Source organism: Chiloscyllium plagiosum, unplaced genomic scaffold (assembly GCF_037043375.1).
Source record: "Chiloscyllium plagiosum isolate Xiang-an unplaced genomic scaffold, Cpla_swu_hap1 HiC_scaffold_26, whole genome shotgun sequence".
NCBI classification, from domain to species: Eukaryota; Metazoa; Chordata; class Chondrichthyes; order Orectolobiformes; family Hemiscylliidae; genus Chiloscyllium; species Chiloscyllium plagiosum.
In genome coordinates this window covers 15,302,698-15,419,179 of record NW_028270164.1, presented here as the reverse complement: position 1 = coordinate 15,419,179, position 116,482 = coordinate 15,302,698, and the positions used below count along the sequence as shown (strand labels likewise).

The 116,482-nt window shown below is 39.9% G+C and overlaps 3 protein-coding genes and 1 long non-coding RNA gene across 7 annotated transcripts in view; all 4 read left to right on the top strand.

Annotated features, from left to right (window-relative positions):
* Positions 1-19,843, top strand: part of LOC122563094 (solute carrier family 41 member 1-like) — a 59,842-nt gene extending 39,999 nt beyond the window's left edge. For all 3 annotated transcript variants that reach the window (XM_043716518.2, XM_043716517.2, XM_043716522.2), the window contains exons 5-11: positions 1,052-1,196; positions 3,019-3,165; positions 5,637-5,784; positions 6,390-6,469; positions 8,776-8,910; positions 14,559-14,707; positions 15,977-19,843. In XM_043716518.2, coding sequence (XP_043572453.1) covers positions 1,052-1,196; positions 3,019-3,165; positions 5,637-5,784; positions 6,390-6,469; positions 8,776-8,910; positions 14,559-14,707; positions 15,977-16,162 — 990 coding nt within the window. In that variant the 3' untranslated portion in view covers positions 16,163-19,843. The remainder of the gene's footprint in view (positions 1-1,051; positions 1,197-3,018; positions 3,166-5,636; positions 5,785-6,389; positions 6,470-8,775; positions 8,911-14,558; positions 14,708-15,976) is intronic.
* Positions 19,844-27,991: 8,148 nt separating this feature from the next.
* LOC122563095 (ras-related protein Rab-29-like) lies at positions 27,992-40,749 on the top strand. The gene is made up of 5 exons (XM_043716523.2): positions 27,992-28,401; positions 33,520-33,591; positions 35,888-36,069; positions 37,930-38,051; positions 38,442-40,749. Exons 1-5 carry the CDS (start codon positions 28,281-28,283, stop codon positions 38,563-38,565), a joined length of 621 nt encoding a protein of 206 aa, XP_043572458.1. The 5' UTR covers positions 27,992-28,280; the 3' UTR covers positions 38,566-40,749.
* A 532-nt stretch (positions 40,750-41,281) lies between these two features.
* Positions 41,282-48,494, top strand: LOC122563097 (uncharacterized). 2 transcript variants are annotated; one of them, XR_015750892.1, is made up of 4 exons: positions 41,282-41,590; positions 42,980-43,047; positions 44,786-44,930; positions 45,975-48,494. It is a non-coding gene; the product is annotated as an uncharacterized LOC122563097 (long non-coding RNA). The 2 variants fall into 2 exon arrangements; XR_006315481.2 differs by lacking the exon at positions 45,975-48,494 and having other exon boundaries at positions 44,786-45,942.
* Positions 48,495-57,086: 8,592 nt separating this feature from the next.
* nucks1a (nuclear casein kinase and cyclin-dependent kinase substrate 1a) lies at positions 57,087-101,100 on the top strand. The gene is made up of 8 exons (XM_043716515.2): positions 57,087-57,507; positions 59,870-59,913; positions 68,274-68,379; positions 68,873-68,955; positions 70,486-70,629; positions 83,986-84,141; positions 93,992-94,147; positions 99,198-101,100. Exons 1-8 carry the CDS (start codon positions 57,491-57,493, stop codon positions 99,428-99,430), a joined length of 939 nt encoding a protein of 312 aa, XP_043572450.2. The 5' UTR covers positions 57,087-57,490; the 3' UTR covers positions 99,431-101,100.
* The last annotated feature ends 15,382 nt before the right edge of the window (positions 101,101-116,482 follow it).

Genomic DNA, 116,482 nt, shown 5'->3' with positions numbered 1-116,482 from the left:
ACTCTCTCTCATGAGAGAGGAGCCAGTCCTATGGTCTTCTGGGACTGTGGTGACTTTGGTCATTTACAATAAAGTAAAAGGAATCTAGATGGCCTGCAGGCTGTTAAAGTGTCGAGGACAAAATAGCAGTGCTCTTACTTGGAAATGTACTCATTCCAATAAAGCTTCCTTAATTTCATTCTGTAGTGGGAGCAGTACCTACTTTTCGTTTCTCCTTCTACCTCCTGCGCCTACCCCATTCTCTCCCCCTCTCAGCCCGTCACTATTCCAGTCAGGGTTTGCTTGTTGTGTTACAACTGGAGGTGCATTTACCCACTAATTCAAAAATCATTACCTGGATTCCAGAGCATTTTACTTCGTAACAATGACCATTGCTGCCACATTGGAACACAGTCATTACTTGGAATTTAGTGCAGAATGGTTTGCAGTTGATGCATTGGGAATTCACATTAATGGACTATTGTATTTAAAAGTTTGAATAGATTTTAGCATTACTAAATAATGTCAGAAATGAAGATTAATTTTTTCAGATGTAGATATTGGTGTTGTGTAAAAGAATGGTGTTCTGAGGATGCTTATGTTGTGCAGATGGGGACGGGTTAAGTTTATGTGAGGAGAAACCATCTATAGCTGCATACAGTGCAATGAATTAAGGTAGTTTGGAGCTCAAGAATAATTTCAAAGGCAGTTGATTCATATAGACACTTTGATTTTAGGCGACTTGAAGCCCACAATTGTCCTGTCCAAAGAAAAACACAGAAGAATGCTGGTTTTTGTAACATGCAATTTTGAAATGTGCAGTTTCTGAGAGGAATGTTTTGTTGGTTGGTTAATTACAGAGCTTCAACAATCCTGTTTGAAACGGATCAATAGCATTTCACTCTAAAAGCCTTTTGTCAAGAACAAATGAAGCGCTCAAATAGTCCTGCCTGGGCTAGGTCAGAGGTCTGGAAAATTGGTGTATATTTGTACAGCTGGTCCCAGCCAAAAAAAAATTGTGAAAATGATTCCTCAGTGTTAAATCAGGTCTTTGTTTTTTTTCCCCTCTTAGGTCCAGGCCACTGTGGTTGGTTTTCTGGCATCTGTGGCTGCGGTGGTATTTGGTTGGATCCCTGAGGGTCACTTCCGACTTGATCATGCTGTCCTCCTGTGTGCCAGCAGCATGGCAACAGCTTTTATAGCTTCCCTCATATTGGGTAAGACAGACACTAGCCTGAAATCAGAAGTGTCTTTTGTTTGGATGTTGTTTCAATTGACTGCTGGGCAGTTAATCTTTTACCTCTGGCCAGCAAAAAACAGGGGGTTCTGCCAAAATGCTACCAAACACAAAAGGATCTATTTTAGCTTTTAAGCTTTTGGTGGAGCTAACCTGTGTTTATTTGAATATTCCTGAACTGAACACATTGAATTGATTAAAATGGTTAATGTTGCCCAACTCAAGGGGCCATAATTATAAGGTAGTCGCTAACATTTGGATAAATTCATGAATAAAAAAACGGTTTGGAGGGATATGGGCAAAGTGCAGGCAAGTGGGACTGGTTTAGTTTGGGAACATGGTCAGCGTAGACTAATTGGATAGAAGGGTGTGTTTCTGTGCTGTGTGACTCTGACTATAAATCCAATAAATAACTCAGGAGCAATGTTCTTATTGAGCAATGGGAAATTACGATGGAGCTTACTACACAATGCAGGAGTTAAGGGGACAGCATTAATGCTGTTGAAGGAAAACTAGATGAAAATGTATGAGACAAAGTAGTAAATTGTTATAATTTTAGGAAGAGATTAAATAAATACAGTGAGAGAAGCCTGTGTGGAGTGTAATTATACAGCAGTGGACCAAATGGCCTGTTCCCGCTGCAAATTTCATGTAATGCAATACAAATTATGAACCTCGTGAACAATTTTGGATAACTGGTTTGGATGGCAATGGTAAAGTTGCTGGACTATTAATCCAGCACCCCAGGTTAATATCTTAGGGTCATGGATTTAATTCCCACCATGGCAGATGGTGAAATGTGAATTCAATAAAAGTCTATAACAGCTAACCTGTTGGTGAGTACATAACAACTGCCAATTGTTGTTAAAAACCCGTCAGGTTCATTAATTGAGGGAAAGAAATCTTTGACTCCAGATCCATGGCAATGTCATTGACTCTTAAATGTGTCTTTTCGGCACTTATGATTGGGCAATAAATGCTGGCACTTTTAGCAATGTACACATCCCATAAATATTTTTCTTAAATTAGAATAGTGCAGAAGAGTGGGTATTGTACAAATTACTGACCAATAAGTATTAATTTGGTTCATTTCACTGCAATCCTTTAGCTTCTATTTACTAACGTATCTTTTGGACCAAGTGTGAAAAGCAGATACCATATACAATCTTCTGAATAAGACATGTATCAGACCCGAAATCCTATCTTTGTTTATGTCTCTCCACGGATGCTGCCAGACACTGCTGAGTTTCTCCAGCACTTTCCATTTTTAAACAACATTTTACACCATTCACAATGTCAAAGGCAGCTGTCTATTTTGGGCATGTAGAGGTAACCATTTGCCATCATCATAGGAGTCACTTACACAGATAAAACTTGAACTTGTGACCGGTTATATGAGCCATCTATTTCAGTCAAAAAATACTTCATACCTCATTATTGTGTTGATGTTTTATTACCTCCATGAATCATTCTATATCTGTTCTGAGCCCATAATCTGTCTGTCTGTTTGAGAAAGGCAGAAGTAATGGACTGTAATTCTCAGTAACGAGTAGCTGGTGCTGAAGTTTGAGAAATAGCACTGCAGTATAATCACTTCAACACCAAACCATAGGAACTACATTTCGAATGTGTCTAGTGACTGTGCACCTGAACAAGAGGCTTTACTAAATTGAAGTGCAGCTGGAGAGAGGGAAGTTCATGAATGTTTAGCAAAATACTTTCAATTCCAGACTTTTGCAGTGAAGTGTTGTTAAGTGCTTTTGCAGGAATATCGCACTTTTAATTTGTGATTTCTCATCCAGGGGTAATCATGGTCGGTGTAATTATTGGCTCAAGGAAGATTGGTATAAACCCTGATAATGTGGCCACTCCAATTGCTGCTAGTCTTGGGGACCTCATCACCTTGGCACTGCTCTCTGGAATCAGCTGGGGTCTCTACATACAGCTACGTAAGTAATAGTAATAAAATGCAAGTGATTGCTATTGCTTTGTTGTTTGTCCCCCATCTACCACAGTGGTAACTTTGCTCAATGCATCCCAATTGAGAAACAGATGCAGATTTGGAAATCATCTGTAAGAAATAATTATGGACAGAATTGATTGGACGAGCTATATGATATACAAACTAGTGGGATTGGCTGGCCATTGAAGGCTTTTATTCCCCCTTTCCCTTTTCCGTTGGATTTACTTTGGATATCAGTAACCCAAGCCAGTTTCAACAATGAAATATACTCAATGCTCTTTATTAAAATAAATTACAAGACAGAAAATACTTCAGAAATCTTATGCATCCAGTGCTCATGATCATAAGTGGACCTGTTTAGTGGATTTGTCCAAGGATCAGACCAGAACAGGTGATCAGCCTGTTCTATCCTAAGCTCCAACTGCTGATCAGGTGACCCCTTCCTGAAGTAACTAAAAATGCTATGGGCAAGCTTTCTTTAAACACTTTTTTTTACCATGCAGACAAGCTGTGCATTAAACCTCTATACTGTCCAGTCTCCAGCAAACAATCAATTAGACCACTGGCAAACATCTCAAGCATGTTTACACAGCATGATTCTGTAACAATCTCAAATTTAGCTGATAAATTGTCCATATTATATTGATACACTGTGTCTGTTTTGAAACAAAACTTGAACTTTTCAAAAGCTACTGTGACAGTTAGCTCATTCAGAGTTAGAACTCTCAACATAAATACATACATACAAACACGCACGTGCACACACACACACACACACCTTCAGCAAAACGCAAGCACTTTACAACCACTGACTTATCCAGTCGTTAGATCATCACCAGACTCTATATGGTTTTCCTTCTCACTTTGTTTAATTTCATTCAACTTCATTGCAGCTAACCAAACAAATTTTAGCTTAACATCTACACTGTCAAGGAGTGGCTGGTTTACTTGCTCTCCCCAGATAAAAGAAGCAGAAGTTATACATAAGCATAAATGACCTCAACAGTATGTGCTGTACCACTCCAGAACCAGTGTCTTAAAACGCTTCCTCCAAAAACATTGGGAGTCAAAGCTTATTGTTCTTTTAGCATTTTATTTAATAGTTTGACCATTTGAAAGTACAGTCTGTTCTGCTATAACGTGTGTTTCTTTAACGAGAATTGGCTTTAACGTGATTGAAGAATTTAGCCATTATTTGTAGAATGAGATTTCCTTACCTATATTAATTATTATGCAATTTTGGCTCCATTAGTTTAAATGGTGCAGTTATTGCATGATTTTCTTATGACGTGAAATCGCACGAGAACAAATCAGTCTCGTTATATGAGAACTGACTGTACTTGTAAAGCTAAACAAATTATACATCATTGCCATACTTTGTAGAAAATTTTAAATCTTATGGGCGCCGTTCCAATTAACATCCCTTTGAGTCATAGAGATGTACAGCACGGAAACAGACCCTTCGGTCCACCTTCCATGCTGACCAGATATCCCAACCCAATGTAGTCCCACCTGCCAGCACCCGACCCACATCCCTCAAACCCTTCCTATTCATCTAGATGCCTTTTAAATGTTGCAATTGTACCAGCCTCCTCCACTTGCTCTGGAAGCTCATTCCATACACCATACCACCCTCTGATGTTAGATTCTCCCTATGTCATTCAGTACTAGCTGTTTTTCCTCTCCACCTTCCTTGAAGGTGCTGGCTCATTTTTGAGACTGATTTTATCAGAGCCAGAATATTGCTACTACCTTTCCGGTTCCAAAATGGGCAGGCTTGTTCAGTGAAAGGAAATTGGGCAGACTGTTTAACTGCAGGGCTATCATAACTGCCCTATGACAATACAGGCTCGATGGACGAAAGGGCCTTTTCTGTAGTGTACGATTAGTGAGCAATAAAAGCAATTCATCTATCAACATGATGATGGATCAGGCACTCAAAATTTTCTTGAACAAAAGCTTTTTAAAGTTCATTGATAGGATGTAGGCATCACTGGTAAGGCCAACATTTGTAGACCATTCCTAATTGCCTTTAGCAGCAGTTCAGAGTCAACCATGTTGCTGTAACTCTGAAATCGCTTGTAGGTCAGACCAGGTAAGGATGGCAGATTCTGTTCCTGAAGGATATTGGTGAGCCAGATGGATTTTTATCATGATTGTTGATGGGTCCATGGTTACTATCACACAGAAGTACAGTCAATTCCAGATTTTTAACAGATTTCTATCTGTTACAATTAAATTTAACTTCCACCATCTGCCATAGTTGGATTTTGACCCATGTGTTCAGACCATTAGTCTGGGCCTCTGGTATTAATTATGCATCAATATTATCACTGGACCATCATCTTTTGTCTAGCTTTTGTTTGAACTCAGATTGAAAGGTTATGAGACAATAGTGTATGTTGTTGAAAATGTTTGCTTCCATTGAAATGCTATAACCGTTTTTAATAATTACAGAAGAACATCCTTACATCAACCCACTAGTGTGTGCTTTCTTTGTGGCTTTGACACCTCTGTGGATCATCATATCAAAGAAGAACCCAGCCACACGAGAGGTCTTATACTCTGGTTGGGAGCCTGTTATTATCGCCATGACAATTAGCAGGTATAGACTAATAAAGTTCTGTTATGAAACCTTTGGGGGAACCATAAACCAAAGCTACCAAATCACTCCCAAGTGAAAAAATTACAAACAAGATTTCACTTTTTGTAATTTTTACTCCCACGCAAAGCAGAACCAATGCAAATTGCCAAGTGAATTAACAGGCAAATGATACTGCAAATAAAATGGTCAATTTCACATTAAATAGTCAATGGGCTTTACAGAACCACAAGGATGAAGACAATTCCTCGCAGTTCTGTATTCACAGTGAATCAGGACCCCTATCTGACAGAAATATCACTTCTTGGTTTCTTGGGTATAATCATTATCGTCATCAAGGCACACTTTAAACACTCTCCCCTGTAATGTTGATGTAATTTCCTGCACTCTTATTATGTTCTTACCAAACCAATTTACTACTTAGTTCAAAGTAAAGTCTAAAGGTTGCAATTGCAGAATTCTTGTTTGCCTGTTTTCTTACACTGGGTTCTGAACTGGAATTGCTCTTATTGTCTTTGCATTTTTCTGATGAGAAAATAACAGTTAACTTTACAAAGTTAAACTTTTATTGTGCTGTGTTGTAACCATCTGATATGATTGTATTTCAGTGTTGGTGGACTGATTTTGGATAAAACAGTATCTGATCCAAATTTTGCAGGGATCGCTGTTTTCACTCCAGTTATCAACGGTAAGTACATTTATTCATGTGCTGTGAATTTTTGTAATTACAATGTTTGAAAAAAAATTGCGTGGATGTCAGTTTTAAGATTTGGTGGAAAAAGAATGATTGCTATAAAAACATTCAGTTACGGAATGTTGTTGACTGAGGAATGTACAGCAAGTGGTGCCATAATCCTATTTATATGGACCATGGGGGAAAAAGGAAAAACAAGGTATTTTGGTTGTTATGTTGGAAACAACTTAATATTATGGATTGGACAGGCTGGACTTACACAGCATCAATAAACAGACGGTGGTGATGATTCGGAAATGAGTGGGCAGTACCAGATGGTGAAAATCCCAAGTTTCTTCCACTGTGTACTCTGGCATTAGAATGTGTTGTCAACATTGTGGTCCCTCGATTATCTGTTTCTACACATTCCCAATTATCCACGGATATTTTCTTTGCAAGAGTTGAAGAAACTGCAGGAGAAAGCATTTCAAATTTTTAAACATTGGCAAGCTATCCCCTATTTGTCCTGTTGAGGATTGAGGCAAATGGACATTGAATTGTTTAGCTGATCAAGTTGGGGGGAGGAGGGGGGAATATGGGTTGCAAAATATGGTGTTTAGCGAAAGTTGCAATCTTGCTGAACACACTTCAAGCTGGGACAGACGGGCTTTCAGTGCCTCAGGAAATTGGGGGGGATTCGGGGAATGGGCAAGAAAGTGGAGTTGAAGCCCAAGATCAGCCATGATGGTATTAAATAACACACCAAGCTCGATGGTCTAGTCCTGCTCCTATTTCTTGTGTTGTTCTTCTCCCAATCGTATGACGTCCTTAAGCACCATCCATCCTCTATAAACTGGTAAGCTGTAATTTCACACTCCCTGTTGTTTCATATCAAATTTAAATTTATTCATGCCATGTGGGCGTCGCTGGCTAGGCCAGCATTTGTTGCCCATGCCAGAGGGCAGTTAAGAGTCACCCACATTGTTGTGGGTCTGGTGTCGCATGTGAACCACACCTAAAGGATGTTAGTGAACTGGCTGGGCTTTTCCTTGGCAATGGATTCATGGTCATCATTAGACTCTTAATCCCAGATTTTTACAGAATTCAGATTACACCATGGAGGGATTCGGGTTCAGGTCTCAAGACCATTATCTATGTCTCTGGTATAACAGGCTAGTGATAAAACCATTTGGCCATCACCTCCCCCCTCAGCTTCTTAGCTGCATTGGGCTGCAATACAACAACCAAGCTCTAAAGAACACTACTTCTATACTTCTCAGATTGCCGTAGACATTACTATTAATCAATACACTCAAAGCATTCAATAATAACAATTTTGAAATGGGCACTGAATTACACCTGCGCAAGTGGCCCAATTAATCTCGCTACTGCTCCTCACTGGAAACCTACACTTGGATCCTTGTTAACAAAGGTTTTGAAGGTTAGCTGGTCATATTGTAATTCTTCATGCACTTCCTAGAAGTTTGTTTCTTCACAATAGTTTGAATTTATTAACGAAATAAAATGTAGAAGAATACTTTGCAAGAGTGACTGTTAAACAAGGTATCACAGCAACAGCTTAAGGGGGCATTTGAACAGATGGTCGAAAGCTCGGTTAAAGTGAAAGGTTTTAAGGGGCTGAGAGGGCTGCTGCCCGCAAAATGTGACTGGTCGTGTTTTATTCAGCATATTTTGTTGTTACTTCTACTGTGAAAACTCATGGTCTCCTGACACCCCTCCAAGAGTTCTCATTGTATATGCCTACGGTTCTAAATATATGCACCCTTTGTGAAACACCCTGCCCATTTACAAAAAAGAAATGGCAGCAACCAATTCAATACAATAGATATCAGTGAAGAGGATAGAATGACCTAATTGCGCTGCTGTGTCAGCAGATACTATTAGAAGAGTGTAAACCCTCCAACTCCCTGTGAGTGGTGCTGTTGATCAATATGCCCGTGGAATTCACTATCATACAAAGCCGGCAAGGCCAAAACGTTTCTACGATTTCAAGATGGCGTTGGATATAACTCTTGGAGTTAGAGATCAAAGGATGGGGAAGGGAGAAGGGGGGCTGTGGGGGTAGGATGGAAGGTGGGATCAGGGTATTGAATGGTGGAGCAGACTCAAAGGGCTGAATGGCCTACTTGTCCTGTTTTCTATAGGGATGGTAATTCGACCGTTCAGTTGCTTGGAAATATGATAAAGGACTAATTTTATTTTGGATATGATTTTTCCAACCAGAATAAGATTTATCTGAAAATATCGATGCCATATAGGCCTTTGTTTGACCTATTTGTTCTTGTTCCTCCTTCCTTCAGGTGTTGGTGGCAACTTGGTGGCAGTGCAAGCCAGCAGAATTTCTACCTTCCTCCACCTCTCCAGTCTGCCTGGCGTGGCACCAGAAAACATGCACAAAACCTGCCCAAGTCCTTGTCGCACTTTCTGTAGTTCAGGTGAGAGCCCTTAGTCAGCGGCCAGTGAGCAACTTTACATCTCTAATGCTCCAATTGAATAAGACATGAGATACTGCAGGTTGACTAGATGATGTTAGGCTTGACTCTGTTAGACCGTTGATGAAGCAGAGAGGGTAAATTGCCATAGTTTTGAGGAGGAATGTAAAAAGCAGGATTGCAGCACAATGATGATGAAAACAAATCCCTTCACCAATAAGCAGGTGGACATTAAAATGTAAAGATGCTCATTATGTTTCTACTAAGCAACAATACCATAAGCCTAAGTAAATTGCTCAAATAATTTCTTAGAGTTTTTTTTAAGCTGAGTATAGGATATCCTTTTACTCATCTCTCCTTATCTATACAGTCAGCAAACCAGCATATGGTGAACTAAGAGTATAAATCAAACATCCTGTCAATCAAAGGAGCATAATTTCTATAGTATGCAATCTCAGTTCTGGTCAGAAACAAAAATATAAAATGTGCTTTACCAATAAAGTATTAAATGTTTAAGGAGTGACTAATTTGAGAGCTTGATTGTTTTTTGGAAAGTGGTATCCTCTGGTAGCTGGTGCCCTCATAGCTAACCTGTCTATTTTAAACATGTTTTAAACAGCTGGTTCCTGAATTGTGGGGATAACCTGATACTGTGTCATACATTATTTAATTTATGCCAGTAGGGGGCACCAGTCCATTCCCCACATCGCAGTACAGAACAACCTCGGTTATCCGAACAAGATCTTACGGTCCCATAAAAACTCTATCCATTATCTGAACAAAATACTCGCCGCCTGTCTCATTCGGATAATTGAGGTTGTTCTGGACACAAAAAAATTTGCGGATGCTGGAAATCAGAAACGAAAACCGAAATTGCTGGATAAACTCAGCAGTTCTGACGGCATCTGTGGAGAGAAAGCAGAGTTAAAGTTCCAGGTCCAGTGACCCCTCATCAGCACTTAAATATCACTAAACCTGGAACATTAACTCTGCTTTCGCTCCACAGATTTGCCAGACCTGGTGAGTTTCTCCAGCATTTCTGCTTTTGTTCCGTCATCTTATTGATTTCTGGACAACGTCAGACTAAAGTCTTTCTTTGAAGTTCTGCTGGGCATCTTTGTGTAGAATTTTGTCAACAAAGTGAAACAGGCTATATTTTGATGAATGATAGTATCAAAACAATCTTCTATCGGTCTGAGTTTTATGTAACAAGTAGATTATGAATAATCTGACTGCTTGTGGCATTAGATAGAAACGCAAGATTAAATGATGACACGATTGTAGAAGAACTAATTCAGGGCAGTCACTCCAGCCATAACTTGTATTCACCCTAATAGAGGTCAGATTTGATTTGCTACTATTATAATTCCATGAAAATCAATAAACCAGAACTGAATTTACTGACTAACCAGCTCCAACAAGAAAACCAATTGACAAGATTTCATTTTTCCTAACAAACTCAGAAATTGCAGGAAAATCTCAGCAAGTCTGGCAGCATCTGTGAAGAGTTAGCATTTTGGGTCCAGTGAGCCTTATCTTGAGTTCTGAAGAAGGGTCATTGGATGTGAAATGTTAACTCTGCTTTCTCTCCACAGATGCTGCCAGGCCTGCTGAGTATTTCCAGCAGTTTCTGATTTTTATGTCGGATTTCCAGCATATGCAGTTCTTTGGATTTTCTTTTCACTCTTCATCATGTTTACTTTAAAAATCAAAACAAAAGTCAACATAAACTAAATGAGGAATTAATGACAAAACATGGGCATTATAAGCTGTGAGCATATAAATCAATAACGGGTCTGGAAGCTTTATTAGGTACTGGAAAAGCACAGCAGGTCAGGCAGCATCTGAGGAGCAGGAGAGTTGATGTTTCAGGCATAAGCCTCTTCTGATGAAGGGGTTATGCCTAAAACGTTGACTCTCCTGCTCCTCGGTTGCTGCCTGATTTGCTGTACTTTTCCAGCACCACACTTTTTGACTCTGACTCTCCAGCATCTACAGTCTTCACTTTCTCCTAACTTTATCAGGTAGTTTATTCAGTATATAAGAAGAAACTCGATTATCCGAAGGACACAGGCGGGCAATATTTTGTTTGGTTAATCGAATGCCAGATAACATAGTTTATCCGAGCATCGGGACTTTGCAATCTTGCCAGATAACCCGATGTTCAGATAATCGATTGCTGGATGATCAAGGTTTCTCCGTATAGCACCGGTCATAGCATCCTTCAAAACCTGTTTGCCTCAGCTAGAGTTTTCAGTTTCCTCTCTTACGCACCGGATTAAGCCATGGATCCTCCTTCAGTATGACCTCCTGACCAACCTGAGTGAGCAGGAAGGGTTGTCATCAAAACGATGCACTTGTGTGAAGTTCCCTCAGTTCTGCTCTCTGTGATTATGATGGTGTGATATCACAGTCATGTAGGCATACACAGTGTGGCCAGCTCTCGTTGAACAGTCCCTTTAAAATAATAACAACAATTTTACTTTTCTTGTTCCTGTTTTTGGATCCAGCCTTCAGGATTTCTTCTTCAAACTACTTCGTCCACATCTCACCATAGCTTGTCTCCACTGAACTGTATTTTGTGACGTTTTATTTTGTTTGGTTTGAACTTGTTCTCTAGTTGGAATGATTATTTATAATGCCAAAGTGGACCCAAACACAGACAGGGCCAGTTCTGTCATTTGACTGTGACCTGGTGTCTGTGTTCATGCGTGAACATTGCTCCACTTGGTGGTATTCACAATAAACTCTATCCTCCCTAGCAAGCTGAGATGGCAGCCACTTCCCTTGAAATCATAGCCCCTCTCTTAGTTAAGGCTTTTTTAAAAAAAAAAATAAAAAAACAAGTTATAAGCTCCTCAAGCCACCAGCCTGGAACTTTAAAATGTATATCTCACTTAAGGTGGACAGATAAGAAGTTCAATTCAGTCCATGACCCTGAAGGGAAATGAGCAAATGGCAGAAAATTGAATAAACTGGTCAGGTGCTTTCTCTACAAAGCCCCTTTACACTTAGCAGTAATGTCCAGGAAGCCAACTAAGTAGTGCAAATAATTTCCTCAGAGCTTTTGTCTGCCAATTTTAATTTTCTGATGTGAATATGTACCATTGGAAACATCATTAACCACATAGAAAAGTTACTCAATGTTTAAAAAAAATTGCCCATAAAATTGTTAATTATATAAAACATTTCCTTCTGAAAGCACTGCTTTTCTGTTTCGAACTTGATTTGGAAATTGCCCTTTTATTTTTGCTGTTGGAAGCTCCCAATGTATTTGTAGAATGCAATGTGTGTGCGCTTCTCTATTTGTACCTATCTGTGAATCACAGAATTTATATTCACCCATTATGCAGCGTGTTCTGCATTAAGCAGACATGATTAAATTTAGCAGATTTTAAATCTGTCGAAATTAAAATTGGACACATTCTGAATGGGTGGCTGGTTGATTGAGTCAGGTTTTATACCCAGGTTGAACATCACAATCAAATGTTTTGTACCTGTATGAATAATTTAGTGGGGTAGGGAATATTTTGAATGGAGAAGAATGAACAAATCAATTGAAGTACTATTTAAAAATTACTAATTGTCTGCTTGGTGGGCCTGTATGTATATATTATGTAAATGTATTTAGGTGAGGGAAGAACATAATTACCTGCATCGTGAGCAACTTTTAAATTGTGATAGGTGTTTTGTGTTATGGATATATCTAAATCTTCTATGTTCCAAAATCAGCACAATATGTATGCTTGTACTTTACACTTGGATTGTAGTAGACCTATGGTAAAATTCAGTCTTGCATGGAAATGTAATAGCTGTCATGAACAGTGACATAAGAGATGCACTAAACCTCTCTAAAAGTAACCAACGCTCTAACTTCCAAAGAGTGCAATCTCACTTTGTGATTTAAATCATGTGAAATATATTTTTCTTCCAGTTTATGTGTAGACAAGTTATTCTTTCATTCCCCATTATTTTGTATACTAGCATAAGAACTCAAATGCAAATAATATTGAAACACCAAGTTCTCTGAATATTACCGTATTCACAGGTTCCTGGCTGACCATATAAATGGATAGGAAAAAAATCATATTTCATCACAATCTTCTAATGTGAAAGTTATGTTTTACTCCAATACAAAATAATCCAGGAACAAATGAAGAATTTAGTACTGTATATAAAAATGATGTTTTTGGAAATAATTTTCAAAAGAACAAAATTGGAATCTTGCAGATTTAATCTCTTAAGTACCTAGAATCACATACTTTGTTTTCTTTTTTAAATAAAAGTTACTGGTCCCTAGCCAGGTCATGACATGAAGTTGGCAGTCTGGTGCAGCATTGCAAAAAATATTTTGTAACCCATTTAAGCCTATTTTAAATCAAGAATTCCCAAAATGAAAATAATACTGATCAGAGGAAACCTCTCTCTGAACCGTGTTTCCTGCTGCGTCAGTGACCTTTCTCATCGGCCATCCCTGAGTATTAGGCTAGCAATTGGGACTGAACAGCGGCCACTCTGTGCTGAGGACACAAGCTTAATTATTCAAGCTTCTTACACACCTCCGGTCACAAGAAGCTTATCACTCAATTTCATTGAAGATCTCAAACTTAAAGATAACATTCTTTCTGTGTCACATAGTCCTTTTGAAATTCAATTAGCATCCAATTTAGTTCAATAGGGCTTTGGTGGGTTCCTTTTCAACTTTATGTGCGTTGTATAAATTTTGTTGAAAAGGCTTAAAGCATTTTAAATGCTTTTGTCCATTTGGGGCAGAGTCAAATTGATCTATTAAGATGGACAGCCCATGTTACTCCAGTTCAGTGGGAAGTATTTCTCTCCAGCCTCTTCAGGCAACCTTAATTAGTATTTCATATCCAGGTTATCAAGTTGTTATATACCACATTGTTGCTACTTCAGTGGACTTAAGATTTGATGTGTCTATAGGAATGAGTGAGGGCCCTTTTCACATATTACATGAACTACCACCTGCAAAGCAAGCTGACCATAACTTGTATTTTTCAACGTTTAGATGAACAGCATTTCTTAGGATGGATAGCATTCTAATTAAAATAAGAAGAGCTTATTTTCAAGCACAGTTTCAAGTGAAAAGTTCAGAACTTGGTGTACCAAGGAACTTGTATGCTTACAAGTTAGGATTGATGCCGTGTAGCATTCCTTAAGTGATAATGGCTAATAATGGGAAAAATTGTTCCTTAAAACCTCTAGAAAGTGAATAAAATTCTGAGTTATTTAAGAGACTGTATGTGATGTGGAGGTGGGCTTTTTGACACGATTGTGTTCTCCTGCTTCAAATAATGTGAATATTTTGGTCTTTGTAGTTTACGCCTGGTCAAATAACACTGTATGCTGAAATTTTCCCTTTACTCTAAGACAAGAATATCCAAGAATTAATGATAGCTGTTAATGATAGAATGTTTGTATAAGACCAAATTAAATCAAGGGCTCCCTAACTGGAAATGAGAAAGAGTGAAGCTCCCTATATACTACAAATCCTGCTGTATGGCCAGCCTTATCTCTGTGCATTTATTTGTGATATTTATGATTTGTTTTGAGTCCAGAATTAAAACTGTAGTGTTTAATCATTTCTGATGGCTGTAAAAACAACTTTCTATTTGTTTATTCTTTTACAGATTTGAATTCAAGATCCGCTCGGGTCTTGTTCCTTCTAGTTGTCCCCGGACACCTTGTCTTTCTATACACTATTAACTCAATGCAGGGGGGGCACACAACACTAACGCCAGTATTTATAGCGTTCTACATGATGGCTGCTTTATTGCAAGTATGTATCTCATTTCAATGTTTCAAACTATGCTATAGAGTTTTAGTGATTACAGACTTTTGAAAAATACTGCTTAATTATTCTGATCAGCACCAGAAACTATTAAAAACTGAACCCAATCATGATCCAGCTGAGACTTAACAAATATCAGAATGTGATTTCTTGCATTTGATAGATTTGAGTTCTCAGTTTTACAGGTGCATATACAGGTTGCAAGTAAAGATAAAGGTCATTGTCCAGGGGAGAAGTTCACTTGAGGCAATTTTTTAGCCTCCAATTCTACTAGTTTATTTTTAGAGCATGGTATTCCAAATGCTTAAGGAAAGGAGACAACTCAGACTGCACATCACACGTGACTGGTTAGGGGGGGAAAAACAAAATCAAGGATGTTACTAGACTTCAGTAAGAAAATTCAGTACTTGAAGAGAATATTAGACGTTACGATAAAATGTTTATCAAAGTAGATGAGCTCAGAGTGTTCTGCAATTTAGTGTTTTGATCATTATCTAATTTGTGTAGACAGTCCTCAGCAGAGTCCTCAGCTATCATTGTTTATGGGAACACTGAAGAAAATTCTTGCTGATGAGTTATCCTATACACTCCAGGAAAATTGACTAAATATTTGTCCCTCCCTCCAACATGCTTGATATGTAGCTCAGGTAAATATTAATCCAAAGGTTCAACCTCCCCTCAAAAATGAAACAATCACTACCTTTTTTGACTGGCTTCTATAAATATATATCATTTGTTGTCAAATGTTGTGTAAACAAAATGCATCTGGAATAAGGATATGGTAGTATACTCATTCTGTTCCAAGAATAGTAATCCAGAGACCTGGATAAATGATCTGGGGATGAGTTCAAACCCAACTGTAGTACCCTGGAAGTTTAAACTAAATTAGCTAATTAAAATCTGGAATAAAAAGCTAACATCAGTAATAATATTAAAAACCCATCTTGTTCATTGATGCCCTTAAAAGAAATCTTCCCTCTATGTCCAGTCTGGTGAACATGTGACAGCATAATTAAAGACATTTGACTGACTCTTCATTGCCCTCTGGCTTAGCAAGCCACCCAAATTATACTCAAGGAGGCAGTTCAACACAACCATTTTTGAGGGCATCTAGGAACAGGTGATGAATACTGGCCTTTCCAGCGATGGCTCCTTCCAATAAATGAATAAAATTGAGATGTTTAAGTGTTTTTTGAAGGAATTCTGAGCAATAATGGTCTGATGGTACAGGATTTGTGATTTTGTACTGTATTACAGGTGCTAATTCTGCTCTATGTTGCTGATTGGATGATTCATTGGATGTGGGGACGAGGAATGGATCCAGACAACTTCTCAATTCCTTACTTGACGGCTTTGGGTGACCTGTTGGGAACAGGGTTCCTGGCACTCAGCTTCCACATTCTCTGGCTGATCGGTGATCGAGATGCAGATGTCGGTGACTAGAATGAAGGTTCCTTATAAGACTGGGAGTAAAATCATCAAGTGCAATTCAATGAAGGAGACTTTAATGAGATTTTATGCAATGGAGACTGTATCATGTGCAGCCCATGTGCAGCAACCAATGGAGATACCTGTATACACTATAAATACTACTTAATTAGGAGATATCAAGTTGGAATCCCACCTGTGTGTTAACTGGATTCTGCAGCAGAGCAACATATGGTAAACTGGATACTAACTTCAGAACTGAAAGCTGCTAATTCGAAATGAAGGTGGTTAATTTGTTTCTGTACTCTGAGATGCAAACTGTTAATTAGACACTGAGAAGTATATCCTTAAATGCAAAGAACAATCTGCCTGAGACATCCTGTTTTCTCAGTTGGTCATCCATGAAGGGGTTTTCTGGAATAACAGGGTGGGATGTATATTTTACACTTTTTTAGAAAGGAATAATTATGAATTCATTGAGCATGATCAATGTCGCGGGTGCATTGTGCAACTGTACTTCATCTACATTGCTGGATGTGGAAGAAGTCTATAATGTATCTAGCTTATTTATTTATATATAATATATATAATATAATATAAAATATATAACATGTGTTATATACAATATAGTATATTATATATAAGCTATATATAATGTTATGTATATATAATGTGCATGTATATATACATTTTCATTGTCTGTTTGTTCGAAGCTGCCAGATCTGAAGCAGGCAACACTTCGAATCAATTTGATGCTCCTGATAAATTATTTCCCTCAAATCCACATCTGACCAGTTGCCCAGCGTGGACCTAGTGTTAGGGTGGATGGGGAACTCCCCAAATGATTATAATCACTTTTGTTCTGGCTTTACGTGGGTCAGCATAAAGTTTGTGTCTTTTTAAAGGCACCCAACTCATTGATGCAATAGCAGAAAATAACCAGCTGCAGCTGGCTGGTTAATCCAGGCCCAGGATTTTGGGGAGAGAAAACATAGCTGACTGAAATGGGTTAAGCTGTATTGTACAGTTGCAAAATGGTTTGACTTCCTTTGTAATCAAGATAACTTAATACACACCCCATCACCCAATGTGTTGAATTGTAGGTTCTGATATAAAACATTGAATTTTAGGATATTACATTTTTTATTGTAAAATTATTTTGACGATTGATAAATTAAACCAATAAGTGCCAGCATAATGTTAACATGCCTACTTCTCCGACTCTGAAGCCAGACTTTTCACTGGTAATTCTGAAGAGAATTGTGCTGTTATCACAGTAGCTGCTTTTAATGACAGTCATGTCATACAGCATTTCTATTGATTGAATTATTTAATTTCTATTGTGCTCATGAGTTCACAATTGATCTCAGAGGCCTTTTGTTTTAAATAAAATGATAGGCCACTTTACTGACTCAATAATTAATCTTACCTGCCTTGGGCCGAACCAAGGACACATTGTCACACATTTTTTCTGTAACATTTTTGAAAAAAGAAAACACAAAGCAGTCATTCAGTGGATCAGGACCGAGTTTGTTGCAATTAGGGAGGTCCTCAACTTACGAACACTTATACTTGTGAAGGAAATCCCATACAGGGGTGTAATTTTAAAGATCTGATACACACATGTTTCTCCATGCTTACAGATGGCTATTTTATATTGGCCTGTATTCTGTTCTGACTTGAGTACAAATCAACTTGCAAACAGCCTCAAAAATGGAACAGTTCACAACCCAAAGACTGTTTGTAGGTATGTTGGTCACAAGGCCAAAATGCGCATGCCCCACCCAATTCCCACAATGTTGCTTTCAATAGTTCAAAATCTCAGCTATATCAGTCTTAAATCCATGTCCGTAGTTGTCCATTGATAACTCAGCTGGTAGTCCAGCTGAGCCAAAAAATAATGTTTTGATAAAGACATATAAAAGTCTGAAAAGCTTATGCATCTCAGTGTCTGCTATACCATTGTTGCTTAAAGGAACTGTCAGAGAGGATCTCGGATGCATCCCTTTCTTTTTAAACATCGCACTTTTTCCTTCCACATCATTAGGTTTTTATAAAGGATATTAATAATTTTGTGGACTAGCCCATGGAGTTTGAAATATAGTCTTAAGTTCCATAACTTTTCTCCCCTCTTCCTTGTCCTTGCTTATTGACAGTGCTGTTTATAGATCTTTTGTTTGATTATTTTGATCAAGATAGTAGAATGGTACTGATCTCATCAGTGACCCCAGCAATTTTTTTTGTCCTCTGTTAATGTGCACTTGAATGCGCAGAGTGTGATTTCCCCCACCCCCACCCCCATGCCCGCTATCTCCTTTAGCCACTTGCACCCCTCTTCCTGGTGGGTCTGAAACCAAAACCTAGACTGCTTCCAAGATATTGTGCTTAAGCTTTTAAAATGTTTAAAGATTTGTAAATCTTTACCCAAAATCACACCACAGTTTCCATGTAATTACATTAAAGTCACCCCTAATTAAAATTGATCCAAGTTAATCCAATTTAATGTTAAAATACTTTATGTAATGTCATTAAAATCCTTACTGTGAATAGCCCTTATTGATGTGTGAATGTTGAATGTTGAATGTTGGTGTAAATTGGCTCGTGGAGCTGTGTGTGCCTCAGATCCAGTTGACTGAGAATTATTCCAACCTACCTGAAAACCACAATGCATTAATTGTTTGGACATCAATCTCGTTGCAGTCCATCTTTTTGAGGAAAATATCAGATGACTCTTAATTATTGCTACACACAAAGTCATGGAACTTAGAATCTAGAATATCCATTCGATTAAGTTGTTTTATATTATCCACAGTCCCTGAGTAACCTGGACCCTTTTGCTTTTTAGAAAGAATACATTAAATCATGATGGTTATCTTCCCATTTTCTCAAAGAAATTACGTGTTTTCTGGTAAACTCAAATGCTTTTCTTTGGTACAAAAAGTCTCAAGAAGTATGTCCCTGGGCTTCAGTTTTCCCAATAAGCAATTATACTGAGGAATGCTAACAGTATATAAGTATATTAACAATTCTTAAATCTTTTTGAAAGAATTGCATCTATACAATGAATGATTGTGCATGCTGTATAAAATGAACAAATGGAGGTTTTAGTTGTATTTTTGCAAGACCAGGATACATTTGAAAATGTTTAGGCTTTCCTTTTTTTTAAACGGCTGTGTTTAAACAAGAGAAAATTGCCAACTTAATTCTGTGATTCTTATGTTCGATGGTGACAGCTGATTAATCCAGGATGAAGAAAATCAGGACAATTGCGCTGAATCTGCTGGTTTGCCACTGCTGTTCCGGTCAATTAGACCGACAAAAAAAGTGTATTCAGTGCAATCATTGAGTCAGTCTTAAAACTAACACCCCACAGGGAAACAAGTTACGTTTGTTATGTGTTCTGTTTTTTTGTCTGTCCTCTTGTCACTTTTCTTCTGTGGGATGTAATCTGTAAAAGTGTGACCGAATCAGAATATTTGTACTAAGAGCAAACTACATTTGTTTTGTCCTAATTTTATTCTTGTACTGTGAATGGAATTTCTTCCAGATCCAGCCCTGTTGTGCTCAGTGTTCTGAGACATGTTTCCTGCACAGTATATCCAAAATTAATATTTATATTCTAAATTGCCAAGATGTTGTGAACGTTTTGGGAGTCTGTATTTGATAAAATAAAATGTCATACAATGATGAACTGCTTTTATTTTAATCTTTGCCTTTTATTTTCCTCTGCTACTTTTGAGTGTGCTACCTAGACACTTAACAATTATTACAATAACTTCTGGAGTGTCTGGCATCAGAAATCATAATGTGTAAATCACTCCAGTGTATTTTGTGTCATCACTAGGCAGTCCAAGCGTAACTTGTTTTAGGTTTCCAAGGTTTTTGTGGAGATATATGTTGGAATTCATGACGTTTCTTTTACCTTGCAATTTCCTGCATCTCGTTTTAAAATGATGTATATTAGAAAGTATTCTATTGCTGTCCAACAATATGCATCTTCCAGCAAGACTCAATGAAGGGTAATCATGTACCGAAACCTGGCTGAAATTTTTTTTGCAGCATCCTTCTTGCTAGCAGGATTGAGTTAGCATAGATCGGATACTGAATATAGGCATTCTGGTTTTTAAAGGTTAATGCTACACTAGGCAACAAGTATCCAACTTATGCCAGTGGGGAAATTGCTTATGTTGTTTTGGAAAACTCATCAATATTGCTGGTGGGGTGGGGTGGGGCGGGACGGAAACACAAAACAAAAAGCAGACACTGGTTGTGACATTGGTAGGAATATGATTTCAACAGTGGGAGAAAGCCGCTAGGTTTGCTAATCATACACTACAATTTCAAGGAGGTTGAAGTACAACGTGAATAAAACTGGTTGCACAGATTTGTTTTGGAGATCAGCTCTACATATCGGAGTTGCTCTTTTCAGTCTGTCTCACTAAACAGATGGGCATGGTAAATAATTTACAAAAAGCACAAATTCATTATTGAGTCCTGATTGCTATGTAGCAATAAGAACTATTCCAATCAGAAGATCTTCATAGTAGTTTTGAGGAGTCCCAATGTGCTGTGGAACAATGCATCATAATGTCTAATTTTGTCCAGATGATCTTTGTTGGTTTTCTAATGTAAATATCACATCCTGGAATTCCCTCCCTAATAGCATTGTGGGTCTACCTACAGCACATGGACTGCAGTGATTCAAGAAGGAAGCTTGTCACCATCTTCTCAAGGCAATAAATACTGGATCAGCAAGATGCTCAGATCCTGTGGGAGCAAAAATAATGTCTTGAAAATAAATGACATCTGAAATCTAAAGTTAACACTTTTGGTTCAGCTTTTTTTTTAAAATCTGAAATGGGACAGGAGGATACAGAATTTCTAAATGTTAACATCTTCCTATTTAAAACTGCCAGTATACATTTACAGTGGGTCCTCACCGTTCAAGGATGCAAGTTTCAGAAAAGTCTGGTAAATAGCAAAAGAATTAAAAAACAGGGATTTGTTTCCTAATGAATGGATCTTTGGCAACATGCAAAATACTGTCAGAATAATTAAGCTGAACGAATGGTGAAAATTGTTCCCTCGTAAAGTAGGGGAATATGCAAAATAAAGAATTTTGGGCCAACGAATAGAGCTAACCCCCAGCGAACCCTTTAACATTACATGGTGTATGATAGGGGCATTACACGTTCGACACTGAGCTACATCAGGTTGGATGATCAAACTTTTGGTCAGAAGTACACTTGAGTTTCATAAAGCTAGAGAAATGGAGAGTTGAGTGTTCAAGAGGTGAGAATGAAAGAGCTTTATACGTCATAGAATTGTAGGCCAGGAAATTACAGGAGAAGAGAAAGGATGAGGCCATTGGCTGATTTCAAGAGAAGGTTGAAAAACGTAGAGGTTAACAATCACACAACACCAGGTTATAGTCCAACAGGTTTATTTGGAAGCACTAGCTTTTTGAGCGCTGCTCTTTCATCAGGTGGTTGTGGAGAATAAAATTGTAAGACACAGAATTTATAGCAAAAGTTTACTGATGTAACTGAAATTATATGTTAAAAAAGACGGATCGTTTGTTAAGTCTCTCATCTTTTAGAATGACCATGTTTCATTCAGTTCTTTCATATGCAAATTCCAGAGCTTTTTATAAAGTTATATTTTTAAGTGAACTTTAACAATGTCAGCTCAGATAATGCATTGAAGGTGTGAGGTGCTCTGTGTGAGGCTGTCTGCCCCAACATTTGGACTGATTCTATTTCTAAAAAAGGGATTTTACAGAATCTTAAATGAATTCATGCAGTTTTTGAGCAAAATAAAATGTAATTCTGCAAGTACAAGTTCACCCCACAAACTTATATGTGTGTGTGTCGGGTGGAGGTGTGTGAGTGTAAAGGGGTATAGATTTGTGAGAGGTTGCATGTGTGTGGAAGTCTGGGAGCATTTTGAGAGAGGGTCTGTAGGAGTTTGTGTATGTGTGTCAGAGAGAGAGTGTGTAATGCAATGGAGTCACCTGTAGTGTGACATGAACCCAAGGTACCAGTTGAGGACATCCCCATGGGTACCAAACTTCACTATCAGCCTCTGACCCTCCAACTCAGCACCATCCTATTGAACAATTCCACCTGTCCATCTTCCTTCCCACCCATCCACTCCACTCTCTGCTCTGAGATGTCACCATCATAGAGTCATAGAGATGTACAGCATGGAAACAGACCCTTCGGTCCAACCCGTCCACGCTGACCACATATCCCAACCCAATCTAGTCCCACCTGCCAGCATCCAGCCTATATACCTCCAAACCCTTCCTATTCATATACCCATCCAAATGCATCTTAAATGTTGCAATTATACTAGCCTCCACCATGTCCTCTGGCAGCTCATTCCATACACGTACCACCCTCTGCATGAAAATGTTGCCCCTTAGGTCTCTTTTATATCTTTCCCCTCTCACCCTAAACCTATGCCCTCCAGTTCAGGACTCCCCGACCCCAGGGAAAAGACTTTGTCTATTTATCCTATCCATGCCCCTCATAATTTTGTAAACCTCTAAGGTCACCCCTCCGCCTCTGACGCTCCAGGGAAAACAGCCCCAGCCTGTTCAGCTTCTCCTTATAGCTCAAATCCTCCAACCCTAGCAACATCCTTGTAAATCTTTTCTGAACCCTTTCAAGTTTTACATCTTTCCAATAGGTAGGAGACCAGAATTGCACGCAATATTCCAACAGTGGTCTAACCAATGTCCTGTACAGCTGCAACATGACCTCCCAACTCCTGTCCATAATACTCTGACCAATAAAAGAAAGCATACCAAACACCACCTTCACTATCCTATCTACCTGCGACTCCACTTTCAAGGAGCTATGAACCTGCACTCCAAGGTCTCTTTGTTCAGCAACACTTCTTAGGACCTTACCATTAAGTGTAAAAGTCTTGCTAAGATTTGCTTTCCCAAAATGCAGCACCTCGCATTTATCTGAATTAAACGCCATCTGTCACTTCTCAGCCCATTGGCCCATCTGGTCAAGATCCTGTTGTAATCTGAGGTAACCCTCTTCGCTGTCCACTACACCTCCAATTTTGGTGTCACCTGCAAACTTACTAACCATATCTCTTATGCTCGCAATCAAATCATTTATATAAATGTCAAAAAGTCGAGGACACAGCACATATCCTTGTGGCACTCCACTGGTCACAGGTCCCCAGTCTGAAAAACAACCCTCCACCACCACCCTCTGTCTTCTACCTTTGAGCCCGTTCTATATCCACATGGCTAGTTCTTCCTGTATTCCGTGAGATCGAACCTTGCTAACCAGTCTACCATGGGGAACCTTGTCGAACGCCTTTCTGAAGTCCATATAGATCACATCTGCCACTCTGCCCTCATCAATCTGCTTTGTTACTTCTTCAAAAAACTCAATCAAGTTTGTGAGACATGATTTCCCACACACAAAGCCATGTTGGCTATCTCTAATCAGTCCTTGCCTTTCCAAATACACATACATCCTGTCCTTCAGGATTCCCTCCAACAACTTGCCCACCACCGATCTCAGGCTCACTGGTCTATAGTTCCTTGGCATATCCTTACTACCCTTCTTAAACAGTGGCACCACGTTAGCCAACCTCCAGTCTTCTGGCACCTCACCTGTGACTATCGATGTTATAAATATCTCAGCAAGAGGCTCAGCAATCACTTCTCCAGCTTCCCACAGAGTTCTAGGGTACACCTGATCAGGTCCTGACTATTTATCCACTTTTATGCGTTTCAAGACATCCAGCACTTCCTCCTCTGTAATATAGACATTTGCAAAATGTCACCATCTATTTCCCTACAGTTTATATCTTCCATACCCTTTTCCACAGTAAATACTGATGCAAAATACTCATGTCGTATCTTCCCCCATTTTTCTGCGGCTCCACACAAAGGCCACCTTGCTGATCTTTGAGGGGCCCTATTCTCTCCCTAGTTATCCTTTTGTCCTTAATGTATTTGTAAAAACCCTTTGGATTCTCCTTAATTGTATTTGCCAAAGCTATCTCATGTCCCCATCTTGCCCTCCTGATTTCCCTCTTAAGTATACTCCTACTGCCTTTATACTCTTCTCAGGATTCACTCGATCTATCTTGTCTATACCTGATGTATGCTTCCTTCTTTTTCTTAACCAAACCCTCAATTTCTTTAGTCATCCAGCATTCCCTATACCGACCAGCCTTTCCTTTCACCCTGACAGGAATATACTTCTCTGGATTCTCGTTATCTAATTTCTGAAGGCTTCCCATTTTCCAGCCATCCCTTTACCTGCGATCATCTGCCCCCAATCAGCTTTTGAAAGTTCTTGCCTAATACCATCAAAATTAGCCTTTCTCCAATTTAGAACTTCAACTTTTAGTTCTGGTCTATCTTTTCCATCACTATTTTAAATCTAATGGAATTATGGTCGCTGGCCCCAAAGTGCTGCCCCACTGACTCCTCAGTCACCTGCCCTGCCTTATTTCCCAAGAGTAGGTCAAGTTTTGCACCTTCTCTAGTACGTACATCCACATACTGAATCAGAAAATTTTCTTGTACACACTTAACAAATTCCTCTCCATCTAAACCCTTAACACTTTGGCAGTCCCAGTCTATTTTTGGAAAGTTAGAATCCCCTACCATAACCACCATATTATTCTTACAGATAGCTGAGATCTCCTTACAAGTTTATTTCTCAATTTCCCTCTGACTATTAGGGGGTCTATAATTCAATCCCAATAAGGTGATCATCCCTTTCTTATTTCTCAGTTCCACCCAAATAACTTCCCTGGATCTATTTCTGGGAATATCCTCCCTCAGCACAGCTGTAATGCTATCCCTTATCAAAAACACCACTCCCTCTCCTCTCTTGCCTCCCTTTCTATCCTTCCTGTAGCATTTGTATCCTGGAACATTAAGCTGCCAGTCCTGCCCATCCCTGAGCCATATTTCTGTAATTGCTAGGATATCCCAGTCCCATGTTCCTAACCATGCCCTGAGTTCATCTGCCTTCCCTGTTAGGCCCCTTGCATTGAAATAAATGCAGTTTAATTTATTAGTCCTACCTTGTCCCTGCCTGCCCTGACTGTTTAACTCGCTTCTGTTCTCTACTGTACCAGTCTCAGATTGATCTCTTTCCTCATCATCTCCCTGGGACCCCCCACCTTACTGGTTAAAATCCTCCCGAGCAGCTCTGTTCCTGCCAGTATATTTGTCCAATTTAGATGCAATCCGTCCTTCTTTTACAGGTCACTCACTTCTACCCAAAAGAGATTCCAATGATCCAAAAATGTGAATCCTTCCCCCGTACATCAGCTCCTCAGCCATGCATTCATCTGCTCTATCCCCCTATTCCTGCCCTCACTAGCTCGTAACACCAGGAGTAATCCAGGTATTACTACTCTCGAGGACCTCCTTTTTAAATTCCGATCCAACTCTCTGTAATCTCCCTTCAGAATCTCAACCTTTTCCTTTCCTATATCGTTGGTTCCAATGTGGACAATGACCTCTTTCTGGCCCCTCTCCCCCTTGAGAACATTCTGCACTCTCTTGGAGACATCCTTGATCCTGGCACCAGGAAAGCAACACATCATTCTGATTTTTCGTGGCTGGCCACTTCGGACTAGAGAGTCCCCTAACATAATTGATCTCTTGGAACTTGACGAATCCATCGTTGCATTAGAGCCAGTCTCAATACCAGAAACTCTTTCATAAGGTCAGAAGTGGGGATGTACACTGATGATTGCTCAAAATTCCGCACTATTCATGAGACCTCAGATACTGAAGCAGTCTATGTTCATATGCAATACAGACAATCTCCCGACTTGAGCTGAAAAGTGGTAAATAACATTCTTGCCTCACAAATACCAGACAATGACCATCTCCAATAAGAGACCATCTAAACAGTACCCCTTAACATTCAATGACATTACCATCACTGAATTTCCACTAACAACAGTCTGGGTTGCGATATATGGACTAGCCATATAAGAGTCGCAGAGTTGTACAGCACGATAACAGACCCTTCAGTCCAACCCATCCATGCCAACCAGATATCCTAAATTAATCTAGTCCCACTTTCCAGCATTTGGCCCATATCCATCTAAACACTTCCTTTTCACGTACCCATACAAATGCTTTTTAAATTGTTGTAATTGTATAAATTAAATGACAATAAGATCAAGTCAGAGGCAAGGAATACTGCAGCAAGTAACTCACCTCCTGACTCCCCAAAGACTCTGCACCATCTACTAGTCAAGAGTGTGATGAAATACTCCCCATTTGCCTGGATGGGTGCAGCTCCAACAATACTCAAGAAGCTTGACACCATCCAGGACAAAGCCAACTGCTTGATTGGCATCATATCTACAAACATCTGCCACTGATGTTCAGCAACATAGTGTACACTATCTACAAGTTACACTGCAGAAGTTCACCAAGAATCCTTGGACAGCATTTTCCAAATCTATGCCCACTTTCATCTAGCAGGACAGGGGCAGGAGATACATCGGAAGACCACCAGTTGCAAGTGCCCCTCCAAGCCACTCACAATCCTGAATTGAAAACATATCATCCTTCCTTCATTGTTGCTGGGTCAAACCCTGGAATTCCTTCCCAAATAACATTGTGGCTCTATCTACAGCACGTGGACTATAGTGATTCAAGATGACAGCTTACCACCACCTTTTTAAAGGTAATCAGGGATGGGCAATAAATACTGGCCAGCTAGTGGTAGCCATGATCCACAAGAGAATGAATCGTAAAAAAATAACAAAGACGTTTTTATAAAGCAGAATAGTGAGGTGGGGAGGTTAAGGAAGATAATGCCAGAACATGAGGCTTCATAAATAAAGGCACCGTGCCAACGGTAAAGTGTTTAAATTCAGGGATGCCAGGCTTAAGAAGGTTGTGGAGGTAATGAGGAGTTAAACCGCATGGAGGGATTTGAAAACACGTTTGGAAACTAGATGCATGAAGCAAATTCGGAAAGGATAAAAGGAAACAAAATTATTGCCACAAGTTCACTGACGCATAAGGATTGCATGCTGACATTCCTTTGGCTTAATGAATCGAGGTAACAAGGATGTACTTTCCTGACTCAATTGCGAAGACAGGAAACACAGCTATTATGTGTTCCTCTGATCATATTCACTGAAATCATATGGTTATGCACAGACAAATATATTTAAATAGAAAGCAACTTAACGCTTCATGGATGTACCTGTAGGAGGCTGGAAGAACACAGCATCAGCGGGTGGAGAAGTCGATGTTACGGATGTAACACTTCTTGATTGCTGTCTTCTTCCTGCCTCCTGCCTTTCTACTTTGGAATCCAGCATCTGCAGGTTTTTTTTGTCTCATAGGTGCACCTGATTTTTGCAGGATGAGATTACATGGGAATTTCTATTCTTCCCACTACTGATTAGGAATTTGACTTTTGATTAGCTCATGTGCCTGATGTAACTTTTCCCCCCAATGGCATTCAGTCACAATATGTTTATGCAATCACTTCAAACAGGGGATAACAAAGAGAAGCTGGTGCAAAAAAAAAACCTGGAACTAACAAATGCAACCAACAACTCGCTTTGCACGATCTGATCTGCAACATCTGCACGCCTGACTTTCTCCTACGCCATTCATTCAGGCAGAGTGCAATACCCGCGACAGCCAGCGGCGGGGCTCATTCCCCACCGCTCCCTCCTTCCAACCCAGCCGGCGCGGTGACTGTTGGGAGCTGTAGTTCCCCCGGTCAGTGGGTGTGGCAGCTCTACGTCTCGCCTGTCGGGTGGCGGACTACGATTCCCAGGGAGCACCGGCAACACGTGACCGCCCTCCAAGGTGCGAGCGGAAAATTTACAACGCGTCCCGTCAAAAACAGAAAAAAAAAGGGCAAACGTACCGAGGGAGTCGCGACATCGTTTGTTTTGAGTTATTATTTCTCCCCTCCCCCCCCCCCGGGTGTAGGGATGTGAAGTTGAGTGGTGGACGTGGTTCCAGTCGCTGGTGTAAAAAGGCGGGGGCAGGGAGGAGCGGGAGGCGATGTTGTCTCCAGGGCCTCAAGGAGGATGTTCATGACGAGCTTCTGTTGCTACATCTTCCTTTAGTCAGTGTCCCCTCTGCACCATGGCGAATGATTACCTGTTCAAGGTGCTGGTTATTGGGGACTGCACGGTGGGCAAAACCTCCCTGGTGCAGCGATACGCCAACGACAGCTTCAGTAAGAACTACAAATCCACGGTGGGAGGTAAGTGTGTGAGTTTTATTTTTGTTGCTGCAGTGAGGTGGACGGATGAGTTCTTAATTTCCAAACAATGTCTGTCTCTGTGTGTGTCTGAAGGTTTTTATTGTAAATCTCTCTCTCTGTCACACAACTTGGTCTTTTCTCCAATTACACTCGAGTACTGCGGTTGCTTCAAGTCTGAAAATAAAAACACTTTATTATCTGGGAGAAACTCATCGGGTCTTGGCATCTGTTGACTGACTGAGCAATGCTTAACGTTTCGAGTCCCTACACTTTTTTTTTTATTTTACAGATCTCGCCAGGCCTGCTGAGTTTCTCCCAGTAGGTTCTGGTCTTTGTTTCATGACAATAGCTTACTTAATTATCTTTTTGTAAATTGGTAACGTGTAAAGCTCTTCGGTCCTGGGTTTTCTTTTGATTTGTCTCTGTCTCTGGGCACCGTCCCTCTCTTACGAGGTCCACTCTTTCCACTACCTACCAACTACCACACCTCTACCAAAAGAAAAGGCAGAATAAATTCCGTTTCCCAGCTGCTTTTAGTTGTGACAAAGGGTCACTGGATTCGAAACATTAACCTGAGTACACGTGACAATAAATCTCTATTGTATTCTCAAGTACTTTCAGTTTTTTTGTTTCTTTCCTGGCTTAATGTCTTTTTGTAACTGTCTTAGTTTTTTTTTTAACACTTTGAAGGAGGGTAACACTTTATTTCTGAAGCTTAGTAACTTTCCGTACCAGTCTGATTATATTATGTAATACAGAACAAAACCACTATTCCTAATGTGTGAGCTTATTGGGCTGTCAAATTAGACAGCACTGTTCTTCCTCTTTTTTGGCATATTTTCAATTCCCATTTTAAATGTTACTGTTAAATCTAGTCCCACTATCCATTTTAAGCAGTTATTCCAGATATTATAACAAAATAAACAACTTCTAAATCTTTTCAAGTTGTTGGCCTTTCTGCTAGTGGGAATAATTTTAATTATGCTAAAAAATTCTCATGATGTTTTGAACCTTGAGTTAATAATATGATTAATTAAAAATGTAAAACTTACTGTCACTTTTGTAAACTTGCATTGTCTTTAAATTAGGTGTATAGAAGCTTAAAGTGCAGATGGAACCATATCATCTTCAAAGATTCACTTTAATGCCTACATTAGCAAAAAAAAAACAATTTTCACCTGTATCAATGAAACTAAGTTTTAAACAATTTCCTGCTAATTGTCTTCTCTCATGACTTGGGATTTAATAATTTTATTCCCTTTCTGCCCAGACCTGTCTCTTACTCCTGTCCTCAATTGAGTTAAGGTATTTGGAACAAAATCATTATCTTGCAAATCTTGTACTTTTATCATTTGTCATTTCATAAGATTGATTAAACAACTTGAGTTGCATTCTGGAAGTGAAAGTCTGCAAATATAATAAAAGAACAGGTGAGATAGTTGCTTCTAAATAAGTTGGGGTTGAGTGTGTGGTGCTGGAAAAGCAGAGCAGGTCAGGCAGGATCCGAGGAGCAGGAGAATCTATGTTTCAGGCATAAGCCCTTCATCGGACTTCTGAAAAGTTGCATGCTAATCTCTGCTTTGAAAACGGAGCTATTTTTCTTGGGCTTTGTTTTTCCTTGTAGGAAAAAAAAGTTAAAATGCCAAGTTTGTTCTTGTTAACCTGCACTTTTTTTGTCAAAAATAAAATGGAGCATGGCTTTGTGATTAGTATACTGATTGCTGTAGTGTATTTAATGACTTATGAATTCTGTACTAATTAACTCCTACTCAACTATTGAAGAATTTTAACCATAAGCATTCCAGATTGATAACCAATGAGTAAGCAGTTACTGGTAGTTTCCTTGGTAGACTACTATATTGTGCACTGTACCAAGTATGGAACTGATGGAAATTACTTGTCTGTCATGATTAACTGTAGGTTTTTAAGAATGTGAGCTATGTTTCAGCTGAATTAAGTTGCTAATGACTAGAATTATGCTTTTACACAATATGTGGGCAGAGCTACATTTGAGGAAATGGTTTTGAAGATTCAGTTAGGTTTTGACACTTTATTTATTTTTGAGTAGGGAGAAATGGGTGAAAGAGAAGCTTAATTGAACACAGTTGAGCAAAATAAGAACCTTAAGTTTTTTTTTTTATTCAGTTCATAAGGGCCATAATTCTGCAACAGGTATCTCTTTAAAATCTACTTAAAGCAGTTGGGGATGGGGAGTGAAGTTAGGCTAAATTGTTAACTTGCATTTGAGGATGTGGTTGACAGTTTCACAAAATATCACGTCTGATAACTAAAATTATGAGATTTGCAGTTTGGAGAAGCAGTTGAACTGATTGGAAAAATGTGGGTTAATTTGAAAGCATGTGTACTGCACTACCAAATCTAAGCTGACAATTTCATAACGGAGTCACCCTATTTTGTAAGAAGCTCTAGATTTTGTCTTAACAAACACACTGTTTTGTAATTTGTTTATGGTTGACATGTTTTTCTGTTGCCTGTAGTTCTCACTTTATCCTCCAAGAAGTGGAGGTGCCAGTGTTGGACTGGGGTGGACAAAGTTTTTAAAAATCATTACACCAGTTATAGTCCAAGTTTATTTGAAGTACAAGCTTTGAGTGCTGCTCCTTCATCAGCTGGTGTGGTGATTTTTAACTTTTTTTATTTTCAAGGAATTCCACTTGTCTTGGCATCTTTGTAATTAAGTTCCTTTTACATCCCCAGAAATAGAAGTAGTTCTGATTGTATCAAAGCACGGTAGTTCTCCAAGTCATTTTAACAAGAGAATTTAAAACTGAATAAACAGCTACTCTAACCTCAATGTGTTGTAGCTTAATGATCTTTGATCTTTTTGTACTTTTTTGTGAGCGCTGCAACAACTGCTACTGCTGGTTTTGTTTCAGAAAAACCTACTTCACATGGGCTGTATTTTAAAATCTACCTGCCTCTCTCTCAACAGTTTTGCAGCCAATAAGGCACTTAAGGTCACATGGATACTTCTGCCAATTTTTTCATGTCCATCAAAGATGGGCATTCTTCAGTTCTCAAGTAAGGCATAGGGTTTGAACTGAATGAAATTTAGATGGAATTTCCTTTAATGGAAAGAAGGAAAAAAAGCAAACTGCAAACAAATGCATAATCTGCCTTTGTCCTGTTTATTTCTGTGCTCAAAGCTTTAACTTTCCTCTGTCCAGGTGCTGAATATTAAAGTTGAGTCTCAAATATTATTTCTCTCATGGAAATGTACTTGACTTTTTTAATCAAGTGCAACTGATGTCAGAAGTACAATAGGATGTTCAGTTATCAGTATTTAAACAATTACCTTGGTTAACTCCCTCCCTGGACTTAGCCAGATTTTGAGGGTCCAAGTGCTACTCTAAATTGAGCAAATCGAGAATGATACTTCAAACCAGCATGGAAGAAAATTTTCTGCAGGAACTGCAGTTTTTACACGTTAGGCCGGCCTTTGGTTTAAGCAATCTTCTTGGATAAAACTCTTCTTACAGCAGAAAATGTTTTTTGTCACAGTTTATGGGTCTTTGCTTATGCAAATGTAATTCATTAATTATAAACTACTTTGAACTATGGTTAGAAAACAGTTGTGGAAGCATTCATTCTTTCTTCTTTATATTCAATGCTGTACAATTTAAATATACTGGGGTTATAAAATCATGAGGGACACGGATAGGGTGAATGGCAAAGGTCTCTTTTTCCCTAGGGTGGGGTATTTATTTCTCTCTCTCTTTCACAATATTTAATCAATTTTGCACCATACATTAGAGCAATAAACTAAGGCTTTGTGAAAAATACTGCTTGGGATTTGCTTAGACTATGCTACTAAGGCTCAGTCATTATTTGGCTAAAAGGTAAGCTTGATATGTCTTTTTTCTAATAACTGATCAAAATCAAAGATGAGCAGGACTCTTCCCAAATTTTATTCAGACATGATCATGAATGAGATTTTTAATAGGAAAATAGAGACAGCTAGTGGTGCAATAAATGAATCATAGTACACTGACTTTTGTCAGACCTGTTCATTTTATGTACCACAATTCACCTTTTTAATGTTTTCTATACACAATACTTTTAGTATTAGATGCCTATCAATTTATGGACATTAGAATTAAAAAGCTTTTGGAGTGTTTAATCCATTCTACATTGGCTGTTTCACATTAGGTGCTATCTCTGTGGGGAAAGGAAAAACTGAAGTGGCCTATTTTACTTCTGTGGAATCAGAAACAAAATTCCCCTCCCCTCCCCAGACTAAGAACATGTAAAGGCCTTCATTGCCTGGTATTAGTTTTTATCTATTGATAGACCTGAAACAGTTCTTTTGCTTGGGCCATTAATTTTTAGGGAATGCTGCTGTCTTCAGTCTAACCATAGTAATGGCACACCTCTTTAGAGATTAGTAACCTACAATGAACTTGCATTGTTTTTTTGATGTGAGTTTGCACTTTTCCTGATTAGAATTTAATCTGCTGTCATGTCAAGGGAATTATCAGGCATCGTGCAACAAAATTAGCAAGCAGGTAAGTCATAAATTTCACTAAAGGATTCTAACCAGCAGCCACTCGAGAAACCATTGTATTGCATTACTTTTTTTAATTTTTAAACTTTTTTTTCCACTTGGTGAAATAGATCTTGGTGTGTACACAAGGGTTCATGTCTAAGATGAGGGGATCTTGAACCCAGAGCCTCTAGATCAGAGGGAGGTACGTTACCCACCATGCTCTGTCAACTTTAGTGCAGCATTTCTAAAAAGTCAGTGGCACAACATTTAACAAGTTAAACTTTTTCTTCCCTTCGAGGGTATCTTTATTTCCATCAAGAATACCAGGATCAGAGTGGAAGTTTTTCATCAATTCCCTAATGAAATGTTCTGCTCAGGGATTTAAACAGTGTATTCAAACATAGAATCTCTAACAGTAAAACCTGGATTTCTGCACCACTCTGCATGTGTTCAAGTTGCTGTCAGTTTTAAAGTAGTTATGGAAAATGCAGACTGTGTATTTTTGCCATAACAATCAACATCCATGATGTATCTTTGACAGTAATTAGATTTTTGCTAAATTGTTAAATATTTTACAATTGTTTTAGCTATCTTTATTTCATTACTTTCAGTGGACTTTGCTTTGAAGATTATACAGTGGTCTGACTCGGAGACTGTTCGACTCCAGCTTTGGGATATTGCTGGTAAAAGCTTATTTTTTTTTTGCATTCAACCAGAAACTGTTGAAACTTACAGCAGAGACTGGTTTTAAAGAATACATATCTATATTTGTCTTGGTTGAAATATTTGTACAAGTAAACATAATGAGTTGATTTGGAAAAATAGTACAACACTTGTTCAAAATAGTTCACTTTATATATTAATGATCTGGACATAGGGACTGGGGGCATTTTGGCAAAGTTAGATATAGTACTGACGAGGTTGGAAGGCTACAGAAAGACTTCCACATTTTAGGAGAGTGGTCTAAGCAATGGCTGAAATTGAATGTGAGCAAATGTGAGGCCTTGCACTTTGGCAGGGGGAAAGAACACAGGAATGGACTATTTCTAAACAGTAGGAAAACTCATAAAGCCAAAGTACAAAGGGATCTGGGAGTATTAGTCCAGGATTTTCTAAAGTGACTTGCAGGTTGAGTCCATGGTTAAGAAAGCAAATATAATGTTGTCATTTATCTAGAGGGCAGGAATATAAAAGCAGTGACATGCTTCTGAGACTTTATAAAAAAAAGCTCTGGTTAGGCCCCATTTAGAATACTGTCCAGTTTTGGGCCCAACACCTCCAGGAAGGACATACTGGCACTGGAGTGTGTCCAGCAGAGATTCACATGGATGATCCCTAGAATGGTAGGCCCAACATATGAACAGCTGAGGATCCTGGGATTATATTCATTAGAGTTTAGAAGATTTGAGAGGAGATCTAAAAGAAACTTACAAGAGAATTCATGGCTTAGAAAGGGTGGACTCTGGGAAACTGTTTCAGGCAGGGATACTAGGACCCATGGGCACAGCCTTAGAATTAGAGGGGGTCAATTTAGAATGGAAATGAGGAGATCTTTCTTCTACCAGAGTGGGCCTGTGGAATTCATTGCCATGCAGTGCATTGAAGGCTGGGATGTTAAATGTCTTTAAGGCAGAGATTGATAAATTATTGATCTCGCAAGGAATTAAGATATATGGGAAGGTTGTGGGTAAGTGGCATTGAAATGCTCATCAGCCATGATTGGTGGAGTGGACTCGATGGGCCGAAAGGCCTTACTTCCATTCCTATTTCTTATGGTCTTATAACACCAAGCATTGTCGACTACTACCTGGACTGTTAAGTACAGACTTGTAGTACTGCTTTAAATCATGGTAATAGTTCCCCAAGTGAACTGCTTGAGTTTTTCAGTTGGGAAAGAAACATTGGCTACGATTAAAGGACAAATGGTTCTTGTGGAACCCCACGTCATAAAAAGATCTTGCTTTAGAAATAGTGTTAAGTTTTTTGGTGATGTAATCTTATTACTATCAACATATCTTTTAAAAGTTCACACTTTAGAGACTGTGTCCCCAATTCATCAATCACATTACAACAGATTTGCATTAACAAAACATGCATTATAGCAGATAGACCAGTGATCTTGAAAACAAGATTTGTGTTGACAGAAGTAATCGTCTGACAACTATGTAAAGCTTTTTGTCTTGGAAATTGTTAGGGCAATGTGTTTTAACAAAGAAAATGTACATCAGTTGCGCTCATGATATTATTCTCTAGAATTTCTTAAAACTATTCTGGGAACAGGATTACTTCTTTACTTGCACTGATTCTATTCTCAGCACGAAACTGACATGGTAAGACAAAATCAAATAGAAAACAATTACCCCTCTTCAGTTATTTGATTTCTCACCAAATAGAATGAGGCTAAGTATACTAACTTTTTCTATTCTTAACTCCAGGAAAAAAATAGGCCATCAAGCCCGCTGTGCCTTCAATATGATTATAGTTGATTAGAAAATATCATTGCCTTTTTTCCACACAAGCCCTATAACCTTTGACACCATTGATAATCAAAATTTATCAACCTGTACTTAAACTATATATTGTCAGAGCTTCCATAGACTTATGGAGTAGAGACTTTTGCCAAATATGGAAGTGATAAATTTTATATTTTGACCTAGTCAAAAATAACACTTTTCCTGAATGAAAAGACTTGAGTGAGTGATGCAGTAGCTTTTGACAGCAGAACGTTCCACATATCCTTGGACATGCAGCATGTGTTCCCAGTAGCATGTTCAAAGTGAGTTTACTTATTGGTGTCTTTTTAAATAAGAGTTACATACTCCTCTGAACAAATCTATTTGTAGCTTTTTAGGTCGGCAGGTTTTACTGCTTTTATTTTTTTCAAAAGAACAAGATTGCCAAAATACCACAGGAGGTGTAAGGACTATAATTCAGCACCCTCCTTTGTGAATAGTTTATTAATTTTCCTTTTATTTGAAGGCCAAGAACGCTTCACCTCCATGACCAGACTATATTACAGAGATGCAGGAGCATGCATTGTTATGTTTGATGTGACAAATACAGCAACCTTCCGGAATTGCCTCAAATGGAAGCATGATTTGGATAGCAAAGTTGCTTTGGTGGATGGAAGCCCTGTGCCGTGTATTCTTTTGGCAAACAAGGTGAGTTGAAAAAGATTTTATGTAGTAATTGTGCTACAAGAATTTTTTCTTTTTGAAAGAGACATCTAAACTCTTTGGATTGTGATTTGTCTTGAAGCAAACAGATATTGTTCGAAGTTGTATAATGCCTGGATACTAGAAGTATGGCCAGAAACTCTGATTTGAGCATCATTTTCTCCTTAATATCTCCCCAATTCACTTTTTACTATTAAAATGAATGAGCAAGAGCAGAAGATTCAAAGAAGTAGAAGATTCTGAAACTTTTCTCCACGTAATTTTCTCTCAACTCCTTTGCAGAATTCAACCATGATAGTCATAATCTGTAAAGTGAATCTGTTTGCCATAGTTTTTTTTTGACATTACTATTTTTTAATCCTGTTTGAAGCTTTATTCTACACTAAGGTTTAATATTAGCATTTTTAAACAGTGGAAAGAACCTTGGGTACTTAACAACTGAAACTTGTTGGTTTATCAACTTATTTGCATTTAATATTATGGAGAACAACATTGGGAGCACAATCTCATAATTTCAGTTGCATGATCTTTTGAACTTTGAAGAAAACTGTCTTCAATTATATATTTTTTTAAACCAATGTTTTGAGTATTTTAATTTTTTTGGAATAGAAAAAGTTCTGACTATTCAGTTCTCCAGTATTTAAGATTTGTTTGGATCCCTTTAGATCTTTTGTAGCTTTCATTGGCAAGTCCCAAAAGTGTTCAAATCTTTTCTTCAATCTCTGCCAAACAGTTGTCTTATTTCTGATGTGCCTTACAAGGCACCACGTTAAATTACATCTCCCATTCCTGAACCCAGCAGTTTAATTTATTCATAAGCATTTTGTGGTCAATCTGCTTATACAGTTGCTTGCAGCACTTTTTTCTGTGTGGGCTGCTTCCAGGTAGAGTTAAGTAATGTGAATAGAGAGCAGGAACTGCTACCAATCTCCACTAATGTGTAAACATGACTTGCTGCTATTATCTTTTGAAGTAAACATTATCAAAACTAAACAGTTGGACAACATTTTTGCCTGTTTTTTAGTTCAAAATTCAGCTTCAGGTTTTTACATGAATGGATGGTTTTATTCAGTCAGGTTTTTTATTTTTGTCTTGCTGTGTTTTGTATACACACTTGGTTTCTTTTGGCTTTGAGTACATTCATTTGCTGTATAATAACAGCCCAACATGTTGGAGCTCCCCTGGACTGAAAGTTCAGGGTTTATTGTATTGCCCAAAGATGGGCATATGGGAACTTGATGCCATTCTCAACAAATCAGAAAAGGGAACTGCTCTTCCTTTGCACTGTGATTTGAGCAATGTGGTGGTAGATCTTCGTCCCCTTTGCCGAGCAGGTACGTGATCCAAGGAGGCTTGAATTTCAGGAAGACTGTTGGTATTGAATTGAGAAGTGAACTTCATACTAATAAGGAACCACCAGGTGGTGCTACCCTTTTGTGAAACTCTCATCATGAGACAGTACTTTAAACACCATGAACTACAAGAAAAGTTAGCAGCATGATTTAAATGATCTTTGCATTAATTAACATTTTCCAACACCATTTGGGAGGGAAGGGATGAATTAATCTTAATGACCTGGTTCTGAGAACTTTATTTTTAAACTCCATTTTTCCTCCCCCAGCAAAGAAGAAATATTTTCTGCCACTAATAGAAATTCAAGCTTTCATATTTCACCTTCCAATCTAAGTTTTATTTAAATCCTAGTGTTCTAGAAAATGGTACTACTTGCTTTGCTAACATCTATAAAATGAAGCTTCATTTGGATAATGCTTTGTACTTTGAAAGTGGATTTTGTTTTCATGCAGCAATTTTTTTTCTTCCTTTAACCCCCCCCCCCCCCAATAGTGTGACCTATCAGACTGGGCAATCAGCAGAAGTGAGATTGATCTGTTCAGTAAAGAAAACCATTTTGTTGGTTGGATTGAAACGTCAGTGAAAGAAAACAAGAATGTTGCTCAAGCCATGAGGTATGTTGTGGAATAATTCCATTTAAGTTTTTTAAATTTAATAAACTTGCAGGAAATAGCAAATGTTACATTTTGCTGCTTTGAACATCTACAAGGACCGAAGTAGGCAATTCAGTACAACAAACCTGCCCTACTATACACTATTTTTGGTTTATCAAACCCTTCAATACAAACTATGCCAACCTCCTAACCCTGTATGCCATTGGCAATCAAATTCCATCAATCTCTACCTTCAAACATACTCAAATTGAGCTTCCACAGCCCTGTGGGGGATTTCCAAAAGTTCACCTCCCTCTGAGGGAAACAAGTTATGTAATTTATTTAAAATTCATTTTTTAGAATTCTGGACAATTTTTAAAAATTAATGCAAAATTTCACTTTGTTTTTCAGAGTATTAGTGGAGCATTTGATGTCAAAGCCTAATTTGGGACCTCCCAATCAAAACCAAGGGGATTACATTCAATTAAAAGATATGCCAAAAAGTGAACGTCATTGGAATTCAGCATGCTGTTGAAAAATCATAATGCACTACTGTGGACTTTGTATGATCTGTCTTCTAATGCATTTAAGTTAACTAGTTTTTACCAGACAAATTCTGGAGGAGTCATTGCACTATTGTGGTTCTCATTCATGTAAGTTTAATACCTACATTTTTTTGAATATTAAATGAACAGATTTTTTTATCAGAAGCTTTTAAATTGGTTAGTGCCCTAATTCTACACTAAACGAGTTCTTCCTTTATGTAGGAATAAAAATACAACTGGTTAGTTCACTTCCAATAGAAATTGTTAAAGGTATGGACTATTGCAAACTTGGCTTAAATAGTGTACGGTTGACATTTGATATTAATGTGCAAACTCGTCTTTATGATCAAAGGTCTCTAAGAGGGAAAAGTATGAACTGTGCAAGATTTGTGTTTTGGTGATGAACTGTTCGTGTCACAAATGTTTACTTGTGCCAATGCTTCTGTTCCCTATTTTTTGATTTGTTCAGTATTACAATCTGCATAATTCCTTTGCTGTTGTATGGGGTATCCTGTAATGACACGCTTTGCATTAAAAGTAATATATCAGAATTGTATTGCAAACATTTCTCAACAGAAATTTGGCAAATCCTAGGGAATCTATAAACCATTCGATTTGTGTTCTTAATGGTTTTATTAATGTAATATGGCAATATATAATTTCTATTCACTTCTGGAAAGCATCAAATTAGTAATTGTCTAGGCAACAATGATGACATAAGGCTTACAGGAGTTTTCACTTTCTATGACTAAATATTTGTTTGCAGACTTCCTGAAATTCACTTTTGTGAACATAAATATTCAATCCAGAAATACTCCTTTTTAGACCAATAGTGTATTCAAAATTTTTTTGGCCTTTATCACCTAAAATGCAACTCTTGAGAATGAATTACTAATCACATGCTGACATTTGTCATCTCTTTTTGTACCACTGTATAAACCAGTTATTTTGCATGCTGTAGTTCCTAGGCTTGATACCAGTTTAGGAATTTGGCAAACCCTGAATTGGGTTTTTGATTATTGAAAAGAGAAATCTGAATTCTCAGGTAAATAAAGAAGGAATTTTTTTTTAATTGCCTTTTATTTTGTAACTTTTGAGCAATGTCTATTTTTTTGAAATCCTGTCATTTTCTGTATTGTAATTACAATCTTAGTGAATTGTTTCCAATGTTCAAATTTCCTCCATCCTTACACTGTCACAGTGAGCATAGGATTGCCTTTCAGGTCTTTTACCATATGACAATCTGTAATTTTGAGGCTAGTTGCAAGCAAATTCTCAGTAACAATATTTATGCTTTGTGTCCAGCAATCTCCAAACTATAATTTGTGTAGAAAGTCACATTGGGGAAATCTTGCATAATAACATGCACAGTTTGATCAGCTGTAAAACTTTCTGCAATTTGCTAGTTAATAACTGTAAAAGTGTTCTGAATAATTAAACATTTTTATGGTAGCTTTAAAGTTGATTTTTGGGAAATGGAAATTCATATTTCAAATTATAAATCCAACTGGCTTTGAATGCACGTTTGAAATGACGAATACCTGTTTTTGGATGAGACTATGTACCAAATGTTAATCGACAAACTGGAATACCAGGAAGAAGTGATCATATCACTATTTTTATTTTATAAACTCACTTACAATGGTACTTATGCATGGGTTACACAATACTTGTACTTCCCTCACAGCATGCAATTTTAATAGTTGGCACACTAAAAGGAAACATCATGCACGTAATGATTGCAAAGCTCCTTTTTTGAATAGTAAGTTCCCAATATTGCTTATGTCACCTGAGTGTATTGACCATAAATAGAAAGCCCCTTTCTCTGGTTCTGGCAAACTGGATACAATTTAAATTGAGCTGCTTGCTCTCTCTCAACTCTATGCTATACCTAATGTATGTATTGTGAAAGAATGATGTGACCTGTGATTCTAATATAGGACTATAACTCTGACTTTAGTGAAGTGTTTCAACCTTGCAATGTGTGCTGTCATCTTTAACCTCAAACTGCATGCTTGTATTGGTGACTAAGAATGCAATCCTATGACTACCTCATTCTGGTGCCATAAAAAAATTTATAATCAAGTGAATTTCAGGCAGTCATGCACTTGTGGTTTTTGAATTTTTTTATGTGAAATGTAATATATGCAATAAAAACAATTTTATTAAGTGTTCTGACTTTGTGGGATAAAGGTTGAATGCTTTAGACTTTGCTGTGGTTCAAAATCTAATATAATTCAAAAGCCCCTCATGATTTGAGAGGAAATCAAAAACAACAAACTGGGACAATGCAAGATGTTTCTATGCTGTAGTGCCCCAAGGATGGTGGGGAAATGAGAATTCAGCTGTTTTGTATACCACCCTTTATCTGAGTATTTGTTGGGAAAATGAGCTATTTTACTAACTCCTGGGTGTTGCTGAATCTAGAAATGAAGCTTGGTTGTGAAATTTTTTTAGGATGCCTTCAAGATGATAAATTCATTTCCTGATTCCATGGCAATTGAGGGGGAATTTCAAACTTGTTTTTCGGCTTCGAAATGGATAAACAAAAATGAAATTCCATATTTAAGTCACTTTTTTTAAGGTTACACACTGCTAGCTGAAATGCATGGGAATGGTGGCAGCTAATGCATGGAGAATTTTGGTTGTTACTTGTTTTGATTTATTGTCATGTTTACCAAAGTATGGTGAAAAGGCTTTGTTTACAAGCAGTACAGGAAGATTATAGTCAGTAAGAACATGCAGATCACAGGTTGAAAAAGAACCTGTATAGAGTGACAAGCAGAAGGCTGGAAGGACATAACAAGTTAGGCAACATCAGGAGTGGAAAGTCAACATTTTGGGTGTAACCCTTCTCTGGGATTTAACACAAGATGTGCACAAAGCAAGATCAACATTTTGTTTGAGGCTGGCGAGTCCATTCATCAGTCCAACGGCAGGGAAGAAGCTACTCTTGAACTGCTGGTGTTCAAGCTTCTGTATCTCCTGCCTGTAGAAGAACACTTCAGGGGTGGGGTGAGTCTTTGATTTGGCAGCCTTGCTGCAGCAATAATGGACAAATGAGGCCCATGGCTGGAAGGTTGGCTACTGTGATATTCTGGGCTGTGCACTCTATCTTCTGTAGTTTCTTACAGTCCTGGGCAGAGCAGTGGGCAGAGCAGTTCCAAACCAGGCTGTTAAGCACCTGGCTAGTATGTTTCGTGGTGCATCTTTCTTTCAAAATTTGAGGGGTTTTTTTGTGTAGTTGAATTTCCTAAGCTGTCTGAGGAAGAGGAGGCATTATTGTGCCCTCTTGACTGTCACATTGGAATTCCAGAACAGCTTATTGCCATTCCTCGGAACTTGGTACTACCAACCCCCACAACCTTCGTTCTGCTGATTTTGTAGATGCATTCTCACTTCTTCCTGAAGTCCAATATCAGTTTGTTTTGATGACATTGAGACAGGTTGTTAACATTGCACCACACCACCAAGCACACTTTCTCCTTTCGACTGCTCATTGCTGATGATACTTAGGACTGATAAACTCAAACTCGTAGATAGTTTGGTTGGAATTTTGCTACTTAGTTACGGGTATTCAGGAAGGACAGTAATTGGCTGAGAATGCAAGGGGGGCCTTCAGTGTTGAGGGTTACTGTGGAGGAGGTACAGTTGTCAATCTTCACTGCTGTCTCAGCATCAGGAAGCCGAGGATACAGTTGTGCAGGGCAGAGCCAAGACCTAAATCTCAGTTTTGAGATCAGTCTGGACAGGACAGTGAAGAAGTTGTAAATTTTAGTGGTGCTGGAAAAGCAGCAATGGAAGAGCAGGAAAATTGACGTTTCGGGCAAAAGTCCTTCATCAGGAATGAAGGCTGGGAGTATCTGGAGTGGAGAGATTTGGGGGGGGTGGGGCTGGGGAGAAGGTAACTCCAGACCACAATAGGTGGGGATGAAGGTGATAGGACAGCAAGTCTGTTTCAGGACATAGTTGAAGAGCTTCAGGGCTGAGATGAAGACCTGTGGGTTGCAGTGAGAGACTCAGATTCTTGTAGAGAGAGGAGTACTTCAAGGTAGGCATCCTTGCAAGAGGATTCACAGTAAGGTTAAAATCAACTGGGGGGGGGAAAAAGTGAGGACTGCAGATGCTGGAAATCAGAGTCTAGATTAGTGGTGCTGGAAAAGCACAGCAGGTCAAGCTGTAGTCGATGTCAGACTCCTGCTCATAGGTATCCTTGCCCTGATGTTCCAGGGATGAGTGGAGGGTTGGGGAAATGGCATCTGCTATAGATCTGTTTTACATTGGTAGTCAAATTGTAGGGATTGAGTTAATACACATTTTTACAGTACTTAACATTACAAGTTAGTTTGCAGAATTAAGGTCTTGTTATATTCACAAGAACGTTAACTATTTTTCTTTCACCAGGTGAAGGCAGTGCTGGTAATTGTCAAACATTTCAGCTGTGGGTCTGGAGTATCTCATAGGCCAGTCAGGTAAGGACAGCAATTTCCTTCCCTGATAGACATCGATCTGGTTCTCGAATGTCTCCAACAATCAACAATAGATTCATCTTTAGACTCTTAATTCCAGGTGTTTTTATTGAATCCAAGTTCTACCATCTGCAGTTCTTCAAAACATTGTCTGGGTCTCTGCATTAACAGTCCAGCGATTGATACCGCTAAGCTTTTGCCTTCCCCCTTTTGCTTTTACTTTTTCTGCCATTTAATGGAAACTTCTGAAGTTTGTGGATCATTGAATATAGCCTGGAAACTGAAGGTAGATGTGCCACTTGCAAGCCCAATAAATACTTTCAAACCTTGTGTATCCCTCTACTAGTAGTAGTTGCATTATGAATTTAAAACAACATTGACTTTGCTTTGTTGATTCAACTAAAACTTAGATCTGAGAACAACAGATGTTTGGATGAGAAAGCCCAATACAGCAATGAGTCTCTTGTGCCAACTGCGTTCATGTACTTTGGAATTTGGTTAGGTGTCATTCTTGTAATTTGAAGAGTTTTGGGCTTGGAGCAATTAATTTTAAAAAGCATCCCAACTTATTGATAAAGTTTTATATTAAGTCTGACATGGTATCATACAGGCAAAAGTGAGGACTGCAGATGCTGGAAACCACAGTTTAGATCAGAGTGGTGCTGGAAAAGCACAGCAGGTGAGGCAGCATCCTGTTCCTATGGTATCGTACAGCACTTTGTATGTAAATGGGGATTGCAATGTGAAGCATCAGAGCTTGTTAATGTTCTAACTAATTGGTTTGGATACTGGGAGCCAACTAATTTATTGACAGGCTGATTATTAGGCATAAAATGTCAACTTTTTTTGGGGGTGGGGAAAAGACCCTAAGGTACAAATTAACACCTTTATATACAAATAATATATATATATCACTAAGTGGGATATGAATATTGATTCTTGTATAAGCATTAGTAACATGGAAAAATAAATTTCTCTTTATTCCTGGTTTGGTTTCTAGTGGTTTTGCAGCAGTAGGGTTTCACTTAATTGAAAATGTAAATTTTGTTCCTGTACCCTTTTTTCAGTATGAATTTGAATGCCTGAGTTGATGCTTTTGAGTTTGTAGCCCTGTATCCTGCACTGGGGGTTTCTAATTCAGTCATAGAACACTGCAATGTGGAAGCAGGCCATTCAGCCCCATGGAGTCCATACTCGGCATCCCACCCCCTCCGTATCCACTCTATCCCTGAAACCCTACATTTCGGATGGCTAATCCACATCCTTTGGATTGAGAGGAAACTGGAGCATCCTGAGACAACTCCAGCAGATGCTGGGAGAATGTGTGTGTGTGTGGAGTTTGCATAGTCACCCAAGGATGCATGGAATCAAACGTGGAGCTGAGAGGTGGCAGTGCTAACCACTGTGCCTCCCCATTTGTTCAATTATTTCCATTCTTAATTAGTTGCAATATAAATGCGCTGGGTGGAAATGCTTTATGTGCAGGCTTTTGGCTTCCATGCTTTCTGGATGGCTATTAATTGTTCAGGTTTCAAATGGAATATGGGAAGAAATTGAAGAAGTTTTCATGTATTTTCAATCCATGTACATTATGTTTTAAGTGGGATTTAAAAAAAAAACCTGGCTTAATAAATCGGTTTTTAAAATCTAGTGTAAAATCTGTAATACATTTTGAATAGATATCATGAAATATCATTTAAATATAACTGCTCTTCTATTTTTATTCCTCTTTATGCTGCAGAGCCTCTATCTCCTATTCAGATATGTGGTTGCACACGCAACAAGAAATAAAGGGGTATGAAGTGTAGTACCCCCCAAGATCAACAATGATCATACTAAACAGTGGAGCAAGCTCAACAGGCCATATGATCTACTTGAATTATTCTGTGAGCTGCTTTTTTTTTAAAAAAAAAGACAAATCATGCTTGCAGATATGTGGAAGATTTCAGTAACTGATTCTTGTCCTATGCTGAGACTTTGCACTATACATGCGTCTGTCTAAAACTGCTGAATGAGGAGGTTTGCTATATCTTTGTATGCCATATTAGATGCATTTGGTTTAAACATCTGTCATGGAAAAGTGAACTTATTATGGACTTCATTTAGTATCAGTGTCAAGTAATCCTAAAATGGAGAATGTGATTATAGAAAGCACTTATCGTGAATTTGCTGTTCAGTTTGTGATTTAAGTCCAGTTACACAGCATTTTTTTTTTCAACTTTTGGTTTGGAAATGATGCCTTTCAATATTAACTTTCGCAGTTTGTGCCAAATACGAGATGTATGTTGGAAGGACATAAATTGAGTTTGTGATCAGTTTGTAAAGTTTCATAGGAAACGATTCATTATAAATTCTTTACCAATCTTAAAGGGATAATTAAGTTCTCTTGATATTTCACTTGGGCCAAAACTCTACCAAAAACTTACTTGCACTACAAGTCCCAGACTTTGACATATACATTTTACTTGTCCCTTCAGTTTAAGACCATCTCAATCTTGCAACACCATTTCTAGCATGCAACTATACTAACCCTTAGTGTTTATTAAATACTACACCTCTGATAACCAAGATGTGGTGATGCTTCTAGCAACAAGAACAGATTTGAGCTGCTGAAATCCAAATTGTGTAATGTCCTTGAAGCTTTGTTTTGAAGCACAAAATGGGACAAGTATAATATGGTTGGTTGTCTTCAGTAGAAGGGTGGTAATATATATTTAAAGCAGATTTGCTACCATCTTAAATTAATTTAACATTCAAATTTTTCTTGACAATGAATTGAGTGACTTGTAAGTTTAGAATTACTTTGAAAGGTTGATGTTTCTAAACTACTCAGAGTTCCATAGTGCACTCTAGGTGCAAAGGATTTATATCAATAACAATGGCATGTGTACTCTGTAATTTTCAACTTTTTTTTGTCATTCCTTTTACAGGTGAAGGTTTCAACAGCCTTTTTTGTGATCTCAAATGTTGCAATACTGCCTTGGCACCCTTCATGAACTTAAGTTCATCAGGAACTCACTGTCTAACTCTGAATTTGCACCATCTCATTTGTGTATAATATTGTACTCTGACTTTGAATTTCCAATTTCTGAATGCTTCTATTTTAATGTTATCCTCACATGCAGTTCCCCTAAGTGGCCTTACTCTTTGCCATCTATGTAACTTTCCCAATCTTAGAACTCTCCATGCCTTTTGGTCCTACTTTGACTCTGACTCTGATTACAATCCAATGAAGCAGCAGTGTTGGATGATTACAAGGAGATCTTTTGAATAGAGTTTCACAGCATGAAATCAGGGACGCTTTGGTACAAATGGTCCACGCTGACCATATTCCTAAACTGAACTAGTCCCACCTGCCTGCGCTTGGACCATAACCCTCAACTTTTTCCTACTAGTGAACCTATCTAAATGTCTCAACATTGTAACTCTACCTATATCCATCATTTTCTCTGGCATCTACTCCACACCATTTGTTTTTAAAATAAAAACAAAGTCCCTCCTGTAGTTAAATTTTTCTCTCCCCTTAATATAACCCTAATTTTGAACAACTCCACCCTAGGAAAAGACACTTGTTGTTCATCTTATTGATGCCTCTCATAATTTTTGAAACTTGTTTCCTCCAGTCAAAAGTCCCAGCCTTTCTAGTGTTTTTTTTTTCCTTTTGGTTGTTGAAACTCAAACCCTCCATTCCTGGCAACATCTTGGTAAACTTTTCTGAATCCTCTCCAGTTTAATAATATCCTTTCCTATAACGGGGCAACCAGAACTGCACACAGAACTTCAAAGTTCCAGACAACATGATGTTCAAACTCCTAAATCGAAGGTCTGTGTAAAGAGGGCAAGTGTGCTAAATAGTCTTATGCACCACAAGTAGATGGGGTGGTTATTTCAAAGAATTAGGTACCTGAACCCCTAGATGTGTTCTACAACCCTACCCAGGGCCCTACATTAACTGTACAAACCCTGAACTTGTTTGTATTACCAAATTGAATACCCTTTATTCATCCAAATTGAATTTCATCTGCCAGTCAGCCTATAGACCCAATTGATCAAGATCTCCTTGTAATCATAGCCATCACTGTTCACTATACCACCAATTTTGGTGTCATATGCAAACTTATTGACCATGCATTGTAAGTTATTTGGATGAGAATATACATAAATGACAAGTCAACCCAGTACCAATCCCTATGGAACACCACTAGTCACCAGCCTCCAGTATGAAAAACAACCCTCCACAGTTACCCTCTGTCTCCTACTGTAAAGCCAATTTTGGATCCAATTGGCAAGATGCATCTGAATCCCATGTGACATACTTTATTAGTCTAACATGCAGAACTGGTCAAAGGCTTTACTAAAGTCCAAGTAAACAATGTCCACTGCTCTGCCCTCCATTATTTTTGGTACTTCCTGGAAAAAAAACTCCAGGTTAGTAAGGCACGATTTCCCCCTCACATAACCATGCTGACTATTCTTAATCAATCTTTGCCTCTCCGAATGCATTTAAATCCCATTTTTTGAGAATCTCTTCCAACAACTGATCTACCATCAATGTCAGACTCCCAGGTCTATCATTTTTAGGTTTCTCCTTACAGCCTTTCTTAAACAATGGCACAATGTTACCTACCCACCAGTACTTCCCTCGTATAAGACAATACAGATATTTTTGTGGGCTCGGCAAGTTCCCCTCTCGCTTTCCACAATGTCCTGTGATTCACTGGATTAGGTCCTGGGGAGTTATCAACCTTCATATTTTCAAAGACCTCCTGCACTTCCTCTTCTGTAATGTGAACTATTTTCAAAACTTCAATATTTAGTTCCCTGAGTTTTGGAGCCTCCATTTGTCTCAAATTTGCAAAATGTTCATTTTCCAATTTCCTGAGGTTCAATACAGAAACCCCATTGATCTTTGAAGGGTTCTAATCTCTCCAGTTGATCTCTAGCTCTCAGGGGAATCCAAAAAGATTCTATATCTGCCAAGGCTATCTCTCATCCAGTCTTTGCCTTCCTGATTTCCTTCTTAAGAATGCCCCTACATCCTTCATACTCTCCGACAGATTCAGTTGATCCCAGTTGTCAATATCTAATAAAAGATTATTTTCTTTAAACTTCTTGACTACAACCTCAACATCTCCATTCATCCACTGTTCCCTAATCTTACTAGCCTTGCCTTTCACTCGAACATAACATTGATTGTGAACTCTCATTATCACACTTTTTTGAAGGCTTACCACTTGTCAGTCATCTCTTTATCTGCAAACGGTCTACTCCAAACAACTTTTGAAAGTTCTTGTTTCATACCCTTAAGACTTCCATAATAGGTACATTTTATCCTTCTTTTCATAACTTTTAAAACTAACAGTACGATGTTTGATTTATGTAGAGTCTTTAAAGTGGTAGCAAAGTAATTAACAAATTGTCAGTACATTAGAAATAAAAATACAATGCTAGGAAAATCCAAGGTTGGGAAGCATCTGTGGAGGAAACAAAGTTCACTTTTCACTTTTTCTTTCCCCTTTGCGAATAGTTCCTGACTGAAACTTTTCCAGCATTCTTACTTCAGATCCATCACCTAGCATTTTACTTTTTGTCAGAATATCAACCCTGTAATTTAAACCAGCAGTAATTTTGGAAACATTGGCAAAAATTTGAAAATAGAATAGTTCCTATATATGGGGTAAAGATTTTCAGCTGCCCTACCCAGATCTCAACTATACCCTGTGACAAACGATCATTGGTTTCATGCAGTCCCGTAAGGCAGAGCGCTATTTTGTGGCCAAAGCCTAGTTCCCTAGCTGATTCAATAATTTTTTAATAAATATTTATTAGCAAATTTTTTAACTTTACAAACATATAAAATTATTGAAAAATACAATCAACAAATCTGTATAATAGAGAAAAAATACACAAATTACAGTACTACTGTCTACTAACCTACCCTATAATATACAATAAACCCTAACACTGCAAAGCAACAACAATAAGTAAGGAAATAACTAATAGATTTTTTTAAAAAGCAAAAGAGAAAATACAGATACAAAACAGCTATGCTCAGCACAAAGCTCCTAAACAAAAGAACGGGAGCATTGTGTATGTACCCGTATTAACTCAGGAGTCCCACCTCCAGGACCCAGGGCTCAACAAACCTAACCAACCTGGTTAAACAAACTCCCTAGTTAAGATAGCCGACAACTCTATATCCAAATAACTCAAGTAGGGCTGCCATGTCTTATAAAAATGGTCTGTTGTGTGGTGCACTGTGTTTGTCAAAGAAAATCCAACGGAATATGCTCCATAATTAATTTCCGCCACCCCAGCAAGCTTGGCGGGTTCTCAGACACACAGTTCATCAGAATTTTCTTCCGTGCACAGTATGCAAGAATATTAGATGGTAAATTCGGTGACCCACTAATTTTTAATAAGATGAGCAGATGCCCACGTGGAATAAGGGAATCAAAGACTAATGGGATAATGCAGGAAAGTGGATTTGAGCATTATCAGATCAGCCATGATCTCATTGAATTGTTGAGCAGACTTTATAGGTCAAATAGCTGCCTTCTGCTTCTACTACTTACAGTAGGTTCACTGCATTTTTGAGTAAGTTATAGAAAGGATTCTGGGTAATCCAAGATGGAGGACGGGAAAAATTTCTGGCTGTAACAGCTGCTCCTTATTTGAGGTATTTTAGGTGTCGGAGGTGATTTCCTCGACTTCCAGGAGCAGCAATTACTGTTTTATATGCTGTAGCATTGTTTTGGAACTTGAGAAAAAAAGTCAAAACAACAGCAATTTTAAAAGGGAGAAGAACAAACAAAGGAAGCACATGGCAAGGTCAGTGCAGGAGAGAGAAAGAAACTGACACCACAATGAACCAATACAGTTACTGCCTTTGCTATTTGAATTCATGTATCGCTGGACATAGGAGTGCGTCTGGGAAAATTAACTAACAGTGAAATTCACAACTGACCTTGGAGGAACTGTTTGGGCAAAGTCACAGCACAGAAACAGATAAGTGAATTGTTTTAAGTATGGCTACAGAAAGTCTGCAGTAGTGAGTAGAGCGGGTTCATTTTTGATTTTTTTTTTTGCGTTGTATCTCTTGATTAAACTTAAAATATAAGCCGTAACTATTAATTTAACCTGGGGCAGTGTTTTGTGGAGGAATAAGACTGTGTTATTTTCTGGGTCTGCAGATTGTGAAGGAGCAAAAATGGCCTTTACAGGAGTGATATGCGCTTCGTGCCACATGTGGGAGTTTAAAGAGAGTTTAAGGGTTACTGTGGATTAAATCTGCAATAAATACTGTTGGTTGCGAATCCTATCAGATCGAATGGATCGGTTGGAAAGAGAGTTAGAGGCAGTGAGGAATTTGCAACAGCATGTGATGGATGGCAGTTATAGGAAGGGGGGGGAAAGTCTCAGATACAGTCACATAGATGGGTTAACTTCAGGAAAGGTAAGAGGTCGGCAAGTAGTGCAGCAGTCTTCTGTGGCTATCCCCATTTCAAACAAGTATGCTGTTTTGGAAAATGTAGGGGGTGATTTGAGTCACAGGGAAACATAGCATGAATAGCCAAGTTTCTGGTATTCAGACTGGCTCTAATGCAATGAGGGGTACGTTGGGTTCCAAGAGATCAATTGTGTAAGGGACTCTCTAGTCCGAAGTACAGACAGACGTTTCTGTGGCCAGCAGTAAAAAATCAGAATGGTGTATTGCTTCCCTGGTGTCAGGATCAAGAGAGGGTGCAGAATGTTCTCAAGGGGAAGAGGGGCCAGGAGAGGTCATTGTCCACATTGGAACCAACAACATAGGAAGGGAAAAGGTTGAGATTCTGAAGGGAGGTTACAGAAAGTTGGGCAGGAATTTAAAAAGGAGATCCTCAAGAGTAGTAATATCTGGATTATTCCTGGTGCTACGAGCTAGTGAGGACAGGAATTGGAGGATAGAGCAGGTGAATGTATGGCTGAGGAGCTGGTGTATGGGAGAAAGATTTACATTTTTGGATCAGTGGAATCTCTTTTGGGGTAGAAGTGACCTGCTCTTAGGAAACAAGGCAGGGCAGGTGACTGAGCTGTCAGTGGGGGAGCACTTTGGGGCTAACGACCATAAATCTATTAGATTTAAAATAGTGATGGAATAGGATAGACCACATCTAAAAGTTGAAGTTCTAAATTGCAGAAGGGCCAATTTTGACGGTATTAGGCAAGAACATTCAAAAGGTAATTGGGGGCAGGTAAAGGGATAGCTGGGAAATGGGAGGCCTTCAGAAATGAGAAAACGAGAATCCAGAGAAAGAATATTCCTGTTAGGATGAAAGCAAATGCTGGTAGGTATAGGGAATGCTGATGACTGAAGAAATTGAGGGTTTGGTTAAGAAAAAGGAAGCATATGTCAGGTATAGACAGGATAGATCGAGTGAATCCTTAGAGTATAAAGGCAGTAGGAGTATACTTAAGAGGGAAAACAGGAGGGCAGAAAGTGGACATGAGATAGCTTTGGCAAATAGAATTAAGGAAGTACTGGATGTCTTGAAATGGGTAAAGGTGGATAAATCCCCAGGACCTGAGCAGATGTACTCTAGAACTCTGGGAAGCTAGAGAAGTGTGGGCCTCTTGCTGAGATATTTGTCTCGTCGATAGTCACAGGTGAGGTGACAGAAGACTGAACGTTGGCTAACATGGTGCCACTGTTTAAGAAGAGTGGTAAGGACAAGCCAGGGAATTATTGACCAGTGAGCCTGACGTCAGTGGTGGGCAAATTGTTGGAGGGAATCCTGAGGGACAGGATATACATGTATTTGGAAGGGAAAGGACTCATTAGGGATAGTCAACATGGCTTTGTGCGTGGAAAATCATGTCTCACAAACTTGATTGAGTTTTTTGAAGAAGTAACGAAGAGGATCGATGAGGGCAGAGCAGTAGATGTGATATATGTGGACTTGAGTAAGGCGTTCGACAACGTTCCCCATGGGAGACTGGTGAGCAAGGTTAGATCTCACGGAATACAGGGAGAACTAGTCATTTGGATACAGAACTGGTTCAAAGGTACAAGACAGGTTGGTGGTGGAGGGTTGTTTTTCAGACTGGAGGCCTATGACCAATGGAATGCCACAAGGATCTGTGCTGGGTCCACTACTTTTTGTCATTTACATAAATGATTTGGATGTAAGCATAAGAGGTACAGTTAATAAGTTTGCAGATGACACCAAAATTGAAGGTGATTACAACAGGATCTTGACCAGATGGGCCAATGGGCTGAGAAGTGGCAGATGGAGTTTAATTCAGAAAAATGCGAGGTGCTGCATTTTGGGAAAGCAAATCTTAGCAGGACCAATGTACTTAATGGTAAGGTCCTAGGGAGTGTTGCTGAAGAAAGAGACCTTGGAGTGCAGGTTCATAGCTCCTTGAAAGTGGAGTCGCAGGTAGATAAGATAGTGAAGAAGGCGTTTGGTATGCTTTCTTTTATTGGTCAGAGTATTGAGTACAGGAATTGGGAGGTCATGTTGCGGCTTTACAGGACATTGGTTAGGCCACTGTTGGAATATTGTGTGCAATTCTGATCTCCTTGCTATCGGAAAGATGTTGTGAAACTTGAAAAGGTTCAGAAAAGATTTACAAGGATGTTGCCAGGGTTGGTGGATTTGAGCCATAGGGAGAGGCTGAACAGGCTGGGGCTGTTTTCCCTGGAGCATCGGAGGTTGAGGGGTGACCTTATAGAGGTTTACAAAATCATGAGGGGCATGGATAGGATAAATAGACAAAGTCTTTTCCCTGGGATCGGGGATAGGTTTAGGGTGAGAGGGGAAAGATATAAAAGGGACCTAAAGGGGCAACTTTTTCACAGAGGGTGGTACATATATGGAATAAGCTGCCAGAGGAAGTGGTGGAGGCTGGTACAATTGCAACATTTAAAAGGCATTTGGATGGGTATATGAATAGGAAGGTTTGGAGGGATGTGAGCCCGGTGCTGGCAGGTGGGACTAGATTGGGTTGGGATATCTGGTTGGCATGGACGGTTTGGACCAAAGGGTCTATTTCCATGCTGTACATCTCTATGACTATTAACTTTATCCTGTGTACCACTTCTGTTTCCTCCTGATAGCCTTTGAACTGTTGCATTCTGTTTCTCATTGCATTTAGGAAAAGGATTTTGCCAGGATCCTAAACCAAATCTCTATCCCAATGACCAGTCTTTTAAAAGACAAGCCTTGCGTTTTAATAGTGCTTTCCACTGTCAGTCAATGCAATACTTCATTAGCTGATAGCCACTGTTATAATTTAGGATACGTGACACTTAATATGCACACAATGGCAAAGTGACTGGAATTATCTTGTGATGTTGATTTTGAAGGATAAATATTGGATGGGGTCTGTTGGAAATACCCCTGCTGTACTTACCATTATTTCAAAGGGGTTTTTATTTCCACAACAAATACAATACTACTGATGCTGGAAAACTGAAACAAAAACAGAAAATGCTGGAGAAGCGCAGGTAGAAGCATCTGTGGAGAAAGGATTAGAGGGTTTGAAACTGGTGTGATTCTTACTGCAGCACAAGGGGGCCTGGCCTTGACTTAATACAGGCAAGAGGACAGCATCCTTTGATATTCCTTCAGTATTGCATTACTTTTCCTGCCCTTTTTTTTTGTACTAGTTTCCTGAAGTGGGATTTCAATCTGCAGCCTTCCACTGGAAAAGGTGAGTGCTTGCCCTTTTAAGCCACAGCAAAACATTATTTCCCACAACATCACAATCATAAATATATAGTGCAGAAAGAAGCTATTCAGCTCATTTTCTGCACTGCCCCTCAAGCAAACAACATTATTACCTGGGAAATATGATGCAGGTTGTTGATCTGGCCTGCTTGAACTTTCCTATGTTCAATACAGTAACACAAACAGACTTGAAAGTTATAGGTCATGAAAGAAGAGTCAGGAGCAAAGTGGGTCCAAAATCAGCTGAGTGATAGGACAGTAATGGTTACTGTATTTTTTTTTCCAGGTGAATGAGGTTGTATTGGAGTTTCTTAGGGACTGGTATTGGGATCCTGGCTTTTCCTGATTATTTATAATCTAAAATGTTTGGTGTTCATGGAAGAATTTCAAAGTTTGCAGATGACACAATTTGGAATAATTTTCAAACTGAGGATAGTGCAGAACTCCAGAAGAACATAGACGAGTTAGTGGAGTAGGTAGGAGGTGACAGATGAAGTGTGAGATGCTGTAGAGGCAGATGAACGTGGATCTATATGCGCAGAGTCATAGAGCTGTACAGTATGGGAACAGACCCTCAGATGCCTTTTAAATGTTGTAATTGTACCAGCATCTACCACTTCATCTGGCAACTCTTTCCATACACGCACCACCGTCTGTATGAAAAAGTTGCCCCTTAGGTCCCCCCCACCCAGGGAAAAGACCTTGGTTATTCACCCTATCCATGCCCTTCATGATTTTCTAAACTTCCTTTAAGGTCAGCCAACAGCCCCTGATGCTCCAGAGAAAATAACCCCAGCCTATTCAGTCTCTCCCTGTGGCTCAAACCCTCCAACCCGAGAAACATCCTTGTAAATCTTTTCTGAACCCTTTCAAGTTTCACAACATTCATCCTATATCAGGGAGATCAGAATTGCACGCAGTATTCCAAAAGTGGCCTTACCAATGTCCTGTTCAGCTGTAAAATGACCTCCCAACTCCTATACTGAATACACTAACAGCTAATGGCAAGCATACCAAATGCTGCTTTCACTATCCTATTTACCTGCACTCCAAGGTCTTTGTTCAGCAACGCTCCCCAGTACCTTACTATTAAGGTGTAGGTCCTCCTTGATTTGCTTTTCCAAATTGTAGCATTTAAATCAAACTCCGTTCATTTGGCACTCCTTGGCCCATTGGCCCGTATGACCAAGATCCTGCAATACTTTGTCCCAATTTAGTGTCATCTGCAAACTTATTAACCATACCTCCTATGTTCACATACAAATCATTTATAATGACAAAAAGCAATGGGCCTCTGTGCGTGCCTAGTTCTTCAAAAAACTCAATCAAGTTACTGAGACATGATTTCCCACACACAAAGCCATATTGACTATCCCCACTCAGTTTCTGCCTTTTCAAATACATGGAAATCCTGTCTCAGGATTCTTTCCAATAACTTGCCCACCACCAATATCAGGCTCACTGGTTTATAGTTCTGTGGATTTTCCTAACTACCTTATCATGAAAAGTGGCAGGATAATTAGTGATATTTCAAGCAGTAAACAAAGCTTGGCTTTATTCTTGCGTTCTATACCACTTATTAAGAAGGTGACACACTTGTTAGACCTTGGCCAGTGTTGTGTATGGTTCTGAACACCACATTATAGGAAGGATATGAACTTATTGGAAAGGTTTACAAGAATTATTCTAGGGATGAGAACTTCAACTGAAGTTAGATTGAAACAGTTAAGACTGTTCTCTGTGCAGAGAAGAACACTAAAAGGAGATCTGATGAAGGTTTCAAAAAAATTAGCTGGCTGCATACAGAGCGAGGAAACTGCTCCTTGTAAAATGAACAAGGGGACAGATTTGAAGTGATATGCAAAAGCAGCAAAGACGATAGGGAAAATAAAGTCTTTACCTAACAAGTAGTTAGGGTATGGAATGCACTGTCCAAACGTATGGTACAAGTGGGTTAGGTTGACCAAGTTAAAAATTACACAAACCAGGTTATAGTCCAACAGGTTTATTTGGAAATACTAGCTTTCGGAGCACTGTTCCTTCATAAGGTAGCTCTGAAGCAGGTTCCTAAGACATAAAATATCTAGGAAAAGTTCATAGTGCAACTGAAATGATCTATTGAACAAACACAGTTTGCTGTTAAGTCTTTTATCTTTTAGAAAAGCTTTCAGTTCATTAATGTGTAAGTCCAGAACTTCATAAGAAGTAACTTAAAAGTTCTGAGATTTTTTATATAAAAGTCACTTTTTCACATTGTAGCAGGAGGTAGAAGGGCAGGACTATGCCTAGTAGGGGGTGCACTGTGGGCAAGTCAATTTCTATACTATAGGTAATCTAATCCAATTGGATTGTGTACTGTTGCCTTATTGTGCCAGGGACAGTGGTTCGATTCCAACCTGGGCTGACTGTGTTGAGTTTGCACATTCTCCCCATGTCTGTGTGGGTTTTCTCCAGGTGCTTTGGTTTCTTCCCACAGTCCAAAGATGTGCACGTTACGTGAACTGACCATGCTAAATTACTCATGGTGTTCAGGGATGTGTAGTCTCGGTGCATTAGTCAGGGGTAAATGTAGGGAAATGGATTTGGGTGGGATATTCTTTGGAGGGTCGGTGTGGACTTCCACCTCGTAGGGGTTCGATGATGTTGGTTTTGAAGGGCTGCTGTGGGCACGATGGGCAGAATGGCCTTATCCTGCGCAGTTAGACTTCTGCGATTCTGTATCAAGATGGCGGTGGCAGGTTTTGCCGCCAAATTTCGGCGGGGCTACCGCGCAATGTGAGGGGAAAAAAATCACAAACGTTATTATAAAATGTACCTCTGCGTGGAGAGACTGTATCTTTGTGAAGCTCAATCCAACAACTTGCAAAACTATTTTTTTTATAATTACGAAGCGGCATAATTCGGGAGGGGGGGCATGGCGAATCTGTCGCCGCGAAATCGCAGGCTCGCCCAATTTGAATAAATCACCGTATTATTTCCCCAAGAAAAACAAGGCACGCGGCACTGCCATAATCCCCCCTGCCTGCAGTTTAAAAAAAAACTTGCCAGGATGCTCCTCCCGGTTTTCGTGGACTCCTTTGGCACGTTTCCCCTTCGAATCTACCGAAGCGAAACGTCGCCGTTCGCTGGCGCGCAGGAGCTGCAACCGAACGTGTTTGTTCGCCCCGCCCCTACCATCAACGGCTGCTGATGGGCAGGCGTCCCGGCCAATCGGAGAGCGGGTTGATTTTCAAACGGGCCAACGGCGGTGAGGTTGGTGGCGCACCGTCCAATGGGCATGAGGTGAAGGGGCGGGATTATGTCTGGTAGGGGGCGCACAGCGAGTTAGGTCGCCCTGGAAGTATTTTGCTCTTTTATCTCCTAGTTGTCCATTTACTGAGGGAATTCAGTCACATTTACTCCCTGTCTTTAAATACAGATCTATTTCAAACAACAAATAATAACAACAACCGGTTCAGGCGCTGGGCTCTTTTTTTTAAGAAAAATCGGAATTTTATTTCCACTCGTTCTCGTTTTCTTTAAATTGAAAAAAAATAAATATATAAATACATTAAAAGAAAAGGGGGAGGGGGTTTGTAATTGGTCGCCCGCCCGTGCGCTGAAGCCTGAGGCCTGCGGATTTTTTTCTTTTTTTAAAAAAAAGAAAGTATTTTTACGACTGAAGAGAAAACGGGAGAGAAATATATTCTCTGGTTTTATTCTTCGAAAACCCTCTGGTTCCCGCCGAAGAGATGTCGAGACCTGTCAGGTTCGTATGTGCAGCATTTAAATTCATGGGGGAATTCAGTGCGAATTTGTCTTTTTTTTCAAAGAAATCGCCCAGGAATTTATTTCTTAAAGTGGGTCCACGCTTCAAGGGCGACCCTCTACTCGTTTATTTGCTCTCGACTCCTTTCCCTCCCCCTTTATTTTTGTCCGTCTTTTGGAATAGTCTCCGTTTAAAAATGTGCACGCTTGTCTTTCCCTTGACCTTTTTTAGATATATTTTTATAACGTTCATTTTAATCCCTGGATTAAAACCATAAAGTGGCCTCCTTTCCCGTCTCTTCTGGCACCCCGCCCCCCTATCTTATTATAATGTACTACACCGTTTGTGCTCTCAGTGTAGCACAACAGCTGAATCTTGAAATCCGATTTAAATCATTACCTTTTTATCTATCGTGTGAATTGAGTCGTTCAATTTAATTTGAGGGGCTCCATGTTTTGCTCTAATGTGGTGTAGAGCTTGGTGTATGCAAAATGTATTTACATATGCGTTACGGTGTGTGCTTCTTAAGGCACGTGTGCGATTCCTGTTTTTAAACTCTTGTTTTATCCCATGTAGGGTTTAGCAAAGTCAGCATCTGGGTCTCCATTTTGAATTTTGTCCTGTAAAAGACATGTGGTTTCTGGGAAGTTGGAGGAACAAGTGGGCTCATGCTGTGACTGCATTCCAAATGACTGTTGTTCTGAATTCCTTGTGAAGTAAATAGGAAACTTATGTCTTTCAAATGATCACATTATCCATTGCTCTTAACAAGGTACCTGAGGAGCTATCATGGCAGACCTTTGTTTTAAGTCATTTAAAAGTGTATCTCTAATAGTCTGACCCTTTCAGCTGAGTTCTGTGACTGGAAGTGAGCAGAGGATGTATTTGAGCAGAAAGGATAGGATGTGCAGCCATAGTCATAGATCCATTCAGTTTCAAACCTGTTTAGAATGCAAATGTAAAATATTGTTTTCCCCCTCAACATGAGTATTCATTAAATTCTGATAGTATCATTTTAATTTTTTTGCTAAAAATCATTTTGGGTATTTAACTATAGAAAATACTAGCACTAGGCCACAGATCTGGCAATATCTGTGGTGAGTTAACATTCGAAAGTGATCACCTAGCTGATTTTCAGATCTTTCAGGTTTGTCATAGAGATGTATAGCACAGAAACAGACTCTTCGGTCCAACTTGTTCCTGCCAACTAGATATCCCAACCCAATCTAGTCCCACCTGCCAGCACCTGGCCCATAATCCCTCCAAACCCCGCCTATTGATATACCCATCTAGATGCCTTTTAAATGTTGCAATTGTACTAGCCTCCACCACTTCCTCTGGCAGCTCATTCCATATATGTAACACCCTCTGGGTAAAAAAGTTGCTCCTTTGGTCTCTTTTATATCTTTCCTCTCTCAGCCTAAGCCTATACTCTCTAGTTCCGGACTCCCCCACCTCAGGGAAGAGACTTTGTCTATTTGTTCTATCCATGCTCTTCATGATTTTGTAAATCTCTATAAGGTCACCCCTCAGCCTCTCCCTAGCCTATTCAACCTCTTCCTGTAGCTCAAATCCTCCAACCCTGGCAACATCCTTGTAAATCTTTTCTAATCCTTTTGAAGTTTCATAACATTTTTCCGATAGGAAGGAGACCAGAATTGCCATCTAGTATTTTCCAGGGTTTTCTTTTGCATTTGTTGTTATAGATCCTATTTTTGAACAATGCTAACGACAAGACCTTTTAGAATTCAGTGTGTGACTAGAGAGACTTCAAAAGGATTTTAGACTTAATCTGGACTTGGTTTACTCTTGCTCTTCATCCTGATACTAATTCCTCCCACCACCACTCCTCCCCAATCCTCGGAGGGGACACATTGTTCTCATGCAGGAGAAAGTGAGAGGGCACCAGATTTTTGTAAATATCGTATCATTATTGTTGGATTTCGTTGAAATGATGCCACTTAGGCAGCAATCAGTCTTTCAAAATTTTAACTTTAAACTTTATTTCATCACAACTTTAGTGTTTTGATTTAAAAACAAAATGTTGTGGATACTGGAATTCTGAAACAAACACAGTGCTGGAGAATCTCTGCAAGCCTGGCAACATCTGTGGAGAGCAAAAGCAAATGTTTTGAGCCCGTTATGTCTTTTCAGAGAGGGGTTTCCCTCTCCACTGATGCTGCCCCACCTACTCAGTTTCTTCAGCATTCTGGTGTGTGATTGTGCATGAATCTTTTGGTGTGGGCCTGTGTATTAACTATTAAAATATGTTTGTTTCTATACTCTTAAAGTAATAAGACACCTCGTGGGGCTTCACAAGAACATTTATAAAGCAAAATTAACTATTTTCTGTTTTTCTCAGGAATAGGAAGGTCATTGACTACTCCCAGTTTGAAGACTCTGATGGTATGTACTATACATGACATCAGGTAATTTTAAGTAGCTTGTCTTGTGACTTAAAAAAAAGCCATCCCTAACGTTTTGAGATCACAATTTATATTGTATGTTTTCGTGCAACCATCTACCCCATAGCATCGACTCTTCAAACAATTACTTGATTTATTTATCATCTTTTTAAAAAATTTGCTAATATCAAAGAGCTTCACAGAAGCATTATCAAACAAATTTTGACATTAAGAAATATTGACCAAAAGTTTGGAGAGTCTGGGTGAAGGAGAGAGCGAGACAGAGACAGAGATGGAGAGGTTTGGGTAGGTAATTGGGTCTTTCGCTGAAGCTATGGTCACTTGTAATGCAGCAAATAAAACAGAAATACATAAGACTGAATTAGACCTTAGAATTCTTTGGGAAAAATGAAAGGATGCAGCCACAGATGGATTTTGAAGTAATGGTAAAATTTTCAGATAACACATCATCAGTCTGTTGATAATGAACAGGGTTTGGTGCCAGCCTTGTGAATTTTTTTTCTTAAATCCTGATTCCTTGATGTGGCTAATTTATATTGTATGTTTTTGAGGTTCTGTAAATGGGCAGAGGCTTTTTAAATGGACTTGAGTTTAAGGATGGTGAAAAAAGGGAGGGTGGATAAAATAGCGTTAGTATAGACAAGTCTTGCAGTTATAAAGGTATGGATGTGAGTAGAAGAGCATGTGCAGAAGCTGGGTTTGTTGAAGTAGGCAGTCTGTATGAAGCAACTGTGTGGTTAGATGCTCTTCTCTTGGTCAAATATGACATCAGGGTTGCGTGTGACCTGATTTGTCTTCAGGATCGACAGGTCAAAGCCTGGAATTGGCGGTAATATAATGTGGTTTGAAGTGGGACCAAAGATCGTGGCTTTGGTTTCTCTGCTAATCCAGTTCTTGAAATCAAATAAAAGGGGTGGCAGATCAGACAATAGGGAAAGGTGATGATGAGTGTTTTCACTTTGTGTGGAACCTGATATTCTGTTTTAAATTATGCTGTCAAGGGTCAGCATGCATGTGAGAAGTGGCATGGGGCCAAGAATAGATTCTTGGAAGATCCCAGAGGAATAGTATAGGCGTGAGAAGATAAGCCATTGTAGATTGTTCTCTGACTACAATTGAAGGGATAACAATGGAATTGGGTGAGGACAGCCCTTTTCATCTGGATGAGGAAGGGGTATCGAAGGAGATGATGTGGTCATTAGTCAGCTGCAGAAAAGTTGAGAAGTTTGGAGGAATTGTCTACTGTAGATACATAAGATATCTTCTGTAACTTTAAGATCAAATTAGCAGAGTTTGAAATCTGATTTGGGGGATTCTGATGTAGCATTTCAGGAAACATGAATTTGGGAATGAACAACACCTTCAAAAACTTTCGTGCGTTTTTAAAGATGGAATGGTAGCTTGCGATTATTACCCAAAAGGGGTTTATGAGGAGAATGGTGATGAATGGTAGATTTGAATGTGAATGGGACAGCAACTTAGAGAAAGTAGCTGACTATCCTGAAACAGGGAGAGAAAGTGAGGGCTGCAGATGCTGGAGATCAGAGCTGAAAATGTGTTGCTGGAAAAGCGCAGCAGGTCAGGCAGCATCCAAGAAACAGGAGAATCGACGTTTCGGGCATAAGCCTTTCTTCAGGAATGAGGAAAGTGTGTTCAGCTGGCTAAGATAAAAGGTAGGGAGGAGGGACTTGGGGGAGGGGTTTTGGAAATGCGATAGGTGGAGGGAGGTCAAGGTGAGGGTGATAGGCCGGAGTGGGGTGGGGGCGGAGAGGTCAGGAAGATGATTACAGGTTAGGAAGGCGGTGCTGAGTTCGAGGGATTTGACTGAGACAAGGTGGGGGGAGGGGAAATGAGGAAACTGGAGAAATCGGAGTTCATCCCTTGTGTTTGGAGGGTTCCCAGGCAGAAGATGAGGCGCTCTTCTTCCAACCCTCGTGTTGCCATGGTCTGGCGATGGAGGAGTCCAAGGACCTGCATGTCCTTGGTGGAGTGGGAGGGGGAGTTAAAGTGCTGGGCTACGGGGTGGTTGGGTTGGTTGGTCCGGGTACAGGCCGCCAACTTGCGGAACGTTTCAGAGAACACCTCTGAGACACCTGGACCAACACATTTTCAGCTTCTATCCTGTAACAGGGCTTGGAGGGAAAGTTGAGTGGATAGCAGTTTAGGAGGAATAGGTCTCAAGGACAAGATAAGCCTGTTTTGAACTGTATGTCTATTTATATATTTTCCAGGGCAGATTTTTTCTTTCACTTTTTTTTTTCTACTTTGCCTCCCTGGCCAATAACAGGCAAATGTTTGGTGTTCTTCATAGTATCATAGAACTCCTACAGCGTGAAAGCAGGCCATTTACCCAGACCCATCTTATTCTTGAAACCCTGCATTTCCCATGGCTAATCCATCTAGCCTACAAATCCCTGGACATGACAGGGCAATTTAACATGACCAATCCACTAAACCAGTGCATCTTTGAACTGTGGGAGGAAACCGGAGCACCCAGAGAAAACCCTTGCTGACGCTGGAAGAACATGCACACTCCATGTAGGCAGTTGCCCAAAGCTGGAATTGAACCTAGATCTCTGGCGCTGTGAGGCAGTTGTGCTAACCACTGAGGCACCTGTGCTGCTCTCCTTCCATTAAATTAAGCACAAATACACTGTCAAATCTGACACTATCTGGTTTGTATTTTCATAACATTTATGCTGGACAGTCAATGTCAAAAATGGCCCACTTTGGAATCTTTGCAGATATTTTTGAAAAGAAGAATTTAAAATTACATTTTGCAAGTTGAAGGTTTAAGCATGTAAATTTGTGCAATGATAGGTTGATTTTGTAGAAATTGAGCAAAGCATACATAATTTTCGTGGTGAGGCAAGAAGTTTCTGTTCATTTTTACCACAAACTTGACAATTTCTGGAAGAGTAGGTTAAAATTCTGCAGTGTGCAATTCCCATGTAATCTAATGTAAGCATCAGTTTATTTGGACATATAAGTCTGTTGCATCCTCTGGAAGGTCTGAAGAACTGGGCATTACCTCTGTTGCAATTTTCAACAAACATCTAAAAGATAAATGCTCTGAGTGTTCATTTAGCATTAGATGCTGGTCATGCCATGCAAAGAACTCTTCTGCTGTTCCCTGAAGGGTTGTATGAGCTTTGATTTCCTCGACAGCCTTTCAAGATTAAAGATTGTTTTCCAGTCTTGTTATGGATCCTGAGGTAACAAACATTAAAAGCTGGAAATGTACACCTAGTCATAGGTGGGGCAACTGTTGTTTGAAAAGGTGAGTGGATGGGGTGCTTAGATTTTTGCACACTCCTATTTGTGTTTGGCCTCCACCTATGCCTATTGGAGATGCTGAAGAAAGATGGCAGCTTCATTGAAGGTTGCTCTTGAAGGTTTTTCTCTGCCTTCTTATTAACCGTTTGCTGTGACAAAGCTCAAAGTGCCGAACTGTTTTAGAAGTCTTCTATCAGAAATGTAGAACATGTGGCCTGCCCAGTGCAGCTGTTTGACAATAATGAGTACCTCTGTGCAAGGGGTGTTGACCTGAGAAAGACCACTGATATTGGAGCATTTATCATGCCACTGGATTTGCAAGATTTTATTGAAGGCAGTGCTGATGGTATCTCTCAAGGGATTTGTGGTGTCTGCTGTAAATTCTCTACCTCTCTGACACATATGGACAGCATAGTGACTTAGTGGTTGGCACTGTTGCTTCACAGTGCCAGGAACCCAGGTTTGATTCCACCTTTGGGGGACTATTTCATCTTGTCTACACATCTCTGGACACGATGGGGCAATTTAGCATGGCTCTGTGTGGAGATTGCACATTCTCCCCATGTCTGTGTGGATTTCCTCTGGTGCTCCAGATTCCTCCCACTCCAGAGATGTATGGTGTAGGTGGATTGGGCATGCTAAATTGCCCTATAGGGCCCAAGGATGTGCAGGCTAGTTGGATTAGCCATGGGAAATGCAGGGTTACAGGGATAGGGTAGGGGAATGAGTCTGTGTGGGATGCTGTTTGGAGGTTCAGTATGGATTTGATGGACTGAATGGCCTGCTTCCACACTGTAGAGAGTCTGTGATTCTGCGTTTCAGCCTTCTAGACCATGAATTCGTTGTTGTTATGAGGATCATAGCGTGCATGTCATCGTGCAGCAGGTGGAGAATGGTGATAGATTTAAGGAGATTGTCAACTGGGAGGGATTATGAATAGAGTCTAGAAGAAGGCCATGTGTAGAGGTTACAACTGCTGTTTGCATAGTCTTAGATTTGTCTTACTGTGAAAATGTCCGAGGAGAAAGTGAGGTCTGCAGATGCTTGGGATCAGAGCTGAAAATGTGTTGCTGGAAAAGCGCAGCAGGTCAGGCAGCATCCAGGGAACAGGAGAATCGACGTTTCGGGTATGCCTCTTGATGGACAAATCCACATTATGATTTCAGAAGGAGCTCTTTAGCCATTGGGAGGAGACTTGATGCAGTGACCGTAGGGGCATACGTTTTGTAGTTACTGTGATCTGTATTATCAGTTTTTTATTCTTTCTATATCCAGAAGTGCTCTTATACACAACTGAACATTTTTCTGTTCTCCGATCACCAAACAGCCCATCTATTGACCACCAGTAAAACTGCTACCCTTTTTTTTTCTGCAATCAGTCTAATTCTTGGAAATGAAGCACCTACGTATCTGTCATTGTTTGGACAAAGGATCTCAACAATGTCAGCATCACCCAAGTCAAGACCAAAACTGATGACTATTAGACAAACCATTGCTTATCTTTTTTAGCCTGACAGTGTCAATAGAGTTGACCCTGCAAAGACCAGAATTATTCAGTACCTGGTAATCAACTTAGTGTTTCTGAATGAAGAGGAACTGCAGAATGTCCTAGTGCCTAGTCTGCCCTTTAAAACTGTTGCAAACATACCTGTAAGGAGATTGTAGGTTTTTCTATCTGGAAACTTAAGATTGGTACAATGAGAATGGCCAGCAGATCCAGGAGTTGCTGAATTGCAAGGGCAAAGTGATCTTGAATGCTGTCACCTCCTGACTCCCAAGCCTGTCCATTACCTGAAAGGTACAAGTCAGGAGTGTGATGGAATAATTGCTTGGATGAGTGCAGCTCCAAGAACACTCAAAGTTTGACACCATCCAGGAAAAAGCAGCCCATTTGATTGGCACACATCTACATGCATCCACTCTATCTGAAGCTGTACTATCTCCAAGATGCACTGCAGAAATTCACCTTCCAAGAAGCACTTTCCAAACCCATGACCGCTTCTCCTAGAAAGTGAAGGACAGCGTCCCATCTGTAAGTTACCCTCCAAGTCACTCACTATCCTGCCTTGAAAATAATTGCCATTCCTTCAGTATCCCTGGATTAAAATCCTGGAATCCTCAAAGAGCATTGTGAGGTTTCTACAGCACGTGGACTGCAGTGGTTTAAGAAGGCAGGTCCTCACCACCTTCTCAAGGGTAACTAGGGATGGACAATAAATGCTGGCCAGCCAGTGACACTCACATCCCACAAGTGATTTTTTTTTAAATCCACAAAGCATTAGGAGAGCTTGAGCGAAAGAAAACAGGCCTACACACAAACTACGGTTGAGGTTCAACAGAAACTGGGCCTTGTTATTTACTTAACAGCTAGGTGGTTTCTCAAAAAATAGTGTGACAATGTAGAACTTCTTTACTACTGTGCTGAAGCGTTAGACTTTAGAAACAAAACATTTAGACATCAGACACTAATGCTCTCAAAACTGAACAGCTTTAATCTGTAAATATCTAATGGTAGTGCAAGTAGTACCATAGATCGTTTGTATTCAGTGACTACAATCTTTACAACGAGTGATAATCCTATGACACTCAACTTATTTTAAGGTCTTTTCAGCCTATTGTGATCATGATTGTTCCAAGCGTGTGTTTGTTGAGCAGTCCCTGCATTATAGTTATCCAAGTTTACTGGACTTCGATAAAGTGCAATCAGGCTAAGTAGAATGAAGATTAATGGTAAATCTGTTTTCAAAATGACATTGGCAAAACAGGATTGGTAATGGTCTGAACAAACCCATTTGTTCAAGTTATTATTTTACTAGCTGAGTTGGAAGTTATTTATTTATATGAAATGTAGGATTGATCGGCGTGGTTGTTTTGAGTTGTGACTTCTGTTTGAAAATTTCTGTTCAGATAAGATGTCTGTTTATTTTAATCTACTTTGTTATTATCCAGCTTCATTGGTGCAATGCAACCAAATTTCTTGTGGTAAGTTTTTTTTCAAATGATACTGAATGTGTGCGTCAAGACTGATTCCAAGCAGTGATACCCTTTTTTAGGTCTTGGATGGATTGTCATATCTGAAATATTGAGTTATCTTGTATTTCATTCCAATTTTTAATTGTAAGCTGCACCAGTGGTACATAAGGGGTCTAGATATTGCAGTCAGTGGCACAGAATCATTGTTCATTACCCTTGCAGCTGCCCACAGTCTTTTTTGTGGCTTTTGAGTGGTGACTTAAAATTTTTAGAAATTCTTTCCAGAGCAGTAAACTCGACACAAACTTCTGGCAGAGAGAAAGAACAGGGTAAAAATCTGCACCTGTGATATGCAGAGTCAAAACCAGGAGGTTTTAAGGCTAACCAAAATTTATGTCACCAAAGTCATTTATATGAAAAATTAATGAGAAACGGGGAGGCAGAAAAGTTTTTTAAAAATCTTTATATAAAATCTCTCAGTAATTAGATTCTGAAACAAGGAGGTTGCCCTCTTGTAAAAACTTCATTTTCATCTTCTGAAGTTGGTTGGTAATTAAGAAATGCAATTACAAAATGTACCTGCCCTAACCTGTTGCAAGCATAGTGGATATGCTCAATATCTTTACACCCTACGTGTGCTATAATTCCGCATCTACAAAGCTTGTGAATTAGCAGAAAAAAATTGGACAGCTTCTGGAGTTTACTGTGTGCATGCAAATACAAGAAATTACTATAACACCACCACAAAGAAAATACAACCAGTGCTGGAAACTGGCAAGCAAAATAAAATATGCCAAAAATATTCTGGGCAGACCACGTCTATGGAGAGAAATAGTTAATACTTAAAGTCAGCACCCCTCATCAGAATTAACTTTGAAGGTTTATCGACCTGAAACGTTAATTCTGTTTTCTGTATATATGCTGACTGACCTACTGAGTATAATTGGCATTTTCTGTTTACACTTAAAGTTGTTGTTTGACTTGCTCCATCAAGGTGATTGCAATTATGCCCACTGCAAACATTCAGGTGGGTGCAGTTACTCATTTGTCAGATTCTCAATTTGAATTTTGCTGAGTTAAGTTGATCTCTACCAAGTTGTGCTGAAAGAGAGAGTTGTTCACTGCTAGTCCATGAATAAGGAGGGTAATATTGCCCTAGATTCTTGATTTTCATTGGTAGCCTATTACCTTTGGTGGGGTGTGTCTGTGTATGTGTGTGGGCCACGTAAGGGCAGGATGTCATCATTTAGTTACTTGGTGAGTTTACAAGGGGTTTTACACACTGAAATTATACCCTGTGGGATTTGGTGTCTACCAAGGAAAGAATTTTTCAAAAGTGAAAATTGATCAAGATATCAATGGCATCCAGATGAACCTAATTATTAATCCTTGCTTGTAATTGTAAGTCATTTTATTAAATAGCAACAGATTCATAAAATTAAACAATCCTTGGAGTGATTTTGGGTTCTTTTCATGGTGATTTGATTTGTTCACATGATGGATTACTATAAACTTAATTATGTTTTGATTCAACCCAGTTTTGATTTTTCTAGCAACTTTATTCCATTTACTATCTCACTGACTTTTCTCCTTAAATTATTTTTGCTTCATATATTCTTGCTCTTATTCACCTTTTTTATTTTTCTGGTAATTCAGGTGTTTTCTTGAATTCCATGTAACCAGCAATTCCTGTAAGACTAACATTGATGTGTAACAATTTTTACCTCCATGCTCCATTAGATATTTGAAATTTAAAAACCAGGATCTTGTCAATACAGCAAATGACTATGATAAAGGAAACAAATTGTGACATGCAGTGTTTTGATAGTTTGTTCTCGCAGCTTGCACAAATTCATAAAAGGCTACACTTTTATATATGTATAATATACAATCTTTACTAGGTCTGTGGCATAGTCATAAATGTTTTGGACAGCAAATAATTTGATTTGAAGCTCTGTTGGAATGTTCTCTCATATTCTTGACTAATAGGAATTTTGTCTCCTCCAGTTTGGCAAATTGAGTCACCCTGTTTGTCATCATAGATGTAGAGAGTTGAAAAAGTAGAAAATTAATCAAAATCTCTATTTGCAGATGAAGCATATGGAAGAGATTCACCCCCTCCTGCTAAGAGAGCACGAGCATCTCCCAGAGAAGGCAAAAATAAACGAAAGCCTGCAAAAAATGCACGAGATGAAAGGTAATATTTGTGAGAACTCCTTTAGTGTCTGTGTTTTCATGTAATCTTTTGCACTTGTTACATTTCTAAGGGATTGATTTGTGTGGGTGCATGGCTTGATGTAGAATACTGGCTTCAATTTTGTTTCAGAGGTAGGAAGTACTAAACCATAGTTTGTGATTTCTTGCTATGGGACAGCAGTGCTGTTGGTAAACATGTTGATTCTGCTCTGAGGCACAAGTCTATATTTGTCTCCAGCAGGCCAGATCTTGGCTGAATACATAGCCTATCCACCCTTGACCTTTTAATGGCCAAAAATGAAACTGTAAATTGAATATGTGGATGTCATTAACGAGTATAAATTTTATGTGCAGCATGGAACCTTTCATGGGTGCATTAAAGATTTGTTGACACAACACATCAATATCAGTTGAAGGCAGAAATTGAAGCTATTCATAATTATCAATGAAATCTCTATACAAATCTCGTAATATATATTTTATTTATTTGGCAGTGAGGAATCAGACGATAAGCTGTATGAGAAGGACCTGAAGGCTGCCATTGCCCTGTCCAAGAAGGAGACATCGCATTCACCTGGTGGGTTTACATTAAACTGTATAGTACAGGTTAAAAGTCAGAGCGAAGGAAGCAACCTAATGTAAGTGTTGTATGTCTCATAGCTCTGCGATTCCAGGTTTTGATTATTCCTGGAAGCGAACGTGCCTACATATTATTCAAAATTTGATCAGCTAATGATGCGACTTTGTAGAATAAAGTCTTTGCCATGTGGAACACTCCTGTTCAAATAACGGAACAACATTTTTTTTCCGAGCATGAAGGTATTCTGTCATCCTTAGCTGTTGATTTATAATATGCTGAAGAAACTTGGAAGAAAAATTAATTTTAAAAAACAAGGAAGTTGACAATCGCTTAAACAAGGTGTGATGTTTTCATCTGGCATTAGAAGTTGTTGAAAAAATCCTTCCATTGTCAACCACCTGACATCAAACAGAAACCAAATTAGAGGATAGTAATTTCCAGTATGTAGAAGTTTAGCAATGGGGAAACACAGATTTGGGTGAAATCTTGAGAACATAACATTTCCAAAATGTTTTGTACCAAAATGAAATGGTATGTATTTATGCTGGGTGTCTCCTTTCTTGCATTTACATGAAGTGTGAATTCATGCTTCTCTTTTTATATAAAATTTGAGCGCAGTAAATCTTAACAACAATTTGCTGCAATTTTTTTACTTTAAGATCCATGAAAACTCGTGGAAGTGAATTTAAATTTTGGAGTCAAGAAATGGAACATATCAGGCCATGTTTCCATGTTAATGGTTTAACTTTTTTTTTCTCATACAATTTCATTGCTTTTCTTTTTACAAGTAAATGGACATCTCAATTTTGTCTTTGGGAATGATTAATTATGTTTGTGGATACTTATACGTATATTGTTTTGCGTTTCTCAAACTATTTTCAAACCTTGAGCGAGGTGGTCTTGTAATTTGTACAATGCCTGAGTGAAATAACCTGATTTTGAACTGACAAGTAATAGTGGTGATCTTTCAATCACGTAATGCTCAGTAAATAGAAGCAGGGATCTACTTTCTCTTCTTGATTTGTTCCTGTTGGCAGCACAGGTCATAGTTTTGAGAAACAGTCTGTTGAAATGTTGCCATCATTGGGGAGTAATATTCCACTTTCTAGTCTTCAAAAGAAGGTATAATTTCGGTTAACATACAGATGCGGGTCAACTGGCCAGATATGTTCTAATTTAGAATTAGTTTAAGGTAATTAATTTCTGCCACTGCAATTTGACATCAGTATCTAATTTAGAATTAGTTTAAGGTAATTAATTTCTGCCACTGCAATTTGACATCAGTAAATTTTTCCAGTCTTATGTATTTGGATCCGTTGCTGCAATTCAGATGGAGTTCCATAAATATTTGCTGTTCCTTTTATCTTCTGTACTGCACCCACATAAGCATTGCCTCAGTTTCTATACAAGCGTTACTTGATGTAGTGTTTTCTGCCAGTCTGGCATGATACATTTGTAGGTACACATTATGAAGTCATTAGCAATCCAGTTTACATTTCATGAGAATGTTGTATAATTTAATTTCAGATGAGGACATGGGTAGTGAGGAAGATTTCGACCATGGTGACAGTGATTATGAAGCTTCAAAGAAAAAGGGTAAAAAAGGAAAAAAGACTAAAGCAGAGAAGAAAGAGAAAAGGATTCCCAAAAAACCTAGGAAAGCAGCTGAAGGTAAGTTGCATCTCATGTTAAAGTTAGGGAGAAAATAGGTAATGATGAAGAGATTGAAGTTGGTAGTGGTGTCTGAGAGCTCCCCTGAAAAGAGGAACTAAGGCTACAAACGGAAAGGACTTCTCAAAATGTGGGGCAAAGGCTACAGGTTGGTTATTGTAGAATGCCATTAGTTGTGATTCTTGTAAAGTGCAGATGGAGCTCAGAAACTATGCGCAGAGGTTTGGTGAAAGGACACTTTTTCAAGATGTCTGGATTTATAGTTCAAATTTATTTATATTTTACAAACAGCCTATTATATAAAAATACAACTTTGTATGTAAGAGCAAATTTTCTTTGTGAAAGCTTGACTCAAATTTGTTTGTTATAAATCCTGTCCTTATCTGGTATGACCCTTCTAGTAGGTACTTTCTGTATAGACTTCAAGCAGAAGCCTTCCCTGATTTCATATTTATTCCTAGTGCTAGGATGCTAACCACAGCCAGTAAAGTCTGCAAATTAAGGGATGAGAGCTGAGAACTGCATGATCTTGAAGGTTCAATGATGCTGCATATTTAATTCTGAAATTCAAGATCAGTTTTAAAAACTTTTGTATCAGAACAGTTTCACTGATTTAATTTTGTGTTCTTAACTTTTCACATTTTGCCTGTTACCCCTTCTGTATGCAGGAGTCAAAAGCCTGCACTGATCACCATAGCAAAATTTTAACATTACCTTTGTCCTGATCCATATTCATCCAGGTGTCACTGGACAAACATTAGGAACAGGATATGTTAATTTCTGTCTCTGTGCTCCCACATCTGGAACCTCATGATCTCTGACACCACAACATAAATCTGGAGTTTATTGGGTTGTTGTTTGGGATTGGGGGGTGGTGGTTTGGAAGTATGGTGAAGAGTTCCACAATCTAAGTTGTCATAAGGTGATCTGAATTTAAGCTGCCGTGAGGCTTATCAAATAGAAATATTTTCTAAAGAAAAATGTTTACTGCCTCTGATTTGCTATGCTGTCCAATAATTTTTCTTTTGTTTTGGCTATAAACCTGCAACAATTAGAGTGGAGCTCCTACTGTCTTAGTGCTTCTTTCAACTGGCAGGGTTATTTGAGAACAACTTGTAACTTTTTTTTTGCTGACTCACACATGGAATTTTAAGTGCCATTGTTGAGCAGGCGTCCTGTGTGTGTTGTGGAATTGTGCACACAGTTTGTCACTATGGTTAGCTACCTATCTTATAACCCGTAGTTCACAGTAATTGCATTACAGTTAAGACATGCAGAGGAACAGTTAGCTGTAATTGGGTGCATATCCCAGATACTCATTTCAGCTTGCTGTTCATTGACTTGTGTGCAAGCTTTGCAAATTACATCATTGGTCTTGTTTTACATTCAGGCTATTTTAAAACTTTTGGGTGGGAATATAATCAGTTTTCTGAAGGTGTTGATTAGAAGCAGGCCCTGTGGGTGACTTTTAGGATGGGTGTCCAAGAGTAATTGTAATAATATTTTCAAAAGAAATTAGTCAAGTGACAAAAATCATTTATACTCGACCTTTGTGTGTATAATAATTTTTGGCAATGCGGCATTTTTTTCTTCTTTCTGGGTTCCTGGAATTGCTGCTTAAAGGATAACTCCAGTCTCCAAACAACTTCTATTTTAAAGAAGGTAATTATAGTAAGTACTCCCGAATGGTAAGTACTTACCTATAGATGTGTCCCAGGTATGTATCTTCCAATTTTAGTGTTCTCTCTTCCTCCCAATGTTATCCCACTGCCCCTCAATGTTTTATCTTTCTTTGCCCTCCCGCTCTACAGTTGGTGTCTTGTGCTGGGTACAGTCCACTGGTACCAATATGTTAGCTGAGAAATCATTTGCTTAGATAAGTATTTCAGGCTGATCTTTAAGCACACTGGCTGATGACAGCGTCAGACAACAGTACGTAATACGTGTGTGCAATCTCTAGTAACGGTTAATGATTAGTGACTCAAATAGAGTTTCACTTTGATTTCATTTTATCCCCCCCCCCCCCCCCGCCATCTTCCAAGCCCATGGCTACTATTGGTTGAAATTGATTAAGTCACTGCAAATAAAAGATCAAATCTGGAATCTTCCAGAAGTGCGTTCATATTCTAGTATACGTTCCATTTGTTAAGGTTAATTTTCAGTCTTTTCAGCAGTAATAATAAAATTGGTTTAAAAATTGGTGGAAACATATTTTTTGATTGACTCCATGTGAGCATTACCAGTGCTAGGAAGCAGCAGTATTATTTTCTGCTTTCTCCACATATCAGAGGACCTGCTTCACGTGATTTGAGTTTTAATTGTTTCTTTATTTCTGTAAAATGATTTGTTTTTAAAATGATACCTGGGACATCATCAGGGTAGTATTTATCATCCAGTAACTAGTTCCTAGTGTTAATTCCATTTTTAAACATCTTTTTGCATATGCTAGTTCTTTTTTTTCTAAAAGCTTCAATTTTGAGTATTTTCAATTGGCTAGAAATAGCCATTAATTTGTAGGAATCTACACATGCAGTTATGGCGTGACTTATAAGCTTAAAATTAAATGTTCTATCAAACATTTGGAAGTTTCTTTTGACACCTGGGCAAAATGATATCAGGCATCAGGTGCAGAAAGTTCTCTTGTTGCTGTGTTGAATACAGAAACCGTTGTTAAATTTTTTTCAATGATCTTTGTTAGGTTAATTTGAATTGGCTAGTGACTGAACTATTAATTATGCCAATTACTCATTGGCCAACAATTATTGTGACTGGTCTGAGTGTGATACTTTGATCACTGTTCTCTTGATTCCGAGGTATTTAATGTGACTTTTGTGATAATATTCCAAATCCAACAGACTAGAGTGAACACTGATTGGGAAGTTTCATCACTTGTTGGTCCTGACTTTCTTGGTCTGCAGTTTTTTTTAAAGATACACAGTGCTACTAATGTGAATTAGTGAATTGTCAAATTTCCTTCGTAGAATTTAGAAATAGTTTTGACTATGTGCCTATCAGGAATACCATACAATACATAACATATAGTAAGTACACCGCTTTCTGATTTTGTTCCTGAGCAATTTCAAAGGTCAGCTTCCTTAAACTGAACAGATCTCTGACTAGACTTCCAATATTGTCTAGTTCTTACTGCAAGAAACATGAGACTGGTTCAGGCCTTGGTAAAAACAAGGGCTGCAGATGCTGGAAACCAGATTCTAGATTAGAGTGTGCTGGCAAAGCACAGCAGTTCAGGCAGCATCCAAGGAGCAGGAAAATCAACATTTCAGGCAAAAGTCCTTCATCAGGAATAGAGGCAGAGTGCCTGCAGGGTGGAGAGATAAATGAGAGGAGGATGGGGTTGGGGAGAAAGTAGCATAGAGTACAATAGGTGATTGGGGGTGGGGATGGAGGTGATAGGTCAGAGAGGAGGGTGGAGTGGATAGGTGGAAAGGAAGATAGGCAGGTAGGACAAGTCATGGGGACAATGCTGAGCTGGAAGTTTGGAGCTGGGGTGAGATGGGGGAAGGGGAAATGAGGAAACTGGTGAAGTCCACATTGATGCCCTGGGGTTGAAGTGTTCCGAGGCGGAAGATGAGGCGTTCTTCCTCCAGGCGCCGGGTGGTAAGGGAGCGGCGGTGAAGGAGGCCCAGGACCTCCATGTCCTCGGCTGAGTGGGAGAGGGAGTTGAAATGTTGGGCCACAGGGCAGTGTGGTTAATTGGTATGGTGGTCCCAGAGATGTTCCCTAAAGCGCTCTGCTGGGAGGCATCCAGTCTCCCCAATGTAGAGGAGACCGCCTTGGTGTCAGTGTAAGGAAGAACCGCCTGATAGATTATTGGCAATAGGAAACTGTTATGAGGAAAGAATAGAAAATATTATGAATTTTCAGCTTTCAAAAGAGGAAACAAAATGACCTGTGGGGATTGGCGTGATGGTCTAGTTTGTGGAACGGGTAAAGCTGAAATGTTACTTCAAATTAAATTTTTAAGATTGTCGGGTGCACTTTAGCGATTTAGAAATTAGGACTAACATCATTCAATTCCTGATACACTGTAGCCACGGTTACAGTGGATTTCAGGGTTGTATGGAGATTAAACCCATGAATATAAGTGGGGGGCAGAGGGGTGCTACTGCTGTTCTTTGGACAGATGAGCTAGAAAGGACTTGCTCATTTACAAAGTAAGTAAGGAAGAAATATCTTTTTTATTATGGACATAAAGTGAACATTGTTATCTTTAGAAATGGCAGTATTTACTTTATGAAGTGTAGATTATTTACACTTGATATACTTTTATTTCGCTTCCAATCTTTTCCCATTTTGCACTCCTTTCCTTTATGCCCCTCACCTTCTGAACAGTGTTGACATTCTAACCAGGTTACAACTGTGCTCATTCAAGCCTTTGATCCTGACCTTTGAACAATGTTCAGCTGCATATTTTCAGTGGAGGTTACTAATTGGTGATTGGGTGCAAATCTGATATTTTTGCTCTTCCCAGGCATTGGTTCCACTTGACAAGCTAATTCAGCACACACTGGGAATTAGACATGAACTTCCTAACTTATTGTTGTGCTTCTTTCCTCCAATTTTGTTTTGTTAAATTAATTTCCTCACCAAGATACACTCCACAGATGTCAGTTGTGTACAGGTGATTGTATTCATATATTAGTTAAATTGAATAGTAGGTGAGTTCTGTCTGTAGATAGAGTTGTAGCCTGAAAGAGGCCACTCAGCCAATCATGTCTGCTGGTCTTGGGGATAATCACACCTTCAGACTATAACACTTCAGGTGGAGATTCCAGTATCTTTTCAAAACTAGCTTAGGGCTTTTACCTCCAACACCAAATCAGGTAGCAAGTTCCAGACACTCGCCACGCTCTGCATAAAAAGGTTCCTCATTGTGTCCCCTCTACTCCTTCTACCAGTCCCCTGGTAACTGACACTTCTGCTTTAGGAAGCAAGTCTTTCATAAGTGGGCTCCTTATAATTTTGTATATGTAATAAAATCACTCCGTCCCTTCTGTGTTAAGGAAAACAACCTTTAACTGTTGTTTTTAGTCATAGTTTACGTGGAGAAAAAAGTTTGGCTACTGACCTTTGTAGTCAACTATGCCTGAGAAAGAACTGGTGACCCATTCCTGCATTTCTACTGTTGTATAAAACAGGAGCCAAGAGCTGTACAGAAACATCCTCTTGCGATTCCACAGCAGAGCAAAATTTATTTTTAACAAAATTGCATTTCCTACCAACTGATGAAATAAATCACAGGTCAAGCTTTCACTTTTTAAGATTTTCACTTTAATCAAACTAAAATAAAAACTCAACAAACATTAATGGAAAACTAATATGCCAAATACAGAAAAGATGCTTCCGTATTACCGATGAAGGGCTTATGCCCGAAACATCAATTCTCCTGCTTCTCGAATGCTGCCTGACCTGTTGTGTTTTTCCAGTGCCACGCTTTCGATTCGGAGCTCCAGCGTCTGTAGTCCTCACTTTCTCCTATATTTTTGCATTAGCTAACTAACTCAGAATATGCTGTATGGAATCTTTTACAAATGCCCGATGTAGCAATGGTTGGTCCCAGCTTTCCAGCAGACACACTTTTTTTCTCTCTCTGCCATTCCAGGAAACGTCTTCTGATATCTTTTGAAAATTGTTCTCTTCATACTGTATACCAAACCTGTCATCCAGCAGAGCCCATCTTAGCAACTAATTTCTTTAAATCTCAAAATCCCGCAATCCTGTTCTTTTTGAATAGACAACTTTTACAAACATTTCTGCTTAGTCGCTAACAACAATTCGACCTGCTATTCTGTGTCTCCCAGATTAAGTTTCTCTTCCTGATTAGGTTTCTCTTCCCACGATGGCAAGATTATTTAGGTGTCTCCAAAGCGACTTTATGTATTCCCTGGTTCCATAGCATGTTGATATTTTATCACCTCACAAGTAAGGAAGTAGGAGTTATAAAATACACTTCCAGACATAATGTTGGGGAGGGGTTGTTAAATGCTCGATTTGTTGGGCATATTTATCCATTTGATGATGTGCACCATTATTTTTTAAGTTTAGATTCTTCCTGCTTAGCATCAAGGACCAGAGAGATTCCCTGTACATTATCTTGGGAAGAAGCAATCACTGATGGTACCATACTTTCTGATTGGATGATTTTAGAGGATGGAGACCGGAAATTATTAGCTTATTGGCGAGGAAAGAAAATGAAACAGTACAAATGCCCTCCACGTGGATGTTTTAAATACAGGTACAGTGTCTCAAAGTTGGCTGTCCAAAAAACCGGAGTTGTCCGAAAACTGGGCATTTTGTCCATCAATTTTGATTCAATAAAGTAGTTTTAAAGAATAATTTACCTGAACAATACAGCTAGGCACTGCATTGGCGTGGCGTGGCTCCAGACTAGTTATTGGTTTCACGTGCTGCTCTGTCTCATCCTCGTAGTGACCCTTGATCCCACCTGAATTAGTTTGACCTGATCCACTTGACCCAAAATCTCTCAACATTCAGAATCCGAAATGGCCTCTACTCTGAGGTTGCTGGATTTGAGGTACTGTACCTGTATGGCCTTACTATTAAAAGTGCTTTGCCCATTGATACTTCAGAGTTTTGACAATTTTATTATTTCTACTTTGCAAATCAGTTGCCTTCCTGTGTCATGTACCTTGCTCTTTAGCCAAATTATTAATAAAATATGTGCATGCTGTTATACGGATTTGAACCAGTAATGGTGATGATATTTATTAAGCCTAAATAGTAAAGCATAGTAACATCAAGTATTGGTGGGATCCCATTAATTGAGCAAGCAGTACACAGACAGTTGTCTTCTGACCCCTAAGATGCTACTTGCATGAAAACTTAGTAGCTGAAATGTTTCTAATGTGATTTGGAGTTGGTGATGTGAGAATTCTCCAGCTTAGAAATAAATTTTCATCTTTCTATAGATTCTTTCCTTTCTTGCCTTAGGGCAACTCTGACCTTGCCTTGTCTGTGAGACCCACCTTCAGCACCTCGCATTTGCCTGTATTAAAGGCTTTCTGTCTTTGTGTGTATCAGTTCTTTTTAAATCTACCGCCATCATCCCTGCCACAAAATTTTGAAAATCTTCATCCTTGCAAACCAGCATCTGATTTCTGCCTTCATTATCCTACTCACAGTCCTCAAATATGTTGTCATCTCTGAAATTGATATCCAAATTTCCTAGATATTTTGCTTAATTCCTCCAAAATGGCTTCTGCATTTGCCAAAGCAATACTGAAGTTTTTATTTGGGTTACAGATGACATCCTTTGTGACTTCATTAAACATTAAACTGCCCTTTCTCAACATGCCTGCACCCTTTGATGTAGGAATAGACCATTAAACCTTTCAAGCCTGCTCTGCTATATAATATGATCGTGGCTGATCAAATAATTCAATGTCCTTTATCCACACTATCCCCATAATTCCTTACACCATTGGTAATCAGAAAAGTTTCAATTTCCACTTTTAAATAAATAGAGGAACCTCGCTTATCTGAAGGACGTGGATGGTGAATATTTTGCTCGGTTAATTGATTGCCGGATAACGTAGTTTAGTCAAGCATCGGGATTTGCAGTCTAGCTGGATAATCCGAAATTCAGATAAGTGATTGCTGGATAATCGAGGTTCCTCTATACTCAAAAGACTGAGCTTTCACAGCTCTCTGGGAGAGAGAATACCAAAACTTCCCTGACCTCGAGTTTTTTTTTAATCTCTATTTTGGTGCAGCACAATGGCTCAGTGATTAGCACTGTTGCCTCACAGCGCCAGGGACCTGGCTTTGATTCCAGCCTTGGGTGTCTTTCCGTGTGGAGTTTGCACATTCTACCCATGTCTGCATAGGTTTCCTCCACGTGCATTGGTATCCTTTCACAGTCCAAAAGTGTGCAGGCTGACTGGATTGACCATGCTGAAATTATCCGTAGTGTTCAGAGATGTATAGGCTAGATTGATTAGCCATGGTAAATGTGGAGTTATGATGTTATTACCCGCCTATGGCATAGGCAGGACTTGAACCTGGGCCTCCTGCGCCAGAAGTAGGAGCACTACCACTGCACCACAAGAGCCCTACTGATCCCAACATTTTTAATCAACCTATTCAGAGAAAAGGTATGACATTTCTGGACGAGGTGGGACTTGAACATGGGCTTTCTGACTCAGAAGTCCCACAACCTAAATCATTGATATATATTGTGAGCATCTGTGGCCTAAGTGCCAACCCTAGCAATAGCCCACCATTCAGCTTGCCAATGTGAGATGAACCTGTTTATTCCTATGATATTTTGCCTGTTAGCCAGTTTGATGGTACGTTACCTCCTATCCCATGCGCTTTAAGTTATCCTCAGCACCTTATCAAATGCTTTCTGAAACTGAATGTCGATTGCCCTATATCTATTCTATTCATGACATGCTCAAACGTTTTCCAAAATGTTTGTCACATTCAGTTTCTCATTCAGGCTGACTGTCTGATCAGATCATTATTATCCAGTTCTCAATTTTCACATTTTATAATGGATTCTAATATTTTCCCCACTACTGATCTAAGGCTAAGAAGCCAGTAGTTCCCTGTTCTTTCTCTTGCTCCCTTAAATAGTGGTTGACATTCACACCATATAATCTGCAAGAGCCAATCCAAAATCTAGAGAATTCTGGAAGTCTAGACACAGTTGATTATACCATCTTCCTAACTCTCACTGCTGACAGCTGGTTGGACTGCTTTTGACTAGTTACTTTGGCTTCAGTTAGCTCAGGGTATTACATACAATAACTTCTCTTCCACTCACTGGTGTCACATAAGGATCTATCCATGGTCCACTCCTATTTCTTCTTTGCATGCTGTCCATCAGCAATGTCATCCAGAAACCTTAGCACTTATACTCAATTTCTAGCTATATCTCTCACCTTTCCTTGACTCCTTCACTGTTGCTGTCAGACCCCTTATCCAACTTTAATACTGAATGACCTGGCATTTTCTGCAATTTAAATATTGAGAGGATTGAAGCCCATTGTTTTCAGTTCCCACTCAAAAACCCATTCCCTAACTTTGACTCTGTTGGTCCCTCTAAAAACATTCTGTTACTATACCAGAGAGTCCACAATCAGTATTCTTGAAATGAACTTCCAACCACATGTTTATATTGATTGCCCATTTCCATCCATGTAACGTTGACCAATTTTTACCCCTGCTGCTGTGTTTTCTGACCCACATTGGCTCTTGATCAAGTGATATCTTGGATTTTCAAATTCTCACCTTTTGATTTCAAAACCAAGAGCTTCCCCCTCCCCTCCCCCCACATCTATGTAATTTCCTCCAGTTGTTCAACAATAATCACCCCCTTCCACGATATCTGCAAAATTAATTCTGACCTCTTGCATGTCTCCGATTTTAATTGCCCCATCATTGGTGGCAACCCTTCAACATCCTCAGCCTCAGATACTGGAATGTCTTTCATACAGATCTCTGCCTATGCGTCACTTCATTCCTTTCAAAACTTTGCTTATAACTTACCATATAGTTGCCCTTATGTGGCATTTTCTTTCATTTATGCTCCTGTGAAGCACCTCTATTTTTAATACGTTGATTGTCCTTTATCCATTCTATTAGTAACATGCTTAAACAACTCCTAACAAGTTTGTCAAACTAAGTTGTAAATTAAAAGTTGTCTCATTTATTTTCATGTTTATGCATTATTTCTGCTCTATTGCAAAGTGTGAGGTGACTGATAGCTCAAACAAAATATACCAAAGACTTGAAAGATAATTATGGGTTTCGTTTATAAAGTGAAATAGAATCATTTGCTTTTGCACATGCTCTGCTCTGTTGCTGTTGAATAGCTAAGCTTGCCTGTATTAGCAGTGTTTTCATTTGGCTTTTTATTTAATTTTCTTCGTATATAAGCCATTTTTTAATTAAATTATTTCTTTTACTACTTTGAATTGTGCTTGATTCTTCTGACAATTTAACAGCACAAAGTTCATCTTTGCATCAGCAATGATGTTTTCCTGAATGCAAGCGTTCTCATCCAATCTCACTGCTGTTTGATCCCAATATGTTTAATAATTTGCCTCATTTAAAAATATTTTTCCTTTTATAGGGAGCTTATGTACTCTGCTTTAGTTCTGATTCAAGGTGAAAGTTTTCCATTCAAATCATCCTGTGTAATAAAAGTTTGCTATCTTGCTAACCTACAGAAACCACATCATACTTCTGTGTGCCTTTTTGTAGCCTTCATTTATTTGCAGTCTTTCCTTTTAAATGACCAGCATATATGTGAACTATAATGAATGAAGTAGAATAATTTTGTTTATGCACATGCTATTACTTCTACTGTACTGCTTCATTCAAAATAAACATACCAGTATGGAGAGTATGTTCAGCTGGTTTGGCATTTAAATGTTTTCTTTGCATAAATGGTCTCCTTTTCCATATAATTCTCATTTAAATTCTAGACATTTTAAAATACATATTTAGCTTCCAACGTCTAATCTGGAAGTCCTATTGCTGAAGAACACTACTGATCAGAGGGTCTCAGTGTTTTCATAAGTGTTCACATTTTCTGTTATCCTTTACTTAATGTTGCAGTGGACATACCGAATGAAATTTATGACCTGGTTTCCACTTTCTGGGGAGAGGGTGAGATGCAATGAGGAGAGCAGCCTCATTTAAAACAAATTCAGCATATAACCTGTCATCTACCACATCTGCTTATTTAGAACTCTTCTGTGCACTGATGTTAAAGGGACAAGTCAAATTGAAGACCACTCTATTTCAACTAAAGGTGTTCCTGCCCTTTATTTCAACCTACTTACATGAAGTGGCACTTGGATGAATTTGTGGTTGTTTCAATGAGTGAAGAGTTTTTTTTTAAACCTTCACTGGTGATTGACCCTCTTCAGCTTTATGATTCTGCAACTGATTTTTAAAACCTAGTACATTGCAGAGATTAAGTCACTTGATATCTTACATTCTTGTTTTTATTTAGCTGATTAGAGTGACTTTTACTGAGAGCGTTTTTGTTTAACCTGGTTTCCAGCAAATCAACATTTGCTTTAAGTCAACAGGGCTCATAGATTCCCACTAGTGATTAACACAATGACAGAACACATATCATTGGAAACTTATTTTTGTGGGGTTTTGAACAGGAACTTAGGCAAATGTAGATAGATGAGTGAATGATGCTGAAATCTGGGTACTCTGAGAGCGCTGTAAAGTAAAAGTTTTTAATCAAAGTCCACTTACCTCTAGGGAGGTTATTTTCCCTTTCTATAACATTTGTCAAAATCTGCAGTGTGATGCATTTTAATTTTATTCTTCAAAACAATGGTGGAACACATGTACTGAGGATATATTAAAAGATGATCAAGAATGGAGTCTTTCTGTGTCCTCTAAAAACGGAATGGATTGTTTAATTTTAGTGGTTTTTGTTAAGTTGTGTGGAAAAGCTATACAAATGAATGTTCAAGTGGATAGTATGACTTATTTTAAATATCATGACCTTTGGTATTGGAAAATAACATAATTATTCATTTAATGTCCAACTGATCCTCTGTTTCCAGTGCATTTTTTTTTGTTCTAAGTTCAGAACATATCTTGATTGACTAAAATAGGATAAAGGATATTAAGGACTGACAATATAATTAATTATAATAATCCTGAAAGTGTTTTCTATTTGTTTTAGCCACAAAGTCATAAAATTATTTATTTGCAGTTGGCCCATGATTGTTAACATATGCATAAGTGTCAGTACAGTGTGATGGATGCACCCTCTTGAGACCCTATCAGAATCATGAATTTGTTTGCACTTTATAATTTCACTGCTGATATTTTTATTGTGTTAATGATGCTTAAAGTTTTTGGGTTCAAATAGTTACCTACCACCAAATGAATTGCAGTGATGAGGCTGTTAAGGATACTAAAAAAGAAACAGAAGCTCGCAATGGTCCTGATAACCCAGAGCATAAACGCCAGCATGAACAATTTTTAGGTTGAATTATCTGTTACTATGCTGTATACTATATGTAAATCGCCACATGGTGCAATAAAAATCCCAACCACTCCAACCGCAACAAGGACAGAACGCCCCTGGTGCTCACCTTCCACCCTACCAACCTTCGCATAAACCAAATCATCCGCCGACATTTCCGCCACCTCCAAACAGACCCCACCACCAGGGATATATTTCCCTCCCCACTCCTCTCCGCCTTCCGCAAAGACCGTTCCCTCCGTGACTACCTGGTCAGGTCCACGCCCCCCTACGACCCACCCTCCCATCCTGGCACTTTCCCCTGCCACCGCAGGAACTGTAAAACCTGCGCCCACACCTCCTCCCTCACCTCTATCCAAGGCCCCAAAGGAGCTTTCCACATCCATCAAAGTTTTACCTGCACATCCACTAATATCATCTATTGTATCTGTTGCTCCCGATGCGGTCTCCTCTACATTGGGGAGACTGGGCGCCTCCTAGCAGAGCGCTTTAGGGAACATCTCCAAGACACCCGCACCAATCAACCAAATCGCCCCGTGGCTCAACATTTCAACTCCCCCTCCCACTCTGCCGAGGATATGGAGGTGCTGGGCCTCCTCCACCGCCGCTCCCTCACCACCAGACGCCTGGAGGAAGAACGCCTCATCTTCCGCCTCGGAACACTTCAACCCCAGGGCATCAACGTGGATTTCAACAGTTTCCTCATTTCCCCTTCCCCCACCTCATCCTAGCTTCTAACCTCCAGCAACTCGATCCCCTGACCTGTCCGGACTTGTCCGACCTGCCGAGCTCCTTTTCCACCTATCCACTCCATCTTCTCCTCCCTGACCTATCACCTTCATCTCCTTCCCCACTGACCTATTGTACTCTATGCCACTCTCTCCCCACCCCCACCCTCCTCTAGCTTATCTCTCCACGCTTCAGGCTCTCTGCCTTTATTCCTGATGAAGGGCTTTTGCCCGAAACGTCGATTTTGCCTGTCCTCGGATGCTGCCTGAATTGCTGTGCTCTTCCAGCACCACTGATCCAGAAAGCAATAAAAACAGTGCCTCTCGAAGGAAGGTTGTCAAACTTGTGTACACCAGGTGCAGTAGAACATAGCTGCCTGCAGAGAAAAGGTCCTTTTACTCTGTTTGACCTGTGAGACTCTCATTTGAATTGATATTTTATTTGCCATGCCCTACATCAAGCATTACTACAGGGTTTGAATAACATTACAGTCGCAACTCCCACTTCAGAAAGATGTTAGCACTGTAAACATCACAAGTGTCTAATTTCTGCCGGTATAAACACTATGGGTTTAAATAATTTTAAAATTAAATCCACTGTCTATTTGCGTCATTTAGCAGGAGATGATGAGAGCGAAGATGAAAAAGGCCACAAAGATGGCCGTCAGAAAAGACAAGCTGCATCCAAAGCTGCAAGCAAACAGAGAGAAATCCTGCTGGACGATGGAGGGAGTGAAGAAGAGCCTGACGATGATGAAGAGGCTGTTCAGGAAAGTGAGTGAATTGATCTGTGATCAAGTCTTCAGTGATAGTTTTGTGCACTGTAATTGTAACCTCTAGTTTAATGAGAAGGTTTTATTACTGACCACTATAATATGAGGATTGGTGCTATGTGACCCAGACTAGGACATTCATGATCTCTATTGTGATAGTTGACTGTGGTAATTGGGTGCTTGGAGGAAAGATTAGCGTGTGTAGATGTAATTTGGAGTAAGATTGAGCTTAGCCATATCGTGTCCATGGGTTTAAAAAAAAAATGTTTGTCTTAGACACTTGGTTAGGTAAGTATTCCTTTGGGATCACTATGTGCAGGAGAAGGGAAGACAAGGACATAAGAGACATAACATAGGAGCAGGTCATTCAGCTCCTTAAACCTGCCTGCCATTCAACAAGGTCATCGCTGATCTGCCTCAGGCTTCACCTACTGCTTCATGCTAGCTCAGCATAGAGTTTTGGAATATTAGCTCAATATCTTTTTTTTTAAATACTTTAATCTAGTATCCATAACTCTTGGGGTAAAGGACATTCATTACTCTCTGGGTGAAGAAATTCGTTCATATTTCAGTTTTAGACGAGTGTCCTTTTATTCTGTGACCATATCCCTTAGTTTGAGATTTCCCCCATTCATGAAAACATCTTCTCGATATCTAGAGCAAAAAGCACAAAGAACAGAAAAGCGTAGGTACAGACCCTTCGGCCCACCAAGACAGTGCCGACATAGGTCTTTCTAAACTAAAAACCTTTTGCCTGCACATGCTCTGTATCCCTGTATTACCTGCCTATTCATATATCTTTCAGGACCCTTTTTAAACGTTGCCAGAGTATCTGCTTCTACCACCTCCTCTGGTAATGCATTCCAGGTACTTACCACTCGCTGTGTAAATAAAACTTGCCTTGCATCTCCTTTTGAACTTGCCCCCTTTTACTTTTTTAAATTTTTTTTAATAGATATTTTTATTGAAAATTTAACATGTTTTTACAAGTTTACAAAAGAAAACTAAAAAAAACCCAAGTATAAACATTGATATACGGTTAAATCTTAAATAAATGATAACCAAAATCTATCAAACAAGAAAACAGAAATACCAGGAGAAAAAAAAGACAAAACTCAACTAACTACTCATCTAACTTACAACTAGCCAGTGTATCATTAAAATTTTTACATTATTCAAAAGGAAAAAAAAAACCAACGGATAACATACAAATTGAGCAGTGCTATACATGCTCGGAATGTGTTAACATCAGATCACAACAAAACCCGTATTTATCCAAAACATCTCAAGTATAGAGAATATAAAATAGACAAAAATAAAAGCTCTTTAGTACATTCAGATCAATATTAAAAAAAATTATTTCTAAATAGTTAAAAAGTATAAAATGTATTTAAGCAGAGATCTTCCCCCTTATTCCCAGGGGGCATCACTCCCTTTCCAAAAAACCCATCATAACCTCTCCCAACCAGTGCCCCACCCTTGACCCAGGCACCCCACGATAGGATAAAGAAAATTCAAGTATACGACTGAACTAGAACTAACAGTGAGTACCCTATCCCCCACCTCTCTTTCCCCCCCCCCCCCCCACCCCCCACACTAACACCTGAATATATTTGGTAATGTTAATACCATATATTAACATAAGTGACTATAAAATTACACTCTCAGTAAATAATAGTTAAATATATTAATACAAAATAACAGGGGAAAACAACCCCGCTCCCAAGGACAAAGATAAAATAAGATAAGGTAACCACCTTCCCCCCCATCTACATTAACTAGACCCCCTGGCCTATATATATATATTAAAAAAGGCGGGGTGGGTGAGAAAATCACTAATTAAAGGATGAATAAATAAACCCTTCTTCCCACCCCCCAGAGATAATATTAAACAGTAAGGTAATGAAAGGAAAAAAAAAAGTGGGTAAACCGGGGTGAGGGTAGGGCAAAACAACATCAATTAACTCTTATAATTTGTCTAAGAGAGTCCAAAAGTTCTTTGGCCTTCTCCGGTGATCCGAAGTTATACACAGACCCTTCATGGCTGAAGCGTAGTATAGCTGGCTAGCGCAAGGAGTATTGAATGTTTAAATCCCTTAAACGCTTCTTCGCTTCATCAAATGCCTTCCTCTTTCGGACCAAAGCTGGGGGGAAAGTCCTGAAATAACAATCTTGGATCCTTTATAAGTCATGGCTTGGGGATCTTTCCCAAGATTTCTGGAAGCTTCCAAGAGCATCTGCCACACCTAATAGCTCTGCAGCCAGAACAGGACCGGGCAGGGGCGCTGGTTCGAGCCGGGCCCGCGTATTGCAACCTGGTAGGCCCATTCCACCCTTACCTGGCCTGGTCCAGCCTCCAGATTCAATAACTGTGGAAGCCACTGTTCAAGGAACCTTGTAAGCTGGCCTCCTTCTTCCCGTTTGGGAAGGCCCATCAAACGAATATTTTTTCAACGACCTTGATTCTTGAGGTCGTCAATGTGATTCTCTAAGGTCCAGACTTGCTGCTCGAGAGTCCGGACCCGATCCACGGCCAATTCTGCAATGGCCTTGGAGGTCGCCCCTCCGACTCGGCATTCAATTTCTTCGATGTCTCGGCCGTGCTTTTGTAGTGCGGCTGAGAGTGTATTCCATCGACTTCAGGACTCTTCAATGAAAGCATCGATCTTCGCGTCGAGTTTGGAGATTATTTCCGCGAGGCTCGCCACCGTAGGTAAGTCCCCCGGGGCAGCTGCGGACGCCTCTGCTGCTGCTGGGGAGGGTGGGGGAGAGGCTCCTGCCTGCTGAGAACTGCGAGCTCCTTTCCCCCTAATCATTTTTATTGGAGACTGAACTGTTTAAATTTAGTAGATTAGATTAGATTACAGTGTGGAAACAGGCCCTTCGGCCCAACAAGTCCACACCGACCCGCCGAAGCGAAACCCACCCCTACCCCTACATTTACCCCTTACCTAACACTACAGGCAACTTAGTATAGTTAATTCACCTGACGCTGCACATCTTTTGGATGGTGGGAGGAAACCGGAGCACCCGGAGGAAACCCACGCAGACACGGGGAGAACGTGCAAACTCCACACTGTCAGTCGCCTGAGGCGGGAATTGAACCCGGGTCTCTGGTGCTGTGAGGCAGCAGTGCTAACCACTGTGCCACCGTGCCGCCCACTAAACCACTAATTACATTAAGTAAAAACTATTTTTAATTGATTTGGTGAGTGTGGTGGAGGAGGGTGGCCCATTTTGCCTCGGTCTTGGGAGGAGGACTATAGACTCAGACTTGCTGAGTCGCCGCCATCTTTTACTTTAAGCACAATACCTTAAACCATGTCAAGCTCCCTCAGAATTTTGTTTGTTTCAAATATTCTTAATGTTATGAATAAAGACATAACCTGTTTATCTGTTCTTGATAAATCAATTCCTTGATCCTAGGGATCAGACTGGTGAATCTCTTGAACAGCTTCCAATTGCAGTAGATCCTTTTTTTTAAATATGGGAACCAAAACTGTACACAGTCCTCTAGGTATAGCCTTACCAATCTCTGTGAAGTTGTGACAATTCCCTGCTTTTAAACTCCAGCCCCTAGCAATAAAGGCCAAATTCTATTTGCTGTCGTAATTACTTGATGTATTTGCATGTAAACATTGTGTTTCATGGGAAGAATGCCTAGATGCCTCTGCACTGAACTTTATTGGAGTCTCACTCTATTTAAATAATAGTGTGCCTTTTAATTCTCACTCAAAGTGGATCACCTTTCCTACAGTAAAATCCATCTACAAGCTTTTGTCCACTGTCTCAATCTATCCCTATCCCCTTGCAGGTTCTTTAATACCTCACTATACAAAAATAGTTAGACGGTGTATGTTGTAGTTAACAAATTTATTTACATCTCACTCTTTTTCTCCCACCTCCAAGTCATTAATTTGGATCGTAAATACAGGTAATTTCTGGGACTGATTGTGACATTTCACTCGTCACATTTTTCCAGCCTGAGAGAGTCATAGAGATGTACAGCATGGAAACAGACCCTCCGGTCCAACCTGTCCATGCCGACCAGGTATCCCAACCCAATCTAGTCCCGCCAGCCAGCACCCGGCCCATATCCCTCCAAACCCTTCCTATTCATATACCCATCCAAATGCCTTTTGAATGTTGCAATTGTACCAGCCTCCTCCACTTCCTCTGGCAGCTCATTCCATACACGTACCACCCTCTACGTGAAAAGGTTGCCCCTTATGTCTCTTTTATATCTTTCCCCCCTCATTCTAAACCTATGCCCAGTAGTTCTGGACTCCCCCACCCCAGGAAAAAGACTTTGCCTATTTATCCTATACATGCCCCTCATGATTTTGTAAACCTCTATAAGGTCACCCCTCAGCCTCTGACACTCCAGGGCAAACTGCCACAGCCTGTTCAGCCTCTCCCTATGGCTCAAATCCTCCAACCCTGGCCCTGACTCTATCACGTGCATTAACCACTTCTCAATCCATTACTTTGATGTCATGAGCTCCCATCTTGTGCTGTAACATTGTTATGTGGCACCTTTGCGAATGTCTTCTGAAAATCAAAATGCACTTCATCTAGCACTTACCCTTTATCATTCTGTTTCTTATATTCCCAAAGAACATTCAAAAATTTCCTTTTTGTAAAACGATGCTGACTCTGTGCTAAGTATTTCTGATTGACCTGCTGTTTCTTCCTTAATGGAACTAGCATTTTCCCAATAACAGATGTTAGGCCAAAAGTCCTATAGTTTCCTGCTTTTTGTCTCCTTCCATTCGTGAACAGGGGTATCACATTCATGATTTTCCAGTCCATTGAAACCTCCCTAGAATCAAGTGAGTTAATATGTTGACCAATGGCACCTCTATCTCTGTAGCCACTTCTTTTAAGAAGCTTGGATGCAGGACTTGTCTGCCTTTAGTCCCTTTAGCTTGTCAAATCTTTTTGTTATCCCCTCTTGTTAGAGACTGTTACCAGGTCTTTGCTCCTATTGGCACCTTGTTTATCTCTTTTTTTCAGTGTTCATTGTGTCCTCTACCATAAACACCAGTGCAAAATATTGACTTAAACTATCTGCCATTTACCTTTACCCCATTATCAATTCCCTATTTGCATCCTCAATTAGTTTAATAACTTTTTAAAAATATATACATAAGAAGCTGTTGCGGTTTGGTTTTTTTGCCAATTTACTTTCTTTTCTAAAGAATGTTTTAGTTTTCCACAGTTGGTTCCGAAGCAACAATTCCTAATTCTCTGGCCTCTAGTTTTTGCAGCTTTGAATGCCTTGGTTTATGATTGGATGTTCACCTTAACTGCCTTTGTTAACCATTCTTAACCAAGGGTGGCTCACCCTTCTCATTGACTCCTTTTTGACTGGAGTACATTTTTTACTGAGCATTATGAAATATCTGCATGAATATCTGCTGCTGCTCATTCACTGACTTTCCCCTTAGTTTGTTTTCCCAGCATATGTTCTCTTTCTTCTTACCTCTGCCATTGCCCTTATTTTAGTTGGGGACATAGGTCTGAAACCCAAGTTGCTCTCCCTCGAACTGAACTTGAAATTCTACTATGCTGTGTTTGCTAACCCCAAGGATCCTTAACTTCAAGCTCTTATTAATCCACCTTATTTCTCATTCATTGATCTAAAATAGTCTGTGCCAGGGTAGGTTCTGCAGTGTACTGCTATAAGAAGCAACTACTTGATGCACTCAAGTGCACTGAAGTCTTCCACATCACCCATGGCCACCTGATTTGTTCAGTCAATATGCAGAATAAAATCACCCATGACACCCATGTTTTATCCTTCCTCCTGCAGCGAGGCAGCTCCTTGGGAGTCTGCAGATGACTTCCACCATGATTTCTTTCCCTTGCTATTCCCGGATAACTTGGATCAATGGGGAAAAGGATAAATTTTGTTACACCATCTGATACTCTGGCTTACTCTGTTTTACTATTGGCATCCTCATTGAAATGAATAGGTTTATCTATCGTTGTTTGTTTTTAATTTGAAGCCATTTTATTTTCATACGAAAAGGTTTATGTTTCTTTCAAAGTGGGATGATATGATTGTACAGCCCTAATGTAAACCAAATGAAGTGAAATACAACAGTGGATAATTGGACATTTTTGAGCTGGAACCAAAACTCTGAACGAATGATGTAGTTGTAGGCTTAAGTTTGAGTCGGTAAAGTTGTTTAGTTTGCTTGATATGTAGGTGAGGTTCCATTTTACTAGAAATGAAGTCTTGTGGGCTTTGATTGTATGCAACCCTATGTACTGTTTTGCTAATTTCTAAATCATTGTGGAAGCAAGTAATGAGGTGTAGTTGTGTAGCAATAAACATCTGTAAAAGGTTCCCTGACGCATCCACAGTACCCATACTATGGTGGCAGTTCTGCCCATGGAATGGTTTGTGCTATCCGGAGAATGGAAATACCCATACACTTTTTTTTTCTGCTTGCAAAATATTTCTCAATGAATATAGTATCACAAGCCAGAAAAGGAAAGCTGCATGACTAAACAGTTGGTGTCTGAGCCTTTGAGCAGCACTGCTTGCTCCTGGTGAGGTAAGTGCTGTTGTTGGTTTAATTGAAAGGTATTAAGGCTTGATTTAATAGCTGTCTAAGTTTCACTAATTTTAGTTGCATACTTGTGTGCATGCCATATTGTTAATATAATTTTCAGCCATCAGATGTTCATCAAGCTTATTATATCCTTGATTATTATGGTGAGCGACTTGAGAATTTTTTGTTTTAAACACAATGGAAATTTAATGTAGGGTAATTTCAATCATTTCTGTCCTTGCGTTGGTTTATGGTTCAGAGACAGGAGACCTTATTGTGATTTAATTGTAAGAAGAGTGCAAATTTATTGCTGTAATATGAAAGGCACATTTGAGATCTCGTAACTGCATTGCAGTCGAAATACCTTCATCTGTTAGTAGTTTAAGTAATCCTGATGACACAGCTAGAGGTAGCGAAAATAAATGTAATTTATTCTTCCTTTCAGAATCATACTAGTTAATATTTGAGAGTCATGTACATTTGCTAAATATGTCTGACTGGATTCTGTTATTGCTTTTCTCTTCAAAGACAACAACTTTGGAAATTTCCTGAACATGAAAATGTCCATCATGTTTGCAAGCAATTCTGAGAAATTAACATTTTAGCTTTTTTTTACTTGAATCGCTATAAACCTTAGTTTGCTCACTGGCAACAGAAAATTCCCACGTGAAATTAGTACATGTGGTTGGAAACAAGAGTTCAATCTCCCCTTGACTTGATGGAAGGTGTAAAAATGTGGAGCAAAACATTAACTTTATTAAGGATGTTCAAAACACATTTAACTAGGAAAGCTGTAAAAGTATAGAAGACTTCAGCTCTGATTTACTGAAATGTGAGCAGAAATTATGAAGTGCCATGTAAGAAAGAAGACCATTTTTAATTGGAGGTTCTGATTAAGGAGGGATTCAGATGAGTGAATACCTTTCATTCATAGAGATGCGTAGCACGGAAGCAGACGCTTCAGTCCAACTCATCCATGTTGACCAGATATTCCAACCTAATCTAGTCGCTCTGAAAACCAAGTGAGAAATTAATGTTCAAGCAGAGAACTGCTAAATAGGTGGTCAAGTATATTTGGCACTGCTCCTCTTTGCAGTTTAGCACACAGAGGAACAAGCATAGGGCATTCCATGGTTTGGCATTAGAAATGAAGTTCGTATTATCTGCACTAGCCTTCCATGTGGAGGAGGCATTACAGACCTAACTGTTTTTCAATCTGACAATGAATGTTTTGTCACTTCTGCAGTTATCTCCATCTTCTGAATTATTACTTTGTGGGTTAAATGTAGAAAATAGAAGCAGAAGTAGGCCATTTGGTCCTTCAAGCCTGCTCCACTGTTCAATATTAACATGGTTTATCATCCAACTCAATGCCAAATTCCTGCTTTGTACCCATGCCCTTTGATATCCTTCTTAAAAACTTCCTCTTAAAAGAAGAGATTTGATTTATACAGAGATATGAAAAATGTTTGTGTACTGTAATGTTGGAAGCTAATGGTATTATTTTCAAATGTTAAGGCTCTTTTGTTCATGGATTTATTGGCAAATGTAGGAAACCTACAGTGACATTTTATATCTGGATGTTGTTAAAGTTTTTATTTAATATCAGTAGTGGTTTCTCAACCCTAGAAAAAAGAGCTTGGCTTTTCACCCTATATATTCCTCTCTATAAACTTTGTAAGGTCGCCTCTCTGACGCTTCAAGGAAAAATGTCCCAGCCTCTGCCTCTTCCTATAATTCAAACCCTCCAGTCCCAGCAAAATCCATATAAACATTTTCTGCACACTCTGAAGTTTAACAACACTCTCCATATACTAGGGTGACCACAGTTATGCGCAGTACTCTAAAAGTGGCTTTACCAATGTTCATACAGCCACAACGTGATGTCCTGACTCAGATGCTCAATGATCTGACCAATGAAGGCAAGCTTCCCAAGCGCCACGTTCACTATCCTGTCGATCTGTGACTCCACTTTCAAGGAACAATTCACCTGCACTCCTAAGTCTCTTTGTTCGGCAATGCTCCCTAGGGCCCTGCCTTTAATTGTATAAGTCTTGCCCTGGTTTCCCTTACCGAGTGCAGCACATTTAACTAAATTAAATGCCATGTGCCACTCACCTGCCCAAGGTCTCTGAGATAATTTTCTTCACTGTCCACTGCACCGTCTATTTTGATGTCATCTGCAAACTTACTAATCATACCTCATATATTCACATCCAAATCATTTACGTAAATGATGAAAAATGGTGGACCCAGCACTGATCCTTGGCACACCAATTCTTGTGGCATACTGCTGTCCACAGGCCTCCAGCCCAAAAAGCAACCTTCACCAACACCCTCTGTCTCCTACCTCCAAACTACGATGTGTCCAATTGGCTGGCTCCCCCTAAAACCAATTGATCTAACCTTACTAACCAGTGTACTGTGCAGAACCTTGTTGAACACTTTGCTGAATTCCCTATGGACAGTGTCTACCATTCTGCATTTAACAGTCACCTTTTCCAAAAAAACTTAGCCAAGTTAGTGAGACGCGATTTCCCAAGCACAAAGCCATGTTGACTGTCCTTAATCAGTTCTTGCTTTTACCCCTCCAACAACTTACCCACACTACTTTATTTGCCAAAGCTGTCTCATGTCCCCTTTTTGTCCTCCTGACTTTCCTCTTAAGTATATTCTTACTGTCCTTATACTCCTCTCTAGGAATTTGCTCGATCCTAGCTGTCTATATCTGATACTTGTTGCCTTTTTCTTGACTAGTGCCTCAATTTCTCAAGTTATCCAGCGTTCCCTATAGCTACCAACCTTGCCGTTCACACTAACAGGAACATACTGTCTCTGAATTCTTGTTATCTCATTTTAAAAGGCCTCCCTTTTCCCAACCATCCCATTACCTACAAACAGCCTCCCCTTGAATATAGTTAAAGGCATCTTTGTCAAGTAGGTGGTAAGACCAGGTAGCAGTGGCAGGTTCCTTTCCTTCCAAGTGTTTTGCAAAGAGTTTCTCTCATAATGGTCAGAAGAAAGCCACATTCTCAATTTGTCATGCCAACCCTTGAATTCACAGTCTGGATTCCCAGTAAATCACTGTAACTACTCCATCATCCAATAACATACTAGCAGCTGTGTGTGCTTAATCAGTTAGAGGGCAGATCTCATGAAGGCCAAAATATTTTTTTAAACCCTAAACTTAAATGTTTTTTACTACCATTTCTGAGTAGTATTTATTGTTTAAGTGAAAAATGGATTAATACTTTTATGGCTGAATTTCACAATTTAATATCATTCTAGAAGGAGATTCTGGAAGTGATGCAGACTTTTACGTGGAAGATGATGATGACAGCGACTATGAGAGCTCTTTGAAGAAAAGCAAAAAGGGACGGAAGACTAAAACAGTACCCGAGAAAAAAGAAAAGAAGACACCCAAACCCAGGCTGAGTGCCACAGGTAAGCTGCATGCTTCTGCTAGTGGGAAAATTGCTGTATGCAGAATTTCAAGATTTCTAAAAGGAAACAATTTCATGCTTTCTCCTCTTGCATTCATCAGGACTAGGATGGAAGAAATAGACTTGAGAAACCAATTTACAGAACAACCTCAGTTATCCAACCGAGACAGGTGGGGAGTATTTTGTTCGGATAACTGATTGTTCAGATAACATTTTTACGGGACCTTGAAATCTTGCTTGGATAATCCAAAATTAGGATAATTGATGTTTGGATAACTGAGGTTGTTCTGTATACAACTACTGTTGGCAAGGCATTGCAGCAGAAACCATTAAGTCTGAATCGTTGTTAAATAAAAGCAAGATATAGACCAGTGAGCCTTACTTCAGTTGTTGGTAAAGTGTTGGAAAAGGTTATAAGAGATAGGATTTATAATCATCTAGAAAAGAATAATTTGATTTGGGATAGTCAGCATGGTTTTGTGAAGGGTGGGTCGTGCCTCACAAACCTTATTGAGTTCTTTGAGAAGGTGACCAAACAGGTAGATAAGAGTAAACCAATTGATGTGGTGTATATGGATTTCAGCAAGGCGTTCAATAAGGTTCCCCACAGTAGGCTATTGTACAAAATGCGGAAGAATGGGATTGTGGGAGATATAGCAGTTTGGATCAGTAATTGGCTTGCTGAAAGAAGACAAAGGGTGATGGTTGATGGGAAATGTTCATCCTGGAATCCAGTTACTAGTGGTGTACCACAAGGGTCAGTTCTGGGTCCACTGCTGTTCATCATTTTTACAAACGACCTGGATGAGGGCGTAGAAGGGTGGGTTAGTAAATTTGCAGACAGCACTAAGATAGATGGAGTTGTGGATGGTGATGAAGGATGCTGTAGGTTACAGAAAGACATAGATAAGCTGCAGAGCTGGGCTGAGAGGTGGCAAATGAAGTTTAATACAGACAAATGGATCAACGGTAGAAGACAAAGGGAGGTGGTGGAGGGTTGTTTTTCAGACTGGAGGCCTGTGACCAGTGGAGTGCCACTAGGATCAGTGCTGTGCTCTCTTCTTTTTGTCATTTACATAAATGATTTGGATGCGAGCATAAGAGGCACAGTTAGTAAGTTTGCAGATGACATCAAAATTGGAGGTGTAGTGGACAGCGAAGAGGGTTACCTCGGATTACAACACGATCTGGACCAGATGGGCCAATGAGCTGAGAACTGGCAGATGGAGTGTAATTTAGATAAATGTGAGGTGCTGCATTTTAGGAAAGCAAATCTTAGCAGGACTTATGCACTTAATGGTAAGGTCCTGCGGAGTGTTGCTGAACAAAGAGACCTTAGAGTGCAGGTTCATAGCTCCTTGAAAGTGGAGTCACAGGTAGATAGGATAGTGAAGAAGGCGTTTGGTATGCTTTGTCTGCAATGGTAGTAGATTTGCCAACTTTAAGTACATTTACCGAGCATTGGACAAGTATATGGACGAACATGGGATAGTGTAGGTTAGATGGGCTTCAGACTGGTATGACAGGTTGGTAAAAACAATGACTGCAGATGCTGGAAACCAGATTCTGGATTAGTGGTGCTGGAAGAGCACAGCAGTTCAGGCAGCATCCAAGGAGCAGCGAAATCGACGTTTCGGGCAAAAGTCCTTCATCAGGAATAAAGGCAGTGAGCCTGAAGCGTGGAGAGATAAGCGAGAGGAGGGTCTGGGTGGGAAGAAAGTAGCATAGAGTACAGTGGGTGAGTGGGGGAGGGGATGAAGGTGATAGGTCAGGGAGGAGAGGGTGGAGTGGATAGCTGGAAAAGGAGATAGGCGGGTAGGACAAGTCCGGACAAGTCATGGGGACAGTGCTGAGCTGGAAGTTTGGAACTAGGGTGAGGTGGGGGAAGGGGAAATGAGGAAACTGTTGAAGTCCACATTGATGCCCTGGGATTGAAGTGTTCCGAGGCGGAAGATGAGGTGTTCTTCCTCCAGGCGTCAGGTGGTGAGGGAGCGGCGGTGAAGGAGGCCCAGGACCTCCATGTCCTCGGCAGAGTGGGAGGGGGAGTTGAAATGTTGGGCCACAGGGCGGTGTGGTTGATTGATGCGGGTGTCCTGGAGATGTTCCCGAAAGCGCTCTGCTAGGAGGCGCCCAGTCTCCCCAATGTAGAGGAGACCGCATCGGGAGCAATGGATACAATAAATGATATTAGTGGATGTGCAAGTAAAACTTTAATGGATGTGGAAGGCTCCTTTAGGGCCTTGGATAGAGGTGAGGGAGGAGGTGTGGGCGCAGGTTTTACAGTTCCTGCGGTGGCAGGGGAAAGTGCCAGGATGGGAGGGTGGGTTGTCGGGGGGCGTGGACCTGGCCAGGTAGTCACGGAGGGAGCGGTCTTTGCGGAAGGCGGAAAGGGGTGGGGAGGGAAATATATCCCTGGTGGTGGGGTCTGTTTGGAGGTGGCGGAAATGTCGGCGGATGATTTGGTTTATGCGTAGGTTGGTAGGGTGGAAGGTGAGCACCAGGGGCGTTCTGTCCTTGTTACAGTTGGAGGGGTGGGGTCTGAGGGCGGAGGTGCGGGATGTGGATGAGATGCGTTGGAGGGCATCTTTAACCACATGGGAAGGGAAATTGCGGTCCCTAAAGAAGGAGGCCATCTGATGTATTCTGTGGTGGAACTGGTCTTCCTGGGAGCAGATACGGCGGAGGTGAAGGAATTGGGAATACAGGAAGGCATTTTTGCAAGAGGTAGGGTGGGAAGAGATGTAATCCAGGTAGCTGTGGGAGTCGGTGGGTTTGTAAAAAAATGTCAGTGTCAAGTCGGTCGTCATTAATGGAGATGGAGAGGTCCAGGAAGGGGAGGGAGGTGTCAGAGATGGTCCAGGTAAATTTAAGGTCAGGGTGGAATGTGTTGGTGAAATTGATGAATTGCTCAACCTCCTTGCGGGAGCATGAGGTGGCGCCAATGCAGTCATCAATGTAGCGGAGGAAGAGGAGGGGAGTGGTGCCGGTGTAATTACGGGAGATCGACTGTTCTACGTAGCCAACAAAGAGACCGGCATACCCCTTTGCCCATGGCTACCCCTTTGGTCTGGAGGAAGTGGGAGGATTCAAAGGAGAAATTGTTAAGGGAGAGGACCAGTTCGGCCAAACGAATGAGCGTGTCGGTGGAAAGGTACTGTTGGGGACGTCTGGAGAGGGAAACAACGGAGGGCTTGGAGGCCCTGGTCATGGCGGATGGAGGTGTAGAGGGATTGGATATCGTTGGTGAAGATGAGGCGTTGGGGTCAGGGAAACAGAAGTCTTTGAGGAGGTGGAGGGCGTGGGTGGTGTCTCGAACGTATGTGGGGAGTTCCTGGACTAGGGGGGATAGGACAGTGTCGAGGTAGGTAGAGATGAGTTCAGTGGGGCAGGAGCATGCTGAGACAATGGGTCGGCCAGGGTGGTCAGGCTTGTGGATCTTGGGAAGGAGGTTGAACCGGGCAGTGCGGGGTTCCCGGACTATGAGGTTGGAAGCTGTGGGTGGGAGATCTCCTGAGGTGATGAGGTTCTGTATGGCATAGGAGATGATGGTTGGCTCAACATCGAGGGCCAAAGGGCCTGTACTGCACTGTAATGTTCTATGATACTGCGTGTGCTGTAAATATGAAACAAACACAAAATGCTGGAGGAATTCAGAAGTGTGGCTGAAGTTCTGAAAAGTCCTACTGGACCCAAGTATCAACTCTTTCTCTCCCCAGGTTTGCTGAGTTTCTCCAGCATTTTCTGTATTTTTATCAACCTTACTTTTCAGATCAGGCAATCCAACTGATCGGTCAGGGTGATGCCATGGTACGCAGGAGAGATTTTAACAGGGCATACATCACACTCCGAGCCCAACTGATGCACCTAAATTGGTTTCTGGTGAAATACTCTGCACAGTCTGGATTATTTAATACATTATGTCCAATATCAAAATCACATCTAATAGTGAATATACTGTTCTGAGGCTGGTCGAACATGTTGATTTGCGTGCTGTCCACTGCAAATTATCAATGTAACGCATTATTTGATGCAATCTGCCAGTTGTTAGGGCATGTTCCTCAATAACTGGCATCATACCAACACCAAAACTCACCCCATTTCTGAGATGCCTCCACTTTCAAGGGTAATCTGAGGTCAAAGATGGTGAACATTGCGCTTTCATGGGTTCTCTTAAATTCAGCTAGTGATGATTGATCAGGATGACCATTAGCAAGCCAGATTAGATTTCACATACTTCTCTCAGCACGAAGCTTGCAGATGGCTTGGGTCCTATTTGCAAAGTTGCCTATATAAGATTTATGTACCAATAAATATGTCGAAGGAAGTGAAATTATTCCACTTCAGTGGTAGATTTGAGTGCAGTATGGAGTTTAAGCTGTGTAAAGATATTTGGTTGAGGATTCATAGGCTGTTGATGGCCATTGAAGTGTTGCGTTTTTGCCCATTGTTTAGGTTGGTCTGCTGCGAGAGGTATACCAGCTGCATGCTACCACCTCAAAAAGGAATTAATATTTTGTTTAGCACTATTAATTTGCTAGTCAATTTAGCACTCGTTCTTTTCACCTAAATGTTACCATCAATTGACTGCTTATTAAGGAGGTTTGTCACCACTTTCTCAACAGCACCTGGGGAAGGGCCATAAATGTTGGCCAAACCAGTGATTCCCACATCCCACGAGTGAATAAAGAATACTCATGTCGCTGTTCTAATATTTAATACTTGCTAGGCGTGGGTGGTGATTTTATGATCCTTTTGTGCCCAGTATGCACTTTCTATATCTAATGGTATGTTTCCTCTGTACTTTTAAAAATAAAAATATAACTGCTTATGCTGTTTTAATGCAATGTTTCTGTTATGATGTTTTAAAGTTGTATTTACATTCTTCATTCATTTTTAAATCCTGTAAGATTAATTGAAATGTTTTCAATTTTTTTGAATCATGGCTTGTTTTGAAGTGGTCCTCTTAGCAGCCTAAAAGATAATTTGTCATGGTACAGTTCTGAAGTAACTTTTAACATAATTTGTCTGCTCTGTCTACTTTTCCTTCTAAGTCACCCCTGCAACTCCCAGTCCGGTAAAAGGCAAAGGAAAGGGACGGATTGCCACTACAAAAGCATCACCACCTTCTAAAGGGCAACCACCTGAAAGCCCTGCTAAAGAGTCAAAGAAGGAGAAGAGTCCTCCACCAGAAACAAATGAAGAAGAGCCAGAAGATGAGGAGGAGGAAGAGGAGGAGGAGGAGGAGGAGGAGGAAGAGGAAGAAGTTAATTCTGGGGATGACTGAACAATGCAAGGGGATATTTTTTTATATAAGTAGGGATAGAAAATGACTTCACTGACAGCTTGGTTCACAAGGTTTAGACACAAGACTTGTGTGTTTTTTCAGAGACTGTCCCTTTTTGTGTCCTGCAAACTCTACTAATAGAATCAAATCATTTAAAATTAGCTTGGCATTTTATGGGAGTTGCTTTGATCTTTTCAAAAGTAGGAACTGCAAACCTAGCACGATGTCTCTTATTTTGTCTTTTTTTTTGGCAGTGGCAGCATTAAGTGAAGTTGTGAAATTGGGCAACACTGCAAAAGTATTTTTTTGCCATATAAATATTCCTAAAGTATATTCAGATGAAGGCGAGCTCTTCAGCATACTGATCTTATTCAGAAACTAAGTTACAGCATCTTTGCATTGGCTGCAAAGAGGACAAACTAGATGCAAACTTGTGCACGTACATTTATATAACAAGCAGATCATTCATCCTTTAAACACAGCTAAAAGTTAGCTGTACATCATTTTCTTAGTCTCCATCATACTATCTGTCCTTTAAGTGGATTTATTTCTCTGAAACATTTGACAGCAAACTTTCTTTTAAAACAGATAACAAGATCAAAGGCTCCTGTAAATATAACAGCTCAACCTTGTAAAATGTAGGTGCTGTACATACATGTAGCCAAATGACCTAGAAATGTAGATGTAGCTTCATTTTAAACATAGGTGTAGATTTTGATTACAACCATTTTTTGAATTGTAAACTTAAAGAAAATGTGTTTTCCGGTGGTCTAAAGGAAGGCATCTGCCATTTACAACAATGCTAACTGATTGCCTCTGACTCCTAGTATATTATCTAAGTTTCTAAAATTATCTCAGTAACATTGTAGTTTTTCACAAGCAAATCATGAGTTGGGTAAGTATGTATAACATTGTGATCTTGAGCTGATTCCATCCATTTGACTGAAGGTTTAAATCCTTATTGCATCCTTTCAGTTTAGCTAAATATAAAGTAGTCACAAATGAATGGTACACAGTCCATTTCAGTCCAACTATTGAGATTTATTCAGTTACTTTTTCAATTATTTTAGTGTTATGAGATTTTTTAAGAAAACCTGAATATTATATTTTTAAAGATGTCTTAAACTTTTTTGCGTCTGCCTAGATTTAAAGAAAATGTTTTGGGACCTCGAAGGAAGCAATCTTTTATAGTTCAAATCTAACTGGTTCTCTTACATGGGCAATTTTGCTTTGCAAACAGTGAATGTATCTAAAACAGTATGGTCAAGCTGTTCCTTGTAAGTGAGTAATGATGTGAGATGCTGTAATCCTGAAAAGCAATCACAAAATTGTAATTGCTGTTTGTATCTTCACTACTTCAAAACAAAAAGAAACAAAAAAAACTGCACACCACCAAAAATCACTCTAGTCGTCAGGTCTGATCTTGTGAACTGAATTGTATTTTTTTTTTTGCAGATTGAAATGTTTAAAAATGAATGTGATTGAATCTAAAAAACTGCGCAATTGTTTATCTGTATCAGCATTTTGTTAATGCAGCCATTTCTTTGTAACTTACAAAAAAAATCCTGTACAGCCAATTCTTATGATGTTAACATTCAATTTCACATGGGCTTTCAATTTCTTTGGTTTTTATTTTCGCTACAGAACATTAAATGTCTGCTGGTGTAAAATGGTTCCTTTAATCAATTCTTTTGGAGATTGTGAACGGGTTTAATAAAATTGAGGGGAGAGAATAGATTATTGAAACATTTCATCGGTGTAATGCTCCAAATATACGGATGCAGATTTAGAAATCTTTATGTATAGTCAAACCTATTAGCTGTAACAATGGTTCTCAAACCGTTTACGTTGAAGGATACCTTTTCTTAAATAGTTTGATAATCATGGATCCCTGTATAAACTGTACCAAATGATATGAAATAGCTGCTCACAGAATATTTTAATGATGGTTTTCAGATTCTGGTTATGTGCAGATATCAGTGAGATGGGTGTGTCTGCTGCTCACGTTTGGAAGGTACCTTTTGAGGTTATCCTGGTTGGTGAAGAAACTGCCTCACTCTTTGCGCTGCAAGTATGGCAGTCATATTTTGTTCCCAGCTCACTCTAAGCTACTTACCTCTGACTGCTACTCATTCTCTTGCTCTTGGTCACAGTGCCTCTATGGCAGTATGTTCATGTATTTTGCAGATCCCCAAAATCAACAGACCCCAGTGTGAGAACCACTCGGCAAGAATGTCTGATGATCACTGATTTTGTAAACTTGTGTCATCCCTGTAATGGTGCTTGAAGCTGTTGGTGTTACATGCTCTAAGACATTAATTTCCTTTAGGTGGAAGTGGGTACTGCAGATGCTGGAGATTCGGGTCAAGATTAGAGTGGTGCTGGAAAAGCACAGCAGGTCAGGCAGCATCTGAGGAGCAGGGAAATCAATATTTCAGTCAAAAGCCCTTCATTCCTTTCCTCTACCCCACCCTTATTTCTGTTTGGGATCATAATTGTTTTCAGCTCAGAATATGTTCTGTGCTGTATTTTGTGGAAGATTAAAATACGTATAACTGACGGAAGTTATTGTAGTTAGCTTTGACTATGCAACCTATTCCTTTTTTCATAAAAGCAATTTCTAACCTAGTGTGCCCAATAATTCATTGCTTTATAGATTGCATGGATTTTTAAAACATAGAAAATTGGAGCACATGTAGGCAATTTGGTCTTTCAAGCCTGCTCTGCCACTTGGTATGATCAGTCAACGTTTTGACCTCAAACGCCTTCTTCGGCAGAGAATTCCACAGGCTCACCACTCTCCTGCTGAAGAAACTGGTCTGAATTTGACTACCTCATTTCTTTAGACTTGACCGCTGGTATGGGCTCCCTGGTCATAAGGTAATTGCAGGAAATGTGTTCTCAGTCTAGCCCTGTTGGAATTTTATAGGTTTCTATGAGATTTCCCCCTCATTCGTAAATTCCAATGAATATAGTCAAGGATCCAGTGTCTTGGCATGTCGGTTTTACTATTCCAGGAATCAATTTGGTTAATCTTTACTGTGCTCCCTACATTACATTCTTGATCAAATATGGTCTCCTTAAGCCCTGTACAAATGCAGCAATATACACTTGTTGTTGCATTGTAATCCTCTTGATCTGAAGACCAACATACCATTTAATTTTTTCACTGCTTGCTGCCCCTGGATGCTTACTTTGTGACTGGTGGTAAGGACATTAAGGTATTATTGCACAACTACCTTTCCCAATCTATCTAATCAGGCTTCCTGTTTTTTTGCCACCAAAGTGCATTTGTCCACGATATACTTCACCTGACATGCATTTCCCCACTCAACTTGTCCGAAGCACACTGAATCATCTCAGCTTTATCCTGAAACAAAAAACGAAATTTTGGAAGAAACTTAGCAGGTCTGGTAAGATCTTGGAGAAAAGCAGAGTGAGCATTTCAAAGCTCACCTTTCCTCAAAGCTCACCTCTCAGTTCACCCTCCCACGCATTTGCTAACAGCAGTACTCTACTGTTCCCTAGCTGCAACTTGGAAAAACGCCTGTTTATTCCAACTCTTTGCTCCCTGTCTGCCAACCAGCTTTTTATCCATTTCAGTACACAGTCTTTATCCCTATGTATTTTAATTTTACTTGATAATTTTGGAGCACTATGTACAGTTCTGGTCACCCTGATATAAGAAGGATATTATTAAATTGGTGAGGGTTCAGAAAAGATTTACCAGGATGTTGCTGGGGCTGGAGCAATTGAGTTATATGGATAGACTAGAAAGGGTGGGACTTTTTTCACTGGAGCATAGGAGGTTGAGTAACCTGAGAGGTTTGTAATATGAGAGGCATAGATAAGGTGAATAGCAAGTCTTTTCCCCAGGATGGGCAAGTTCAAAATTAGTGGGCACATTTTTAAAGTGAGTGGAGAGAAAGATATAAAAGAGACCTGAGGGGCAACTACTCCCTCTCCCCACCCCAAGCAAAGCATCCCCTCTGTAGTCTGCGTTGATACGATTAGTCTCTAAGGCCATTTCTAGCAGACTGTATCCTCACCTTGGGAGCCTTTTCTGGTTAGTATCCTGGACTGGCAGAAGGTCCTGCGGTTCAACAGATGTGTCTGTCTCTGGCTGCCACTGCCCTGTGAAACAGCTGCTATCTCCTGTTGGTATGACTGACCCTGTTTTAGAGACACATGACGTAATCATTTTGACTGGTTCTGTCTGGTCTGGCTGTGAACTTTGAGGGACTTCCACTGTTGGTGAGGAAAGGTGACCAGCTGTCCATGTTTCCTCCAGATTGCTTCATCACTGGTCTGTATCATGTATGACAATAGTCTTGTTTAAGCCACCACCATTGCTGGAAGTGTATCATTTCTGGACAAGACGATCTCTCTCCTTTTTGGACTTCTAGGCTTTAAAGTTCCTGCTGTTTTAGCCGTCAGTTGCTTCTGATTTCACTCTACCATATCTTTTGTCTCTTCTGGCTACAGTAAGTCAAGATTCTTGTGGTATTCTAGGTGCTCCCTTAACTCCATACCTCACTGGCTGATGCCAGTACCTGTCTTCCTGGGAAAAGTACATAATTTCCAGGTTTCAGGTGGTAACATCTGTATCCACCAGTCATGTCAGCCTTGATAAGGTGATTCATTGCTGTGCTATGTGCCAGTATCTGATTTCATGTGGCTGACAGAGCCAGTTTCTTCTCTGCAAGCATGCTGTGTCATTGATGGTATCCCCTTATAAGGGCCAAAAATGAAGGCTAGAGCCTTGTGATCTGACAGCAGCACAGAGTGCCAGTCATAAAGGAAGTAGGTGAACTTAATGCTGAAAACCGTGCCCAATCCTCCTTTTTTGACTTGGTTACAATTCCCCTCTGACTTTGTCAGTGACCTCAACCTACAAGGCAAGTTGTCACACGCTAACTGTAGTTGGTAACTCCAGGTCGAAATGAGTTAACACTTCTGACCTTGTTAAGGAATGTTTCACTAAGTCCCCTCACATCCACAGCCAGACTTCCTTCAGCAACCAATAGAGGGGTTTTGGTACAGTTTCCAGATCCAAGATGAACTTGCCCGGTGAAGCTGTTTGTGAATGTTTAAATTGCACCTTTTCTCAGCTTTTTGCCTTTCACTTGCACGCTTTTATTTTCCTCTGTTCTAATTGAGAATCAGTCACTTCCAATCAATTGAGAGCAGTTTAAACATTTGCTTATTACTGCCATCAAAAACGTTTCTGTGAGGGACTGTTGTAATATCCTTACCTCTGAACCAGAAGATCTGGGTTTAAGTCCCATCTGCTCCAGAGGTGTTTAGTAACCTCTCTGAATAGGCTGATTAGCAAAGTAGGTTAATAAAAACAATTGAGGGCCCTCTTGTGGTGCAATGTTAGTGTCCCTAACCCTGGACCAAGAGACCCAGATTCAACTCCCATCTGCTTCAGAAGGGTGTCATAACATCTCTGAACAGGTTGATTAGAAAAATAGGTTAAATTAAAATCAAAACATTTCTGTGAGGGGCTGGTGTGGTTATGTCCTTACCTCGGAACCAGGAGGCCTGGGTTTAAGTCCCATCTGCTCCAGAGATGTGTAATAACATCTCTGAACAAGTTGATTAAAAATATCTAAACCAATTTTGTCACTTCTAAATTATGTCAGTTTCCACTTGATATGTATGTGGCTTTTGCACCACCTAGAGTGACATTTGAACCATTTGTAGGCTTTTGTTATTACATGTAAAACGTTGTCATAGTGACCTAGATGAAGCTATTGTGAAACATGTTTTGCATTCCTCGATTATAAATGAAGCCATTCGATTTTTCTATATAGTACTCACCAAAGAACCTTTGTTTAAGTGAACCTCAGATACGTTCCACAACATTGTGTAATTCTCGTTCGTTTCCTGGTGATCATTATTGTGTCAAAGTTTAAATTCTACTATGCAGTTGATTGTATAACAATCCTGACCATATCAAAAAAAAAGCTGATGGCTATGATTGAATTCAGTTGCACTTCATTGTAGCTGTGGGCAAATGCAAAAACCATAAATGTAATTATTCCATTAAAAACAGAAATTACTGGAGAAACTCAGAAGGTAAGGCAGATCTGTGCAGAGAAAGCAGAGTTACATTTTCTAGTCGCATTACCCGTCTTCAGAATCTCTTCTGAAGAATGGTCATTGGGCTCAAAACATTACCTCTGTTTTCTCTGCACAGATGCTGTCAGACCTGCTGAGTTCTCTAACAATTTCTGTTTTTGTTTCAGATCATCTGTATCTGTAGTTTTTTTGTTTTAGTTATTCCACATGATTCCTGTTCAGTATCATGTCTGTCTCTGGTGGTCTTTCCCCATCTTCTAAGAGTTTCTCACTTTCTTTTCAAACCACATCACTCTAAATCATCATTAACAGTTAATCAACATTAATTATAATGCAACTTTCCAATGGAAGTAAACATCAAAATTCAAATGAAATTGAAATACAGTCCAAGATAAAAGTATTGAAACAGAAGGTATTTTGGTGGCTCTCATCTTTGCATTTCTAGAACACCAGGGACAAAAAAAAAGCAAACAAGTGAAATTTTGTGTGTGATTCACCTTTTTAAAGAATGTGATGAGAATTGGCTGCTTATCTTGGGGGGTAATAAATGGATGGTAAATTAAATTTCAACTAGCTTTAATCTTAGTATTACTGACTTAACCCTTTTGTACAGACAAGGCAAAAAAAGCCCAAGTCCATCTAATTTACAAAGCCTGGACTGTTTCCCCTTGTTGCCAATTGCAGAAAGATACCGGAATAATTAGCTTTCCCATTTTCTTTTAAAGAAATTTTACTTTTGTTTTCTGACATCCTTGAATCTGTCAATGACCTACCTTATTTCCTTTTAATCTTTTCTCAATGCGATTCTATTTTGCACCATGATGAAAACATGTTCAACCAAGTTGCCCTTTCCTGTCCCATAAATGTTCTATGAGTCAGTTATTTCCTCACCTCATTACTTCATACTTGGTGTGAGCCGGGAAGGGGAGCAGAACAGGTTGGAATTCAGCGTGAAGGGAATTATTTAAACGACAGACCTTTTCTTCTGAAAACAACACCTTTCCACAGACGTTTTGGTAGCAATCACAACTCAAAAGACCTGTCAAACTATACCCACCCATGGTAAAAGAAAGAATGCTCATTGCATTCAGCGTGAGCTCCACGCCTTTCTCTGAGATTATGACTCAAAATCTCAATTTATGACCCACTGTTTGGGAAGTCTTGGATTAGCAGGTGCATTTGCAATGACCTTTTAGTGCCACCTACATTATATAAAATAGCTCATCGGTGTGAATGTATTAACACATTGGATGGCACAGTGACTCAGTGGTTAGCACTGCTGCCTCACAGTACCAGGGACACGGGTTCAATTCCACACCTGAGCGATTGGCCCTGTGGAGTTTATACATTCTGCGTGGGTTTCCTCTGTGTGCTCAATTTTCTTTCACAGTCCAACTGGTTAGGTGGATTGGCCGTGCTAAATTGTCCATAGTGGGATGTGCAGGCTAGATGGATGAACCGTGGTAAATGGAATTACAGGAATGGGAGAGGGTGTAGGTGGGCTGCTCCTTGGAGGGTCAGTGTGAACTCAATGGGTGAATGGCCTGCTTCTGCACTGTTGGGATTCCATTCTGAGAGATTATTACAAACTGTTGGAAACCTGTTATTAAGCTGTTGGGATACCTCCAGGAAGTTTTCTGTAGCATAAGTAAAACATAGGATGGTTTAATTGCATTTTCATTGTGTTCTGTGAACTTTGTGTAAAATGAATGGTGTTAATGCCTGCATGCTTTCAACTAATATGTACAAATAGGTCTAATTTCACTGCGTATTGTAGGACCATATTGAACCCTGTGTGTATTAGAATTGAAACATTGTGGCTTTAGAGGAATGCCAAAGCATTTATTTATTTATGAGGTGGTGGAAGAAGCACTACAGTCAATGTATTATTGACTGGATACATAGTCAAGACCAAAACATTATATCTAGCTAAGTAACAACTGTAATCCCTTCCCATGAGGGTTAATTATGTTTTAAATAAATGGATGAATCTAAAGTAACTTTTTAAAAAAGACTTGTATAGAACTTAGCTGCAACTTGATAGCACAGATTTTAACCACTGTGTGAAAAAATGCTTAGCGATTTCAGACTCTAGGGATCTGGATTAAATCCAAAAACTTGCTTCACACAGTTCTACAGCAACATTACTGGTGTTTCTCAGAATGGGAACGTTCATATAAAGAAAATTCTGTGGTCTTGCCATTTTGGATGCTACAGCTAAAAAACAAACAACTTTTCTTCGAGCTGGACTTTTAATTGTGGAAGCTATGAACTCTTTATGAATGACAGGTACAACACAAAAGCTGATTAGCTGTTAACATGCGTGTATCTAGAGGGCTTGACCTGTTAAAGAGCTAAAGGAGAATCATTATATTGAATGCCTGAAAAAAAATGGATCAGAACAAATTGAAAATTGGTTAAATTGTAGGCTTCACTTCTGGACATTAGTTGTAATTGCTGACTGGAATGTAGCTAATGCCAGTTAGTACAAGGTCAATGAAAACCCTTGGGAGATGTGGATACATCAGGTAACTTTGTTAATGGTGATGTTGAGTCAAATTTAAATACATTCTTAGCTTGGCTTATCTTCCTGAGAATGTGTTAAATAACCTTTATTCTTGTAAAGGTGGCGATGTGTTTGCATTCAAGGCTATTTGTTCTATATATTCTGAAAAAGACCAATAATTTATTTAAGCAACTAATTGAATGGATAATGTGCCTAAGGACGGTTTTCACATATATAGACTGCAATGTAGTTGTCATGCATTTACTAACAGTTTATGCCAGTGAATGTTGCTTCAGTGCAGAAAGTATTGTATATTTGCCTTAGTCATACAGCACGGAAACAGACCCTTCAGTCCAACTTGTCCCTGCTAACCAGACATCCTGATCTGACCTAATCCCATTTTCCAGCATTTGGTCCCATGTCCCTCTAACCCATTACTATTTATGTACCCATTTAGACGTTTTTTAAATGTTGCAATTGGACTAACCTCTACCACTTCCTGTGGCAGCTCACTCCATATATGCACCACCCTCTGTGTGAAAAAGTTACCCATCAAGTCCTCTTTAAACCTTCCTTCTCTCCCCTTAAAACAATTCCCTCTAGTTTTGAAGTTGCCCCCATACTATCAAAAAGACCTCAGCTATTCATCCTATCCATGCCCCATGTAATTTTATAAATCTCAGCCTTCGCCATTCCAGAGAAAAAAGTCCCAGCCTATTCAGCCTTTCCCTATAACTCAAATCCTCCAGTCTCAGCAACATCCTTGTAAATATTTTCTGCACCCTATTAAGTTTAGCAACATCCTTCCTATAGGAGGGTGACCAGAATTGTACGCAGAATTTGAAAAGTGGCCTCATTAATGTCTTGTACAGCCGCAACATATGATGTCCCAACTCCTGTACCCCTTCTGATGACCATATAACCATTTGTCTATTGTCATAAAAAAATGTATGTTTCCTTGTAGAAAGGAAATCTGCCATCCTCAACTGGTCTAACCTACAGGTGAATTCCAGACCCACACCAATGTGGTTGACTCTTCATTGCTCTCTAATCAATTAGAGTTGGGAAGTAAATACTGGATGTGTCAGTGACACCCACACGCTTGTAAAATAAATTTATAGAAGTTGATAATGTGAGTAGAGTGGGGTGGGGGAGAATATTACCTTAGGTAAATATTTTAATTTTTATATCCCTAGGTGAAGTACCTACTAAGTGTTTTGGAAGAAAGGGGGCATTGCTTAGGAACAGGAGTAGGTCCTTGAGAGTCTCTGAACCAGGAGCTCTTAGTTGCACTAAAACTGATGTTGTAAGTTCGGACATTTTTAGGGAATTTTTTTTTGTTTAGCTTTGTTTTTATTTTGGTACTTTATAATCTCCAATACCAAGCATGTTGAACATGTCTTTGAAGATGAGAACATTACAATAATGGGGTTCATTTTGTGTAATCAGCCAATTCACCTTGTTACCAACTGTCTTATAAAAATATTTTTTCCCCATGTGTTTAAAATTCTAATTTGCTATCCCAATTTAGTAGCATACTTTTTATGCTTGGTGCTAGGAAATACAAAATATTCCAGGAAGAGTTAAAGTTTCTGAAGTTAATCATTGTACTTATCACTTGCTTACACTATTAGAGTCACAGATCATAGAGATGGGCAGCATAGAAACAGACCCTTCAGTCCAACCCGTTCATGCCGATCAGATATCCCAACCAAATTTAGTCCCACCTGCCAACACCCGGCCCATATCCCTCCAAACTCTTCCTATTCATATACCCATCCAAATGCCTCTTCAATGTTGCAATTGTACCAGCCTCCACCACATCCTCTGGCAGCTCATTCCATACCCGTACCACCCTCTGTGTGAAAAGGTTGCCCCTTAGATCTCTTTTATATCTTTCCCCCCTCACCCTAAATCTGTGCCCTCTAGTTCTGGACTCTCCAACCCCAGGGAAAAGACTCTGCCTATTTACTCTATCCATGCCCCTCATAATTTTGTAAACCTCTATAAGGTCACCCCTCAGCCTCCAATGCTCCAGGGAAGACAACCTCAGCCTGTTCAGCCTCTACCTTTAGCTCATATCCTTCAACCCTGGTAACATCCTTGTAAATCTTTTCTGAACCTTTTCAAGTCTCACAACATCTTTCCGATAGGAAGGAGAGCAGAATTGCAATTAAAATTCCAACTGTGGTCTAACCAATGTCCTGTATAGCCACAACATAACATCCCAACTCCTGTACTCAATACTCTGACCAATAAAAGAAAGCATACCAAACGCCTTCTTCACTATCGTATCTACCTGTGACTCCACTTTCAAGGAGCTATGAACCTGCACTCCAAGGTCTCTTTGTTCAGCAACAGTGCCTAGGACCTTACCATTAAGTGTATAAGTCCTGCTAAGATTTGCTTTCCCAAAATGCAGCACCTCACATTTATCTGAATTAAACTCCATCTGCCACTTCTCAGCCCATTGGCCCATCTGGTCCAAATCCTGTTGTAATCTGAGGTAACCCTCTTCATTGTCCACTACACCTCCAATTTTGGTGTCATCTGCAAACTTTCTAACTGTACTTATAATGCTCGCATCCAAATCATTTATGTAAATGACAAAAAGTAGAGGACCCAGTACTGATCCTTGTGGCACTCCACTGGTCACAGGCCTACAGTCTGAAAAACATCCCTCAACCACCACTCTCTGTCTTCTACCTTTGAGCCAGTTCTGTATCCAAATGGCTAGTTCTCCCTGTATTCCATGAGATCTAACCTTGCTAATCAGTTTCCCATGGGAAACCTTATCAAACGCCTTACTGAAGTCCATATAGATCACATCTACTGTTCGGCCCTCATCAGTCCTCTTTGTTACTTCCTCATAAAACTCAATCAAGTTTGTGAGACATGATTTCCCATGCACAAAGCCATGTTGACTATCCCTAATCAGTCCTTGCCTTTCCAAATACATGTACATCCTGTCCCTCAGGATTCTCTCTAACAACTTGCCCACCACCGAGGTCAGGCTCACTGGTCTATAGTTCCCTGGCTTGTCCTTCCAACCCTTCTTAAACAGTGGCACTACATTTGCCAACTTTCAGTCTTCCGCCACCTCACCTGTGATTATTACTGATACAATTGATTGAATTTTAAGAATAAACAATTAATTTGCTTTAATTTGGGAATAGGTAAAGTTGGAATCCAATGCATTGAAGAAATGAGTTAAGGAATAAACTACAGTAATGGGAAGGAAACACCTACACTGGGTGGTATAGTGGCTCAGTGGTTAACACTGCTGCCTCACAGCGCCAGGGACCCAGGTTTGATTCTACCCTTGGGCGGGTATTGTGTGGAGTTTGTACATTCTCCCCCTGTCTGTGTCGTTTTCCTTTGGGTGCTCCAGTTTCCTCCCACAGTCCAAAGATGTGCAGGTCAGGTGGATTGACCATGGGAAATGTAGGTTTACAGGGATGGTGGGGGGAGCAGTCTAAGTGGGATGCTCTTTGGAAGTTGGTGTGGACTCGATGGGCTGAATGGCCTGCTTCCATACTGTACTGATTCTATGATCTGAAAGTATTTGTCTTGTTTCTAGATCCCTCCATGCCCTCAGCTTTATTTTCTCTAGCCCAACACTGGGGTGATAATTGTAGTCCAATTGTGTGTCAAATTTTATCGACTTCTTTGCTGGTGGCTTCTGCTGCCAAGATGCTAATCTTTAAAATTCTCTCTGAAAACTGATGCATCTCTGCTTCCTCCAAATTTAGGCGCTCCCCGTGTCACAACCTTTTGACCCAGCTTGTTCAAATATCATACCTTGGTGTCAAATTTTGTTTGATAATGTTTTGTGAAGGACCATTGGACATATTAACCATTTAGAAAACAGGTTTGACTGTTTGTTTGTGTGTTCTGCCAAAGTTAAATAACAATTTGACACTGGTTTTACTAAAGTGTTAAGAATCAGAATCACCTGTTATATTAATGCCATGCAGAAATGAAGATTGCAGTCACAAAATATTGAATGAGCAATGTGTTTAAAAGCACCTGAATAATTGAGGATGGATGAAGTGCACCAAATTAAATATCCAATAAACATATCAGGAACAGTTATTAGCAAGGAAAATGTATTCGCAAAAGAAGCAATACAATTCGAGAAAGAACTAGCTACGTTTTCTATCTATTCTAGATTATTTCACAGTCTCTAATGGTAAATCTACCCAGCAACCAGAGTGAAAATGCCTTTGCAAATAGGGAGGAAGTTTCAGCTTCAGATGAGATGTGCAAATTTAATATTAGGACCTTCTTAGTAACAGTAAATAATGCACTTGCGAATAATAACATTGCATAGCTGTTTGGCCTAGATACCATTTGAGTCTTGAGGTGAGGCTGAAGCAACACCCAGGGGTTGAAATGTATCGCATTTTGATTTGGCATTGTGTGTGCGCACACCTTGTGTGTGCTTTAACCTCGAAAATGTTCAAATCCAGTTATTCAGCTAATACCTGAGGGGTTAACTGACATAATTCATTTTATGTGACTTTGTTCTACCTTTCTGGAATTCAGAGTGATTGTGGATGGAGAAATCAAACTTGGTTAAGTTTTATACAATTGTTTAAAATTAAGTTAAGCTGATTTCTATACATTACAGGTCATAAGAATAAATGAGAAAAAATTTCCGAATAACAGTCAATGCAACTCAATCCATGCCAACATCGAGCATCCAGGCAGTGTTGTGCTTCTTCCCTCGGCCGAAGGTCCACACTGAAGCTACCCTGGGCCGAGAGACCACCACACTGGGTCGAGAAATCGCCACACCAGGCCGAAGGATCGCCACACTGGGCTGAGAAATCACCACGCTGGGCTGAGAGACCGCCACACCGGGCTGAAAGATTACCAGACCGGGCCAGGGAATCGCCACACCGGGCCGAGAGACCTCCACACTGGGCCAAGGAATTGGCACACCAGGCCAAGAAATTTCCACACCAGGCCAAGAGACTGACACACAGGGCCGAGAGATCGCCAACCAGGCCGGGAGACTGCCACACTGCACCGAGAGAACACCGTATCGGGTCGAGAGACCACCACACTGGGCCTAGAGATCACCACATCTGGCCGAGAGATCGCCATACCAGGCCTGGAGGTCACCGGACCGGACCGGGAGACTGCCTTATCGGGCCAAGAGACCATCACACCAGGCCGAGAGATCATCAAACGGGGCCAAGAGATCAACCCACCGGGCCGAAAGGTTGGCACACTGAGCTGAGAGACCACCAGATTGAGCCGAGTGATCACCACGCTGGGCCGGGAAATCGCCACACGGGGCCGAGAGACCGCCACACGGGACCGAGTGACCGCCACACCGAGCCAAGAGGTTGCCACGCGGGATCGAGTGACCATTGCACAGGGCCGAGAGGTCGCCACACCGGACCGAGAGTTCACTATGCCAGGCTGAGAGATCGCCACGCGGGACCGAGTGACCACCGCAGTGGGCCGAGAGATTGCCATGCCAAGCCGAGAGGTCGCTACTCTGGGCCGTGAGACTATCACACCGGGCCAAGAGACCACCATGATGGGCCTGGAGAATGCCACACTGGGCCGAGAGACCACCACACCGGGCCGAGAGATTGCTATGCTGGGCCGAGAGATTGCCACGTGGAATCGAGTGACCACTGCAGCTGGTCGAGAGATCGCTATGCCAGGCCGAGAGGTTGCTACTCTGGGCTGAGAGACTGTCACACTGGGCCAAGAGACCGGCACACCGAATCGAGAGACCGCCACACCGGACCAAGAGGTCGCCATGCCGGGCCGAGAGACTACCACATCGGGTCGAGAGATGGCTATGCTGTGCCGAGAGATTGCAACACCGCGCCTAGAGACTGGCACACCGGATCGAGAGACCGCCACACCGGACCAAGAGGTTGCCATACCGGGCCGAGAGATTGTCGCGTCGCGCCGAGAGGTCACTACACCAGGCCAAGTGGCCACCACACCGGGCCGAGAGACTACCACACCGAGCCGAGAGACCACCACACCAGGCCGAGAGACCACCACACCAGGCCGAGAGATCACCACACCAGGCCGAGAGATCACCACACCAGGCCGAGAGACCACCATACCAGGCCGAGAGATCACCACACCAGGCCGAGAGATCACCACACCAGGCCGAGAGATCACCACACCAGGCCGAGAGATCACCACACCAGGCCGAGAGACCACCACACCAGGCCGAGACATTGCCGCACCAGTCTTCTTCTTTAAGGTACTCCTCCAAAACCTACTACTTTGCCCAAGTTTTTGATGGACCCCTATTGTGATTCGGTATCGTAGTTTGTTCTATAATACTCCTGGTTGAAGTATTTTGAGGATTTTCATTATTTATGCGGCACCTTTAACATTTAAATTGTTATTTTGAGTTTTGCAACTGTCCTCATTGCTTGGCTTTGTAGGTTGGTGTCCTTTTGTCAATTTTTCTTTTGGGAAATGGGTCAGAAGTTACAACCAGTGGCTCAGAAATGGGCAATGTTGTTTCAAGGTAATTCATTTTGTGGTCTTCTTCACTATTCTTTGGATGCATTCCAGAACATGAAAGGAGTGGCTAATTGTTGCAATATTCTTTTCCATGATTGTGACATGGGATATAGCAATAGTCTGCATTTTTACATATTCCATCTGCTGGACTGCTGCTTACTTCATTTAGTAACATTATATTTGACTCTTGCTGTCCCTTAAATTAGCCAAGTAAATGAATGTTGCAAGAAGAACACTTCTCACTTAAACAGTCAAGGGATAGGAGCTGAGCTGTAGGTAGCTTCCTTGTTCTAATCTAAAGACTGAATTAATCTCTGTTTTGTACTACTTTCTGTTTCTACTGAGAAAATCTTTTCAATCCAGGTACTGGTCACGCAAAATTTGTGTGTATTTATCTTGTAAAAACCAATGATGCCAAGATTTGAATGTCACCTCTGAGTTCAGGTAGGTTGCATGCTCTGGAATTCTTCTGACTAAGTGCTGATTTCATTGCTGCCTCTGCATTCATAGAGTCATTGAGATGTACAACACGGAAACAGACCCTTCGGTCCAACTCATCCATGCCGACCAGATATCCAAACCTAACCTAGTCCCACCTGCCAGCATCCAGTCCAAATCCCTCCAAACCCTTCCTATTCATATACCCATCCAGATGCCTTATAAATGTTGCAATTGTACCAGCCTCCATCATTTCCACTGGCAGCTCATTCCATACACGTACCACCCTCTGCATGAAAAAGTTGCCCCTTAGGTATCTTTGATATCTTTCCCCTCTCACCCTATATTTGTAAAAACCCTTTGGATTCTCCTTAATTCTATTTGCCAAAGCTATCTCATGTCCCCTTTTTGCCCTCCTGATTTCCCTCTTAAGTATACTCCTACTTCCTTTATACTCTTCTAAGGATTCACTCGATCTATCCTGACATATGCTTCCTTCTTCAATTTCCCTCAATTTCCTTAGTCATCCAGCATTCCCTATACTTACCAGCCGTCCCTTTCACCCTGACAGAAATATACTTTCTCTGGATTCTTGTTATCTCATTTCTGAAGGCTTCCCATTTTCCAGCCGTCCCTTTACCTGTGAACATCTGCCTCCAATCAGCTTTCGAAAGTTCTTGCCTAATACTGTCAAAATTGGCCTTTCTCCAATTTAGAACTTCAACTTTTAGATCTGGTCTATCCTTTTCCATGACTATTTTAAAACGAATAGAATTATGGTCACTGGCCCCAAAGTGCTCCCCCACTGATACCTCAGTCACCTGCCCTGCCTTATTTCCCAAGAGTAGGTCAAGTTCAGGAATAAAAGAATGACTAGGGTAGGAATAGGTCCAGTCAAGGATAGTAGTGGGAAGTTGCGTGTGGAGGCTGAAGAGATTGGGGAGACACTGAATGAATACTTTTTGTCAGTATTCAATCAGGAACAGGACATTGTTGTCAATGTGAGTACTGAGTCACAATTAAGTAGAATGGATGGCTTTGAGGTATGTAGTGAAGAGGTGTTGGAAATTCTGGAAAGGGTGAAAATAGATAAGTCCCCTGGGCCTGATGGCATTTATCCTAGGATTCTCTGGGAAGCAAGGGAGGAGATTGCAGAGCCATTGGCCTTGATTTTTATGTCCTCGTTGTCTACAGGAGTAGTGCCAGAAGATTGGAGGCTAGCAAATGTGGTTCCCTTGTTCAAGAAGGGGAGTAGGGATAACCCTAGTAACTATAGGCCGGTGAGTCTCACTTCTGTTGTGGGCAAAGTTTTAGAGAGAATTGTAAGGGTTAGGATTTATTAACATCTGGATAGGAATAATGTGATCAAGGATAGTCAGCATGGTTTTGTGAAGGGCAGGTCGTACCTCACAAACCTTATTGAATTCTTTGAGAAGGTGACTAAGGAGGTGGACGAGGGGAAAGCGGTAGATGTGGTGTATATGGATTTTAGTAAGGCGTTTGATAAG

Excerpts from the sequence above, each read along its gene's own strand:
- LOC122563095 (XM_043716523.2), top strand. The coding sequence starts at position 28,281 with ATGGCGAATGATTACCTGTTCAAGGTGCTGGTTATTGGGGACTGCACG. Across the intron at positions 36,070-37,929 it reads GTATTCTTTTGGCAAACAAG|TGTGACCTATCAGACTGGGC; the intron begins GTGAGTTGAAAA and ends CCCCCCCAATAG. Across the intron at positions 38,052-38,441 it reads AATGTTGCTCAAGCCATGAG|AGTATTAGTGGAGCATTTGA; the intron begins GTATGTTGTGGA and ends TTTGTTTTTCAG.
- nucks1a (XM_043716515.2), top strand. Across the intron at positions 68,956-70,485 it reads GGAGACATCGCATTCACCTG|ATGAGGACATGGGTAGTGAG; the intron begins GTGGGTTTACAT and ends ATTTAATTTCAG. Across the intron at positions 84,142-93,991 it reads TGAAGAGGCTGTTCAGGAAA|AAGGAGATTCTGGAAGTGAT; the intron begins GTGAGTGAATTG and ends ATATCATTCTAG.